Consider the following 144,179-nt stretch of genomic DNA (forward strand, 5'->3'; position numbering starts at 1 on the left):
ATTTAGAATAGTCTCAGTGTGGCAGAAGCCACACTAATAGAATGGTTAGATGTAAGAAAATGTATCTTATGTGCCAGTTTAGATCAATTTTTATTATTAAGCGATGTCACTGTTGCATGAGAAAAAAAATGATAAATTAGTGATGTCAGTTTTAAGTGCCAGAGAGGAATTTGTGGCACACATACTATGTATTTATTCCTCTTTTTCCAATGTCTATTTTTTTCTAAGTTTCCTTATGAGGTTCAGTGGGAAATAAACAAGATTGGGAAGTTTCTTCATAAAGATGAAAAAATAATGTCTACAAATGGGAATAGAAATAGTGAACACATGGGAAAAGGAACTGCTGACAACCTTTATAGGCATGTCATAGGACTGGAACAGAAGAACTTTGAACAAATTCTGATTCATGAAGGCAGTGGAGACTAATGAGTCTACTTTAAAGTAAATGTATGTGTCAGTTTCAGTTATCTGTTGCTAAAGAATAAGCCACCTCAAAATCTGGTGAATTAGAACAACCATTTATTTGCTAGAGAGTTTATAGTATAACAACTTGATCTGGGCTCAGGTAGCTAGTTGTTACTTTGGTCTCAGCTGGGGTCACCTTAAGTGGTTGCAGTCATCTGATGGCTCGATTTGGACTAGATGGGGTATGATGGCCTCACTCACACTCATACGTCCAATAGTGTGTGCTGTCTTGTACACCTCTACGTGTCCAGTTTCCCAGTGAACCAAACTAGCATTTTTACATGGCATCATAAGGACAGTGTTTCACTAGGGCAAATGCAGAAGCTGAAAGATTTCATATGCCCTAAGTTCCAGAATTCATATAATTATTACCTCCGCCATATTTTATAGGTCAATCCAAATTCCCAAGGCTAATCAAGATTAAATGGGTGGGAGAATAGATTCCACTTTTTGATGATGAATTGCAAAATACCATATCCATTGAAATCTACCATGGGGTTCTTGCATTTCTTGCAATTTTCAAACACAAAAATTATTTACAAAAATAATTTTCATGAGACTAGAGAAGTATTGATTAAAGTATTGAGAATATTAAGAAAGCACAAGGGAACATCTACTTTATAAGCAAACTTAATTGTAAGATTTATGTCTCATTATCTTATCACTCATGTAGAAGAGTACTTGTCATCTAGTAAGTGAGAAATAAAGTTTTGTTTTATAATACATAGATTGAAAATAGTTGAATTTGGTTATGAGTAATGAAAGGATTTTCAAATTTCTTTCTACACCTTTAGGTCTAAGAAACAAGTTTACTATAAAATGATAGGATATACATTTGAAATGAGAAGTTTGGGACCTAGTTATGGTGATTTTGTTTTGTTTTGTTTTGTTTTTGTTTTTGTTTTTTATTATACTTTAAGTTCTAGGGTACATGTGCACAACATGCAAGTTTGTTACATATGTATACATGTGCCATGTTGGTGTGCTGCACCCATTAACTCTTCATTTGTATTAGGTATATCTCCTAATGCTATCCCTTCCCCCTTCCCCCTCCCCCCTCCCCACAATAGTCTCCGGTGTGTGATGATCCCCTTCCTGCATCCAAGTGATCTCATTGTTCAATTCCCACCTATGAGTGAGAACATGTGGTGTTTGGTTTTCTGTTCTTGTGATAGTTTCCTGAGAATGATGATTTCCAGCTGCATCCATGTCCCTACAAAGGACACAAACTCATCCTTTTTTATGGCCACATAGTATTCCGTGGTGTATATGTGCCACATTTTCTTAATCTAGTCTGTCACTGATGGACATTTGGGTTGGTTCCAAGTCTTTGCTATTGTGAATAGTGCCACAATACACATACGTGTCCATGTGTCTTTATAGATTTATAATCCTTTGGGTATATCCCCAGTAATGAGATGGCTTGGTCAAATGGTATTTCTAGTTCTAGATCCTTGAGGAATCACCACACTGTTTTCCACAATGGTTGAACTAGTTTACAGTCCTACCAACAGTATAAAAGTGTTCCTATTTCTCCACATCCTCTCCAGCACCTGTTGTTTCCTGATTTTTTAATGATTGCCATTCTAACCGGTATGAGATGGTATCTCATTGTGGTTTAGATTTGCATTTCTCTGATGGCGAGTGATGATGAGCATTTTTTCCATGTGTCTGTTGGCTGCATGAATGTCTTCTTTTGAGAAGTATCTGTTCATATCCTTTACCCACTTTTTGATGAGGTTGTTTGTTTTTTTCTTGTAAATTTGATTGAGTTCTTTATAGGTTCTGGATATTAGCCCTTTGCCAGATGTTAACTTTCTGTCTCATTGATCTGTCTAATGTTGACAGTGGGGTGTTAAAGTCTCCCATTATTATTGCATGGGAGTCTAAGTCTCTTTGTAAGTCTCTAAGGACTTGCTTTATGAATCTGGGTGCCTCCGTATTGGGTGCATATATATTTAGGATAGTTAGCTCTTCCTGATGAATTGATTCCTTTACCATTATGTAATGGTCTTCTTTGTTTCTTTTAATCTTTGATGGTTTAAAGTCTGTTTTATCAGAGACTAGGATTGCAACCCCTGCTTTTTTTTGTTTTCCATTTGCTTGTTAGATCTTCCTCCATCCCTTTATTTTGAGCCTATGTGTGTCTCTGCATGTGAGATGGGTTTCCTGAATACAGCAGACTGATGGGTCTTGACTCTTTATCCAATTTGCCAGTCTGTGTCTTTTAATTGGACTATTTCTCCATTTACATTTAAGGTTAATATTGTTATGTGTGAACTTGATCCTGTCATTATGATATTAGCAGGTTATTTTGCTCTAGGTGATGCAGTTTCTTCCTAGCGTCGATGAACTTTACATTTTGACATGTTTTTGCAATGGCTGGTACCGGTTGTTCCTTTCCATGTTGATCCATGCTTCCTTCAGGATCTCTTGTAGGGCAGTGGTGGTGACAAAATCTCTAAGCATTTGCTTGTCTGTAAAGAATTTTATTTCTCCTTCATTAATGAAACTTAGTTTGGCTGGATATGAAATTCTGGGTTGAAAATTCTTTTCTTTAAGAATATTGAATATTGGCCTCCACTCTTCTGGCTTGGAGAGTTTCTGCTGAGAGATTTGCTGTTAATCTGATGGTCTTCCCTTTGTGGGTAACCCGACCTTTCTCTCTGGCTTCTCTTAACATTTTTTCCTTCATTTCAACTTTGGTGAATCTGACAATTATGTGTCTTGGAGTTGTTCTTCTCGAGGAATATCTTTGTGGTGTTCTCTGTATTTCCTGAATTTGAATGTTGGCCTGCCTTACTAGGTTAGGGAGGTTCTCCTGGATGATACCCTACAGAGTATTTTCCAACTTGGTTCCATTTTCCCCCTCACTTTCAGGCACCCCAATCGGACGTAGATTTGGTCTTTTCACATAATCCCATATTTGTTGGAGGCTTTGTTCATTTGTTTTTACTCTTTTTTCTCTACACTTCTCTTCTCGCTTCATTTCATTCATTTGATCTTCAATCGCTCATACTCTTTCTTCCAGTTGATAAAGTCAGTTAATGAAGCTTGTGCATTTGTCGCGTAGTTCTCGTGTTATGGTTTTCTTTTTTTTTTTTTTTTGAGATGGAGTCTTGCTCTGTCACCCAGGCTGGAGTGCAGTGGCCGGATCTCAGCTCACTGCAAGCTCCGCCTCCTGGGTTCACGCCATTCTCCTGCCTCAGCCTCACAAGTAGCTGGGACTACAGGCACCCGCCACCACGCCCGGCTAGTTTTTTGTATTTTTTAGTAGAGACGGGGTTTCACCATGTTAGCCAGGATGGTCTCGATCTCCTGACCTCGTGATCCACTTGTCTCGGCCTCCCAAAGTGCTGGGATTACAGGCTTGAGCCACCGCGCCCAGCCTGTGGTTTTCATCTCTATCAGTTCTTTTAAGGTCTTCTCTGCATTGATTATTCTAGTTATCCATTCATCCATTCTTTGCGCTGGTTACGTAGTTCCTCCTTTAGCTCTGAGAAGTTTGATCGACTGAAGCCTTCTTCTCTCGACTCGTCAATGTCATTCCCCATCCAGCGTTGTTCCGTTGCTGGCAATGAGCTGTGTTCCTTTGGAGGGGGAGCTGCGCTCTGATTTTTTGAATTTCCAGCTTTTCTGCCCTGATTTTTCCCCATCTTTGTGGTTTTATCTGCCTCTGGTCTTTGATGATGGTGACATACTGATGGGGTTTTGGTATGGGTGTCCTTTCTGTTTGTTAGTTTTCCTTCTAACAGTCAGGACCCTCAGCTGTAGGTCTGTTGGAGTTTGCTTGAGGTCCACTGCAGACCCTGTTTGCCTGGGTATCAGCAGCAGAGGCTGCAGAAGATAGAATATTGCTGAACAGCGAGTGTTGCTGTCTGATTCTTGCTTTGGAAGCTTCATCTCAGGGGTGTACCCCACCGTCTGAGGTGTGAGGTGTCGGTCTGCACCTAGTAGGGGATGTCTCCCAGTTAGGCTACTCAGGCAGTCTGACCATTCTCAGATCTCAACCTCCGTTCAGAGAGATCCACTGCTCTCTTCAAAGCTGTCAGACAGGGGCATTTACCTCTGCCAAGGGTTCTGCTGCTTTTTGTTTAGCTATGCCCTGTCCCCAGAGGAGGAGTCCCCAGAGGCAGGCCGGCCTCCTTGAGCTGTGGTGGGCTCCACCCAATTCGAGCTTCCAGGTGGCTTTGTTTACCTACTTAAGCCTCAGCAATTGCGGGCACCCCTCCCCCAACCTCGCTGCTGCCTTGCAGCTAGATCTCAGACTGCTGTGCTAGCAATGAGGGAAGCTCCGTGGGTGTGGGACCCTCTGGGCCAGGTGTGGGATATAATCTCCTGGTGTGCCATTTGCTAAGACCCTTGGTAAAGCCCAGTATTAGGGTGGGAGTTACCCAATTTTCCAGATGTTGTGTGTCTCAATTTCCTATGGCTAGGAAAAAGAATTCCCTTCCCCCTTGCACTTCCCAGGTGAGGCAATGCCTTGCCCTGCTTCAGCTCTTGCTGGTCGGGCTGCACCCACAGACCAGCACCAACTGTCAGACACACCTCAGTGAGATGAACCCAGTACCTCAGTTGAAAATGCAGAAATCACCCGTCTTCTGTGTTGCTCACACTGGGAGCTGGAGGCTGGAGCTGTTCCTATTCAGCCATCTTGGGCGTGCCCCGGGTGATGTTTTAATCAAATAAGTAAGAGAGCCTTATGTGCATCAGTGTGTTACCAATGTTAAAAGCAAAGAACTACAAACTACATAAAATTGCCACAGCATATTTTGCAATTTTATAGCAGCATCCACATTAGCATGGAAAATGTAAAGGTATTTATGGGCTACTTGCACTTCTGTGTAAAACTTCTTATAATGATCACATATTTATGGCTAAGCACATTTTAAATCTACAGAATTTTTAAATGAGTTGCAGGTTCCACAAATATTTCTAATGGGGGTTTTGCCACCTGGAATTCAAATTTCAAATCAAGTGTTGCAAACTTAGTGGCTCATTATAAATGGACAGAATTGTAGGTTTGTATTTACCATCTTGGCAGAATAACTAGCAATGACAAGAGATAAAACATCAAGTGCACTAATTAATGATCACTTTAAATCTTTTCAAGGAAAATATAATTAGTATATTTTCAGATACTTTAAAAAATGTCATTGTCAGGTAAAATTGCAGCTTGTCAATTGTGATGAAAATTTAGTTAAATGTATCTTCAGGATTTTAAAGGAGTCTATCATGTTATCAAGAAATTATATGAGACTACAAGCTAATTAGAAATATGATTAATATAAAAATAAAGTTATAAAAAGGTGCATCACTGATTTTTAAAATCTTAGAAATCAATAAAGCATAGCTAATTGAAAACATTAAACTGTATAATTTGAATAATTTACATAAAATTTTTTTTCAAGTACTGCAATGAAGTGCAATCAAGCCCCCTTGAAATTAGGGCACCATCCATAATATGAATTAGCAATAAAATGCGTATCTTTGCTCTTATCCCAACACTATCAGTTAACACAGATACTCTTTATTTTCTGCAAAATTTTTACAGCAGATTAGAATAATTGTATTATACCTTTCCCCCAAAACAACTGCTATTACCAAGCAAATGTAAGTGGTCACTCAGTGGTTTCTGAAGCTTTCAATACAATATTTCTTTAAAGTTCCCCTTCTCATCATCTCAAGAACCACAGTTCCTATAATGCAGCAAACAAATTTTCTTGCCCTCCTTCTAACAGTAAAAATCAATTTTCCTTGCCTTGATATTTGCGTGGAACCCATTAGGAGGCCTTCCTGTCGCATCTTCTTTAACATAAATCCTGGCCTGACGCATATCCTCGAAACCCTGATCTCAAAATCTATTTCCTCTGGAAACATGTATAAACTGTGTTACTTTGTAGATATCTCAAATAGTTACTGGAACAAATTGTGAAAGTTAAATAAAAATTATCACCTTGTACATTTTCTTAATTCGGTTTGCATAAAAGGAAAGCCAATTATTTCAGAAATTGTTATTTGTAATTCTCTTGTAAACTTTTTAATGAGTGTAGACTTACTCTCTTAATAATTAAGAATAAAAAATAATGTAAATGCATTATACATGTATAAATATATTTAAAGTAAATTTCAGAAAAATGGTGCTCTCATAAATAAGATTGACAATAAATATGAATTTATATTGAACTTAGCATGTTAGGAGTTATGCAAAGGAAAGGTTGGTGATATATGATATGTTCTTAACACATTATTAGTGCTACTCATATGAAAGCATTGAATTGAAAAAATAAAGAATGAAATAATTATCGATTTCTAATTCTTGGCTATATCCAATCCAATATCTAAAGCAGTATTTTATAGCAAAATTGTATAAATTATTAAATCATTACAGCTAGATCATGTAACTCTTTTCTACCTCCGAAACTCTCTCTTATTCAGAATCTCTCCTTTATTTACTTTGGCATGCATATTCTCGTCATAATTTTTAATACTAAATAGTAATAAGGACAGCTTACAAACACGAATACACCCCCCAAAATAATAATGGGAGAAGTAGAGTGGGAAAAATGTAAAGAAGGATGGACACTCCTAATAGTTTAAATAACTTCTAATTCATCTATCTATGTTTGAATTCCTTTTCTGTTCAAGTTCATTCTCTATCCCATGTGACTGAGGGAAAGGTGACCTCTGCTTCTTACCCCGGAAGGGTAATCTGAGATATCCCAGCTAAGCTCAGAACTCTCCTTTCCTTAACCACTGTGTTCTCGCAGTGGGGTATTTCACCTATTTCTGGCCAATGACATGCAAAGAGAAGTCTAGGGGGGCATCTGGCAATACTTTCCCTTAATTTTTCTCTGAACACAGCTAAATATGGTACCTGGAATGACTGCATATTCCCCATTACCAGACTTAGAGAGAAGGGCAAAACCAAAATGACGGCAGAAATGTGAACTATGCCTGAACACTACACTTGCTCTGGACTTCTGTTATAAAATATACCATTTTTCTCACTGTTTCAATCCCATTGAGAAAAGAATCTTGTTTGTTATGTGCAATAGATGGCATTTAACTGATACAAATTGGTAACCCAATAATTTCAGGTAACTTTGCAGATTTCTTTCTTTTCAAAATCATAATGGCAAGAGTCCCAGGAATATATTCTTGAAAATTAGAACGCTCCAAAATGTCCTTATTGTTTCTAACTGTTCCCAAATAGGTTTTTCATATGTGGATCCACGCATCACTCTTTCAACTATAGCTACTGCACAGCCTCTGCTCTATTCTTGTTCTTCTGCTCTGTCTTCTGCTTATCCAACTCATCTTCCCACTATTCAGAGAAGCCTCAACATTGGTGGTGCTCATCAGAAAAATAAATAATATTCATGCAAAGGTTGCTATCGCCAAACATTGACAAATGTTCTTAAGCTTCTGGCTGCATTGTTGTTTTCTGCACAGAGAGGCAAAAAACACTATCCCTAATTCTGTACAACACATGTTTTCCTTGTTCCCAATGCAGTTCTGACTTTGCCCAAAATTACTCTACACATTTCTGCCTTTAACTCCTCCTTCATTCAGGGCTCAAAAACAGGCCATGTAGGGAAACAGAATGCATAATATCACTGCTATTATTATCTCATCTCTCTCCTTTTCTTAACAGAATGGAAAAGTTTCAATGAATTCAGGCCGACATTGTGGTTTTTGTGGCTGTGAATAGACTCCAGCCTAACCTGCTTTGTTACAGTCAAAGACAAGGAAAATAGACTTCATGGCTGGATGTTTTTCCCATTAAAATAGCTATTTACTTTTTCTTGTTTTTCACAAAAACTGCTTGTGCAAGTACTGTAGGCAATTTCCAAATGTTTCTTTAATTTAATTAGATTTTTTAAACACTCAGAATAGCAACACTCCTGGGGATAATTTGAATTTAAGACACATTCTGAGTCAAAACCTGCCCACAAACGTTATGTTTATTGATCTAAAATGGCAATAACAACTGAAATATTATAATTTCACTCAGCCTACTAAGTTACTTTTTATGACCTGTGTCAATTATTGTCATGGCATAGCAACTAAGTATCACCCCACAGCAACTAAATAGTAGAATATTTATGGACTAATCCCAGATGAAAACATACGTTGTCTGGGATGACTAAATGACAGAGACTGCAAACTTACTATTTATATGGATATGCAAACAACATAAATGAGTGGGCCATATAAGGTGGCGTGGGACAAAATAGGAAGCATATACCTGGTCTGGAAGTACGTGTTCCTCTAACAAGGGCTACCACTTCTCAGCTTCATGGCTGAAAGGTAGAAATATATATTATCACACCTTCTGGTTTTTCAAGATAAGCTGGAATTCAAGGTTTCTATGTAAAATCTTTAGGTATTTCAATATTGACTACTTTTTTAAAACACTATATAGAAATGCAAATTAAAACCACAATGAGGCAAGGTGTGCTGGTTCAAGTCTGTAATCCCAGCACTTTGGGAGGCAGAGGCGGGCGGATCACCTGAGGTCAGGAATTCCAGACCAGCCTGGCTAACATGGTGAAACCCTGTCTCTACTAAAAATACAAAAATTAGTTGGGCATGGTGGCGGGTGCTTGTAATTCCAGCTACTTGGGAGGCTGGGCAGGGGAATTGCTTAAACATAAGAAGTGGAGGTTGCAGTGAGCTAAGATTGCACCATTGCACTCCAGCCTGACCAACAAGAGCGAAACTCCATCTCACCAAAAAAAAAAAAAAAAAAAAAAAAAAAAAAAAAAAAAAGGAACCCTCATACATTGCTGGAAAAAAAATGTAAAAGGGTAAAATCACTGTGGAAAACAGTTTGGAGATTCTCCTCCAAATTAAACATAGAATTACCATTGATCTAGCAATTTTGCTTCTAGGTACATACTCAGAAGAATTGAAAGCAGAGGCAAGGACTTGAAAAGATATTTACAGACCAATATTCAGAACAGAATTACTCACAAAATAGCCACAAGGTGGCAACAACCCAAATATCCATGAACAGATGAATAAACAAAATATGACATATACATACAATGAAATTATTCAGCAATATTAAAAAAAGAAGGAAGTTCTGATATATACTACAACATGCATGAACCTTGAAAGCGTTATTCTAAGCAAAATAAGCCAGACACGAAAGAACAAATATTGCATGATTCCACTTATTTGAGGTACCCAGAGCAGTCAAATTCATAGATAAAAAGCAGATAGTGGTTACCAGGGGCTGGGGGGAGGAAGAGATGGCAATTATTATTTAGTGAGTAAATTTTAATTTGGGATGATGAAAAGGTTCTGGAGTTAGTGATGTGGTTGCACTACAATATGAATATACTTAACGACACTGAATAGTACACTTAAAGTTATTATAATGGTAAGCTTATGTTACTATGTTTATTTTACCATTAAAAACAAACCCTTATGTGGACCTATTAAAATACATCTGTAGGTTGGATTTAGTCTAGGGTTTTCAGGTTATATACTCTGCTTTAGCCATCAAGTCTTCAGGAAAATCACTTAGGCTTCAAGGGTCTTAAGACAGTGGAAAGGCTGACTTCCAGCATGACAATGAAGCACTAAAATTGCTAGAGATGTCAACCTCCTAACTGTTTTATAAATTTCCATGAGAATATCCAAATACCAAGGGGGAAAAAACCTTAAATCTGAAGTAAAGTATTTTATAGAATTTTATTAGTTTTTTCCTAAATCTTCAATAATTGGAAAAGTCAATTAGGCAATTATAACATAACTAGGATTCTTATCCTTGACTCACACTGTAAGAATGGACAAGAATCTAAATAAGATGAGTCTTTGACTTGCTTAACAAAAATTTCTAATTCAAGGAAATAGGAAAAAAGCCAACCTGAAAAACGGAACCATTATTAACCTTGGACACACAAATATAGAAAGGCTGTCCAAAGAAAAATTAAATCCCGATTCCTCTATTTTTTCTCTATGCCTTAGAATTCTCAAAGTAATCTAAAGATACTTTGAGCCTATTCTATCCTGCCATTTTCCAAATTCGAACTCCTTGGAAAGGGAATTCTTGTTCCCACTGCAGAACCCAGAAAAGATCTCTGTGTATAAAAATGGGAAGCTCTAAATGGCGTCTCACATTTAGAAGGAGAAAAAGTAGTTATTGAATATCTAGTTTGTGTCATCCACAGTATTGGGCATTAACTCACTACCTGCCTTTCATCTTCAAAAGAGTGAAGCAAAACCTGCCAGCACCCAGCCAAAATTAAATGAGGGTCATTTTTTCCTGTTCTTCAACACTGCGTTTACATAGGTGTCTTTTTGTTAAAGATAAGTAAAGAAAAAACAAATAAAAATAGTGACACATGACATAAGAACGTTACCAATTGCATAAGAATGTTAATGCCTTAAACATTCAAGGAGCAAAGTTTATAATTAAATTAATGCATAACAGATCAAAGTGTTAATAAAAATTTAAGAATTCACAAAATATAATAACAATAACTTTTTTAGGAAAAAAATTATTGTATACTGTTTTTACAATTACCATGAGATGAATATAAGGCAAGAATGGATAAAATTTTGCTGTCAAGTTTGTGGAGAAAGAAAAGAAATGGTGCAACATGAATTTCAGTCAGATATTATCCAAGGCAATTTGATTTTAAAAAATGATATGTGTGATTTAAACCATATAGAGTTCTGCAATAATTCTGATGTAACTAAAAGATATTGGGACAATTTAGCAAACATCCTAAGGAAGTTAAGCCAGACAACCAGGTTACTTTTTATACTTACCTATCTCAAAGCTAGTTTTAGTGTGTATAGGAGCTGATACTAGTGTCTGGAAATATTGATTTCCATGCCTTCTTTCACTCCTGATGTTGGTTAAGTTTTTCAGTTTTGAAGGTTACTATCCTTCTACTATCCCTGGGATACATTAAGGTCAACAACAGCTTCCATAGTGAAGCCAGATTTCTCCAACAGAAAGAATAATTACTTCAATCCTCCACTACCCATCTGTGGACAATTAATTTAACACCCTTGACACCCAGGTTCTTAAATCAGAAGACTGTGTTAGTGAGAGCAAATTATCAAAGAACATAACATGAATTTTATTATTATTCCCTTTCCCACCCTTATTTTCAGGGCAAGGTATTTCTTACAGTTGAGAGTTGCTGGATGTTATGATTCAGTAATCTACCAGAGCAATGGTAACCACATTTCTCCAGATTCACCTGTCTGCTAGAGCAGGCATCCCCAACCCCTGGGTCATGGATCAGTATCTGTCCGTGGAACCTAAGGAACTGGGCTGCATAGCAGGAGGCTAGTGGCAGACCAGTGAGCAAAGCTTATCTGTATTTACAGCCACTCCTCATCACCTACATTATCTCATCTGTATTTACAGCCTCTCCCCATCACTTGCATTACCACCTGAGCCCCACCTCTTGTCAGATCAGCAGCAGCATTAGATTTTCATAGAAGCATGAACCCTATTGTGAACTGCACATATGAGGGATCTAGGTTGCATGCGCCTTATGAAAATCTAATGTTTGATGATCTGTCACTGTCTTCCATCACCTTCAGATGAGACTGTCTAGTTGCAGGAAAATGAGCTCAAGGCTCCCATTGATCCATTGATTCCACATTATGGTGCATTGTATAATTATTTCATTATATATTACAGTGTAATAATAATAAAAATAAACTGCAAAATAAATGTAATGCACTTGAATCACCCCAAAATCATCCTTTACCGTGCCACCTGGGTTTGTGAAAAAATATTCTTCCATAAAACCAGTCTCCGGTGCCAAAAAGTTTGGGGACTGCTGTGCTAGAGAATCTGTTGTACTCCCAATCACCATGGGAAAGACATGCAGTTACCGAGTCAAATGTTGACAATGTTTCTCAGAGAGGCAGTCAACACTCAGAGCAATGGCCTCACTCTCTGACATAGCACTAGGAATTTTTCTAGGTGATGGAAGGAGAAACCACTATTGGACAGCTTCTACACTAGATTAACTTGATTGAAGTGTTATTCATACAGTACATTCAGTATATTAAAAAGAAAACATAGCCTGCAAATTCTGATTAGAAAAGTGCCCCAACAATCATGAGTAATATACACAGTAACTATGTTCCTAGTGCAAACACTTCTAAAAAATCACTTAGACTGCCTTCATTAATTAAAAAAATATTAATTTTGAAAAATCCATATACACAAAGTAACTTAAAATTAAAATGCAAAAAAGAAACCCAAATTTAGTTTTATGAAAAAGGTGTAAAGCCTCACTTTAAGCTGATTCAATGTAAAAGTATTTTTTCTACAAATTACAGCTAAAATAAGTGCACAGAGTTTAATATAATAATTAGGAAAGCATAAAAATCTTTCCGAAAAGGAGTGAGGATAAACAAAAATAGAAATTTTGAACTACCAGATTGTTTCAATAGATAATAAATCCTAGTCCACCAGCAAAAGAGAAAAACAAACAAACAAAACCATAAGAAGGCAACATTAGAGAAAATATGATAATTAAGTGACAAAAGCTAAGCCAAGGATAACATTACAAAATGAATATAAATGCTTTAAAATGTCTCTATTAAAAAAAGAAATAGTAAGGGTTTGAATTTTAAAAGAGCACAATACAATGATGTTGTCTCTTTAGAAAGACATATCTAGGTGGCTCACGCCTGTATTCCCAGCACTTTGGGAGGCCGAGGCCGGCGGATCACGAGGAGAGGGGATCGAGACCATCCTGGCTAACACGGTGAAACCCCGTCTCTACCGAAAATACAAAAAATTAGCCGGGCGTGGTGGTGGGCGCCTGTAGTCCCAGGTACTTGGGAGGCTGAGGCGGGAGAATGGCATAAACCCGGGAGGCGGAACTTGCAGTGAGCCGAGACCGCGCCACTGCACTCCAGCCTGGACGACAGAGAGAGACTCCGTCTTAAAAAAAAAAAAAAAAAAAAAAAAAAAGACATATCTAAAAATAAAATAATTTTAAAAACAGACAAAAGCTAGTTAGTTAAATGTAAACTAAAAGGAAAGCTGAGCGGCAAAGGGTGTGTGAGCCAGCAAGATCAGGGTGCGGTCACTGGGCGCACCAGCTGGGCTGGAGGAGAAGCTCCAGGAACCGGCACAGGCCCTGGCTGTGGGAGAGGCTGCGGCTGAACCAGTCAAACCAAAAGCATCTTCCGCTGCTGGCACAGGGAAACATGGTGGTGCCTGAAAGCCTGGAGACGCTAGTAACCGCAGAGCCCCCAAGAGGGTGTTACAGCTTGTCACAGCCCAGCCTTAGGAAGCCCCGGGTTCTGGGCTCCCAGCAGGGCGGCAGCTCTTCTCTCTTTGTAGCCCACAGTGTGGCGAGAGGGGGGTGGGGAGGTGGGGCATGATGCACCCCGTCTGTGTTACAGCTCTCTCAATTCCCCCACTCTCAGGCTGGCCCAGCCCTGCCACTGCTTCCTGTCTTGTGGGGCGGCTGCCCAGCCTAGGCAGACAGCAGGAGGCCTACAGTGTTACAGCATCTCTGGCTAGGGGAATCCCAAGGTCTGGACCCCAGGAGGGTCACCACTCTTTACTCCCCTAGTGCAGGAGTGTGTCACCATCTGTAGCTTGGTGAGCTGGCCAGCAATGTGTTACAGCTCCTTTTGCTCTGGCCGTTTGGTGGGTCCTGAGTTCTTGCCCTGCATCCTGGAAGAATGAAGTTACATGTACAACTGGAGCGTGAGCAAGGCAGAGAGGAGCTTTAGTGAGTGACAGAAGAGCTCTCAGGAGACTATAAGGTATCCTTACCATAAATAGGTCGTCCCGAAGAGATGAGTCTGTCTGAACCCAAGAATTTTTATGGACTCAGAATAGAGGAAATGCATGCTGATTGGTCCATGGGCAGTCATGGGTGGGCCAGGAAAAAGCACCATCCAATTGGCCGAAAGGCTTCAGTGAAGTTCTCACTCTGAGTCCCGGACCCCACATGGAACTGGCAGCCCGGTCCGCAGGCTTGAGGCCATCCCAGGCTTGAAGGTGGGGTTTCACTGGGGACCCGCCCCTTCCCGCTTGGGAACTTGTCTGCCTCCTGTTACTATCAACTTGCGGTTTATGACGCTCAGGATCTCTGTGGTGTGGGGCTCCTGGAGGTCTGTGCTGAGCTGCCTTCAGCTCCCCTGCCCCTCAGCTCCCCCACCTCCTTCCCATGCTTGTTGGCACCCAAAATCTGGAGGAAGAGAAGGCAGCAGGAGGCCGGCCTGTCTGTGCCGCCCTGAGCATGCGCACACCTGGCTAGGTCGCCACAGTGTCTGGGCTCTGACACAATTTTTTATCCGCACCAGGTCCGGCGCCCGGGAGCAGGGAGAGGCCGGGGAGCGGGAGAAGGCACTTCTGAGCCTGTGGAGGAAGGGGGCTTCCTGGGGCTCCGAGAGTGCAGGGATGCCCAGGTTCAGAGCTACAGCTGCGCCCAGGAGCGCGGCCTCTTCCCCATCAACTCGGTAGGGCTTGGAACCCCAGCTGGGATCACCTATTCCCAGTCCCCACTGGCCCTGTACTAGCTGTGCCTCCCCGCTGCAGCTGGCGCCCTCACAGTGACTGCCACTGCCATGAAGGAGCCCAGGAGAATAAACCACTTAGGGCACATGGCACCTGCTCCTAGAATTACATTTTCTACAAGCCCAGCTGCTGAAACTGCCTGAAACCAGTTTTATCTAATACCTACTGAAACAATCTGCTGTGACTTTATTTATTTATTTATTTGGGTGAGGGGGGTTAGGGGGATGGGGACAGAGTTTCCCTCTTGTTGCCCATGCTGAAGTTCACTGGGGATCTCCACTCACTGCAACCTCCGCCTCCCGGGTTCAAGCCATTCTCCTGCCTCAGCCTCCCAAGTAGCTGGAATTACAGGCGCCCACCACCACGCCTGGTTGGTTTTTGTATTTTTAGCAGAGATGAGGTTTCACCATTTTGGCCAGGCTGGTCTCGATCTCCTGACCTCAGGTGATCCACCCGCCTCGACGTGGCAAAGTTCTGTGACTACAGGCATGAGCCGCTTCCGGCCTGCTGTGACTCCTAAGACTAATTTTACCCACTGTTATCACTCATCAATGGAGGCTTGCCAGCTCGTCAAAACTTAACTGGTGTCCCTTAACTTTCAAGACAATATGCAACATTTCTTTTTTCTATAATCCCTCTAACCTTCTCTTTGTTCTTCAGACATGCCGAAGACTACTCAATCTATGTGTATTCCCCAAATTACAATTCTTGCTTCCCAGACAAAACATTTTAAATTTAAAAATTTGTCTCTATATTTTATTTGACTTAAACATACTTGGTATCAGAAGTATAGTTCCAAAGCTGAATCACCTCAGGGAGAATCACTGTGAAGAACTATGAAATGAGGTACCTATACTTGGCCCTTGATCCCCTCATGTTTGCCTGGGTTGCCTTTTTCCCTCTGGTGAATCTCTCTTGGACCAACCTCCCCCACCCTTTTTTTGTTTTGTTTTGTTTTGTTTTTTGAGTTCTGTTTTATTTGGGATTTGGTTGGGGAGGTGGCTTACCTTTCATGTTTGAGAGAGGTATTTTTCTCTTTGGTTGAGAGATCTCCTGTTGGGGAGGACTCTTTTCCTCATGGCATACCTCAGCTGCAGGTCTGCAGGAAGGGACTTTTCCCTTTGGGTTGGGGCATCAGTGAAGGGATTTTTTTCCCTTTGGTTGGAGAAGGCGGCTTATCATCCTTTTAGGATGTGCTTTGTTTTCCATCCATATTTGTGTTTATTTGATTTGTGCATATTCAGTACTTGCATTTAATTGGCTTTTGTTTATTTACAGGTTATAAAATGGGTTTATAAAAGGGTAACTTAATGATTATCTCTGTATAAATACTCAATTTTCATAAATAATCTAGGTGCAATTGTTAAAAAGCTAAATAAAATGGTTAATTGTAAATGGAATAAATGTTTATAAATGAAGCTTTTGTGTAATTTAAAATCTTAAAATGTTAAATTAACAAATAGATACTAATTAAATTTCTTAGTCATGTCCAAACAAGATAAAAATATATTTAGCTCTACTAATCGAAATATACATTTAAGAAAAAATAATTTCATATGAGAAATAATCTTATGTAGTAAATTTTTGTCCTAAGATAAAATGAATAATAAAAAAATGTTTTTAATGAATGACTTGGCGGTTAAGAAAATGTAAACGGGGAGGCAGAGCAAGATGGCCGAATAGGAACAGCTCCAGTCTCCAACTCCCAGCGCAAGCGACACAGAAGACCTGTGATTTCTGCATTTTCAACTGAGGTACTGGGTTCATCTCACTGGGGAGTGCCGGACAATCAGTGCTGGTCAGCTGCTGCAGCCCGACCAGCGAGAGCTGAAGCAGGGCGAGGCATCGCCTCACCTGGGAAGCGCAAGGGGAAAGGGAATCCCTTTACCTAGCCAGGGGAACTAAGACACACAACACCTGGAAAATCGGGTAACTCCCACCCCAATACTATGCTTTAAGCAAACAGGCACACCTGGAGATAATATCCCACAACTGGCCAGGAGGGTCCCACGCCCACGGAGCCTCCCTCATTGCTAGCACAGCAGTCTGTGATCTACCGGCAAGAGAGCAGCGAGGCTGGGGGAGGGGCGCCCGCCATTGCTGAGGCTTAAGTAGGTAAACAAAGCCGCTGGGAAGCTCGAACTGGGTGGAGCTCACAGCAGCTCAAGGAAACCTGCCTGTCTCTGTAGACTCCACCTCTGGGGACAGGGCACAGATGACAACAAAAGCAGCAGAAACCTCTGCAGACGCAAAGGACTCTGACAGCTTTGAAGAGAGCAGTGGATCTCCCAACACGGAGGTTGAGATCTGAGAAGGGACAGACTGCCTGCTCAAGTGGGTCCCTGACCCCTGAGTAGCCTAACTGGGAGACATCCCCCACTAGGGGCAGTCTGACACCCCACACCTCACAGGGTGGAGTACACCCCTGAGAGGAAGCCTCCAAAGCAAGAATCAGACAAGTACACTCGCTGTTCAGCAATATTCTATCTTCTGCAGCCTCTGCTGCTGACACCCAGGCAAACAGGGTCTGGAGTGGACCTCAAGCAATCTCCAACAGACCTACAGCTGAGGGTCCTGACTGTTAGAAGGAAAACTATCAAACAGAAAGGACACCTACACCAAAACCCCATCAGTACGTCACTATCAGCAAAGACCAGAGGCAGATAAAACCACAAAGATGGGGGAAAAGCAGGGCAGAAAAGCTGGAAATTCAAAAAATAAGAGCGCATCTCCCCTGGCAAAGGAGCGCAGCTCATCGCCAGCAACGGATCAAAGCTTGACGGAGAATGACTTTGACGAGATGAGAGAAGAAGGCTTCAGTCCATCAAACTTCTCAGAGCTAAAGGAGGAATTACGTACCCAGCGCAAAGAAACTAAAAATCTTGAAAAAAAAGTGGAAGAATTGATGGCTAGAGTAATTAATGCAGAGAAGGTCATAAACGAAATGAAAGAGATGAAAACCATGACACGAGAAATACGTGACAAATGCACAAGCTTCAGTAACCGACTCGATCAACTGGAAGAAAGAGTATCAGCGATTGAGGATCAAATGAATGAAATGAAGCGAGAAGAGAAAACCAAAAGAAAAAAGAAGAAAAAGAAATGAACAAAGCCTGCAAGAAGTATGGGATTATGTAAAAAGACCAAATCTACGTCTGATTGGGGTGCCTGAAAGTGAGGGGGAAAATGGAACCAAGTTGGAAAACACTCTTCAGGATATCATCCAGGAGAACTTCCCCAACCTAGTAGGGCAGGCCAACATTCAAATCCAGGAAATACAGAGAACGCCACAAAGATACTCCTCGAGAAGAGCAACTCCAAGACACATAATTGCCAGATTCACCAAAGTTGAAATGAAGGAAAAAAATCTTAAGGGCAGCCAGAGAGAAAGGTCGGGTTACCCACAAAGGGAAGCCCATCAGACTAACAGCAGATCTCTCGGCAGAAACTCTACAAGCCAGAAGAGAGTGGGGGCCAATAGTCAACATTCTTAAAGAAAAGAATTTTAAACCCAGAATTTCATATCCAGCCAAACTAAGTTTCATTAAGGAAGGAGAAATAAAATCCTTTACAGATAAGCAAATGCTTAGAGATTTTGTCACCACTAGGCCTGCCTTACAAGAGACCCTGAAGGAAGCACTCAACATGGAAAGGAACAACCGGTACCAGCCATTGCAAAAACATGCCAAAATGTAAAGACCATCGAGGCTAGGAAGAAACTGCATCAACTAACGAGCAAAATAACCAGTTAATATCATAATGGCAGGATCAAGTTCACACATAACAATATTATCCTTAAATGTAAATGGACTAAATGCTCCAATTAAAAGACATAGACTGGCAAATTGGATAAAGAGTCAAGACCCATCAGTCTGCTGTATTCAGGAGACCCATCTCACACGCAGAGACATACATAGGCTCAAAATAAAGGGATGGAGGAAGATTTACCAAGCCAATGGAGAACAAAAGAAAGCAGGGGGCTCAAGCCTGTAATCCCAGCACTTTGGGAGGCCGAGACGGGCGGATCACAAGGTCAGGAGATCGAGACCATCCTGGCTAACACAGTGAAACCCCGTCTCTACTAAAAATACAAAAAAACTAGCCGGGCGAGGTGGCGGGCGCCTGTAGTCCCAGCTACTCGGGAGGCTGAGGCAGGAGAATGGCGTAAACCCGGGAGGCGGAGCTTGCAGTGAGCTGAGATCCGGCCACTGCACTCCAGCCTGGGCGACAGAGCGAGACTCCGTCTCAAAAAAAAAAAAAAAAAAAAAAAAAAAAAAAAAAAAAAAAAAAAAAAAAGAAAGCAGGGGTTGCAATACTACTCTCTGATAAAATAGACTTTAAACCATCAAAGATCAAAAGAGACAAAGAAGGCCATTACATAATGGTAAAGGGATCAATTCAACAGGAAGAAGTAACTATCCTAAATATATATGCACCCAATACAGGAGCACCCAGATTCATCAAGCAAGTCCTTAGAGACTTACAAAGAGACTTAGACTCCCATACAATAATAATGGGAGACTTCAACACTCCACTGTCAACATTAGACAGATCAACGAGACAGAAAGTTAACAAAGGATATCCAGGAATTGAACTCATCTCTGCAGCAAGCAGACCTAATAGACATCTATAGAACTCTCCACCCCAAATCAACAGAATATACATTCTTCTCAGCACCACATCGCACTTATTCCAAAATTGACCACATAATTGGAAGTAAAGCACTCCTCAGCAAATGTACAAGAACAGAAATTATAACAAACTGTCTCTCAGACCACAGTGCAATCAAACTAGAACTCAGGACTAAGAAACTCAGTCAAAACCGCTCAACTACATGGAAACTGAACAACCTGCTCCTGAATGACTACTGGGTACATAACGAAATGAAGGCAGAAGTAAAGATGTTCTTTGAAACCAATGAGAACAAAGATACAACATACCAGAATCTCTGGGACACATTTAAAGCAGTGTGTAGAGGGAAATTTATAGCACTAAATGCCCACAAGAGAAAGCAGGAAAGATCTAAAATTGACACTCTAACATCGCAATTAAAAGAACTAGAGAAGCAAGAGCAAACACATTCGAAAGCTAGCAGAAGGCAAGAAATAACTAAGATCAGAGCAGAACTGAAGGAGATAGAGACACAAAAAACCCTCCAAAAAATCAATGAATCCAGGAGTTGGTTTTTGAAAAGATCAACAAAATTGACAGACCGCTAGCAAGACTAATAAAGAAGAAAAGATAGAAGAATCAAATAGATGCAATAAAAAATGATAAAGGGGATATCACCACCGACCCCACAGAAATACAAACTACCATCAGAGAATACTATAAACACCTCTACACAAATACACTGGAAAATCTAGAAGAAATGGATAATTTCCTGGACACTTACACTCTTCCAAGACTAAACCAGGAAGAAGTTGAATCCCTGAATAGACCAATAGCAGGCTCTGAAATTGAGGCAATAATTAATAGCCTACCAACCAAAAAAAGTCCAGGACCAGATGGATTCACAGCTGAATTCTACCAGAGGTACAAGGAGGAGTTGGTACCATTCCTTCTGAAACTATTCCAATCAATAGAAAAAGAGGGAATCCTCCCTAACTCATTTTATGAGGCCAACATCATCCTGATACCAAAGCCTGGCAGAGACACAACAAAAAAAGAGAATTTTAGACCAATATCCCTGATGAACATCGATGCAAAAATCCCCAATAAAATACTGGCAAACTGGATTCAGCAGCACATCAAAAAGCTTATCCACCATGATCAAGTGGGCTTCATCCCTGGGATGCAAGGCTGGTTCAACATTCGCAAATCAATAAACATAATCCAGCATATAAACAGAACCAAAGACAAGAACCACATGATTATCTCAATAGATGCAGAAAAGGCTTTTGACAAAATTCAACAGCCCTTCATGCTAAAAACTCTCAATAAATTCGGTATTGATGGAACGTACCTCAAAATCATAAGAGCTATTTATGACAAACCCACAGCCAATATCATACTGATTGGGCAAAAACTGGAAAAATTCCCTTTGAAAACTGGCAGAAGACAGGGATGCCCTCTCTCACCACTCCTATTCAACATAGTGTTGGAAGTTCTGGCTAGGGCAATCAGGCAAGAGAAAGAAATAACGGGTATTCAGTTAGGAAAAGAAGAAGTCAAACTGTCCCTGTTTGCAGATGACATGATTGTATATTTAGAAAACCCCATTGTCTCAGCCCAAAATCTCCTTAAGCTGATAAGCAACTTCAGCAAAGTCTCAGGATACAAAATTAATGTGCAAAAATCACAAGCATTCTTATACACCAGTAACAGACAAACAGAGAGCCAAATCAGGAATGAACTTCCATTCACAATTGCTTCAAAGAGAATAAAATACCTAGGAATCCAACTGACAAGGGATGTAAAGGACCTCTTCAAGGAGAATTACAAACCACTGCTCAGTGAAATAAAAGAGGACACAAACAAATGGAAGAACATACCATGCTCATGGATAGGAAGAATCAATATCGTGAAAATGGCCATACTGCCCAAGGTAATTTATAGATTCAATGCCATCCCCATCAAGCTACCAATGAGTTTCTTCACAGAATTGGAAAGAACTGCTTTAAAGTTCATATGGAACCAAAAAAGAGCCCGCATCTCCAAGACAATCCTAAGTCAAAAGAACAAAGCTGGAGGCATCACACTACCTGACTTCAAACTATACTACAAGGCTACAGTAAACAAAACAGCATGGTACTGGTACCAAAACAGAGATATAGACCAATGGAACAGAACAGAGTCCTCAGAAATAATACCACACATCTATAGCCATCTGATCTTTGACAAACCTCGGAGAAATAAGAAATGGGGAAAGGATTCCCTATTTAATAAATGGTGCTGGGAAAATTGGCTAGCCATAAGTAGAAAGCTGAAACTGGATCCTTTCTTTACTCCTTATACGAAAATTAATTCAAGATGGATTAGAGACTTAAATGTTAGACCTAATACCATAAAAACCCTAGAGGAAAACCTAGGTAGTACCACTCAGGACATAGGCATGGGCAAAGACTTCATGTCTAAAACACCAAAAGCAATGGCAGCAAAAACAAAAATTGACAAATGGGTTCTAATTAAACTAAAAAGCTTCTGCACAGCAAAAGAAACTACCATCAGAGTGAACAGGCAACCTACAGAATGGGAGAAAATTTTTGCAATCTACTCATCTGACAAAGGGCTAATATCCAGAACCTACAAAGAACTCAAACAAATTTACAAGAAAAAAACAAACAACCCCATCAAAAAGTGGGCAAAGGATATGAACAGACATTTCTCAAAAGAAGACATTCATACAGCCAACAGACACATGAAAAAATGCTCATCATTACTGGCCATCAGAGAAATGCAAATCAAAACCACAATGAGATACCATCTCACACCAGTTAGAATGGCAATCATTAAAAAGTCAGGAAACAACAGGTGCTGGAGAGAATGTGGAGAAACAGGAACACTTTTACACTGTTGGTGGGATTGTAAACTAGTTCAACCATTATGGAAAACAGTATGGCGATTCCTCAAGGATCTAGAACTAGATGTACCATATGACCCAGCCATCCCATTACTGGGTATATACCCAAAGGATTATAAATCATGCTGCTATAAAGACACATGCACACGTATGTTCATTGCGGCACTATTCACAATAGCAAAGACTTGGAATCAACCCAAATATCCATCAGTGACAGACTGGATTAAGAAAATGTGGCACATATACACCATGGAATACTCTGCAGCCATAAAAAAGGATGAGTTTGTGTCCTTTGTAGGGACATGGATGCAGCTGGAAACCATCATTCTTAGCAACCTATCACAAGAACAGAAAACCAAACACCGCATGTTCTCACTCATAGGTGGGAACTGAACAATGAGATCACTTGGACTCGGGAAGGGGGACATCACACACTGGGGCCTATTATGGGGAGGGGGATTGCATTGGGAGTTATACCTGATGTAAATGACGAGTAGTTGGGTTCTGACGAGTTGATGGGTGCAGCACAGCAACATGGCACAAGTATACATATGTAACAAACCTGCACCTTATGCACATGTACCCTAGAACTTAAAGTATAATAATAATAAAAAATAAATAAATAAATAAATAAAAAGAAAATGTAAACGGTCTAAACAAGTCAAAGAGGATTTGTAAAGGATGGGCCTTATAAAGGAAGTTTTATGTGTGCTTCGATAAGCTGAGATTAAAAAGAAATTATTTATGTTTTTTTCTAAAAATTAAACATTGGTTTTAGGGAAACACTGTTATAGGACCAGGGCCTATTCGTATTTACTGAAAACAAGGTTTTCTTTAAGTATTGCCCTGCTCTTAATAAATTTGGCAACAGGTATTGATTTTTTATATTAAAATCTGTATCTTTAATGCCATCTTCTAAACTGCGGACAGTTTCTATTTCTGCCACATTTCTTGCTGAGATGTATTTAATTTTTCTAGTTTCAAATTTAAAATGCTGCCCTTTTCTTTTAAAATGGTAATTTCATTTCTTGAGGTAAAGTTTTCCTTTTAAAATTTCTCAGATTTATAGCTCGGAAGTTCAAATTTTGCTGTATCTCAGGGCACGTGATTTGCAGGTTTTACATAATCATGGCCATACATAACAGAATGGCATTCTATTCTTTCTCCTCTTAAAAAGCTGTATCTTTTTTCTTTGGCTGGTAACTCTCTCTTTCAACCTTTTTTTTTTTTTTTTTTTTTTTTTTTGTCAACTCTTGTAACTTATTTCTCCACTTCTAACTCTTGTGTTAGTGGCCTGATGCTAAAATGTTTATTTTGAAGACCTAGAAAAGCAATGCTTTCCTCCAATATAATTAGATTCTATACACTTGGCTTTTCTTTATGTCTAAATTGTTCCATGTAACCAGAAAACTTCCCCATGCTGTTATTAAGAGCTCAAGATACTAGTTTTCTTGTTGATATTCCTCTATAATATAGTGTACTCTCATAACCTTAGACACATTTTTCCTGTGTCTAGCATAATTCAAGTACCTTTTTCATTAAGTTTGACTTCCAGGTTACCTAAATAAGCTTCCTGTAAGGGGAAACAATGACTGCCTGCGGTTTTTCTTTACTTTCTAGTAACTAGCCTAAACAAAGATATTACATTTTATCAAGATAATTGCTACCTTGTCTTTCTTGGGTTTTGGGTTACTTAGGAAAACTTAGCTTTTGAAGGAGTAAGGTTTGTAATCCACGTAAATTTCTACATTGCTTTTGAAGTCTTCTGATTATTACTCTAGTTAAATGAATGTTATATAATATTACAGTGACCTATGACTCTGTTTTAATCAAGCATTTTGAGCCTTTTGACACCTTTGACTAATTGTCCCAAAATCAAATTCTGAAATTCATGTACTTTTATTCAATTTGAAAACTATTATAACATCTGTTTAATTTTTTCTATGGCCTAAAAATATTGATTTTTAGTTGTGCTACATTAAAATTTTCTATACGTCTTTTGACTCTTCCTAATAAATTTTAAAGTTATTTTTAAAGGTCATAAAATGTTTTATTGAGAACTCTATTTGAACTTGATTCTAATACTCTTCTTTGGTTGCAAAGAGCAAAAACTAAATGAGAACTATTGTAACTAAAACAAGAGGGTTCGTAAAAAAATAGTTTTCAAGTTGAATAAAAGTATATGGAAATATAAATGTTAGAGTTAATGAAAGATATGAGTTATAGAGTTTTCTTCAAACATTTCATAAAATAACTTGAAATAAAATACACCATTCCTCCTCTCATGTTAACAAAGATTTAAAATACAATGATACAAATGTAAACAAATATGCAAGGGAGGAAACAAACTGAAATATATTGTAACCAGAAGAAATCCTTTGGAAGAAATTGAGCAACTCCTACGCAAAACATCTAAGAGTGTATATGATATTGATCTGTTACTTCAGGCATAAGAAATCTATCTTTGTAACATAACCCAAAGCATGAAAATATTGCATACAAAAAATTCATTCTTCCCAAACAATGTAGAGGTAATGAAACAGGAGAATAATTACACAGTATTTTTTCCAAACTGTGTTCCATCGTATGCTAACATAGATTGTACAAATAAAGTGCTCTATGCCCAAGAATATTTAAAAGATTTTTTAACACAGGAGTCTTCACTCTAAGCCTTCTTGGGACATTTTATACTCATATAAATTAGGAGTTCCCAAGAGGGACGTTGACTAAAAAATTTTACCCATAGGCCATTAAAAGATGGTATATGTGAAGAACAACTAATTCTGTGGAAATTGCTTGTAATTCATTTTATGTTGGAAAAAGAAATGATGAGGGCTTAAAAGGCTGGAAGAAGAAACGGTGAGGGCTTGGAAGGCAAGACTGAAGTTATGTAAAAGATAGAATAGGAATGTTGTTTTAGTGGTAAAGTAATTTGGATTTCACACAAAGATTCAATGAATTGTAATGAAAATTACTCAATATTTCTTTAGATTCAAGGGGTATAGAATTCAACACAATTTAGTTCCCTCCCAGAGAGAAAGCAAAAGATATTTCACATTTAAATAGATGCAGAGAACCATGTGTTCTGGAAGTGAATGTGAATACACTGGTTCTCAAATTTCTCATATATCCAGACTCACTATTTGTCATTGTTGTACTGTAGTTATGATGCAGGGTTATTTTTATTTTTTGTTTCCATTGTAAACCCACTTTGTCTCAGACTGGGGAGAAGGTAAGTAACCGGAGTAAAGGATTTATCAAACTGTAAAGGTTCTTTCTTCATCCACACTTTAGGACAACTGCAGGAGAAAGGCCCAGGTATCATTAAAACACAAAGAAATTTCTTTTTGAGGTGATGAAAATGTTGGAAAATTTTCTGTGTTGATGGTTGTAGATCTCCATGAATATGCTAAAATCCTTTGGATCATACACTTGGAATTGTATAATATGTGAATTATATCTCAATAAAGCTTTTAAAAATATACAGCATGATAAGAGAACTGAATCTTAGGAATCAATCATGGAACTCTGTAAACAGAGAAATCTCGGCCTTGGGAAAAAAGTCACTGCTGCACTAAAAGTATTCATTTTACTCAGTAGCTTGTTTACTGAAAAGCTAACTTTAAAATCACCCACTGACAAGATGTCTGCTCTAAATCAAAACTAGTTTTTTTCTTATTTGTAGCATTTGTTGGTCTTTTATTTGAAGCCAAAGAACATTACTGTGGACACATGTGGGCTATATTTACTTAAAACTTTTTGTCTTTCAAATACTTTTAAATACTTTAAAAATACTTTTAATGGAGACATTTTTTAATGTTATAATTGGTCTATACCACATGCTTCTGAGACAGTTTTTCACTGGTATATCTAAAAGGCTCCAAACTGTTTCATGTTCTGAGGTATTTTATTTCATATATAACCTTTCTGAAAAATTCACAGCATACTTGCAATATCCTACTTCAACTCAGGTGGGTTCCTATGATGTTGTTATTCTTCCTCTGTTTCATTAAATATATCCTGAATCTTTTATTTGCAAATTTATAATCTTATCAGTCAGAAATTATATTCTTCTATTAGAAGGAATCCAACTTCTTATCTGTAGGAAAATTGCATTCTGAAATGAAGAAAATATATTTCATGATTTAAAAATATGAATCATAGTCCACATGAGACTCCGAGTTTTCAAATTCACTTGGAAAGAGCTGGCAGAAAATATGCTGAACTAAGATAAGTATTTTAGTGAAGAAATGATTTCATTTATTTAAATCTGTCATTAAATATCCTAAGTTTTGTGAAATAACTACACACAACCCCAGATTTCATAGTAATTAAATCAGTCCATCTTTGACTCTTCATCAAAGATAAATCAGTCTTTAATTATTAATAACTTGGCTCCCAAATTTAGCTGTACTTTATAACTTTTGGGCATCAAATCAATCACAGGACAAAGCCAATGTAAAAGCATACATTTTTTAAAGATTTTATGATATAACTCTTTTTGGTTAAGGAGATACATTCTGAATCTTTGTTAAAATAAGAAAATTGAGTAATTACTTATAGTCTGACTCAGAATTTAAAAATTACACAGAGGCGTGTTCCGCCTATAGCAAAATGATTTTACAATCAGAAGAATATCCAGTGTCCTTGGAATGGCAGTTCTCATTAAAGAAAGATTGGGGCCTCCCAAATGCTAAAAAAGTCACAATAGGTTTATTTCATAGTTCTCTAGATGACGGTTTGGGTAAATCCATCTTGATCACCATAAGACTTTATTTGAATGTTCTAAATCCAGACCATCCAGGATTCGCCCTTTCTGTGTCTGCGTTTTTAGGTCATCTTCAGCCCTACTCAGTTTCATGCACACCTAGAAGAAATTCATTCTTTCAGCAACAGCATATTAAGACCACCTAAAAGATACAAAACACAGTAGCAGGAAACATGGCAGACAGTGTAAAACAGATCTTATATTCTAAGGTGTGGGAGCATGGTACACAGACAACTAACAAATGCATTTACAACAGTGTGTCAGGTAGTGTTGTGAAGAAATCTTGAGAAAGTAAGGATAACAGAGAGTTTGTGTTCATGTGAGGAGGATTACTTCAGAGAGGATATCTGGGAGGGCGTCTCTTCCCACAGATACTGAGAGATAGAAGCACTCCCTTCTTTAATGATTACATTTCAAAGGGCTGGTTCCCAGGCCCTCTGGAAAAGCACTCCTAGGTTGTAAAATTGCAAGAGGCTGAGAGAGATTTACATACATTTAAAATTGGCAGAGAAAAAAATATATATTTGGAAATTTTCTTGTCAATGCTCTAACAAAAGAGAAGACGGAGGCCTATAGTCAGTAAGAAACCTATCTAAAATTTAGTCAAGCTGAGAGGAACATTAAGCCAGTTTAGGTCAACTGTAAGGTGGGTCACATTAAGCATTTTAGTTACATTTATTTTTTTAAAAAGTTTAGGATTAATAATTACAGTTTTAGATTGTAATATGTCATTTTCTTAAAAGTAGGTATATCACATAATTTTACACACTCCTCAATTCTTATATACAGCAACATGCAGAAGGAAATATTTTTAGTTAGGGAGAGTATGGGCTTCAGAAATCACCTTGACCTGGCCAGGCGCGGTGGCTCAAGCCTGTAATCCCAGCACTTTGGGAGGCCGAGACGGGCAGATCACGAGGTCAGGAGATCGAGACCATCCTGGCTAACACGGTGAAACCCCGTCTCTACTAAAAACAAATACAAAAAACTAGCTGGGCGAGGTGGCGGGCGCCTGTGGCCCCAGCTACTCGGGAGGCTGAGGCAGGAGAATGGCGTGAACCCAGGAGGCAGAGCTTGCAGTGAGCTGAGATCCGGCCACTGCACTCCAGCCTGGGTGACAGAGCAAGACTCCGTCTCAAAAAAAAAAAAAAAAAAAAAAAGAAATCACCCTGACCCAAATCTTCCACATAATAGCTATGTGACCTTCAGTAGATGATAACCTTCTTCTGTCTTGTAAAATGAAAGCAATAATAGCCATCTTACACAATCTTTGGCTAAATCTAACAACATATTATTGTAAAACATCTAATATAGTGACTAGCACAAATAAGACAGCTATCAAATACCATTTCCCTCCTCCTAATGCCCATAAAGTTGTTGGAATAAAGTTTAGATTTAAAAAAAAAATAATAACAGTCTTCCAATAGGAGAAAAATATCTGTATTCTCTACCATCTTTTTTCCCTTCAAACGCATATAATATAATTCATATGACTGAATGTTTAGAACAAGGTTCTTGAAGTTGCCAGTTTGGGAATTCCATGCCTTAGTGCACCAGTGACTTCTGTGACCTTAATAGAACCTCTGGGCCAGTGCTCATTCATTTCTGAAATAGATACAATACTGGAAAACATATTTATCTCACAAGGGTGCTTTTTGCATTACTGAAAAAAAAATCTTTTTAAGGTGCACGAGATAAAAGTACTGTTGTTATTGAATCTGTGATGAATTGTTAGTAATTCATATTCTGTGATGTTGTGAGAATCAGTAGCTTCAGGAGGCAAACACTCTTGAGAGTCTTGGGCAGAAGAAACTATATAATGGCAATTGAATTAGCTGCTAAATTGGAAAAAAATCATTGAGAAAACCCAGTATCCCTTTGGAAACAGAAGAAGCTATTATATCTCAGTAGAATACTTAAAACACTGGAAGAGAAGTTTAATATTATCTCATTTCTTGCCCATATCTGTAAGAGTCAAGTGCTTCACTGGGACATAGCCAAGACATTTTCTTTTATAGAGCAATGCACTGTCAAAGTATTTTTTAAGTATTTAATCTAATATTTGCAGGACCTTTGTTCACATTAAGAAATTGATACATACTATTTAATTTTGTCACATACATATGAATATATTGCTAACCTGTGTGGTCAGTAAATGTTTTAAAATTTGCAAATGGTAAAATGAATACTGAATAAAACCTCCCCAAAGGTTATAAGGTTTTTTTTGTAAGTTGTAAAATTTCAGCCTGGGAAGAGATGAACTTTTTATTTAAGATAAAACAATTTTTGATAGAAAAATTCATATTTTAAATAAGACCAATACTTACTGGTGAGGAAACAAAGTTTATAATCTTTGTAGGAAGTTATAGTCAAAATACTGAATGCACTAATTGTAAACATTCCTTTAAAGTTCTTCATGAAAACCCTGAAACTTGAAATCATAGCCATAAATCACCTCCTTCTAAACTCTCCTACTGGATCCTGACTAGCAGCCCTGAATAGCAGAAAGTCCTCTTTTCATTGGTCAGATTTTTGTTAAATCACCAGGTTCTCTGTAAAATACTACAAATATGAAGACAGGTTAGGTGTGATTTTACTTCTTGATAAGGGGCCTACAGTCTAGATGAGAATGAAAGCCATAAAGAAGTAGTTCAAATAAAATAATATAGCTGCTATGATAGAAGTCTGTACACAACATAATGCAAACATAAAGAAGTCACCCTACCTGGCAGAGATAAAGGGAAGTAAACATTAATAAAGGAGGTGATATTAGACGTAAACTTTGCTGATGAGGTAGATGTTCTTAAGGTGGACAGGAGCAGTAGGTCAGGCAGAGGAGCTGGAATGAGCAAAATCATAGATGAATACAATTCTCCAGTAGATCTGAGAATTGTGTATGGGGAAATAGTTTTTGCTTGGGACCAATGCTCAAAGGGAGGGGAGATAGATTTTTAACTTAAGCAGATGCAAGCAGATGGTGGAAGAACAGATACACCATAATGTCACCAAGACAACTCAGGATGCCAGAGAAGACACTCAGTAGCACCATAGGATACATTCCATTTCAGGAGGAAACACAGCAATATCTGTGAAACACCATAAACACTACCCCTGTTAAGTCATTGGAATCGAACTACTTAGTAAATAAAACTGCTCAATATTTATTTTGACTGAGAAGAATGGACTCCAAGAAGCAAGAAAATTTGGAAATCATGGCCTGAATGGGTTTTTAAAAGCAGGGAAATTCAGAAGAATTTTAAGTAGGGGAATAAAATGGGCAAATATGTATTAAGGGATGCTCATTCTGGCAGCAATGGGAGCATAGATTAGAAATGCCATTTTGGATAAAATATGACATGTCTAGTAGATGACGGGAATCAACAATTAAAGGGTCAACTGTTATTACTTACTTAGGTGGATCTCAATTTCCGTGTTGTTTTTCTTTTAGTATGCTAGAGGTTTTTGGCACGATTCTTGAAATTAGTAAGTTTTATTCACATTTACTTAAGACCTTCATTTAGTCACATTTTATTCACTGTTTGGCTATTTGAGTAAAACCATTTACAGTGTGACACAGAGCAGCAATCTGGCAGAGAGCAACATTTTTGCATGTCCCAGTAATAAGGTGTGTTTAAAATACTAGGTTGGCATCACACTACACCTTTAACTTACTTTACAAAGAAAGTCAATATTCCACTAATTGAAAGTCAGTGACTTAGACTGATCAGACTAATGGAAACCAATTAGCACATAAAACTCACACAATATCTTCACATTTAAGCACAATTCCTGGTTACCCACATCCCAAAGCTTCCCTTGCTACTGAAGTCCTTTTTTGCAAGATCATTTTATGACCTCAGCAACCCAAGTCCTATATTAAAAGAGAGCTCAAAATATGTTATGGTTAATATTTATTGGGTTAAAATGTATTTCTATAAGCCAGGCACTCTTCTCAACATTTGGCGTGCATTATTTTACACCCATGTAGGGAATAATCCCTACACCCATCCCATGATGAACATGCTATTATCAGTGTTCCCAATTTACACATAAAGAAACTGAAACACAAATTTAAGTGTTCCAGGTCACATGAATATGAAGGTGGACCTGAGACACAAACAAGATTTTGTAACTCCAGAGTCCATAGTCTTAACAACAACTCTGTATCTCTTCCATGTGGGAGCAATAACTAAAATTTGTGTGTATTTGTAATTATTTATTTTAAGCATTTTATGTGTACCTATTTGTAAAGCTCTCTTTGACTTAGGTAAATTGAATAAAAGTGGTATTAATTTCATTGTAAGGAAAAATGTTGTAATTATGGAGACACATGTTAATAAAAAATATAAGCCTGACTACAGCAGTTAGAGGGAGATAACATTAAAAAGGCAGCTTCGCTAGCCATGATACTTTGGTGCTCATGGCATGGTCCTTAAGTTTGTGAATGCAATAAACTTGGGCTTCTCAATTCTTTTAGATTTATAAGGTCCTCAGGCACTGGCTGACATTAATAAAGTCATTAAACATTGATGTTTAACTTCAAATGTTAACATGTGGACACTGACATACTAGACTAGTCACCAGAATTCTTGTGCCTACCAGCCGGGCACTTGATTATATCAAAGTGCTTGAAAGAAATATTTGAAAAGTAAATCAAATGATTGGAAGACCGTATGATAATAGTAAAGTTAGATCAAGGAAAAGCAGAAGGTCTTTAGAAGTAATTCATTCTTGCCAAGATAAAGCTTAAATACTTACAACAAAGTATATCCTTAAAACTGAGGTGATCAAGGGTGGGGAAAGTTTTTTTAACTTTTATTTTAAGTTCAGGGGTACATGTCCAGGTTTGTTATATAAGTAAGCTGTGTGTCATGGGGGGTTGGCACACAGATTATTTTGTCACTCAAGTAATAAGCATACTACCTGAGAGATATTTATTCTGATCCTCTACATCCTCCCATACTCCACCATAATTAGACCCCAGTGTCTGTCATTTCTGTCTTTGTGTCCATGAGGTCTTACTATTTAGCTCTGACTTATAAAGTAGAACACATGATGTATTTGGTTTTCCATTTCTGCATTAGTTTGCTTAGGGTAATGGCCTCCAGTTCCATCTATGTTAGTGCAAAAATTATGATCTCATTCCTTTTTATGGCTTCATTGTATTCCATGGTTCATATGCACCACATTTTCTTTATCCAGTCTACTATTGATGGAAATTTAGGTTGATTCCATGTCTTTGCTATTGTGAATAGTGCTGCAATGAATATATGTGTGCATGTGTCTCTATGATAGAATAATTTATATTCCTTTGGGTATATACCCGATAATGGGATTGCTGAACCAAATGGTAATTCTGTTTTAATTTCTTCAAGGAAATGCCACATTGCCTTCCACAATGGCTGAATTAACGTACACTCCCACCAGCAGTGAATAAGCATTCCCTTTTCTCCTCGACCCCAGCAGTATCTGCTATTTTATGACTTTTTAATAGCAGCCATTCTGTCTGGTGTGAGATGGTATCTCGTGGTTTGGATCTGCATTTCTCTAATGATTAGTGATGTTGAGCATTTTTAAATATGCTTCTTGGCCACATGCATATCTTCTTTTGAAAAGTGTCTGCTTAGGTTCTTTGACTACTTTTTTATGGGATAGTTTTTTGCTTATAAATTTGAGCTCCTTACAGATTTTGTATATTAGATCTTTGTCGGATCCATAGTTTGCAAATATTTTTCCCGTTCTGTAGGTTGTCTGTTTACTCTGTTGATAGTTTCTTTTGCTGTGCAGAAGGTCTTTGGTTTAATAGGTTCCCATTTGTCAATTTTTGGTTTTGTTGCAAATGCTTTTGGTGTCTTTGTTTTGAAATCCTTGCCAAGTCCTATGTCCAGAATGGCATTTCCTAAGGCACCTTTCAGAGTTTTTATAGTTTTAGGTTTTATGTTTCAGTCTTTAATCCATCTTGACTTGATTTTTGTATATGATGCAACATAGGAGTCTAGTTTTAATCTTCTACAAATGGCTAGCCATTTATCCCAGCACCATTTATGTATTGAATGGGGGTTGTTTCCCCATTGATTGATATTGTCAGCTTTGTCAAAGATCAGATGGTTGTAGGTGTGCAGCCCTATTTCTGGCCTCTGTATTCTGTTCCATTGGTCTATGCGTTTGTTTACCAGTACCATGCTGTTTTAGTTATTGTAGCCCTATAGTATAGTTTTAAGTCAGGTAACATGATACCCCAGCTTTGTTCATTTTGCTGAGGATCTCCTTGGCTACTTAGGCTCTTTTTTGGTTTCATATGAACTTTAAAAACAGTTTTTAAAAAAAATTCTGTGAAGAATGTCATTGGTAGTTTGATAGAAATAGCATTGAATCTGTAAATTACTTTGGGCTATGGTCATTTTAACAATATTGATTCTTCCTATCCATGAGCATGGAATGTCTTTCCATTCATTTGTTTCATTGTTTCATTATTTGATCAGTGTTCTGTAGTTCTGCTTGTAGAGATCTTTCACCTCCCTGGCTTGCTGTATTCCTAAATATTCCTGAATTGGCTCTCATCTTGTATGTTGTTGGTGTATAGAAATTCTACAGATTTTTGTATGTTAATTTTGTATCCTAACACTTTGCTGAAGTTGTTTATCAGATCAAAGAACTTTGGGGCTGAGACTATGGGGTTGTCTAGGTATGGAGTCATGTTGTCTATAAACAGGAATAGTTTGACTTCCTCTCTTCCTTTTTGGATGTCACTTATTTCTTTCTCTTGTCTGATTGCCCTGGCCAGGCTTCCAATACTATCTTGAATAGGAGTGGTGAGAGAGGGTATCCTTGTCTTAGGGTGAATGGTTCCAGCTTTTGCCCATTCACTATGATGTTGGCAGTGCTGAAGCTGGAGTGTAGTTGCACAATCTTGGCTCACTGCAACCTCCACCTCCCGGGTTCCAGCAATTCTTCTGCATCAGCCTCCCAAGAAGCTGGATTACACACATGCACCACCTCACTGGCTAATTTTTTGTATTTCTAGTAGAAACGAGGTTTTACTATGTTACCCAAGCTGGTCTCAAAATCCTGACCTCAAAAGATCTGCCTGCCTCAGCCTCCCAAAGTGCTGGGATTACAGGCTTGAGCCACTGTGCCTGGCCTGTCGTAAATAGCTCTTATTATTTTGAATTATGTTCCTTCAATACCTACTTTATTGAGGGTTCTTAGCATGAAGGGATGTTGAATTTTATTGACAGCATTTCTTCATCTATTGAGATAATCATGTGGTTTTTGTTTTTAGTTCTGTTTATGTGATGAATCACATTTATTGATTTCTGTGTGTTGAGCCATCCTTGCTTCCCAGGGACAAACCCTACTTTATCGTAGTGGATTAAATTTTGATGTGTGCTGGATTTATTTTGCTAGTATTTTGTTGAGGATTTTGAAATATATATACATCAAAGATATTAGCCTGAATTTTTTTTTATTGTTGTTGTGTCTCTGCCAGGTTTTAGTATCAGAATAATGCTGTTCTCATTGAATAAGTTGGGGAGGAGTCTCTTATCCTCAATTTCTTGGAGTAGTTTCAGTCAAAATGGTACGGACTCTTCATTATACTTATGGTAGAATTTGGCTGTGAATCCATCTGAGCCTAGGTGTTTTTTTTTTTAATTGGTAGGCATTTTATTACTAATTTAGTTCTGGAAATCATTATTGATCTGTTCAGGGTTTCAGTTTCCTGGTTCAATCTTGGGAGGTTGTTTTTGTCCAGGAATTTAACCATTTCTTCTTAATTCTCTAGTCTGTGTGCACAGAGGTGTTCATAGTAGTCTCTGATGGTTTTTTGTATTTATATGCAGTCAGCAGTAATCTCCTCTTTGTCATTTCTAATTGTGTTTATTAGGATATTCTCTTTCTTTTTCTTTATTAGTCTAGGGGTGGCCTATCTATCTCATTGATTTTTTCCAAAGAACCAACTCCTAGATTCATTGATCTTTTGTACGGTTTTTCATGTCTTAATTTCCTTCTGTTCAGATCTGATTTTGGTTATTTCTTGTCTTCTGCTAGCTTTGGCGTTGGTTTGCTCTTGCTTCTCTAGTACTTCTCATTGTGATGTTAGGTTTTTAATTTGAAATCTTTCTAATTTTTTTTGATATTGATGTTTAGTGGTATAAACTTCCCTTTTACCCCTGCCTTAGCTATGTCCCAAAGATTTTGGTATGTTTTATCTTTGCTCTCATTAGCTTCAAAGAATGTCTTCATTAATGACTTAATTTTATCATTTACCCAAAGGTAATTCAGGGGCAGCTGTTTAATTTCCATGTAATTGTATGGTTTTTAGTAATTTTCTTATTATTGATTTCTATTTTTATTGTTTTGTGGTCTGAGAGGGTGGTTGGTATGATTTCATTTTTTTTTAATTTGCTGAATATGATTTTATGTCCAATTGTGCAGTTGATTTTAGGGTACAAGCCATGCCGTGATAAAAAGAATGTGTATTCTGTTGTTTTTGTTGTAGTATTCTGCATACGTTTATTAGGTCCATTTGGTCAAATGTTGAGTTCAGGAGTTCAGGTCCTGAATATCTTTGTTAATTTCCTGCCTCAATAATCTGTCTAATACTGTCAGTGGGGTGTTGAAACCTTCCACTATTATTGTGTGGGAATGTACATCTCTTTGAAGATCTCTAAGAACTTCCTTTATGAATCTGGGTGCTCCTGTTTTGGGTGCATACATATTTAGGATAGTTAGATGTTCTGGTTGAATTGAACCCTTTATCATTATAAAATGCCCTTCTTTGTGTTTTTTGATCATTGGTGGTTTAGTTTGTTTTGTCTGAAATTAGAACTGCAACCCCTGCTTTTTCTCTGTTTTCCATTTGCTTAGTAGATTTTTCTTCATCTTGTTATTTTGAGCCTATAGATGTCACTGCATAGGAGATGGGTCTCTTGAAGACAGTATACCATTGGGTCATGTTTCTTTATCCAACTTGCCATGCTGTGGCTTTTAATTAAAGCTTTTAGCCCTTTTACATTCAAGGTTAGCATTGACAGGTGCAGATTTGATCTACTCATTGTGTTGTCAGCTGGTTATTATGCAGTTTTTTTGGTGTGATTGCCTTATAGGATCACTGGTCTGTGTACTTAAGTGTATTTTTGCAGTGGCTAGTAATAGTGTTCCTTTCCATGTTTAGTGTTCTTTTCCTCATGTAAGCCAGGTTTGGCCATAATTATTTCCCTTAGCATTTTCTTGTTTGACAATAATCTTATTTCTTTTTCATTTACAAAGTTTAGTTTGGCTGGATATGAAATTCTTGGTTTGAAATTTTTTTCTTTAAAAATGCTAAATATAGACCCCCAATCTCTTCTGGCTTGTAGGGTTTCACCTGGAAAGTCCACTATTAGCCTGATGAGCTTCCCTTTGGAGGTGACCTGCCCCTTCTCTCTGGCTGCCATTAAGACTTTTTCTTTCCTTTTCACCTTGGAGAATCTGATGATTATGTGTCTTGGGGATGGTCTCCTTGTGTAGTATCTTGCAGAGGTTCTCTGCATTTCCTGAATTTGAATGTTGGCCTCTCTAGGGAAGGTATAAGGTGATAGTGAGTGATTGTAAAGAAAGGAGAAAACACGACAAAGAACGAGGGAAAAAAAGGAAATGCACATTTGGAAACACGAGTATTTTTAAATATCTGTTTATCTACTAATTAATAGATAGGAATACAGAGATTATGGGTGGCAACCACAAGAAAGGATTTCAGGCTGGTTATATAGTGAATTGATGTTTTCTTGAGAGCATTGATAGATTTTAGTGTTTAGTTATAAAAGGGAGAAGTATTAGGAGGTTTTGAACCATAGATATATTTGTGAGGCTTTTAAAAAATTACTACCACTTGATGAATCTTACCCTGTGGCAGTGAGTGAGTACTTTGGATATATTAATAAAAAGATAATTTTTCATATATTAACTAATACAATTTAACTATTTTTGGCATAGCATTTATTAGAAATAGAAAACTTTTGTAATAAAGAACAAAATCTCTTTATAAAAATTATTGTTATAAAAACTAAATGGAGACTTTTTTAAGTGTAAAGTTATTTGCTGTTTTGGGGGGAAATAAATATCAAAGAACCACAGCTACAGTTCCAGGTTGAAGGTGGCAAACCCACTCCTAAGACACAGATCAGCTTTAATCTATTGCTACATTTGTTTATTTTTTGACAGGATACAAGGCAGAAACTATAGCAACTAGAGCATCTTCAACTTATCTTTTTCTTGCTCAGTAACTTCCAAGTACACAGGTTGTCTGTCTCACTACATGGATATTTGGCTTCCATGGATGAGAGTCAAGATGTGTGTGGATCACCTTGACAGGTAGAAGCAACAGACTCTGCTTTCCAGTAATCCTTTGTGCTGTTCAAGCCTATAGGCCCAAACTGCATGCCAACTTGTAGCTCTCCCAACCCAGAGCTGATTTCACTCAATATACAGAAATACCATTTCTCATTTTTGTTGCTTCATTCCTCCCAAGGCAAGAGAGCCATGGGAAACTGAGGTCACTCTCTGAGAAGTCCATATTAGACCTGGCTAATGTTAAATTCTTACTCACAGTTTCACCTCCATGACCCCAAGTCAATATTTCACAAAACATACTTAAATGTTCCTTTGTATTTTTTCTGATAGGTACATCTCTAATATTCTGTACACAGGAAAAAACAAGCTAGTGTACTTGTGACCACCAAATTTGTAGTGTTAATAGAGCATAGGTATCTTCTTCCCAAAACATATTCATCTTAACCAACATACTAAACAAGTCTTTTGATACCTTATTAGTGAATTACAGTCTTCCTCTCACTCAATATCACACATATCTTTTAAACGTTTTTAGGGACACTTAGATGTGTGTTTAGTTTCTCTAGGGACAATTAGTTTCTACGGGGTTATCCAAATCAGTTTCTCAAACTATCATTTGATCCTGGGGGGTCATCATCATTATACATTTTATTTCCTTTAATATCCATATGTGAGGCCATAAAATACTTTATTATACCAAATAGCAGTAGGTGAGAGATTAAAGTAATGCTTAGCACACAAACTACTTCTTAACATTACAGCAGATAGCAGCAGATATTAAACTAATCCTTAGCCCACTAAACATTTATTTTTACTACAGTGTAATTTCCTCATCCTTCCCAACAGAACTATCTCTTGCCCATATGCCATACATTTTCAATGAAAGGACTAGTCACTAGAGTATTCAGTAAATTCAGAATTCTTTCTGGCCTGGGGACCTCATCATACCTCTGCTATGAAGAAGCAGGATTTTATTGACACTGGTTCCCACATATAAAAGGAGAGCACAACCAATTCACCCTACAGAGAGGACACAGTGTTGGTCTTTCGATGGCCACTAACTGCATCGCAGGAAATGGTGGCTCCTTTTAAATTCGTGGTGTATATATTGTAAGGGAATGATGACAGGATCACTTGTCCCAGTGACATCCTACTGTAGTTCAGGTGGTCCTTACCATTTTAATATTGCATTTGTCCGGCTTGGACCTCTAAAGCACTCAGACATTTTCCTTTAAACACAATAGAAATAAAGCATAGCAGAGAGCACTTGCTGGATGAGCATACAGGCCCTCTCCCAGAGGTTTTGCACAGGATAATATCCTAAATGACTTTTTCTTCCCTCCAGATAAAAATAAAGCCTCACCAAATCCTTTTCTCATTCTTAAAAACAGATGATAGATTTGCAAAGGTAAAAGATAACAGGTCCTCCTCTACCACTAGGCAATAAAGCAGTACTTAGGGTCAGTCCTACCTTGGTCACACTGGGCAAAATAACTATCTACATGCCCTTAGGAAAACATATACCCAAGTGTAAAGGAATACAGTATCTTAAGTAGTATACTCCCTTTAGTTGGAAGAAGAGCAAATGCAATGTTTGTCTAATGCACTTGATCTGATAACAGAAAAGGAAAGGTTTGTAAGGTATGAAAGACAAAGATTTATGTCACAGTATCATTTCCCAACCCTTTATTCCCAGTACAGAAAAACCTTTCTTAAGTCTGTCCCCCCTTCAATGCCCCCCATGTTTAGGTGAAGCACACACCCCCTTATAAGCTTCCCAGCCAGCCCTTTTCATTCTTCACTTCCTTAGCATCCTCTGTCTTTCAAAATGAATGTTTTAGTTGACTATTCCAATTTTTAATTAAGCCACTCCTATGTGGCTGGTAGGAGTATATGTCCATTACATATGGTTCTTTTTGTCTCATTTTGGGAACTTGTCCATGGTTAAATTCATTCCCTATGAAATACAAGGAGGGGACTCAAAATACTCACCTATCCCCAGAAAGACCTGCTGGAATACTCTAGGAGCAATTAACTGGGTTCGGTATAATCTATCTGCCAGTGATGTGCTTGCCATTGACCTCAGGGAATTCTCTCCAGTGCCATTTTTGGATTTTCTTTCTTCTTGATCACATTCAGGACAGCCTGTCACAATAGTAATGGCTTTTCTGGGTAGCACTGGTCTATGCCATTGCTTCCAATTGCCGTGGCATGGCTTGAGCACCACTGTGACAGCTCATCTCATATGCTCAACTGATTTTCTCCTTTGGGAGACCAGGGCATCTACTTTGGCTTTCTAGCGCTTCTCTGAGACACTACGGAGTGTTTATTGTAGGCATCTAGAAATGTGCTTCTCCCCAGGAGTTTCTATAGAGACTTCCACAATTGCATCTCTTCACATCAAGATAATTGTGTATATCTATGTATCAAGGAAGCATCTGCCTGCCTGCCTGTGCAACATAGTTCTAGGGAAAGCCCAGGAGGCTTTATATATTAAGACATAACCCTGAGACCAAGAACCACATTATGCCTGAACTATTAACATATAACATATACTGACATCTATTCAGACCACTATGTATGCTTATCATTGTCTCTTCAGCTCAGATTTTTACAGTACATTGGAGGTTAGCTGCAACCTTCCACATAGGGTCCGCTCATTCAGTACAAAAAATCTCATTAGTAAATAAATCAGATATTTTGTCTCAGCAGGGTTCAGAACCTTTGGCAATAAGAGTGGGTAGCTCCTCCGGAGTGCCACTGTAGAGGCAGAGATGTTACCTGCTCATGGAGAGAGTGCATTTCCTCCGAGTCGATCTTTTTTAGCATGTTCCCAAATATATGTTATTAGTCCGTTCTCCCACTGCTAATAAAGACATACCCAAGACTGGGTAATTTATAAAGTAAAGAGGTTTAATTTTTCAGCATGGTTGATAAGGCAGCAGTAAACTTACAATCATGGTGGCAGGAAGGAGAAGAATGAGAGCCACGTGAAGGGGAAAGTCCCTTATAAAACCACCAGATCTCATAAGAACTTACTATCATGAGGATAGTATGGGGAAACTGCTATCATGATTCAATTACCTACCATGGGTCCCTCCCATGACATGTAGAAATTATGAGAAATTATGTTGACGTTTGGGGAACCACAATTCAAGATGGGGTTTGGGTGGGGATACAGCCAAACCATACAATATATCATTTATATTTTACCAGGGAACTTGTTGTACAACTCCCTTTTTACTGAAATCTCTTTTTCGTATCACCCATGACACTGTAGATAACTCAAGCCTCGAGTCATCATAGGTAATGCAATGTGATCTGATGCTCTTTGGGTATGAGGGCTGTTTCTTACTAGAGCCAAAAAACATGCTAATGCCTGTATCTCAAACAGGCTGTTCTCAACACAATATCATGAATTGTTTTAGTCCAAAACTCCTGCAACCACCTACAAGTAGCACTCTAAGGCTTTGTCTAGGGACTCGAGTCTGTGTGTATTTTAGTAGTGGACTTCTCTAAAACCACTGGTTATATCAGGATTATAAAATTCCAAAAAGGCAGCTTGACCTACCCTCTGCTCTGGATATCATTCAAATCCATTGCTTTTTCTAGTCACTTTGTCTATCGGGGCCAACAGGATTTCCAAATATGGCATATGCGTCCTAGAATCCAAACAACCCTTTGAGGGTTTGTGCCTCTCTTGCTAGTAAAAATGGGTCAGGACAATTTGTTCTTTACTGTGTGTGAAGTGCCTCTAGTGGCCAGATTATTCCTAGAGAAAAGACTGACTAATCTGGGTCCTGAATCTTAACCAGATTTTTCAGGCATCCTTATCTAGTCCTATTGCAGCTACAGTTTGTAAATTCTCCTTGCCTCCATTCTCAGCTTACTTTCTGAGAGGGGAAGTATCATATCATCAACTTCATGAATCAATAGGCTTTCAGAAATGAAGAGACTCAAATCTTGTCTTATAGAGCAGTAGCTAAATCCTGGAGAATGTGCATAACCTTAGAGGAAGATACTAAAATATATGTAATGAAATATCTCTCCTGCAGATATAAATGATGCTTGGCATTTTTTCCAGATTCTATTATCAAAGCACATTCCCTGCTGAACCTCCCGGTAGTTTTTAATCATGCCTGGCGTAACAGAGACTTTGGGGAAAATTGTTTCACTTAATTCTGCATTTTCTCACAGGACAGACAGGCCTAACATGAAGAGAATTGATGGGGATGAATGAGCACAACCGTTTCCACGACCTCTTTAATCAAGATTGAGATTTCCTGCTATTTTCCTGGAAAATGATGCAGTTTAGTATTTACTACAGAAAAGGACAATTGTAAAGCCTCCCACTTAACAGATCTGATAAAAACCTGGCAAAGGGCAGATCCCTAGCATTCAGCTATAGACCAGTAAGAAAGGCAAGACCTTCTGTTTTTGCTTCATAACCTTTCCAGTTATTCATTCAAGCAGAGGATAGCAGCACTATTCTTACCTATTTCCACTACTGCCTTATCATGCTCCTCTCTGGTGCTCTACTAGGGCCTTGGTGTCTTCCCTCACAGTGTCTCCTTCCCACCCCAGCCCTTAGCTTCCTCTTTGGCTTCTTAACATTGTGTTTTTGCTCCCCACATGTATTATAGTACTTTATGTACCAATATTCAATTGTCTCAAAATGTTTTGTTCACCAACCCTAGGATATTCCACTTTAACCAAAGCACTTGGTCTTTGAACTGCTCTGTGGGGTAGGACAAAATATCCTAGCCTTCAAGTTAATCCTGATTGGTTTCTACTGCCTCTACCAATGGCGTTTATTTAGCACACTGGGTCAGAACTTTTGTTCTTACAGCGTCATTGGATTTTTTTAGTAGTGGACTTCTCTAAAACTACTGGTAATGTCAGGTTTATAAAATATGATACCAAAGAGACAGCTTGACTTGCTTTCTTCTCTGGATCTCATTCAAATCCATTTTTTTTTCTAGTCTCTTTGTTTACTGGGGCCAACGTATGTGCTCCAGAATCCAAACAGCCCTTTGAGCCTTTGAGCATCTTTTACTAGTAAAAATGGGTCAGGACAATTTGTTCTTTACTGTTTGTGAAATGCTTCTAGTGGCCCTAGGCCAGATTATTCCCAGAGAAAGGACTGACTAATCTGGGTTAAACTCATATAGATTGGCTTAAAGGGATCATATCTCATGGGATTCATTAAGGAAGGCAGCTGGCAGATACGGAGCAAATGTTCCTTTTCCCAACTGGTGATAAATCTTTTCAGAGAATTCAACAAATTTCTTACCTTTTCATCTTATGTCTTAACAATAAATTTCTTAAATTTTCATCCTGTGTCTTAACAGCCACCTAACGACAACTGCATCTGATTCACCCTTTTCTTATATCTTTAACTGCCCTCTCCCTTTGCCTTTCTTTGATTATCCATTTTAACAGTTTCCTAGGAGATAAATCTGTGTAACTCAGCCATCCAGGCATCAAATGTTCATCAAAATCTGCTCCCCAACCCTATCCTGTCCTATTTCCTGCATCACAACGATTTGACTCAAGGGCCTGAAAGCCAAGGCTACTTCTGACACCATTGTCTTGCACAGCATTTGTCTTCGGCTAGCAAGCTGAGTCAGGAGACACAGGCAAGTTTTAATATAACACTATTTACTTAGCATTATAGAAGGAAATAAGCAATACATGAAGCAGGTGCAGCATGTTCATCTCATCATCACCTCATCTCAGCAGCTACCCAAGTACAAAAAAGTAGTAAAAAAAAAAAAAAAAAGATTTATTTTACATCCTCACACACATATGTATGCATGGCTGCCACAAATGATTGCCAAGATGTGTGTGCAACCTTGAAACATGGAAGCTATAGCCTCTATTTCCCACCAATAGTTTTTACACCATAGTTAACCCACAGGCTCAATGCCCATGTGCATGACGACTCACAGCCCCTCTAACCTGAGGCAGATGTTGTGTTCTGCAAAACAAATGAGCCAGTCAAAACATTCCTCATTTGTCTGAAATCTACTGTTTCCACGGAAACAGTCCTACGAGAATCTAAGATCTCTCTGAAGCAGTCTTGATATGCAGGCTTAATAGTAACTTTATTCACGAAAGCTTTATATATACATATGTATGTATGTATATATGTGGTTAAATGTGATGTGTTAATCACCTTTTTAAAATTTCTGTATTTATATATAATTTTCATTTACCACAATCCTTTCGTCTAACCATTTCTAATTTGTGAAATACAACACAAACAGAAAGGTGCACAAAATATTAAATACAATAAAATATAGTATGTATACATAAATCATTATGCATCCATCCCCCAGATTGAGAAACTGAACACTGTCATCACCTCCAAAGCCTCCAGGTTTTTACTTCCCAAACTAAGACTCCTCAATATTCCTTAGTCCTGTGCATGTCTTTAACTTTTATAATAATCACAACTACATGCTGTTTTAGTTTTATCACTAAGTACACATTGCTAAACAATACAGTTGGGTCTTTCCTATTTCAAACGTTTTGTAAATACTGCCTACTGATTTGTGTGTTTTTGCTTTTTTTTTTTTTTAACTCAACATTCTCTTTCTAAGGTTGTGCAGTGGCCATTTGCTTTTCGTTACTATGTAGTATTCTATTATATAAAAAGGTCACAATTTATTTAATGCAGTCTCTTATTAATGGTTGTTTTATTTCAACTTAGGGTAACACAAACAGCGCTCCTCATGATATTCTTTGCATTTCTTTGAGGTAAGCATTATCACTTTTGTTTTGTTTTGTTTTTGTTTGTTTTAAACAAATAGAATAATGAATAAAGAGAGAAAATGTCATCTACTCAATATCATGATGCTGGTAGAATTGGACTTTAAACCTAATTCTGGAGTCTCTGTGACTCCAGAGTCCATGTTCTCAATTTCTTCAATAGTTCTTGTAATAAGAAGCACGTTTTAATGAAAATAGTGACAATTGAGATGATGAAAATTGACAGATTCAACCAATTCTAAGAATACAGATTCAATATGATTTTGTGATTGAGGTAGTTGCTGAAGGAGATGGAAAAATCAATAGTAACATTGATTAAGCACCTGGCTTGAATAAGTGATTGGTGGTATCATTTAGTGAAATACTAAATACAGAAAAACGACCAGGGTTGGCAGATGAGGAATTCAGATGGACTTGAACATACTGCATTTTGTACCCTCAAGACATCCCTTGACTAATAGTAATAGCTAGCATTATTGAGAACTAGCAATATTCCAGGAATTGTTTCTGAAGTATTTACATGCATTAATTTGATTCTCACCACAAACCTATGAGGGAGATCCTATTATCATGTCCATTTTATAGATGAGGAAAGAAAACTGAGGGAAACAAAGGCTTAGTGGAACCTCAGTGTTACAAAGCTAGTTAATGAGATGTTTACATAAGCAGCCACTTCTAAAATCCATATTCTTAAGCATAAAATATGTAAGGTCTTTTGATAAAAGGTCATGGGCAATAGGCAGTTACCTATACAGAGGTTGACGCTTAGGTAGGAGATCTAGGCTGGAATATAAATCTGAAAGTATTTACATGACAGTGAATATATTCAAGTTCAATTACATCATTAATTCTGAGCCATAGGTGATTTTGCCCCCCAGGAGACATTTGGCAGTGTTTGAAGACATTTTGTTTGTCGTAACTGGGGGTGGGTGCTCATAGTATCTAGTAGGGGAGTAGCCAGGGATGTTGCTAAACATCCTACAATGCACAGGATTGGCCCTCACCACAAGAAATTATCCTGTTCAAAATGTTAATAGTGCCAAGATTGAGAAACCGTGTCCTACACAGACTAATCATTGGATGGAGGCCCACCTAGGAAGGAAGAGTGATGCAGACTAGGAAACTCTTCAGCTGAGACTTGTCTACTGATAGCACTTACAGCAGCTGTGGTAACGAGTTCTTTATTCCTAACTAGGAATGTATCAGTGTGTCACAGCAACTGCCATGATTATGGAAGGCAGATAAAGAAACACAGCCACGGCTGGGCGCGGTGGCTCAAGCCTGTAATCCCAGCACTTTGGGAGGCCGAGACGGGCGGATCACAAGGTCAGGAGATCGAGACCATCCTGGCTAACCCGGTGAAACCCCATCTCTACTAAAAAATACGAAAAAAAAACTAGCCAGGCGAGGTGGTGGGCGCCTGTAGTCCCAGCTACTCAGGAGGCTGAGGCAGGAGAATGGCGTAAACCCGGGAGGCGAAGCTTACAGTGAGCAGAGATCCGGCCACTGCACTCCAGCCTGGGGGACAGAGGGAGACTCCGTCTCAAAAAAAAAAAAAAAAAGAAAAAAGAAAAAAAGAAACACAGCCAGATGGGTCCCTGACGCAGGGGGAACCCTGCTTTCAACCACCTGCTGGGTTCAACAGTGTATTAAGTCATGCCTTTCCATTTCCTGAAATTCTGATGCTTTGACATCTTAGGGTTTTGCTGATCCTGGAAAGCCTACCCGTTCCAGGACTAGCCATCTCCTACATAGTAAATGACTGGCCCAGGACTGTAAGATTCATATGCAAACCAACAATGCAGAGCTTTCACACCCCACTACCTCCTCTAGGAGGCTGTCATACTCAGAGTCACTATCCCCTGCCCTAATCACTCCAGTCAAATACTAGACAATTAGGGACAGCTCCTATACCCCAGAGTATGCTGGGATTAAACAAGCCACTTCTAAACCTGTTTGCCTTGTTGCAGAAACCACAATAAAGGCTCTTGCTCACACTCTCCACCACCCCTCAAATCCCTCTGCCTCCCGACTGAATCTGGTGCTTCCCAGCATGGCCTTGTGTGGCATGGCATACCCCTTCCTCTATGGGAACAAACTGTCTATACAATGGCAATTGCCTCCTGATTTTTGGCCTCATAGTACCTGAATAATAATGAAACCTACATTTTAAACTGACTAGGTTGTTTGAATGATTAATTTATTTCTGTTGGGGTTTTATTTACATGTATTTCTTTTATTTCTTGTCTTTTGTATTGAAAGCATTTAAAAACTAATTCTCTGCACATGACTTGGCTGTCGAGTGGGCGCTATATTTACTATATTAATGCAAATTTTCATTTTTAAAAAATTTGCTTAATCTCCATGAGAAAAAGTATATCCACACATGGTATTTGTTATAAACATTACAGAGGCACTGTCCTTGTTTTATTCACTATCTACCTATTGCTAATACATTCCACCTCTCTGATTTTGAGTCAGACGCCTTATAGACATAAAGCTTCTATCAAATCTTTAATGAAGTATTGTCATTTGTATTGCTTTGTAAACAATCTGTAATCCTGTTTGATCTGTGTTAATGAGCCATGCATTGTTTATTTCCAAATAATTAATTTTTAACTTTAGCTATTAATGGCTATTTTGTATTGTGATCTGATAACATGGCACGCACAAATTCAGCTATTCTTTTTGTAACTGATTTAACATTTTTCTGGCCTATTAGATGATGAGTTCTTACAAAAGATCCATTGGCTTTTAAAATAAAGTGTATATTCTGTTTATTTGGAATATACTTGGTCTCTTTATTTAAAAAATGTATAAATTAGAATACTATATAGCCTTTACTATTTTACTTTTTTCTTACATGAGTATTCAAAACCTGGGAGATGTTTCTTCAGAGCTAAAATGTTTTCTAACTTTGTGTTGTAAAATTTTATAGCATAGCTTTAACTTTAAGTATTTTGTAGCTATGTTATTTTTCATATAAAGGTTTATGATTCTAATATCTTCATTGTGGATATATCATTTTTAAACATAAAACTGAAGTCTTTTATATTTTATGATGATTTATTTGTCTCAAAATCTGATATAGCTGATTTTAATGTTATGATCTTTCTTTTGTTTGCCTTTAGATGATGTATCTATGCCAGTCTCTTTTTCTATTTTCTTTTGTTTCCTTTTTTAGCTCTCTAGGTCATATTCCCTTAGGTACGTCTCTTGGAAACCACATACAATTGGACTGATCTTTAATAGAACGGTTTAACCCATTCAAGTTCAAAACTTTAAGCTGTTATATCTGAAAACTTTGTTCATTTGCCCTTTCTATTTTAACTTAAAAAAATGCTTCTTTACTGTCTTTTTCTTATCTGGATCCTTATGGAATACAATGTTCCCACCTTTATTGCAAACGCTTCATATAATATACATCTTATTTTAAAATTTTACAGATACATAAAAGTTAAAAATAAATTCCAGTGATCACTTTCACAAACCAAATAATGCTTTGATACCACCTGATAGAATTCTGAATATTAGTATTAAGTTACTTTGCTTCCTATAGCTCTCATTCACCTCTCAGTTGAGTGAAACGAGGTTTTTATAATCAGAAATTTGAGGTTTAGATTATTATGGACATTTTTACATGTCATATATTCTATTTTATGTATTTCCTTTGTATTTTGTTTCAAAACCTATTTAGAATATTTAGTTCCATTTATTTGATTTCACCATTTATAATGCCTAACACTGAGCATTCTTTAGTCTTTTATGTGAATTAATCTCTTAGCTGGATATATGTAAATCTTTCAGTAATTTTTTCCTTATGGAGAGAGTTCTTGTTATTATATATGTCATTTCAATTTTCACCTTCCTCCTTTTAATTAACATCCTTCTTTTGTCAATCTGTTGATACTTCATCTTGTATTCTCTTCTTTTGTACCAAAGACCATATTTTTAAAATTGTACTAAGGATACAAGCAAATGCTTTAAAAAATGTGCTTTAAATTTCTGATAATAAACCTTCCCAAAGTATGTCCTTGCAGCTTAAATGCTGCTATATTTCTTTTATGTAGCACTTGCCAATATACTCACATATCTTTTATATCTGCTTATCCTGATGAGGAAAATATATATCCAAACAAGATATTTTCCCATAAACATTGTGGGTGAAATTGTAGGTCATCTGACTCTATTACAACCTCCCCTCACACAGATTTTGAGCCAGAGAGTTTATGGACCTGCAAAGCCTCTATCAAAATTTCTTATGTCCAGAAGACATTTATCTTTTTTGGCTATCTGGTTGTCTTTTGAAAAGGATAATTTATAGTTCGATGATTGGAAATATTCTCTGGCTCTTCAGATACAATGAGAGGGAAATGGGAGCAATCAGAATACAGGGCTTTGCAACTCTTTCAATCACAGTACCTTCTACTGCTGCCACATGCCTCAGCAGAGAGCACCAGTTGCCTTCCATGTCTGTCATTGGCAGGAATAATATAATGATCATTTTATTTCTTAAATGAACAGAAAGAGCTACAGATGGGAGAAACCGGATGGCATGGTGGTCTTAAACGTTTTAGAAAACAGCTCCATCCACAATATTAGAGGATTAAAAGGTTAGTGTTGTGGTTAGTACAGACATCGGGCATTGAGGCAAGAAACTGTGGCAGAACAATGTAGACTAGTGATCTGTAGGTTTACTCTTTTAATATTCCTCAAGAGGCAAAATAAGTGTCAGTATCACCCATTAATTGAAGTTTCTCTTTCAGTATTTTTCACTTGTAAGTGCCTGGCTCCCTGTTCTCTAACAGCTGGGGTTTCCTAATCCTCACCCATAGCCCTGTAGGTTCTAGGGCAAGCTTTCCCTAGATAGTTTTATCTAGTCCAACCATTTGACACTGAGCTTTGTCACCTGTGCCACTGGTCTTGCTGTTGTTTTGAAAGTTTGTCTTGCCTTCATTCTCACATGAAGCTCTGAAGAACTGGGCCCCTGCCTTTCCCTCTGTGGATTCAATTCCCTCTCTTGGTTACTTTCCCAATACTTTAGATCCTCTGGGTTTACCCATGCCTGCGACAAAGAGAGGGATTGTAGTCTTGCCTTCACATTCAAAGCCTGTTGCCTGGTCTGAGGGGGAATTTCAGATGCCACCTGTTTGTCTGTCTTCTTGGCTGCCTCTCTGCCTCCCATCTAGGATTGCTAAATGCGTCCCTATCAAGCATGCTTTCTCTCTGACACCACAGCTTCCAAAACTAACATCTGTTGTGATTCCTTTTCAACACTGTACTTTATATCCTGAAACGCACTTTTCCTAACTCCTGACAGCAAGTTCTATTTCACCATTATGGTTAGGCTCATCTCTAGGTCAAGGTTCCTCTAGGGTTATTCAAACCCTTATTGCTCAGCCATATATGGTCATATTAAAAATGAGAAAACTCCAGATAGGTCAGTATTCTTATCTCTGGGTTTACTAGACAGTCTCTTCCTTCTCGTTCCAGCCACCATACAACCAAGTGATCGCTGATTTAGGTGGTTTCTCATGCAAAAATTTTTTTCTTTCCTTTTTTTTTTTAAGACACCGTCTCACTCTGTTGCCCAGGCTGGAGGGCAGTGGCACGATCTCAGCTCGCGGCAACCTCTGCTTCCTGGGTTCAAGCAATTCTTCTGCCTAGTCTCCTGAGTGGCTGAGATTACAGGCACCTGCCGCCACACCCGGCTAATTTTTGTATTTTTGTAGAGACAGGGTTTCACAACGTTGCCCAGGCTGGTCTTGAACTCCTGACCTCAGGTGATCCGCCTGCCTCAGCCTCTCAAAGGGCTAGGATTACAGGTGTGAGTCACCATGCCTGGTTGCAAAATGTATTTTATAGCTGACCAATTTTCATGAACTTCACTAGAAGACCCTACATCAAGTCACTGTTATCCTTTACCTAGGATAAAATAGCTTCCAACGTTCTCCCCTGTTTATTCCTGCTCCTGCCTCATCCCTTCTTCGTGGGGCAGTCAAAAAATCCAGTTACTCCTCTGTTTAAAACCCTTAAGGGACTTCCCACTTCTTTTGCTTATTATTTAAAAAAAAAAGTGTTTAGACAGGTTATCACTCTGTGGCCCAGGCTGGAGTGCAGTGATGCAAACACAGCTAATGGCAGCCTCGATCTCTTTGGCTTAAGCAATCCTCCTGCCTCAGCCTCCCAAGTAGCTGAGACCACAGACACCACCATGCCTGGCTAATTTTTACAAAAATTTTTGTAGAGATGGGGACTTGATATGTTGCCCAGGCTGGTGTTGAACTCCTAAGCTCAAGAGATCCTCCCGCCTGGGCCTCCCAAACTGTTGGAATTACAGGCATGAGCCACCATGCCTGGCCTCACATATTCTTTAAGCTTATGCTGTGACTCTTGCCTTCATCTTCAGCTTCTTTTCCAGCTACTTTCTCCCTTATTGTGTTCTATCCACACCGGACTGCTTTCAGGATTTTTATTTATATTCTCTTCTGTCTGGAATGCTTTCAACTCTTGTGGGCAAATGCTAACAAATTTGTCCTTTATCCTCCTCAAATGGCATACCCTCTAAGAGGTTCCTCACTGATTTCCTTATTAGGTTACTCTATTAGCACCCTGCAGATTAGATGCTCTGAAAGCACCCTATACTTTTTGTTGGCTGCATTAACTTTATGAATAATGTGTTTGTTTGAATATTTGTTTCATGTTTGTTTTAGATATTATCCTGTAAACTTCACAATGGTGTCTGTTTAGCACATCACTTCTTGACTAGGGTCTACCAGTATCTTGAATGAACAGAGACTCAAGCATATTTGCTCAATAAAGAAAAATTGGGGTGAACATGAAGTGAAAATAAAACGTTAGCATGTTATCAATAATATTAAATATTTCTTATTAATAAATTCTATGTCTAGTGACAATATTAGGTATTCTGTGAAAATAGTGTTAGTTTGTGAGAAAATCTATCGATATTTTCTTCACATACAAGAAAAGGGAGAGGGCGTAGAATAGTTTAGTGAAAGAGAACAATATAATAACAAGTTGTAGGCCTGTGAAGAGAGTCTCATTTCTGAAGATATGCCAAAGCTCTTTGAAATATTTCTTAATCATTCATATGAATATTTATCTGAGGCTGGAAGGGTGCAACTATTATTTTTTATTCCTTTAAAGCTAACAGTGAAATAATTTTTTTTTTTCAAAATTCATGTAGCTGGTAAGAATATAAACGAAATTTCTTAACTTTCCATCCTAAGTTTTGTCTGCAACACTGCTGATAAAGCAGGTTCCTGCACCCTCCACCCTCACCCTATTCTGTTCACCTAACTCTCCATTTATTTCTCATCATGTTGTCTTCAAAGAATCGAGACTTAATGCAGAATGGCATATGAGACATCTGAAGTCAGCCGCTCTCAAAGAACCAACTGATGACCCTTGTTGACTCCTCCATGACTTTCCTTTTTTCTCTCCTCTTGATTCTTGCCTATGACCCTGTAAGCAGCACTTCCCAGAGGTTAATGTACAAGGCTACTTGAAGGATTTGGTAAGGTTTGGGCAAAAAAATCAGATTCCTAGGTCTTACCCCACAAATTTCTATTTGTTAATTCTGAAGCAGGGCCTAAACATCTGAATTTTTTCCCAACTTTTATTTTAAGTTCTGGAGTACATGTGCAGGACGTGCAGGTTTGTTACATAGGTAAACGTGTGCCATGGTGGCTTGCCGCGCAGATCATCCAATCACCTAGGAATTAAGCTCAGCATCCATTAGCTATTCTTCCTGATGGTCTTCCTCCTCCTAACCCCAACTCCGACAGGCCCCAGTGTGTGTTTCCCCCACGATGTGTCCATTTGTTCTCATTCAGCTCCCATGTTTAAATGAGAACATGTGGTATTTGGTTTTCTGTTCCTGTGATACTTTGCTGAAGATAAAGGCTTCCAGCTTCATTTATGTCCCTGTAAAGGACATGATCTGGTCCATTTTTAGGGCTACGTAGTATTCCATGGTATATATGTACCAGATTTTATTTATCCAGTCTATCATTGATGGGCCTTTACATTGATTCCATGTCTTTGTAATTGTGAATAGTGCTGCAATGAACATATGTCTGCATGTATATTTATAACAGAATAATTTATATTCTGTTGGGTATATACCTAGTAATGGGATTGCTGGGTCAAATGGTATTTCTGCCTCTAGGTCTTTGAGGAATCGCCACATTGTCTTCCATAATGGTTGAACTAGTTTACACTACCATCAACAGTGTAGAAGTGTTCCTTTTTTGGGCCGTGTGCAGTGGCTCACACCTGTAATCCCAGCACTTTGGGAAGCCGAGGCGGGCGGATCATGAGGTCAGGAGATCGAGACCATCCTGGCAAACACGGTGAAACCCTGTCTCTACTAAGAATACAAAAAAATTAGCCAGATGTGGTGGCGGGTGCCTATAGTCCCAGCTACTTGGGAGGCTGAGGCAGAAGGATGGCATGAACCCGGGGGGCAGTGTTTGCAGTGAGCGGAGATCATGCCACTGCACTCCAGCCTGGGCAACAGAGCCAGACTCCATCTCAAAAAAAAAAAAAAAAAAAAAAGAAGTGTTCCTTTTTCTCCACAACCTTGGCAGCATCTGTTGTTTTTTGACTTTTTAATAATAGTCATCCTAACTGGTGTAAGATAGTATCTCATTGTGGTTTTCATGGCATTTCTCTAATGCTCATTATGTTGAACTTTTTTTCATAAGTTTTTTTCATAACTTTTTTTCATAAGACTGCATGCGTGTCTTCTTTTTTTTTTCATTATAGAGTCCTTAATTTTTTTTATTATTATTATACTTTATGTTCTAGGGTACATGTGCACAACATGCAGGTTTGTTACATATATATACATGTGCCACGTTGGTGTGCTGCACCCATAAACTCGTCATTTACATTAGGTATATATCCTAATGCTATCCCTCCCCTATCCTCCCTCCCCACAACAGACCCCAGTGTGTGATGTTCCCCACCCTGTGCCCAAGTGTTCTCATTGTTCAATTCCCACCTATGAGTGAGAACATGCAGTGTTTGGTTTTCTGTTCTTGCGATTGTTTGGTGAGAACGATGGTTTCCAGCTGCATCCATATCCCTACAAAAGACATGAATTCATCCTTTTTTATGGCTGCATAGTATTCCATGGTGTATATGTGCCACATTTTCTCAATCTAGTCTGTCACTGATGGACATTTGGGTTGGTTCCAAGTCTTTGCTATTGTGAATAGTGCTGCAATAAGCATACGTGTGCATATGTCTTTATAGCAGCATGATTTATAATCCTTTGGGTGTATACCCAGTAATGGGATGGCTGGGTCAAATGGTATTTCTAGTTCTAGATCCTTGAGGAATCGCCACACTGTCTTCCACAATGGTTGAACTAGTTTACAGTCCCACCAACAGTGTAAAAGTGTTTCTATTTCTCCACATCCCCTCCAGCACCTGTTGTTTCCTGACTTTTTAATGATTGCCATTCTAACTGGTGTGAGGTGGTATCTCATTGTGATTTTGATTTGCATTTCTCTGATGGCCAGTGATGATGAGCATTTTTTCATGTGTCTGTTGGCTGCATAAATGTCTTCTTTTGAGAAATGTCTGTTCATATCATCTGCCCACATTTTGATGGGGCTGTTTCTTTCTTGTAAATTTGTTTGAGTTCTTTGTAGGTTCTGGATAATAGCCCTTTGTCAGATGAGTAGATTGCAAAAATTTTCTCCCATTCTGTAGGTTGTCTGTTCACTCTGATGGCAGTTTCTTTTGCTGTGCAGAAGCTCTTTAGTTTAATTAGATCCCATTTGTCTATTTTGGCTTTTGTTGCCATTGCTTTTGGTGTTTTAGATATGAAGTCCTTGCCCATGCCTATGTCCTGAATGGTATTGCTTTAGGTTTTCTTCTAAGGTTTTTATGCTTTTAGGTCTAACATTTAAGTCTCTAATCCATCTTGAATTAATTTTTGTATAAGGTGTAAGGAAGGGATACAGTTTCAGCTTTCTCCATATGGCTAGCCAGTTTTCCCAGCACCATTTATTAAATAGGGAATCCTTTCCCCATTTCTTGTTTTTGTCAGGTTTGTCAAAGATCAGATGGTTGTAGATGTGTGGTATTATTTCTGAGGGCTCTGTTCTGTTCCATTGGTCTATATCTCTGTTTTGGTACTAGTACCATGCTGTTTTGGGTGCTGTAGCCTTGTAGTATAGTTTGAAGTCAGGTAGCGTGATGCCTCCAGCTTTGTTCTTTTGGCTTAGGATTCGTCTTGGCAATGCGGGCTCTTTTTTGGTTCCATATGAACTTTAAAGTAGTTTTTTCCAATTGTGTGAAGAAAGTCATTGGTAGCTTAATGGGGATGGCATTGAATCTATAAATAACCTTGGGCAGTATGGCCATTTTCACGATATTGAGTCTTCCTATCCATGAGTATAGAATGTTCTTCCATTTGTTTGTGTCCTCTTTTATTTCACTGAGCAGTGGTTTGTAGTTCTCCTTGAAGATGTCCTTCACTTCCCTTGTTAGCTGTATTCCTAGGCATTTTATTCTTTTTGTGGCAGTTGTGAATGGAAGTTTATTCATTATTTGGTTCTGTGCTTGACTGTTGTTGGTGTATAGAAATGCTAGCAGTTTTCGGACATTGATTTTGTATCCTGAGACTTTTCTGAAGTTGCTTATCACCATAAGAAGCTTTGGGGCTGAGTTATAGGGTTTTTTTTAGATACGGAATCATGTCATGTGCAAACAAAGTTTGACTTCCTCCTTCCTATTTGAATACCCTTTACTTATTTCTCTTGCCTCATTGCACTGGCCATAACTTTCAATACTACGCTGCATAGGAGAGGTGAGAGAGGGGGTATCCTTGTCTTGTGCCTGTTTTCAAGGGGAATAATTCCAGCTTTTGCCCATTCAGTAAGAATATCTGCATTTTTAAAAAAACACAACAGCTACTCCTTATGCTTATGATCTACAGAAAACCTGCTGAAGAAAATCAGCAGCAGTTTTGTTGTTTATCCATTTGGCCACCAATAGGTGTCTGAAGTTTTCACAAGCTTCAACAAATTTTGTCACTAAAGCATCCACCTATGTATAGGGTCAGCTTCATTTAAAAAAAAAAAGTCACCACTCATTAATTCAGTATTGTTTTTGATAACTTGTAAGCATTTAAAATTAATGTAGATTTGTTTCAGTTTTTGTTTTAAACCACTTCATTGACATATGATTGACATGTAAAAAGTTGTACGTATTTAGCATATACAACTTGATAAGTCTGGGAGTAAGTATACATCCATGACCCATCACCATCTTCAAGGCTATAAATATCCATCGCCTCCCAAAGTTTCTTGCCACCCCTATTTATTTATTTATTTATTTTAATTTGTGTGTGCTTGTGTGTTAGAAAGAATTAACATAAGATCTACTATCTTAGTAAGTTTAAAGATAAAATAGTGTTGCTACTTGTGGTCACTATGCTGTATAGATATCCAGAACTTATCTTGAATAACTGAAACAGTTAGAAACTGTTAGTTAATGTTCTGAAAGGCATAAGTTCTTTAATAATTTTATTGTATCCAGCTGTCAATACAATCAATACAGACAAAATGGATTCAACTGTTGAATTTTTATGTAATTTTTCTTATTCTACCACTTTGATTACATGTGTAAAAATGTTACCAAAGAGTGCAAAAAATAACAATATACTTTAAGTGATTTTGGCAAGATGACTAAACATCCAATAATTTTTTAAAGTAAATTTTAATAGTTCAAATATAAAGATGAAATTTGTATTATGTTACTTTTCAATCTGACTACCATATAGTCCTAGATTACCTCCCAGAAGCCTCTTTCCAGTTGAAAATGATAGAAATGTGATGTTTTGCATCAGACACCTGACTGAAGTTATCTCTACTCATCAGACTTCTGAGATTCAACCTGCAGGTGGTCCTGCATTTATTTTAGATGTCTGCTGTATTTCTCCATTTTAAATCTCTTTCAAGTAAAACAACTTAAAGGAATATCAGGAAGCAATTTATGGGAGATTATGTCTTTATTTTAATCAACATAGAGAATGAACTCAATGACTGTAATACATCATCTGGATTCAGCTACATACTGTGTGTTCGCATTTTAGATGAAAGACTAAAATTTTCTGCGGTTCATTAGGTGTGGTATGATTTCCTGTCTTAATTAAATTTGAATCCACATAAATTATTATTTTTCACATTAAGTACTATTCTTCACTCCAGTTCAAGACATACTACTTCATGTTTCTATCTCACAATTATGTGCCATCTGAAAGTATTTTCTATGCTTCTCAAAATCTTTATAAATTTGACTACCTTTATGCTTTACAAAAATAAAACGAAATCTATATGCTTCTAACTATCTGTGTCAGGGCTGAAGCAGTATAGATGTAATTGCTGATTTTTAAGATGAGGAAACCAGTATGCTTATACTTACGGCCCCCAAGTTTTAGCTGTATAATTGACATGTTTGAAACAACATAACTTTTTAATGTTATTTAACTTTTCTTTCAAAACTTGTTATATTAATTCCCTTGTTTTACACAAAATTATGATTTTTGAAATTATTTATTTAAATATTTAAATGATCACAGCCATAAACAACCCAGTTCTTATTAGTTCAAGCTGATTTATTTTTCTATTTTAATAGAAATAAAAGTCCATTGTTAAAAGGAAGGCTAGCTAAAATTGTAACAAGAAAATAAAAGTTCCTGTAACTCCTGATAAAAATATCTTTGTTTTTCTTTTCATACATTTTTATACCTATATATAAAAAGTTTTATACAGCTACCTGTAGCATTTCACTATCCTTGCTGTTACGTAGTCGGCTTTCCACTTAACAATGAATCATGAGTATCTCTCCATATCACTATACTGTACATCTTTACATTTCAAATGTATGTGTTTATATGTATATTTGTGTCACATTTCAGGTTGAAGCATCATATGAAACTACAGAAATGTATCCTTCAATATGTAACCAATTTTTATGAACATCTAGATTGGTTCACATATTATTGTTATTATTAGCAATACTGTGATTAATATCCTTATTTTTATGTATGGGTTCAATTAGTTCCTGTAGATCTATCCCTGTAGGAAAAAAAATGCTCAATAAAAAGTATTCACTTTAAATTTTGATATATGATTCTTATTTGCAAATGTTTGAAATAAAGGTATATGAGTTTCTTTTTCTACATTCTTGATGTTGTATGATATTATAAGTGTTTTTATTTTATTGTTGTTAACCTAAAAACAATGTTTAAAAAACATGTTTTAATTTGTCTTTCACTCAGTATATTGGAAGGTTAACTAGGACCGCTATCTAATTTGCAGGACTGAGTACAAAACGAAAATCCAGGGCTCTTTGTTCAAAAATTGTTAAGGATTTCAAGACTGTGACAGCAGAATATCAAACCAAGTATGGGGCCATTATCAACTATGGTCCTGCGTGACTCCATAGGTTGGACACTCATAAAGCTAACCCTTTAGCTTTTTAAATACATATTAGCCTTCTTACTTTGATTTCTGGCTACTGTTTATGAGTGGATTTCACCATTTAAAAAAATTAAGTGGGTGAAAATGGTTTTCATCCAGTTAAAATGAGTTTAGTATATCTTTTAATTGATTTATTGTGAAATTACTGTATAGTCCTACATTTGAATTACAGAAACACTTATTGAATTTTATTTGTATATTAATGATTTTTTTGATTTTACATATAAATATTTAATGTATTTACATTTTTTTTTCTTGAGGCCAGATCTTAACTGAATTTTATTTTCCCTAAACTAGTTATCCAATAGGCCTAACATCTTTTATCTTATAATCTACAAGATCCCCTGTGATTAGAAGTGCCATAGTTTTCACATGCCCATAGAAATATAAGAATCAATTTCTTGCTTTTCTATGCAATTTCATTGATCCAACTTACTGATCTTTCCCCCCAAACCATCCTATTTTAATTATTGTAGCTCTATGATTCTACTCATTCTTCTGATTTTTTTTCTAGTATTTTCTAACTATTTAATTTTCTTTTTTTTTTTTTTTTTTTTGAGACGGAGTCTCGCTCTGTAGCCCTATGATTCTCAGCTCACTGCAAGCTCCGCCTCCCGGGTTCACGCCATTCTCCGAGCCTCCCGAGTTGGGACTACAGGCGCTTCGCCCGGCTATTTTTTTTGTATTTCTAGTATTTTCACCGTGTTAGCCAGGATGGTCTCGATCTACCTCGTGATCCGCCCATCTCGGCCTCCCAAAGTTTTACTAGCCACCGCGCCCGGCCACTATTTAATTTTCTAACATGATTTTAAATTGTTTCAAGTTGTGAAATGGAGCTCTTGGGACTTTGATTTAAAAAACAATGACCATGTTTATCCAGGTGGATAAATGGATGTCTTTAAACTAACTTTTTATACCTAAAATCAAGGTATAAGCCTTCATTTATCTATGTACTTTTTCAGGTACCTTGGTAGAGTATAGATTTCTTTATATAGATCCTGCACATTCTTATTTTTATTCTGTTTTTGAGATTTGACCTCTTCAAAGGAAAAAAATCTGTTAATTTTGTGTATACATTTTGTGACTGCTCACCATGCTGTTTTTTTCTCCAGGTCTACTTTGTGACTTTCCCTACCCTGCTCTGTGCTACAGGAAGAAGTCCTCTGTGAACTGAATTAATCGAGTGCCCTTGTATTCTGATTTCCAGTTGGGTTCCGTCAATAAAATACAGCAAGACAAAATTGGAGGGTGAAAGAGAGTGAGGTTAGGTGAAAGTCTTGATTAGTCCAAAGGAAAGGATTTTTTTCTAGCATTTTTTTAGTCCAGAGAGGATACTATTTGCAATTTGCAAAGAAAATAACTTATGTGGTACACGAATTTCATAGAATTCTTCTAAGTCTTCTATTTATTGTGCTTTATTTTATCACTCACGTAGAATGAAGTTGAAGGGGATGGGGGAGTATAACGTTTGATTATCTGCTTAGTTGTTTAGCTGCCCAAGGAGAGTAAGACCTATTATTTCAGACTATCAGGCACCAGGATTTTTATTTTTTAAATTACTTTATCAGATACTATATTCACCACTTGTTGCAAGAACTTGTAATATAAATTATTCTTCCATTTTATGGAAAATTTGCCTCATTGTTAAAGAGACAAAAATAATAATAACAGCACGATGTTGGTATTCTCTTTGTTGCATGGGTGCCTATTTCCTCTGTACTTGTACCTTTTTACCTGTAGGTCTTTATTTATGGATTTTGGTCTAAGCAATTTTGGTGCACCCTTTTATCCAAGTCTTACATGTCCCTTTATCTTATAAAAAACCCTACTGTTAGACCACCACCAGACCAGAGAAGCATAACAAAGTATTTTCCTATGGGTAGTTTCCTGTGTAGCCACTCATACGGTCTGACATCCGTAGTCGCTTGCTTTGACAGGTGGTGGGGAATGAAGTCTCACTTATAATACGCATCTGCAGCCCAAATCCCATAAAAGTTAGCAATATTAAAGAGTGTTTTGTAGAATTTGAACTTAGTATTTTGTTCATCACTTCATCTTATATCTTTTGCTGCAAGAGTTCTTGTGAATTTTTTTGACAGCATAAGACAGGCACATTTAAAAAATTTTTGTTTCTCAAGGAAGATTTTTTGAGAACTACTACTTTAATTAGAAAAATCAATTCCTATTGTCATCTTTGTTTCTCCTTCTGGAATGAAGAGAGGTCATTTATGGCCTGGTATTTGTCCAAACAGCACATGGGAGAATATCTTTTTGATGTCTTCACTGTACATCTGAAATATATATATATATACACACACACACACACACACACACACACGTATGTATGTATATACATACAATATTCCAAATATATTTTTTGGAACATCCCTCTAATGTTTTAAACTGGAAAGGCAATTAGTGTAAGTTTTAATAATCCAGCATTCTATAAAGAATTAAAAGGAGGGTAGGGCATGAGCAGATTTAGTGGAACAATTTAATCTGTGTATGATTTCCTCTCTGTCATTTATAAGGTTGCTGTACTAGGGACCAGTTCTCTATATCTCCTTTTCCATTTGGTCCAGCCTTCAATCCAGGAATACCATGGTATTCAATTGCCTTTTCAAGGTTAGTGCCGAAGCTTTAGGAAGAATCAGTAGATCAGAGAAAAGTTAACACATGCTGATTTCCTTTTTGAGTAGCTTACTTTCTACATCTTCCAGTGCAGATAATTCCAAAAGCTGCTTATCAGAGAAAGTAAGGGTTGGGCTTGCTCTGTGCTGTGTTTGCCATTGCCTTTGTTCCTCTCTACTGAAAATTATGAAGCATGAGAATTTCCCATATTTACTCTTGTAATGTCACACTACTCTTCGGAAGAAGCAATGCATCTTTCCTTGATCTGTTTTAAAGTCAATTACTTCAAGTTCAAAGTAGACTGATTAGCCTTGGCTCCTACACTATATAGGCTCACTATTTTCATGTTCCTTTAGACATTTTAGCCTTTAATTACCAGGTAATTAAGAGCATTAGGTAGTCAAAGTGTTTAGGTATCCCAGTATTTAATACATTTACTTGTCTGGAAGTCATTGTCAACAGCTTCTTCTTCTCAAACATTAATTCTTACTAATTTTTAACTGCCCAGAGTCCTTTTATTGGCCTAGAATCTTTAATGGAGTTTTCACTCACTTGATTTCAGGTGTACTGAGCTTTCAGCTAAAAATTGACACAGGTATTTCCAAATGTTTCATCATTACCTGTCTTCCCTTTTAATCCATATTTTCTGTATCCAATTTCATCTAGTTTTATGACTTCAACTCTCTCTACTTTGTGGATGGCTCTCAGATCTCACTCTCTACTTTTGTACTTCCCATAAGCTCTGGTTTATCCATGCAGATGATTTCCTGCTCTTGCTTGAATATTCTGGTAATGCCTTTAGTCAAAGCCATACGCCCAATATTGAGATCATCATCTTCTACCTTCCCAAATGTCTCTACCTGTTCATTCAGATGTTCATTTGTTCATTTATTCATTGTTGTATTTATCAAATACCTCCTTTGTATCAGGTCCTTTTGCTGGGGGTAATCAGTGGAAGAGGTAGATAAGGTAATTCTCCCAAGGAAGTTTGCACACAATTAAGAGACACACATGCATACAAGTAAGCAGACAAATATGATGCAATATGATAAGGCCAAGAAATAATGAGTTTGGGGTAGGATGAAAACAAAATGGGGAACCTAGTCTTAACTTAGGTGTCAGAAAAATTTATTAAAAGGAATAATGTCTAAGTTGAGCACTAAAGCTTAAATAGTAATTGGTCATGTAAAGGAGAGAAGCAAAGAACAGTACTATTGGTGTAAGAACAAACATGGCACACAAGCAAGTCTAGGAACAGAAAATTATTCATGACAGCGAAAGTGAGGGGAGTATGGAGTAGTGAGTTTTGAGAGTGAAAGAGTAGTCATCAGCCAAATCCATAAGGATTCCATATGCTGTGTTATAGAATTTGGACTTTATCCTGAGAGACAGAGAAAGTACTGGAAGGTTATAAGGACAGGAATCACATGATCAATTTGATTTTTAGAAAGATCATTCTGACTGTAGTGTGGAGGTCATATTGAAAGGCCAAAGGCAGGTGAAAGATCAATCAGAATGAGAGATCTTAAATGAAAGCTAATAAAACATTTCATTGGAATGGTTACATTAGAAATACAGAAAAGTTTAAGTAAAATATATTTTGAAAGATTTGTATTTTCTCTGATGAGGGCTTGAGGGGAAAAAAGAGGCCAAAAATTATGGTTTGATCTATAAGATGCATAAGGATACTTTCCACTGAGATATGGACCAGAAGAGGACAAAGTGGTTATTGAAGTCATGAAAATGTAAACAGACTTCCAACAGCGAGTATGTATCATATGAGAGAGTGCCCAGTCAGAAGACGGTCTATTTAAGCTCTAGACCAAGAAAGAGAAGTCTACAGAGGAATTGTTGGAGAAATAATATTAGGACTCAATGTAATATGTTTAGAACATGTGGGTGTGCACAGAGGATTCAGTGCAGTAAGCACTTTACATGGATGCCAATTGTCAAATTGGAGAATGTGAGGTCAAGGAAACTAGAGGGAGAAAATGTTCAAGATGGATGGAGCTGAGTACAGAGCTGAATATAGCCAAGATATCAAGTATGGTGTAGACTAAAAATGTATTTAGTGCAAGGAAATCACTGCAGACCTTGTGAAAAGCAATTCCTGAGGAGTGTTGGGGGCAGTAACAAGTGTACAGTAGGTTTGAGAAGTCAGAGAAGGTGAGAAAATGTTTCCCATGCCTTGCCAGCAACTCCATCAGTCTATGTATCTAGAATGAAAAATATAGAGTCACCTTTGTTTCTTTTCTCTCATTTGTCTTCTGCTGCTCATTCTAATTGCACAATGACTCTTGGTTCTTTCTGGCTTCTCCTTGCCATTACCTCTAAAAGAGCCACTCTTGCTCAGTCCTGTGTTGATACTCTCACACTACTACTCCATTCTTGTTTATAGAAAATCATACCATAATTAGTTATTATTTAATACCCAGTATAAATAGTACCTGTGTGACTAACCGCCCCCCGCAATAACTTTTCTCTGAACTCTTACTACACTTCATTGGAACCCTTTTAAATAACACTTATGACATTTTGCTTTGAGTGAAGCCATCTACATGCATGTCTTATCCCCCTTCACAGACTATTAACTTCATGAGGAAAGAAGTCTTATTTATTTCTATATTGTACATATTTCCTAAAACAGAACATCTAAGTACATATTTTGGTTCTGCACAATTTTGGCCTATAGGACCTTGAGCAAGTCTTATCTAGGTCCTCTAAATATTTTTCCTTCCAAAACGTGGTAATTTTCTATGCTGCCTACTTAATATTAAAGATTGTTTTCAGAATTTATGAAAGTAATGTAATTGAAAATGTTCTGAAAGTGATAAAATATAAAAGAAACAATTTTTATATTTTTACTATGACTGCAAGAGTTAGTAGTAGCAGTATTGTTATGATTATTATGTACTGAGAATTGCCACTCTATTTAGACATGCAGCAATTCGGTCAATCAATACTTTAAAGGTTAATTTCTTCAATTTAGAGCATAACACCTACAGTGACTTTGATGAATAATTCATGGAACATATATTTACTTAGAGACTGTCTCTTTCCCTAGGTGTTTATACTAGAAAATAAAAAACTGAATTTGATCAAGTGCCTGAGCCTAATTGATAAATTATTTTCTTTTTACCTTTTAAAGTGCAACATTAATGTGTGCTTGTTGTACAAACATAAGCCATTCTTAAATGAATATGTATAAACTGAAATCCGGCTGGGTGCGGTGGCTCACGCCTGTAATCCTAGCACTTTGGGAGGCCGAGGCGGTGGATCACGAGGTCAGATCGAGACCATCCTCACTAACATGAAACCCCACCTCTACTAAAAATACAAAAAAAAAAATTACCTGGGTGTGGTTGCGGGCACCTGTAGTCCCAGCTACTCGAGAGGCTGAGGCAAGAGAATGGTGTGAACCCAGGAGGCAGAGCTTGCAGTGAGCCGAGATCAGGCCACTGCACTCCAGCCTGGGCGACAGAGCGAGACTCCCTCTCAAAAAAAAAAAAAAAAATTAAATCCACTTTTTTTTTTTTAATTTTAATAAATCCACTTTCAATAAAAAACTTTGTTGGGAGCAAACCCCCCCCCCAAAATCTGGCCATAAACAATCTCTGCAGGACTGTGACATGTTCATAATGGCCCTAATGCCCAAGCTGGAAGGCTGTGGGTTTACCGGAATGAGGGCAAGGAACACCTGGCCCGCCAAGGGTGGAAAACCGCTTGAAAGCATTCTTAAGCCCCAAACAACAGCGTGAGCGATTTATGCCTTAAGGATATGTTCCTGCTGCAATTAACTAGCCCAACCTATTCATTTAATTCGGCCCATCCCTTCGCTTCCCATAAGGAATACTTTCAGTAAATTTAATATCTATAGAAACAATGCAAATAACTGGTTTGCTGTTAACAAATATGTGGGTAAATCTCTGTTCAGGGCTCTCAGCTCTGAAGGCTGTGAGACCCCTGATTTCCCACTTCACACCTCTATATTTCTGTGTGTGTGTCTTTAATTCCTCTAGCGCCGCTGGGTTAGGGCCTCCCGGACCGAGCTGGTCTTGGCAAGTGGTGTCCATTCGTGGGGCTTGAATCCAGGTTGAAGTGTCGCCGGAGCGACGGTTGGAACAGAAAACTAGCTGGAGGACACCCGAGTACTCTTAAAGCAATCCCCATGGTGAGTAAGAAGGGGAGCTCAGAATCATCAGGGTAACAATGGGACAGGTTTGGGGTTTGGTTCATTTCACCTTGGAAATTTTTCACACTGATAATGAAGAGGAACAAGAGTATAGCAAAGTAACAGAAGAGGTTACAGAGCATGTTTATTTGCCAGCTAAAGCTAAAGCGGCAAAGGAAGGAGAGGTTCATCCCTACCCTTCTGCACCCCCTCCTTATTATTTTGAAGAAAATGACTCCCCCAGATCTTTCTTTTCTGGAGGACACTGGGTGAAAAGTAGTTGCCCCAGTGACTGTTCAAGCAGCGCCTCGAGCAACTCTCTTACTTCTATTCAGGCAGGAATTCAGCAAGCTAGACTAGAGGGTGATTTAGAGGCTTGGCAGTTCCCTGTTAGAATACACCCCCCAGATCAAGAGGGAAATGTTATAGCTACATTTGAGCCTTTTCCTTTTAAATTACTCAAAGAATTAAAACAAGCAATAAATCAGTACGGACCAGGTTCTCCTTTTGTAATGGGACTGTTAAAGAATGTTACTGTTTCTAGTCAGATGATTTCTACTGACTGGGATGCTCTTACTCGAGCTTGTCTAACTCCTGCTCAGTTCTTAGAATTTAAAACTTGGTGGGCAGATGAAGCTTCCATTCAGGCTGTTCACAATACCCAGGCCCAACCTCAAATTAACATAACTGCAGACCAACTTTTGGGGGTTGGTGGCTGGGCTGGTTTAGACGCACAACTGGTCATTCAGGATGATGCCATAGAACAGCTTAGAGGAGTGTGCATTAGAGTTTGGGAAAAAAATCACTTCAGGTAGAGAACAATACCCTTCCTTTAGTGCTATAAAACAGGATTGGACCCAGTTAGAAAAAAAGAACGTACTTGTTTGGGAAGATTGCTTTGCAGAACAGGCAGAGGTGCTGCACAACGATTACTATGGAATCATTATTAATTGGTCCCCTAAGGGGATGTTTAGCTTAAATTGCACCTCTTAGTCTGCGTGCCGCCGTCACAATATGTTCAAATGATCTGAACAAAATGGTCAGATGGTAGAAATAATAACAAGTACAGCAAAAGTTCTTATTATCTGGAACCATGGTGGCATAGTGGCACCTCAACCTCAAATGATGTGGCCCGCTGTAGGAGCTTTCAGGCCTCTGAGCCCAAGCCAAGCCATTGCATCCCCTGTGATTTGCACGTATATACGCCCAAATGGCCTGAAGTAACTGAAGAATCACAAAAGAAATGAAAATGCCCTGCCCCGCCTCATCTGATGACATTCCACCACAAAAGAAGTGAAAATGGCCAGTCCTTGCCTTAAGTACTGACATTACCTTGTGAAAGTCCTTTTCCTGGCTCATCCTGGCTCAAAAAGCTCCCTGACTGAGCACCCTGTGACCCCTACTCCTGCCCGCCAGAGAACAAACCCCCTTTGACTGTAATTTTCCTTTACCTACCCAAATCCTATAAAATGACCCCACCCTTATCTCCCTTTGCTGACTCTCTTTTCTGACTTAGCCTGCCTGCACCCAGGTGGTTAAAAAGCTTTATTGCTCACACAAAGCCTGTTTGCTGGTCTCTTCACACAGATGCGCATGACAGGAGCTAAACATAAGGATTTGTGGAAACTATTAAATGCTCGTAGTAAGATCAAAATTTGGGAAAGAATAAAAAAGCATATAGAAGGACACTCTACAAACTTGTTTTTGGATATAGCAAAATTTAAAAAACAAATATTTAAAGCATCCCAGGCACACCTGACCTTAATGCCAGGAACTGGAGTGCTTAAAGGAGCGGCAGATAAATTAGCAGCTATTTAAATGGATAAAAACACTTGGAAGCTCTGTGATTTCAATGATGACTGTACTTTTAGTCTATGTTGTTTGTCTTTGTACAGTCTGAAGATGCAGATCCTGACTTCTGCGAGAAGTAGCTCACTGTGACAAAGCTGCCCTTGCTTTTATCTTTTTGCAAATCAGAGAAAGGAGACATGTTGGGAGCAAGCCCCCCAAAATCTAGAGGCCATAAACTGGCCCCCAAACTGGCCATAAACAGAATCTCTGCAGCACTGTGACATGTTCACGATGGCCCTAATGCCCAAGCTGGAAGGCTGTGGGTTTACTGGAATGAGGGCAAGGAACACCTGGCCGGCCAAGGGCAGAAAACCGCTTGAAAGCATTCTTAAGCCACAAACAATAGCGTGAGCGATTTATGCCTTAAGGACATGTTCCTGCTGCAATTAACTAGCCCAACCTATTCATTTAATTCGACCCATCCCTTCGTTTCCCATAAGGGATACTTTTAGTTAATTTAATATCTATAGAAACAATGCTAATGACTGATTTCCTGTTAATAAATATGTGGGTAAACCTCTGTTCAGGGATTTCAGCTCTGAAGGCTGTGAGACCCCTGATTTCCCACTTCACATCTCTATATTTCTGTGTGTGTGTCTTTAATTCCTCTAGCACCCTGGGTTAGGGTCTCCCCAACTGACCTGGTCTCGGCAACTGTTCAGTGTTTATGTTTGTTTATTTCTAAAAATTTAGACACATACACATTTGTTTTTTGTTGCTGATATTCCTCTCTCTCTCTTTCCTCATCCCTGTATGTATATGTATTTGTATATGCCTATGTATTTATATAATTTATATTAAATGTAAATGTGATATGAGAAGAACTGGATCTGACATTGCTGTCTTTGACAATGGAGGCAGAGAGCTATGAGCCAGGTAACATGGAGGCCTCTAGGAACTGGAATCTGCCTTTAATATATAGCCAGCAAGAAAACGACCTCAGTTATACAATTGAATTCTGCCAAAAAAATTGAACAAGCAAGGAAACAATCTCTCCAAGAACCTCCAGTAAGCAACGCAGCCCTGATGACACCTTGATTTTAGCATAGAGAGACTCATGTCTGACTTCTGACCTACAGAACTGTGAGATAATAAATTTGCGTTGCTTAAGCCACTTAACTTGTGGTAATTTATTTTGCCAACCATATAAAATTGATACGGATATATCTTTATGTAAATTACACAATTTTGCAAATTCATTCCTCTTAAAAATTATACATGGACATCTTTTCATGTCATTTACAAAGAAAGCTCACTGTGTGCACAGTTTTTTCTCATGGGTACAGTTTTGTAGGAAAAAACCCTAAATATAGAATAGCTCATTCAAAGAGTAGTGCAGCCAAATTTCCCTTCAGGAAGGCTCTACCAATTAATATTCCCACCAATAAAATGTGAGAATACACATATTCCACATCCTGGCTACAACTGGATATTATCAGTCATCTTAATGCCATGGCCTTTGCCCTTTCCAGGACTCAAAATTACTTTTATAGCTATTGAGTACCGTTATTTCTTCTTTTTATGACTCTCACATGTATTCTAATGGGACACATTAGAGATCCATACAGGATTTTATAAGAATGTCCTCTTGCCCTAGTAGATTTTCTTACTGTCTAAGATAAATTGGCAATATAAAAGTTATTAATTCAGAAAACACGTAAGGACAATTTTTAATAAAAACATCCATACTCCTAGGTCTCAAAGATTTGTGTTTAAACTCAACTGACTAGGCAGCTAACTCTACATGTTCAGCTGGACACTTCCTGTACCACAATAGATGAAGTTACACAATAGATGAAGTTACCTTCACAAGTGCAAATTCACTCCTCAGTCTGTTGCTACCATGATCGCCCTTTCCACTCCATGTTCTGAGAGTACTAGTTTCTAAGCGACCTAAATGAAAACAGAGAGATGTCTTGGGATAATTTATGAACACCTAATAGCTAATATGCACTGAGTTAAGGTAAGTCTCCAATCAAGTCTGACTTAGAAAAGTCTTTCATGGAGAATATACTTAAAATTATTCTTATCAAGTGTTCCTAAATTCCTCCTAAATCTTACTTTTGTTTTTAAATTACAGAATATTTTTAATTTGCCAAAAGTATAAAATGCATGTGCCCACCACTCAGGTAAAATTTAGCCCTACTTGCCTGAGATATAAGGTTATTCTGTTTGTTTCCCTGAATGTTTATTAGTTATCTCCTGTAAAACTTCATATGCCTAACGGGTTCTTGCTATTATTTACATTATTGCCTCTGCAGTTGATGCTATTATTATAATTATTTTGGTTAGTGTGAGTATGTTTGATTAATGACCCATTCTTAAATTTTTATTGGTCTGTTTGGGTTTCCTTTCTTTTCTCTCTCTCTTTTTTTTTTTTGAGACGGAGTCTCGCTCGCCTGCCCAGGCTGGAGTGCAGTGGCCGGATCTCAGCTCACTGCAAGCTCTGCCTCCCGGGTTTACGCCATTCTCCTGCCTCAGCCTCCCGAGTAGCTGGGACTACAGGCGTCCTCCCCGTCGCCCGGCTAGTTGTTTTTTTTTTTTTGTATTTTTTTAGTAGAGACGGGGTTTCACCGTGTTAGCCAGGATGGTCTTGATCTCCTGACCTCGTGATCCACCCGTCTCGGCCTCCCGCCCTCCCTAATTTCTGTTGGAGGCCTATTTGTTTTAATAGTTTATTTTTTTAAAGACTCTTGTATCTTTATTTTCTATTTTATTAATTTCTTCTGTTACCACTATTTCTCCCTTTCTTTGACTTTTTGGGTTTACATTAATGTTCATATTTTAACATAAAGGCCTTTTAAAATAATTTTATTCTAAATATAATCTCTATTTTTAGTTCTTTTTTAATCCATGAATCATTGGTTTGTGTCATTTAATTCCCATACCTGATAAGTGGCTACTGTTTTGTTACTGTTTATTAATTTCAATGAATATTTTTCAAATAATACAGTTTATATGTTATTATTTGGTATTTCCTGAAACAACCTTTTGTGGCCTAGAATGTGCTAAGGTTTTCTACATACTAATGTTATCTAAAATAAAGTGAATTATTTTTTCAGGTACAGGATGCTATGCATGTACAATAAATAAATTCCCTTAAGTGCTTAGTTGAAATAATCTATATCCTATGATTTTTATACTTTACCTATTATTTCTGGTAGAAGCATGTTACCAATCTTAATATGATTAACTTTGCAAGTTGTCTTTAAAATTCTGTCAAATTAAAAAAAAAATTCTTATGATGCAAGAATAAGTTGTCGCATTTCCTTGGCTGAATGCTACAGCTTCAGAAGTTAGGCAAGAGTCTTTCATCCATGTCTAATCTTCTCCACCAAGTCACTGGCTTCAAATTCTCTACTTGTTCTTGACCCTTAGAATTTTTTTCTCTCTCCCCTTCTCAGGTTACATATTAAAACCAAATATTTTAAAATTACACCTGATTTAGCATTTCTTTGTGTGGGAGAGAGGTTAGAACTAACTAACCACATTAGTTAGTTCACCCAGAATTGTGTTCACCAGAAGTTTTCCCCTTAAAATTTAGAGTAGGGTTGATATGAAGAATCAGTGTCTGTCTTTCCTCCTGACTGGGCATATCAGGTTGCACGGACAATATTTTCTAAAATAGACTGTATTCTGTACTGGCAATTCATTTCTTTATTCTATTCTGGCTGTCACACTTAAAGATATTATCAAGATGTTTTGCAAAGTTGCAGAGAATTTTTAAAGCGGTCAAAATGTTTTGAAAGAAAATTAGAAACATATTCATTTATTTATTTTCGTTTACAAGAGGTATTAACAGTATTTTGTAAAGCTTCATAAAGAGAGCTAGGAAACCTGTATGGAAGAAATTAGGAAACTCATTTAGAATTATTTTGATAAAAATATTGCAGCAATTTGTTCCGACTTTGTGAGAATCAGTCACCTATTCTTGGCTGTTCAATGTATAGCTACCACCTGTCTGGAATGTTGTAGAAGAGATTATTCTACTAAGTAAAATAAACACTGTCCTGCTCAAACTTAATGTCTCTTAATAGTCTAAAATTCTATGAGTTGCCATAAATCCAACAAAGTTCCAGCAGATGTAAGACTGTGGAAATTAGACACGAAGTTAATAAGTAGCCTAAGCCAGGTACTGCCGGGCAGTAAGAGCTTTTGGAGCTACAGATTAGTATGGGGAATACCACTGAGCTGCCCACAGTAGGAGCTTGAGGGAAAATAAATCTCAGGTCTGGAGGCAAAAATGCCACAGCGACAACTAGGAAGATGAGAGTTATCTGGTGAGCTTGAACATATGCAGAAAGAAATCACAATTGAAGGATAAAAAATTAAGAGAAGCCAAAATATTTTGTCCCTTGGTAAATAAACCCAGAATAAAATTTCCTTATCTTGTGTTTTTAATGAAATATCATTGATAGTCACTTGAAAAATATTTTATAGTCACTATTTCACATTGTTTTGATCTTTATTTCTATACTTTTCCTGATCAAGTTACATAAATTGTAAAAAAAAGTCAATGTTGTGGAATAAAGATATGTTGTATCTCATAACCAATTCTATACCCACAAAAGCAGTGCAAATGTTATGTATGAAATTTGTATAATGTATTTTTAGCACATATTTTTGGGAGCACATTATCCTTTTCTATGAATCATAACATATTAGAGATAGCACATATATGGAATACATATAAAATTATAAATACATATAGATTATATGAATACATATATACAAAAAACTTATATAAAATATAAACATATTTATATATAAAAATTTTTGCTGTAAAATTATATATGGTAAATTGGTAAGCTTTGCTTTTATTGTTGCATATTCTTATTTTAAAAGATGAGTAGACATCATACTCGGGGAATTTATTTTGAAAACCAAGAACAGCAAAATGTTACCACCAAATCATCATACATATGTATAAACACACACACACACACAAATACACACTCCCCCCACACACTCTTACACTGTGTTTCCTTAATTTCTTATTCAGTCAATAAAGCATGAATTTCTGGCCACTAGATACATTCAATTAAATATTTCTGAAGTCTAGCTATGTGGAAAGCATTGTGTTAGATGCTGTAAACAGATGAATGCAGAAAAGACTGCCCTGCAGGGGTACAAACACTTTTGAGATACAGACATATACACAAAAATAATTGCAGTAACCCAAACAGTGGTAAGTAGATAATATAAACCACACACTGTGTATCTCTGTGTTTCTTGGTAGATGGCAAACTTCTAGGAGGTGGAGATTTGTCATGAATATATGTATTCTGAAAGTAGGCACCCCTCAACATTGTGAATAAATGCATAACAAAATAAAAAAAAGTATGAAGCTAACATATTTGCCCATCTCAACAAACCAAAACCAACAAAAACAACCAGAATAAAAACTGGTACATAAGAACTCAGTTTATATTAATGCATTTAGCTTTTACTCTGCAGATACACTTACAGAATGATGTTTCTCTCACACTCAAGGAACCAATCTGGGCATCATATAATTAATGTAATATTTACCGAATCCCTACTGTTCATTGATTTATTTATTCAACACATATTTGTTGAAAACTGTATTAGTTTCCTGTGGCTGCTAGAACAAATTAGCAGAAACTTGGTAGCTTAAAGAGCATACATTTACTCTCCTGCAGTTCAGGAGGTCAGAAGTCTGAAGTCAGTTTCACTGGGCTGAAATTGCGGTATTATCATGGTCATTCTCCCTTCTGAAGGTTTTTCTTGCCTTTTCCGGCTTTTAGAGCTTGAAGGAAATACTTGCTTTCCTTTACTTTTGGTCCCTAGTCTGATCTTCAAAGCCAGCAGCCTAGCATTTTTCAGTAGTCCCACTGCCTTCTCCTTTGTCAAATCTCCCTTTGCCTCCCTGTTATAAAGACATATGTAATTATATTTAGGGCCCATCCAGACAACTCTCATCTCAAGATCCTTCCTCGCACCTGCAAAGTCCCTTTTGCCATTTGAATTATTATTCACTGGTTCAGAGGATTAGAACCTCTATATCTTTGGGAATTTTTATCATCCGACTATAAGCCTATGAGCACCTACTATGTGTTGGGGGTTGGAGCCCCAGCTCTGAATTAGACAATCTCTGAACTGCTTTCATGGAACCTGACATTACAGGGTGTATAAAAGATGTATACAACACAGGCCTGCTATTTAATTGTGTTCTCTAATAGAAAAATGTTTATCAGTGAGTAAATGTATGTTTTTTTCTTTTTCTCTTTTAACAAGAGAAATTGCCAGCTACTTCTTAGAATAAGCAGGCACAGAAAATCACCTTGTAGCTGATACTGTTGAGAAATTACTGTGGTCTCTCTTATATAAATAGAAGACAAGTGAGCTCATCTATTTTGAGAAATAACAAGGCATTTTTTTTTCTTTTACTGACTTTTGCAAACTGCTCCTTTTTGCGTGGCAGAAGAGGGTGGTATCATGGCAAGAGAAAGATTAGGTTGCTTTGTTTAAATAACCCATGGCATCCTACGAAGGAAGAAACCCAAACCTAATACCTTCGGAAATTCTCCGTAAAACCTGGAGTTTGAGTGATGCAACATTTGGGGAGTGGCTGATTGTGGTATGACACTAATGCTCAATCATAAAACATGGGACTTCCTTCCATCAACACACTGAGAGGCCCTATATCAACTGGTGGAGTCATTTCCGAACTCAGGAAGTGCTACATCTTCCTGCTGGCTCTGGTTTCCACTAAGGACATGCATCTGCCTTAGCTGCCACCATGCCTGTTTGCAGAATAGGGTTTCCTTCAGGATAGGGTTTCCTTAAGGAGTATTCCATATCTAGTAAATCAATGCATTGGCATCTAACAGCATCATTCAATCAGAGGTGAACTTTCTGCCTTCTTTATTCGGGAAGGCAGAACCCTCTCCCATCTCCATCACTCAGGAGGGCCATGACCTGGGCAAGTACTTGGATCAGAGAATGAGATAAACTTTCACCAAAGGGGCTTGGCCTGTTTAGTTAGAAGTTACCTACACTGAGTTTAATTCTGGGTTACGTACATCAATTCTTAGAAGAGCCTTATCTAATGCATCAAGAAGTCACCCTAAAACCTGTGACCACTACGAGGCCAGTGAATTTTAATCATGGCCTACCAAGGCAAGTTTTTTCCTTGGTCTGATCATAGTTCGTGAATTTATGTGAGATAGAGTTAGAATGGATTCCTTGCTGTCAGGATGCTGGTAGGTACAGTGAAAGGATTAGAGCATTAGGGGGAACAATGAAAGTTTGGTTTTCTGAATTATCTGCTGCTATAAACTGGTGGAAACTTTAGTGGTTTACTCATGGCACTTCTTGGAGTTACATTCTTTGCATCCCAAATTGTGTCAAGGAATATCCAAGTTACACTTTCATAAACCCAAGATATGATCAAAAGAACAGAACAATTTAGTTAATTAAGAAATGATTGCTGTTTCATATTCTCCCTATAAATGTATAGGGATTAAAAGAATAAAATAATCAGTAAGTATAAAATAAACTTTATATGGATAGTGAAGCATACTGTGATGGATAATTGGACTATTTGGGGATTTATTTTATTTTGTTACTACTTAGAATCTAAAGATCCTTCAGGTTTTTGGAAGAATAATGTATTGTGTGTTTTGTGCCCAATTTCCCATTAAATAAGCCAAAAGTTCTGGGCTCTACTTCAAGGAAGTTAAGGAGGAAAAGACATACAGCCTAGAGTAAGCTAATCAAATGATCTCAATCCAAAATTTGAATCTTGAAGCAACAAGGTAGATAACACAGGCAGAGTTCAGAAGTCACTCATAGTGTGTCAGCAGCATTGAGTTCAGGGCAGCCCTGAAAGCAGCAGTGCCCTAATCTATACTGTTATATGAAGCTGTGTTTCCAATTTCCTAGCCCCTCTAGTTTCCTGCCCATTGCCATTACCTAATGTACTAGCCTTCATCTTCATGCTAAATTCTGTAACTTTTTGCATAGTCTATTTGTTTTTAGGTTTGCCAGATTCAATTTCTATTGCTTACAAAATGTATCTCTGATTAATGTAAGTGGAGAGGATATGGACAGAAATTGATTTCTCATCTTCAGTGAGAGGAGTAATGAGCAAAGATATAAATGGCATATGGCTAGGAAATACTAATGAAACTTCTAGGACAGAGGAAAAATAGACATGAAATAATCAGGAGACAAACAATAGGGCCCACTGAAATAGAGGCAAGAAAAAGATGGTTGAAGGTGTAACTGTTTGCTTAGGTCTGGGAAATACAAAGAAGACTCTTCAATGCTGATGTCAAAAGATATGATTAATGGCTGCTGCTTTTCTAGTAGCAAGACAGGATTAACCTCAAGGATCTTGTGGGGTGGGGACTATGATTTTAATAAATGCCTATTAGAATAAACCAAAGGCTACTATTAGTTTATTGTGTTAGAATCCTTCCATACAAGAATTTGACAAAAAAGAAAAAAATGGGGGATTTTTTTTTTTTTCATTCTTCCTTCTTTGGATCATTTTTGTCTTTGGACTCTCAGTGACTGATTACTCCTGATGCAACACACTTAAAATGTCTATTTATGTCAGCTGTGGCAGTCTCCCTTCCTAGCCATGGAAGAGCATATTCTTGTTTATTGGCAAAGCTGTCACCATTTAATTGGTATCAGATTCTGACTTGCACAAGTAACATTATTCACTGTTAAAAACCTGGAGGGTGCCGGATTATTGGGCAAACTTTTCTAAACCGTTGTTCAAATGTTTCTAGGAAGCTGAGCTGAACACATTACGATGGAAGATGGAAGTATAAGACTATCAAGAAATCCAAAGTGGTAACGGGCGAAGTCTATTCAGCATCCGGCAATGGATTTATCTTAGTTGGGGAAACGGGTGTTCCGAATAATGTTCTGGAAGTTATCAGGATACCTATTTTCAATATAGGACTGAATTTTTTAAAGTAATATTTAAGGTGGTCCTTGATAATTAAATAAAATGCTTAATTCATGTGGCTAAAAAAAAAAATTCCTATTTACGATACAAATGAATTTATATGCAGCTCTTTTTCCTTTCAAGAAACCATCTATTAGATGAATGGCATATTCTTCTGGTGCTGTATTTTTAATTTAAAAAATACATAAATATGGGCTCATATAAAAAAAAAAGCACTACAGAGAGTAAAAAAGAAAATTCTTCATTCCCCTGCCCTTACATCACTATAGGTAACAATGCATATATCCTTCCAGATATTTTTATATATCATACATGCACATATATATTTAAAATTTATATTAATATAACACGAACTTCTCTTGTAAGTAATAACATACTAATCACTTGCTCATTTATCTTGGAGACCTTTCCCATCAGTGCTTATTAATTAACTAAATTCTATATTGTTTACATTCAGAAAATTATTGAACTAATTAAAAATAAATGTATACACGAGAGATAAAAAAATTGGATGTGGCAGCTATTATGGCCATCCCATATTTGAAAATAAAATCAAGATTCAGAATGCAAAAACATTATATATGTGATAATTATAACAAAACATGTTTGCTTACTTTCCAGTGATGCCAAGTAAAAAAAAAAAAAAAAAATCTACATAAAAACACTGGGAAAAAAGTGATGTGAAAGAAAAAAAGAATATTAACAACATTATTACTATCATTGCCACCTCAACATTCCCTGACAATAGCAGGGGATAGGTAGAGCAGTCAGAGTTACAAGATGGGGCACTAGCAGCAATTCTAATCCAGTTTATAAACACCATTGTGCAATGAATCTGACAGATACAGAGGGTGATGCAATGAGAATCTACTTGCCCTAATTTATTTACACTGGCAGTCATAAAGTACCCGGTTTTTAAGCAAGTGAGCATGCACTAACATATTTATAAAATAAAATTCTCTCCCTCTCATTTGACATCAGAAAATGTATTAATCATTCCCATAAATATATTAGAATAGGGAACAATGATTATCTCAATGGGTGCAGGAAAAGCATTTAATCAATTAAGCTGTCACTCATGGTTAAAAACAAAAGCAAACAATAAAACATTATGAACTGTAAACTGAACACTTAATAATCCTGATAAAGTATTTACCAAAAACCCACAGCAAACATTGTTATCATTATAAAATGTTAGCAGTATCGCAGTAAAGAGATAAATGGGACAAGAATGCCATTACTACTTCCATTAAACATTGCACTGGATGCTCTGTTAATAAATAGAAGAAAAAACTGAATAAGTGGTTTAAAAAGAGAGAAAGAAGGAAACCATTATTCTTACTTACAAATGATATGATTAGCTATATAGGTCATCCAAAGATGTAACAAGGAAATAAAGCAAGCAATCAAAAAAATTCAGCAAAGCTTCTGGAGATGGTACCAATATATTGAAATTGATGCTCTTTTAATACAATGTGACTGAACAATTAGCAAATAGAGTTTAAAGACAGAGATCTCTAATTTTAGTAATAAAACTAGGAGGCAATATAATGAAAGATATTCAATAAATTACAAAGCACAGTAGCACATAAAGTATCTGAATAAAATAAATATACCATGTTCATAGATAAGACATGTCACTAAAATAATCTTTAAATTCAATTCTTAAGTTGAATAAAATGCCCAATTAAAATCCAATTTTTAAAAATGGATCTTCGCTGGCTCATCCTAAAATTCAAATGAAAGAGTGAAGAGCCAAGTATAGTTAAAGCAATTTTAGAGAAGAATCATCAGGAGGAGGGGCTTGCAAAATGTTTTAATACATAGAGTTGAGTGCATGGGTGTTCATTATGTTATTATTTGTCCTTTTCTGTGTCTAAAATTGTTACAATTAAACTTTTAAACTTGTAGAAGAAAGAATAGTTTCTGCTCTTATATTGGGAAGAATCTTGTAAGCAAGAAAGCAAAAAGCACAAAATTAAAATGTAAAATATTATTAAATTCAAAAAGCTGTATACTGAAGTACGTAACTTACAAGAGAGAATTAAACTAGAAAAACTAAATATTATCTACAAAATAATTTTCAAAAGCAAGCAATTAAAAAAAAATGAGACAAAATTAAGAACAGGCTTTAAAAAAAGGGCAAATGCAATCAGATGCTCTTGCCAGCAAAAACTTAAAAGTCTAACAATAGCAGGACAACGATGTGTCAGTCTAGTTAATGGGAAACGGACTTGTATATAGACGAATCTCAAAACCTCTCAAAATCTAAATGGGTAGTGAAAAAAGGGGAAAAATGAAGAATGATTCACATATAAAATATAAAACCAGGAAAAAAGTATTTTTAGGGAATCGTACATACGTAACCGAATTTTCAGAAAGGCAACGGAATAAGCAATATAAAAATCATCCTAACGGTGAACGGAAGGAAGGAGATGCTTTCAGAGAGGCCTTTCTAGAAGGCTTCAAAAATACTGGCATTTTTTTTTCTTAAGCTCTGTAGTGGGTACCTGGGCATTTTTCATTCTTCTTCTTTAAGATATGCACATGAGATATACTTGTATGTATATTTCCCAATTAAAACTGGCGTAAAAAGTATTTTTAAGGAGAGCCTTTATGAAACTGTTCACATCAGCAAGTTCTAGCTTGAATAAGGATTTCCTGTTACTATGCAAGCAAATAAAAGATAGCATTTTCTTGTTTTCTGAAGCGAATGTAAGATGGAAACCTTCAGTTGTAATCCTGTTTCAAAAGTTCCTGTTCTTTACATCTGACTTATCGTCAATTATTTCTAGTATTTCAGTACAGATGTGACTTTATAGAATACATTCGCAAATTAAAAACGCCATCTGCATCTGCCTACCTTGGGCTTCCAAGTAAAGTTCTGTTTTTTAAAAAATCAAAACAGTTCCTCAACTTAGAAAGTTCGAAAACCAGTATACTCGGGGTACAAGCAACTTGTGAATGTTTCACATAAAAACAAACAAAAATGTGTCCTCTGTAATACAGTTAGAGCCTCCCAGCTGAGCCTCAGAAGACCGTTTCTAAGGGCAGTGAGTTCTACTTGCAGAAATAGGACGGGAGTGCAGTCTGACTCCAATCTACACGTCTTTCCCCCTCTTACAGAAAGCCCCGAAACGCAGTCCTCTCTTTCTTCCGCGCCGCTCCCGCCCTAGGCCTCTTAGACCCGCGACTGGAGGCTCCGGGAGACCCCCCGAGCCCCGCCCGCTCCGTGACCCCGCCCCTGCCCGTCCCGCCCCTGAAAGCTCCCGGAACGCTCTGCGCGCGCCTTCGGGGAGGAAGGGCTGCCTGGGCCCGCGGCGCGGTGGCAGTCTGCTCTCTGTTCAGGGGTCTCAACCTCTCCTCTGGCCGAGACCCCGCAGGAAGCGGATTACCCGACGCTGGTGAGTAGCTGCAGGATTCGGACCCCATAGAGGCGGCGGCGGTGGCGGCAGGGGGCACGAGGTCCACCGCGGGCGCCTGCGCGCTCGCCCGCCAACCAATCTGGTGGCGGCTTTCCTCCTGGCGTCCTTTGACCCGGCGCCCCTCTGGCAGGTAGCTGGTGGCGCCGAGCGGCGAGTCTGTACCCCCAGACCCCCCATTAACCTGAGCTGTCACTCTTACGCCTGTATTAGTCTGCGTTAGTTCTACTGCCTTATACACTGCTTTATCCCCACCCCACCGGCCTCGTCGCCGCCTCCTCTTTGAAACGGAACCTCCTGTCGCCTCGGTTTTTCCTCGTCTCCCAGACAAGTTGGAGATTTCGGGACGGATGAAAGCCTTTTTCAGCACCTTCTCCTTGTTCCCCAAGACTGCCTCTGAGCCTTGAGCCGACCGGGAGAGTGGAAGGACCGAGGCCTGCTGGGCTCAGGGTGCAGCGGAAAGGTTGCTGTCGCCTGTCTCAGCGCCTCTGGGCATCGGGAGGAGACCGCCGGATGGCGAGGCCGCTGGAGATGGTTTTTCAATTCACCTGTTAACGTGTTTGGCACTGTCATCTTAGACTCTTACCCTTTGCTAAGTCTGGGGATGCAACAATGCTGGATTAGTGTTTTTGGTGTTCCTTTTTCCAAAGAAGCAACTTGAAGTACAGGCAGTTGTAACTGGTTTTGTTGTTGCAAGACCCTACGGATAAGTGTTAAACATGAAAATGTGGAAGTGCTATAAAACAACAAGGGGGGGGGGGATAATGTTGATTATGAACTTGAAAATAAGAAAAATGGGACTGAAATAGGCTCTTCACGTTGAAGTATTGGGGCAGTAGTTTGAAAAAATATATAAAGTAAAACCTAGATGTTGGAGATACTGTGTCACGTTGTTTGCAAATCACTTTCATGACAATACATCTATTTCAGGTGTATCACACCTGAAAAAAGCAGGAGTGCTGTGAATTTGTGGATTTCCAGGCTCAATGCAAAAAAACACCCCCAAAACAAAAAATCACAACAATGAAAACACCATTTCCAGAACTGTTGCTGTTATTTGTGTGATGAATAGTGAATGTATGATCAGAAAATAGAATAAACTGTCTTTAGTTTTAAGTTTGGGCTACAGTTTATGGAGTAGGTAACAGTTAATCATTGTTTATTAAGTACATAATCCTTAATTGAAAACATAACCATATAGCAGCAGCTTTCATCTTATGTCACAAAAATAACTGTGGTGTATCCTCTAAATTTGATTTGTCTAATACCTTGAAGGAAGGCAGAATAGCATAGACAAGAACTTGAGTTCTTGAGCCGGACTTGATCTGCTCCTTGCTAGATGATTAGCCTTAGATTGGTTGCTTGGCCATTTGCTGACCCAGAGATTTTGAAAAAGTTACCAACTGCTCAGTTTCATCATCTGTAAAATGAAGTTAAAAGAAATTCTACTTCATAGGTTGTTGTGCAGGTTAGAAAGGAAGGATGAATCTAAACCTAACTGAATTTCTGTTAACCAGAGGGTACAAGTGTTTACAATAAAACTGACCTGGGCAAGAATTGATTTTGAAACTGATTTTGAAAGTTGCAGATGTGTCTTCTACTACTGAGTTATATTTATCTCCGGTGGCTTCATACAAAATAAAATTAGAAGAAAACAATATATATTTTTAAAAAAGCACCAAAAATCTGTGTGATTTAATTTAGTTAATAATAATTAAAAGGGGCAGTCTTTTTGGATTTTCTGAGTTGCATGATAAAAGCAAATAATTTTTGAAGTAGTAATTCATACCACCCTGCTTCTGAATCTCTTGGGGTCTCTTAGCTAGCTGGATATGTCCAATAATTTTTTATTAGACATCACTAAGCTTTAAGTCAGCATTTCAAAGAATTAAAAGCACAAAACTCAAAAAATAGAAGCGATAGGTTCAAAAGAACCTATTGTGTGTGAGTAATGTAAACAGCCTTTTGATGAGAAAACAGATTTTCAGTAGCCAATACTTTGAGTAGGTCCCTGCTTTGGAAACATATCTGCAATTAACTTGTAATTTTTTTTCTATGGTGACTTACAAAACTTTTCTTTTATTGAAGCTAAATTAGTTCCTCCATCCCTTTCGTGCAAGATCAGACATTTTAGGCATCTCAAGGGTCATTGTGGTTTTGCAGTGTTTAAGATGATTTTTTTCATTAAATTGGATTTTTAAAATTATTGGATCTTTATGATTCTTTATAATATGTTCAGTATACACTGTAAACTTATCAAGTGTGTATACGGTCAGTAGTCTATATATACACAGTCTATATATACCTATATATACACACACATATATACATATATACACACACATATATATACTGCCAAAATACCAATGAAACACTAAAGAGCCAGAAATTAACTTTATTTAAGCTGAACACTTAACACTATGTGAAAGATATGTTATACTCTACTAGAATGTGAAGATAAAGACTCTATTTCTGAAACTTAAGGAGCAATCTAGTAGGGAATATAAATATAAATGCACAGCATGATATGAAATGACATAAGAAATGACAATTTAAAAAGTAAATACTGTTAACAATGAAATATATGAGGAGTAAGTACTTTCCACTGTGGAATCAGGAGAGGTATCAAGAAGAGGCAGCATTTCAACGTTGACTTGAAGGTGACTGGTATTTCAATAGTTGGTCATATAGAGAATAGGCACTTAGAATAAAATGTGTTCTATTTTAATTGCTTCCCAGACACCCATCTTTAATCATCATCATAAACAATTGCTCATATTTATTTTGTCTTATACTAAGCCACATGATTCTGAGAGTTTTACAATATTAACTAATTTCATCCTCACAAAAATCCCATGAGTGAAGTAATAGCTCATTTTATAGGTGAGGAAAGGAACTCAGAAAGATCAGGTCAGTTTTGTAGGTCAGATAACTAAAAAATGGCATAGCTGGAATTTGAACTCAGGCATTTGAACTACAGAGCTCATATTTTAAATATCAGTGCCCATCTGTGTTTATTTAGGCTGAGATGACTTAATTGAGATATGGAGGTTGAACCAGAGCCAATAGATACCTTTTAAAATTGAGCTTGTGTGTCATCTATAATGATGTGATACACACATTTTAATTGAATGAATGAAGTAATGTAAAATGAGAAGACAGAGGGATCAGCTTAAGAAATTACATTTATAGGGGAGAGAGGGAGAGAGAAAAAAAACAGCTTCCAAAAATGGACATTTTGTGCTTTGTATTCATGTGTAGATCTAGAAAATGAACCTAAGAAATTTTTTTAAATTTCCTTTTTTCCCTATATTTCTTCACTTTTCATTTATTTATAAATTCATTAGTGTTTACTCTTTGATAAAACATTACTGTTTCAAATTGTCTTGCATGATTCACAGAACAGTTTTATCAGTAGGCAAAACAGATACCCTCTTTTTTAAGAAAAGGCTAAATGACTTGCCCAGGATCACACAACTAAGCGTGACTGATTTGAATTTACATCTTCAGATTTATTATGTATCTTGATCTTTCATGCATCTCACCATTTAGCTGAAGTCAGCATTTCAAAAATCAATGCCTTACTAATTTCTAAATCTGTTAGTTATTTCTCCTGTCTCTGTAACTCTTCCAACATTCATTACCATTGTTTTTTTCCTTATAGAATACCTATCCAGACCTTTTCCTTAGGAAGTATTATGTTCTACTTTTAGAAAATAGTAAGAAAATCACTGTTTTATCACCCAGACATAACTATTTTACATGTTTATTTCCTTCTGTGTGTATCTTTAATACAGTTGATATTATGTATCACAATAGTTGATATGATATTACATCCAAAATATTATTTTTGCTTCATGTCTCATCAAAATTCTCCCTTTAAGCAAAGGGGGAAATATTTGTTGTGATGTCAATAATTTGAAAATTTCAGGGCCGGGCGCGGTGGCTCAAGCCTGTAATCCCAGCACTTTGGGAGGCCGAGGCAGGCGGATCACAAGGTCAGGAGATCGAGACCATCCTGGCAGTGAAACCCCGTCTCTATTAAAAATACAAAAAATTAGCCGGGCGAGGTGGTGGCGGGCGCCTGTAGTCCCAGCTACTCAGGGAGGCTGAGGCAGGAGAATGGCGGGAAACCGGGAGGCGGAGCTTGCAGTGAGCCGAGATCGCGCCACTGCACTCCAGCCTGGGCAACAGAGCGTGAGACTCCGTCTCAAAAAAAAAAAAAAAAAAAAAAAAAAAAAAAAAAGAAAATTTCAGACAACAAATTACAATGGCATGCCAAAATGGTTGTATCATCCTTTTATACCTATTAGTGCAACAGGACTGCCACAACTCACATGTAGAAGTTTCACTTCTAGAGTCATGTAGTTGAGGGTTTGAAAGACCTTATGACTTAGCCCTTTCCAGAAATAAGCAGGTATGTTAACAGCTCACATGCTTCAGTTTACTGCTGGGATAAATAGCACAAACAATCTCTGTATACTTTTCCTGCATATTCACCAAATGGTAATATTTTACCACATTTGCTTACCATTGTACACACTCTCACACACACACACACACACACACACACACACGCCCTTATTATATGTTGCATTGTATGTAAGCATACATTATATATAGTGTATGTATGTGGTGTGCATATATGTATGAATATATGTGTATTTATGTGTATGTGTGTATCCTTTCTTTAATATATTGTCTGATGCTTCCTCGTGATTAGATCTGGCTTAATTTTTTTTTTTTTTTTTTTGAGATGGTGTCTCGCTCTGTTGCCCAGGCTGGAATGCAGTGGCGCGATCTCTGCTCACTGCCAGCTCTGCCTGGCCCGGCCTGGTGACTCATGCCTGTAATCCCAGCTCTTTGGGAGGCGGAGGCGGGTGGATCACGAGGTCAGGAGACTGAGACCATCCTGGCTAACACCGTGAAACCCCGTCTCTACTAAAAAAATACAAAAATAGGCCGGGCGCGGTGGCTCAAGCCTGTAATCCCAGAGATCCGGCCACTGCACTCCAGCCTGGGCTACAGAGCGAGACTCCGTCTCAAAAAAAAAAAACAAAAAAAACACAAAAAAAACAAAAATATTAGCCGGACGTGGTGGCTGATGCCTGTAGTTCTAGCTACTCAGGAGGCTGAGGCAGGATCTGGATTAATTTTTAACAGGAATGTCACAGCAGTGATTCTGTGTTTTTCTCAGTACAGCTTCTCTGCAGACTAATGGTCATATTTATTTATTAAAAATTACCTGATAAAGTCAATTTTGATCATTAGTTTTAATTGGTGTTTTGGTAGGTTTTCCACTGTCATTATGTCCCCATTTGTAATTAATTAGATACCTTCTGGAGGAACGTTTTACCAGTATGTATATAGTTATTAAAAGAAAATCTCCAGACTTGTCTACCTATTCCTTTACTGAAAGTTCATTTACATAGCTTTTTATTAGAGAGGGAAGGAACTGATGTGATGGAATGCAGGGGTGTGGAAGAGTTAGGATACCAGGTAAAGTATCAGAAAAGATGTAGTAATTAATATTGTTTTCCAAGAGTTTTATGAATTTAAATAACATTTAATTACGTATATATAATCATATATATTTATATTACATGCGAATATATGATGTGTCCACATATAACACAGAATGCGTAATATGTAAATACATGTATATGTACATGCATGTGTACACATACACATACGCATGTTTATGTAGCTGCATGCCTTGATATATATGCATGGTATACGTATCGTATATATAGTATACATATATACACATATATAATGTATATATGTACACACACCATATTTGCTTAAAGTTTGAAACAGACAAAATACAATTAACTTTAGTCAGATATGCTTGTGTGGTGGGAAAACTATAAAGAAAGAAGAGGTGTAATGGAAAACACAAAAGTCAAGCAGTTGCCCTTAGGCAGGGAGAAGGGCAGGACTGATGATTCACAGGGAACACAAGAAGTGGAAAAGAGCTTTTAAGCTGGCAGATTTCTTTTTGACTGTTTATTTTATATGTCTTAAACTAGACATATGTCCTAAGCTAGACATATGTCTTTTATACTATTCTTTTATATTATTCTTTATATTATTCACTATTCACAGTTAAACAGGATTGACCTTAAGATTTTAGCTGTTAAAGAAATACACTTGGTTACTTTAGTGTTTCTTAAATACACATAGAATAGAAGCAGCAGTTTGTAGGAAGTTTCACTTGTCTGTCTTTTCTATTGGAGTTAGTCTATTCTAACTTAATTCTCTAGAATAACAGCACCATGATGTATCATAGAACTCATATTTTATAAAACAATCAGTGTCAGCATTGTGCCAAATACCTTTCTAATAAGAAATTTGTATATAAAAAGACTTGAATACTTCATTCGTATGATGTATATGTACCTATATACATATACTCATACATATATACACACACACAGCAATAGTGTCTTTTCTTAATTAGCCAAGAAGCACTGCATTAATATATGTCCATAAACATACTTACTAAAACAAAAACACATATAGTACCATTTCAGAAGTTATAAATTACTTTTTATAACCTCTGTTCAGTAAGATTTGCAGTCATAAATTAATTTTGTTTTTGGAGACGTTTTCTTGCTCTGTCACACAGGCTGGAGTGCGGTGGCACAATCATGGTTCACTGCAGCCTTGACTTCCTGGGCTCAAGCAATCTACCCCTCTCAGGCTCATGAGTAGTTGGGGAACTACAGGCACACATCGCCATGCCTAGCCAATTTTTAAAAAAACTCTGTAGGGATCAAGTCTCCCTGTGGTTGTCCAGGCTGGTCTCGAACTCCTGAACTCAAGTGATTCTCCTGCCTCAGCCTCCGAAAGTGCTGGGATTACAGTCATGAGCCACCATGCCCAGCCTACTGAATTTTTTTTTTAAAAATTGGGAATATCTTACTTGTGATTATTCTTTTTTTCTCTACTGTCATTTAAAAATTTTTCTCCGATTCTATTTCACTTCAAAATGTTATTCCAAATTTGTAATTTTTCCCTTTTATGAAATTATTCTTAGTTAAAAAATTTTTGGAAAATCTGTTTAATGACTGGGATTTTTATATACTCGTATTTCCTTTTTATTAACTGTGATTTGTAAATATTACACTTAGATTTAGAAAATTTTAGTTCAGGCGATGGGTGTGGTGACGCATACCTGTAATCCCAGTAATGTGGGAGGCTCAGACAGGAGGATTGCTTGAGCCCAAGAGTTCAAGACCAGCCTGGTCAACATAGACGTTGTCTCTACAATAAATAAATAAATGATTTTTAAAAATAAAATTTTAGTTCATACACATAGAATGTTCCCTTCCTACATTCAGTATACATATAATCTGTTCAAGTAATGAAAAACATATTTTAATTTCATAAATAAAAATTCCTAAAGCTTCGTCTGACTCAATGTAATTGGCATGTACATGGTGATATATCCAAATGAATATTGCCATTTATTCTAGCCATAGACCCTTACTGTAGACATTTATACATGATGGTATAATTAATATCTTACTTCACTTTCTTAATTTCACCAATATATGATGAAATCAGTATTAATCAACGTAATGAAATTTATGGATTTTAGTTTTCATGTTGAATACATTGGAAAATAATGTTGATAACACTAATTATCTTTTTTTAATAAATTGCAGCAAAACACTTACTATTTTGGAGTTTAAAGTATGTCATCATGGCAAAGTTTCGGAGAAGGACTTGCATCATTTTGGCACTTTTTATTCTATTTATTTTCTCTCTGATGATGGGTTTAAAAATGCTGAGACCAAATACAGCTACTTTTGGAGCTCCTTTTGGACTTGACCTTCTTCCAGAACTTCATCAACGAACTATTCATTTGGGAAAAAGTTTTGATTTCCGAAAGAGTGACAGAATCAACAGTGAAACAAATACCAAGAATTTAAAAAGTGTTGAAATCACTATGAAACCTTCCAAAGCCCCTGAACTTAACTTGGAAGAACTACCACCTCTGAATAATTATCTACATGTATTTTATTACAGTTGGTATGGAAATCCACAATTCGATGGTAAATATATACATTGGAATCATCCAGTGTTGGAGCACTGGGACCCTAGAATAGCCAAGAATTATCCACAAGGGAGACACAACCCTCCAGATGACATTGGCTCCAGCTTTTATCCTGAATTGGGAAGTTACAGTTCTCGGGATCCTTCTGTTATAGAAACTCACATGAGACAAATGCGCTCAGCTTCAATTGGTAATTATTCTGTATATATATATGTGTGTTTGTGTCTGCATATAGGCATATAAATAATTTTTTGTGTAACTTTAAATTACTAGTCAATTTTCACATTATTATTAATTATATTGTTAAGCTCATACCTCCAAATTAAACTGTATATGTGATTTTAAACATCCAGGAAACCACCTTTTAACACTGCCCTTAGTGTATATTGTTTAATTTTTAAATTTTGGAGCATTTCTGGATATATTGTTGATTTCTAATTTAATTCACTTTCTCAATTTTATTAAATTATGATTTTCATAAAATACAATGAATTTCCCACTTTAAGTTTACAGCTTATTGGTATTACTCAAAAGTATATACCTGTTTGAATACCACCCCAATCAAGAGGTAAAATATTTCTATAGCCCGAAACGTTTCATCATAATTCCTTTATGCAGGCCCACCTTCTCCCCTACCGCTGAAAACTGTATACATATCAGCTGGATCTAATTTCTATCAGATCTGATTTCTATCAGACCTGATTTCTATCACTGGAAAATAGTTGTGAGTGTTCTATTACTTTGTGAAAATAGAATCATTCAGCATTTATATGTATGTCTTTTGCTCAGCACAATATTTTGAAATGTACTTAACTATATCAATAGCTTCATCATTTTTATTGACGAGAAATATTCTATTATTTGGTTTTGGCAAATTTGCTTTTATATTCACCTGTTCATAGGTGTTTGGGCTGTTTCAAATTTTAGGCATGTAGCACGTAATTCGGTCTTGCTTTTCTGTTTCTTAAAGTTATTCTGACAGTCTTTTCTTTCTTAATGTCTGTTTATTTCATTTATGTTTAATGTAATAATGACATGATTTTAAATCTGCCATTTTTCTGTTTATTTTCCATTTGTTCCACATGTCTGTGTTTCTTCCCTCTTTTTCTTCTCTTACATTACATATGCGTATTATTCTATTTTATATTTTCTTCTGGCTTATTTTATTCATTTGTTTTATTTATTTTATAATGGTACCTTTTTACAATACGCCCCTTTAACTTAACTGATTCTTATTGTTGTTCCCACCTCTTTTCACCTTTCTCTTCCATTTCCTTCTGGCACTCCAATTACATATATTTAGATAGAGTCATATTGTCTCACAGGTGAATTATAGAAAAAATATAACTTGGTGCCTGAAAATTCTTCAGTTTGTTCCATATGGTCTTTGTAAAACCTTCCAGTTTCAGTTTCATTTATCTTTTTAGTGCCCCTACCAGTAGAGCTAGAAGAAGAAATTGGGTATTCGTACATTTTTCTAGCTCTACATAAACGGATGAATTCACCATGGAGCTGATATGTATTTAGAGAAACACAAGAATCTTTGATGAACAAAACACTGTAGAATTCTATGAATCTATATCAGATATGTGCAAGATGAGTTGTTTTCCTTGTATGGACTTTTTTCAAGTATTTATAAAATTTAACTTTATAGTATACTTAGAGCTTTAGTTTCTATGTTCTATATGTATTATAACATAAAATAGGCTAGGTCAGTTAAGACAGCATTGACTTGTGTGTGGTCAATATGTATATGTGTGTGTCTGTCTCTATTTACTAATTTGCTTTTGGGAGGATAATCTTTTCAAATGATTTTTTTTCTATTTTTTACAAAAAAGTTGTATTACATTTAAGTCTTTTTTTTTTTTTTTTTTTTTTTGAGACGGAGTCTCGCTCTGTCACCCAGGCTGGAGTGCAGTGGCTGGATCTCAGCTCACTGCAAGCTCCACCTCCCGGGTTTACGTCATTCTCTTGCCTCAGCCTCCCGAGTAGCTGGGACTACAGGCGCCCGCCACCTCGCCCGGCTAGTTTTTTGTATTTTTTAGTAGAGACGGGGTTTCACCGTGTTAGCCAGGATAGTCTCGATCTCCTGACCCCGTGATCCGCCCATCTCGGCCTCCCAAAGTGCTGGGATTACAGGCTTGAGCCACCGCGCCTGGCCAATTATTATTTCAAGACTGTCTTGATATGGCTAAAAACTATGCTAGATTGACAGAGACAATGGTTGTTCTTTAAAGTTTTAATTTCCTTTGCAATTTGAATAGTGTACAATGAGGGTTTTTTCCCCTCCATTATAAATACAACTATTATGTTAATACATGTTTATAATACATAAACATATATAATATTTATAGTAAATATAAATTTTAGATGTAAATAATACATGTGTTACACTATGTTTGGTATAGTTTGTGATCAGGAAGAAAAGTTTCAATTAACATTTTTGTGCCTATCTCATATTTATAAAGACCATTTTCCCTGTATAGTATTTTACTATTGTATCATATATATGAACATTAATTATTTCTAAACATTGACAGTCATACAGTCATTTCGATTTTAAATGTTGACAGCTTCACTACTGATGTAAATATTTTACTTTTTGATGGATTTCCTCCTAGACAAAATAAAAAAAAAACTTGATAATAAAAGTGACATAATCAATTCGTAAATAAATAAATAATTTCTTAATGAGTTAAATATTGAATTATACTCATTGTTACCAGGCAGAAAAATTTGACTGTTGGAATACTGACTCAAAACCCTACTTTAATCCATGGAGCTGGCATGCTGACTCTGGCATTCTTGGAATCGAATAAGATAGTAAATGAAGGCGATTTAAATTGTTGTATGATTGACTGTGCTTTGACTACATATTTAACATTCATATTTTTCCTTTGATATAAATGGCCTTCTTTTTATCTTAAATTGAATTGATGTGTGAAATAATTATACTGTTATATCACAGAGTACAAGTTGGTTCATTTTCTGCTTTTACAATTAGAAGTGTGGTGTGCATAAATCCTGATGGCTCAACCCTTCATTGAAAAGAGTGATAAAATTAAAATGAACTATTAATGTTATGTTTAAAATCCAATTATTCTATATAATGTTTTAGATATATTACAATAGCCTATGATAGATTTGTATCCTTTTCAAGTCTTTTAAGTAAAATATTACGTATCATGGATACTATCCTCTTGTATTGCTATATTACAACTCTAAAAGTACCAGATGAATGCCTTCTTATTTTTATTCAGTTTACTAAAACCTTAGTAGATGAGTCAGAAAATGGCCCCCAAGATGTCCACATCCTAATTCCCACAATCTGTGAATATATTATTTTATGTGGCAAAAGGGAATTAGGGTTGCAGATGCAAAAGGTTGCTAATCATCTGAACTTGAGATGGCATTATCCTTCATTATTTGGGTACAGCTAATCTAGTCACATAAGTCCTTATATATAAAAGAAGAAGAGGGAAAAGAGAGTCAGAGGGATGCACTGAGAGACTTGATCCCCTGTTACTATCTTTGAAGATGGAACAAGAAGTTCATGAGCCAAGGAATGTGGTAGCCTCTACAAGCTTGAATGGCAAGGAAAGGGATTCTTTCCTAGAGCCTCCAGAAAGGAACGTCATCCAGTCCAATACCTAGCCTTATCTTGGCATATTAAGACCCATGTCAACACTCCTGACATGCAGAGCTGTAAGATAATAAATTTACATTGTTTTAAGCAACTAAATTTGTGAGAATGTGTTATGGCAAAATAGAGAACTACTACATTAGCAAAACATAATATACTCTATGACTTTAAAATTATCTTCTCCTTGTTTCAGTTTAGCACTAAATATTTATTGACTTTCCATGATGTTCCAAGCTTGTGCTAGATTCTAGGGACATAAAGATGAGCAAGTTACATTCCTCAGGTGTTCCTTTGTTTTCATCATTGTTGCTTTAAAAACAGTAGATGGATTTCAACATTAGAATATTTCCTGAAAGTATGACATACTTGTTTTAGTAAAGTTACAATTCTTGTTTCTGCATCTCCTGCCTTAAAAATTTTGTACATAAAAGTAGAAGTCACAATGAGATGAATTAGATGCATAAAGTTTAAATGTACATAATAATGTCTAATATGATGTCATAAATAATAACTATTTGCATTAAGTTTAAAATTTATATTTATAACTGTAGAGTGGTGATATTCCATAAAGCTTTCATATTGCTATAAATGCCCAACCTTTGGTTTCATTGATTTTCTCTGGAAAAGCATGTGTATTCTGCTGTTGTTGAATGAAATATGTTATAAGTGTGAGTTGGTTCAAGTTCTTCCTAGTATTACTCAGGTCTCTATCCTTGATTTTCTTTCTACTTGTTCTATTAATTACTAGTAAATGAATATTGAAGAGTCCAAGCAAATTTGTGAATATATCTATTTCTGTCTTCAGATCTGTCAGTTTTTCTTCATATGTTGTGAAGATCTTTTGTTAGGTGCATTAAACATTTAGGATTGTTACGATTTTTGGATAATTGAGTACTTTCTTACTCTGTAATATTCCCATTTATTTCTGGTAATATTATTTGTTCTGAAGGCTACTTTGACATTAATATAACTGTTTAGTTTTCCTTGATCAGTATTTGCTGGGTATATCTTTTTCCATTCTTTTATTTTAACTTATCTATGTCTTTATACTTAAAGTGGTTTTCTTGTACATCGCATATGGTTGGGTCCTCATTTTTTTGATAAAATATGAAAATTATATTTTTAAATGGGTGTCATTAGACTATTTGTACTTAATATGATTATTAATATGATTGGATTGATTAAATCTACCATCTTGTTAACAGCTTCATGTTTCATTCTGTTTCCTTTTTTTCTTTTTCATTTTCTTTTCCATTAATTGAACAATTTTTATGATTATATTTAGTCTATAGTATTTACTTATAGTATTTACTTATTATGTGTAACTTTTTTCTTTTTTGTCATTAACTCAGAATTTTCCAAATATATCTTTGTATAATCACAGTCTACTTGCAAATGATATATACTTCGTGTGTAATGTAAGATCTTCACCACTGATATTCCCTATGTTTCCCTCCCATACTTTGCTATTGGCATAATTCTATCACATAAGAAATGATATTTTACTATCGTTGCTGTAGACCAGAAGTTGGCAAGCATTTTCTGTAAAGGACTACCTAATAAATTTTTTTTGATTTTGTGAGTCCCTCACTCTCTCTCTTTGCAACCACTCAGCTCTATCTTTATAGTGTGAAAATGGTTATAAGCAATAGATAGACAAATATATAGATGAATTGGCCTGTAAAAGGCAAGATTTGGCTCATGGGTCATAGTTTGCTGATCACTCTTTTCAATAATCAGTTGTTTTCCATAGTTATTAAAAGTAAGAATGTTTTTTTACATTTATTCCATATTTTAATGTAGGTCCAAGTGTATGCCTAGTATCATATTGTTTCTCTCTTAAAAATTTCTTTTATCTTGTTTTACTGATCTCCTTGCAATGAATACTTTCAAATTTTGTTTGTAGCCTTTATTTTGAAAGATGTTTCATCAGCTGTGCAATTCTCAATGGGCAGGTTTTTGAGGATTGTTTGCTTTTGGAATTTTGAAAATTTACTCCATTTTTTTTTTTCTTCTTTTTCTTCTGTCTTTAATGGTTTCTGATGGGTAGCCTGCCGTAATTAAAAAAAATCTGTTTATATCCTCATTTTCTTGGATGAATATGTTTTGTTGTTGTTGTTTCCTGGCTGCATTTAATTTTTTTCTTTTTTTTCCTTTTTATATTTTGGTTTTTAGCAGTCTAAACATGGTATGGTTAGTTGTTACTCCTGTTGTTTTTTGGTATTTATCCTTCTTGGTGTTCTCTGAATTTTTTAATCTGTTGCTTTGTGTCTTTTATTAATTTTGGTAAATTCTTAGTGTTTATTATTATTTTTTGAGACGCAGTCCCACCCTGTCACCCAGGCTGGAGTGCAGTGGCGCGCAGCTCACTGTCACTGCAACCTCCGCCTCCTGAGTTCAAGCCATTCTTCTGCCTCACCCTCCCAAGAAGCTGGGGCTACAGACACGCTCCACCATGTGTAGCCAATTTTTGTACTTTTAGTAGAGACAAGGTTTCACCATGTTGGCCAGGATGGTGTCTATCTCCTGACCTCGTGATCCACGTGCCTCGGCCTCCCAAAGTGCTGGAATTACAGGCGTGAGCCACCATGTCCAGCCTGGTTATTTTTTCAAATAAACTGTCTACTTCTGGGTTTCCAATTACATGTATACTAGAACTTTGATATTTATCTCACAACTGTAAAATGCCTTGTTCTATTCTTTTCCCCAGTCTTTTTTCTCATTATGGTAATTTGGGTAAGGTAATTTCTTTTGACTTGCCTTGAAGTTTCCTGATTGTCTTCTCACGTCTGTTAATGAGCCTATTAAAGGCATTAATTCATCTTTTTAAATAGTTTTTCATTTCTGGCATTTCTGTTTTATTTGTTCTTATAGTTCCCATGTCTCTGCTGAAATTTCTTGCCAGATCTTGTGTGTTAGCTACTTTTCCCATTAGATCTTTTAAGTTAGTCATTACAGTAATTTTAAATTCTCTCTCTGATGATTCCAATATCTGTCTCATATGTGAGACTGGTTCTATTGATTGCTTTGTCTGTTGGCAGTGAATTGTTTTTCTTGCTTCTTTTCTGTACCTTGTAATATTTTGTTAAAAGTGTGTCACCCTGAGTAAGATAATGAAAATTGTGTTATGTCTAGAAATGAGCTTTCCTTTTTTTCTCTTAAAGCTTTAGTTTGAAAGAATGTTTGAGATGTTCAAAAAAGGCTCTAAGTTTCCTATGAACACATAACAAGTTTTCTGGGGCTCAGGGTATCCAAATTTATCATTATACTGTCTTCTTGTTATTAAATGTTATTTATAATCACTTTTTAGGTCTTTTACTGTGCGTGATGCATTGTCTCATTTGTGCTTTTTAAAACAGACCTTATCCTCCATTTTACAGATGTGGAAACTTAAGTAAAATAACTTACCTAAAGATACACATCTATCAAATAACAGAATAAGGACTCGATTCTCTAGGCCTATCTGATTTTTATACCCTATATTCTTAACTTATCTGATTTGAATACATCACTTTACTAACAACAACAAAAAAATTAACTATCAATTATATTGAAGGTCCTATAATAAATGACATGGAAGGATGACATAAGCAACATGACATGAGTTTTTGCATTTAGTTTGCTCGTATTTCAAGAATAGACTTCAAAGAGCATCCTAGAGTTTGCTAAACAATTAGGATGACAGAGATACCGAGTAGTAGATTTTACTTTTAAGTGATACTCAGTTGGCTTATTTTATAGACATTTCTCTGGTTACTATCAAGGATTCACTGCCATTGTAAATTCCCAGCACTCCTCAGAAGTAAGACAATCACTGGCGTGGTTCCCAGGCTAGTATTTATTCAGTGTCACAGTCCAAAAGACACTGTATAATGATTAATTGAACTGTGGATCACAGTATAGGGATAGAGTTAGATATCTGGAATCATAATTGATGGAATAAAGAAGCTGAAACATAACAACATTATAAGAGAGAAGAAAGAACATTCTTCCAAAGCCATAGAGTATACTTACAAAGAGGATAAAAGAGGAAGAGAAATTACTAGACCAAGAATGGGGTGGTTAATTAGAAGAATCAGAATAATATGGCAGTGCTGTCCAGTAGAATTTTCTGTGATGATGAAAATGTTCTCTATCTGTGCTGCCTAAAACAGTAGATATATACTCATATGTGGCTGTTGAACACTTGAAATGTAGCTAGTTGAGTGTGCAAGAAAACTTAATTCTTTTAAATTTTAATGTATATGGTAGATAATGGGTATTATTTTGGACAGCATAGGACTAGAATGTAATCAAGCTTGAGGAAGAGAGTAAAGAAGTGGTGGAATGGAGATAATAGTCTTAAAACGGATAAGATTGGCTGGGCGCAGTGGCTCACGGCTGTAATCCCAACACTTTGGGAGGCCGAGGCGGGAGGATCACAAGATCAGGAGGATCACGAGATCAGAAGATCGAGACCATCCTAGCCAACATGGTGAAACCCCATCTCTACTAAAAATACAAAAATTAGCCTTGTGTGGCGGTGGGCACCTGTAATCCCAGAGGAGGGATTCTATCTGTGATCGATAGAATGAGGCAGGAGAATCACTTGAACCTGGGAGGCGGAGGTTGCAGTGAGCCGGGATTGCGCCATTGCACTCCAGCCTGGCAACAGAGCAAGATTCCGTCTCAAAAAAAAAAAAAAAAGATGCTAAAGCTCATGTGTGTGTACATGTGTATGTGTGTGCTAGGAGAGGGGTATAGTTGAAGAGGGAGGGAAAAATGTGAGGAAAAAAACAGAGAACATTGTAGTTTAAGGAACCAATATTTATCGAATACTGTAGTCTAGTTAATGGAATTCTATGTGTGTACTTAAAATATATCCTGAAAGGTAGGAATTATCTGTGTTTTGATGGTGAGGCCACAGAAGCAAGAAGTTAACTTGCCCTTAGTTCATGTAGCTGATGAGTGGTGAGATACTTGAATACATGTTCAAAGCCCATGCATATTCTCAAACTGCCCTGCCTCTCACAAAAAGAAATCAGAATAGTAGATGAATTAGGAAAAGGACAAAAGTCACAATTTTTCAAGGTAAGTGCTTTTTGTCTTTTCTCTTTTAAACTATGAAGGTAATTTTTAGAAGTGTGTGTAATGGCAATATCTGAAGTTGTTGCATGTTGTTGCTGTTGTCTTGATTCTGCTGATTCTTGTGCATGGTGTTTTATTCTTTGTGTTCTTAATTATCTTTGATTGTATACTATTTATTGTTCTTTTAAAAAAACTTTTTGTAAGTAATTTGAGGCCCAGGAAGAAGATGCCTTCCTCCAGAAAGGATTTTCTTTTGCTTCTGCCTGGTGACTGTTTAGAATACCATGTCTGGGTTACCTTAAATTAGGTCTAAAGCTAGAGGACTGTACAAGCACTGTGAACCTGCAGTTTAATTCACTGTTAAGTTGGTTTACTTCTACCAATTTTGCTTGGGGCAAACAGACCTCGTTGCTCACTTATCTTTCTGGTTTCACATTTTCCCTTCAATTTGGCCAGGAAATTTCTTACTCTCTTCAGCTCTTTGACTCTAAGACATTTTCTCCCCATGGTTTATATAATAATAATGGTTATTTTCATGGAGAGTACTTGGTCTACTATTAGACCAACTGTTATTTTAAACTAGTCCACTCAGGAATCTTGTTTTGTTTTTACTTTTATGGAAGAATGCTTTGCTTATAATTTTCAGATTCATGGCATAATCTTTCTGTTGTTTAATGTTTATTTTTTTTCTCTTTTATTTTTTGCATAAAATAATTTTTTGGTAGGTTGCATGTTTAGAAAACTTTTGTTGTCATTCTTATTTTCATTGGTGATACTCTTCTTACAAGCTGGGCTAGTAATCTTACAAGATTATAAGTGATTGCTTATAAAATGTTGTATTAATTGTCTCCAGACACTTTTCTCACCAGCATTCCTCTCTAGGATATGCCTTCCTCTGGCTAGCCAGTTTCCCTCAAGCCTCATATGTTACAGGTTATTTTTTCTATCTTTTATTCTAGTTGCCATTCTTATTTTCAGAGTGGATAGGGGACATAAGGATTATTTTTCCATTAACTTTGATTTGTTGTCCTAATGGGACTTACTTATTTGTACATGGCATGGCTAGCACAAAACTTAGGTCTTAAAATTTATTTCTCTGGCAGTTTCTTACCTTCAATTTCTTAATTTCCTCATGCTTCTCTTTTGGTACTATTGTTATTTACTTCCCTGCCTTAAAGAGTCTGTTGATTTATCTAGAAATTTGTGCCATCTTTCTGATGACTGTCCATTTCTTTGTATATATAATGAGGCTTTGAATTAATTGATCTTAAATATTCTGTCTCCGGTTAGTGATTTCCATGTAATTTATGCTTCCAACACATAATTTATAAGTTCAGAAATAAGTAGGCAGGCACTACAGAGAGGAAGAGTAATTATTTTACTATGTTAAAATTTTCTGTTAAAAGGTATTGATCTACACAAAAACAGCATATATATGTTTATGGCAGTTTTATTCATAATTGCCAAAAATTGGAAACAACCAAGATGTCCTTCATTAGGTGAATGTATAAACATACATACAATGACTTATTGTGCAGCAGTAAAAAGAAATGAGCTATCAAGTTATGAAAAGATATGAAGGAACCTAAAAATTCAAGTTGCTAAATGAATGAAGCCAGTTCTAAAAAGCTACATACTTTATGATTCCAACTATATGACCTTCTGGAAAAGGCAAAATTATAGGCAGCAAAAAGCTTAGTTATTGCCAGGGGTGAGGGGGAGAGGGAACAGGGATGAATCAGTATAGCGCGGGAGGTTTATGGAGCTGGTAAAACTAGTTTGTCAGCTACTGTAATGGAGGACATATGGTATAATAGATTTGTCAAAACCTGTTGAACTGTACAACACAAAATGTGAACACTGATGTAAACTATGGACTTCAGTTAATGAAAATCTTTCAATATTGGGTCATCAATTGTAGCAAATGTTCCACACCAATGAAAGATGTTAATAATAGGAAAAACCATGTGGAGGGTAGGGGCAGGTAGGAGGAAGAGTATATGAGAACTCCATACTTTCTTTGCTATTTTTATGTAAACCTAAAACTCTAAAAGGTAAAGTCTGTTCACTTTTACAAAAGCATATTAATGCCTGATAAAGAGGTCATAAATATTGACAAAGTGATCAAATAACCATATGTATTCTGAAGGAACTTAACAAAACCACCTCGTGGAAATATGTTCTTTTATTGCCAACTGTTTGGTACTTACTATGCCTTTTTAAGAATATCTGCATCATGTTCTTGTCTTTTCCCTTTCTTTTCGGTCTTTTCTATTAGGTGTACTAGCCCTCTCTTGGTACCCACCTGATGTAAATGATGAAAATGGAGAACCTACTGATAACTTGGTACCCACTATTTTGGATAAAGCTCATAAATATAACCTGAAGGTATTTTATTTTCAAGCTATACATAAGTTAATTCTTTTGGACAAGAGGATAGTAATAACAATTTTTGAAATAGTCATTTTAATTAAAAATGATAATGACTTAGAATCTCTTAAATACTCTATTTCATAAAGAAAATTTATATAATAGGAATTTCAATCTTATCTAAATTATATTTTAGAGATTCTTTACTATGTTTCTAATCATGTTTTATATTTATTTATATTATATATATATATTTATATTTATATATTTATAATAGGCCTACATTCAATCCTGGCTCAGCCACTTTGTAGCTTTATAATATGACTTGTCTCAGTTTCTTCATCTCTAAAATGGAAATAGCAACAAAACCTTCCTTACACACAGAGTGGTTATAAAGATTATATGAGATAATTCATGTAAAACATAGATTCCTGTCTGGCACAGAGTAAGCATTAAGTAAAAAAACGTAGTGCTTATTTAAATTATTTAAAGAAGGTAAAATATGATTATCTTAACAGATACTGAAAATTTTAGGAAAGAAAAATTCATGTTAATAAAGTCCTTAGTAACCAAAGTTCTTTAGCTTGATAACGGGTGTCTCTTAGTAGCATATTTTAAACACTGTATCTGATGGAGAAAAAGTAGTGTCATGCTCAACCAAGATCAATACAAGATTACAATATTATTTAGTGCTGTTATGGAGACTCTAAACAAGCAGTTCGACTAAAAAATGCAAAAAGAAGAAATAGTTCTAAATAAAATATGGTTTTTTTCTTTGCAAATGACAAATACTTACAAAACCCCTGAAAACTGCCAAAAAACTATGAAAAATAATGAATTCAGTAAGGTGCCTGGAATGAAAACATGTACATTTCAGTAAGATTCCTCTATTACAGAACAAAATGGGAAAGTGTGCATTGAAAATAACATCAAATGTATATGCAAAGAAATCTTTAACATTTTATCAAAAGATATGGAAGACCTGCATAAATGACTTCCCATGACTTTGATGAGAAGATTCAAATTGCAGAAATAGCCATTCTCACATTTTTCTTTCTTTTAATAACTTTTGTAAACTTAATGCAATCCCAATTAGAAATTCTGATGAGATTTTAAACACAGAATTTAACAAACTAATTTCAAAGTTTATAAATATGTTGGAATCAAGTAAGACTTAAAGTTTTTAATGAGGGGAAAAATTTGTCTTCTCAGATAATATATACTATAAATTGATAGAAATTAAAGAATATAACATTAGCCTCAGTTTGGAGAAAGAGATGGATGCAGAATCTTGACACTTAATATGGAAATCTATTATGTAATTCAAAAAATCATTAAAAATCAGTTATAAAAAGAATATTCATGATCTTGCCCTCAGGAAACTGCTTTATTTTATTTTATTTTATTTTATTTTATTTTTTTATTTTTGGTATTATCTTCTCTGTTCTGTGTCCTTGGACATTTTTGTTTCATATCAGGTAACTCTTATTCTCTGCTTGCTCATGTTTCTTAGAGTTTTTCCTTCTTGTTCAATGTATTGTGTTTGAAAATCTTAATGAAAATGTCAGGTTGAGCACAGTGGCTCACACCTGTAATCACAGCACTTTGGGATGCCAAGGTAGGCGGATCTCTTGATGCCAGGAGTTCAAGACCAGCCTGGCCAACATGTTGAAACCCCATCTCTACTAAAATACAAAAAGTAGCTGGGCATGGTGGTGCACACCTGTAGTCCCAGCTACTACTCAGGAGGCTGAGGCACGAGAATTGCTTGAACCTGGGAGGCAGAGATTGCAGTGAGCTGAGATTGGTGCCACTGCACTCCAGCCTGTACGACAGAGTGAGAGTCTATCTCAAAAAAAGGATTTAGGGTCTTTTAACTAGAGACCACTTACCATTATCCTGAGTTCTCAGATTGCAACCACTCTTAAAATTTGCTGAACAGTTTTATTTGCTCTGTAACTTCTTGCAGTTATATTCTAATGGAAGACAATCTGGTTTGTCCATTAGTGGTAATTGGGCCCTGTAAGATATGTTATGGACCACTGTGGAAATATTTCATTTCAAATAAAAATATGAAGCATTAATTTTGTCTTAATTTTCCTTTTGCAGCCTAGAGATTGAGTAGTTATTGGAGAATAGAAATGGAACTCTAGGGAGAAAGAGCTAAATAGGCAAGCATTTTTTTATTCCTGTCCATAAAGCTGCTGCTTCTTTCTAATTTACTATCCTGAAACTGTTAAGACAGCATCTCTCAAATTAGCTGTCTAGCAAGAGCTGTCATCTGCTGTGTCCCTTGGTGCCTTTCAGTGAGTTCTTATTGACATTTGAAATCTGCAAATAGGCAAGCCTCCAGGTTCTGGCACCCAGGCGGAAGTTGGGTAAGTGATTGATTTATCTTCCACAAAACAAGTCCAAGAGCTGCTCCTCTGGCCCGACCCTGCCAAAATCCTGGAAGATGGGAACTCAAGAAACTGGCTATTTTAGTACTTTCAGGAAATTTTTAAAGAGAAAATGAAATTGTTATGATATATGAAGATTGGTCGGCTTTTTCTCCTGTTTAAAGCATCTGTGTAGAGAAGGAGAGTGTGGCAAAGAGCTCGACCACTGATTGCCTATTTAATGTTGCCAACATACTTGATCTCTCTGTGCTACAGATTTTATATCTAATGATCAGAGAAACTTGGAACGCAATAGACTGATGTTTTCCAAAATTTTCAGAACAGTTTCTTGGCCTCATGTCTGGTGAGGAACTATGTATAGACAAAGAATAGACCTGTAATCATGAGGCTGGAGCTTGTTCCAACTGAGTAGCTCTGGAATCTTATATTAGTTCCTTGATCTTCTTGGCTTATCCCCTTCATTTGTACAATGACAATGAAACCATAAGATGGTTTTATTTATTAGATTTGTTTATGATTTCTGTTGTTGTGGAACGGACATTTTTCCCAATTCAATAAAATGCAGTAAATCCTGTTTTTTTAAAGAATGGAAAACTTTCCCTTTTCTTGCTAATATAAGGAAATTTTAATGTTTAATGAATGACAATACCTTACTAGAATTATTTAATGTGCTAAGGCAATCCGATAGAAAAGATTAATGATGTTGTAGATTGCGTGCTGACAAATTGTAGCCTCCAGTGCACATAACTGACCACGTCTAAAACCTTAAGTGTAAAATGCATTCATTAGTAACATCTCTTTTTTTTGGCTAATCTTCAAAGCATGGAAATACTGTGCCCTTTTTTCACCATTTTGATTAATATTAATTAGCTTACCCCCCACCCCCAAAAAACCCTTCCATGTATCAATTTTATTTTTAAAATATTCTAATGGTTTTAATGTTTTAATTCTCCTTTTTTATTGATATCTTTCTCTAGTTTTTTTTTTTTTTTTTACTCTTTCTACTTTTTGAGGTAAAAATAATTTTTATTTTTATTCTTTTTTGTTTAGGGATGGAGAATTTTTAGGGAATGAATTCATCTCACAGTTAAGCTTTTGTTATAGTTCATTCATTTTGATTATATAATGTTTTTACTAATATTAGTCATTAAATATTTTGTAATTGTAATTTTGATTTGTTAACTTCAACCAAGAGTTATTTTAAGTAAGTGCCTTTTAAATTATAAACAAACATGCAAGAAAAGGACATGATTGGCGCTTTATTTAGTTTTCATTATCTTTAGCAAATGTGACTAGGTTTTTTTTTTGAAAGTGTAAGTAAGTGAAAGTAAAATTTAAATCTTGATTTTTCAAAGCGATTTAGTTTCTGTTCTTTTAAAGTATACTTGTCTGCATGTTTTGCTAGAGCAAAGGCTGTTGCACTTATAACCGTCATTGGTAGGCTGGTTTTGCAGACAGTATAAAAATCAGGGCTGGATTCCTTCCTCTATAAGCTCTCTGTCCTGCACCATTAAGAACAATGGAACAGTTTTTTGAGTGAGACATGATAGAGATGTTTGGTAGATACTGTCATTGTTTAGCAAATATTCTGGTTTTCCTTCCCCTCCATGCAGAGTAAGTATACTTCCTGCCCTGTTGTTGGGTCTGGCCTTATGGCTTGCTTTGGCTGATGAGATGTGAGAAAAGATAATGTATACTATGCGCTTACATGATTATACTCCTATTCTCTTTTATGAGAAAAGCATGCCCCCTTCTGTCTAGGGCTCAGAATGACAGACACATGAGCTGATTTGAACCAGCCTGGAGCAGAGCCATCATAAGCTAATTCATAGATTTTATGTTCAAAAAGCAAATGTTTGTCTTTTAGAGCCACTGAGATTGTGGGGTTGTTACATGGCATTATTTAATCAAAACTTGACTGAATTAAATCATTCCTCTAAGTAAAGAAAAATTGGGCAGATTCAGTGATTTTTTTTTTTGCTCAGGATTATAGGGGAAAAAACCAACTCAGCCCTGGTGATCTTCTTGCATTTTAATAAATTTAGTATGTTATTTTAAAGTAGCGTATTTTCTTTCTACTTTATGCAGAAATCACATTTCTTATACTAGGTTTATCAACATCCATTATTTCTTTGCGTATGGCTCTAGAGTCATTTTATCTGCTTTTCAGGCTTATGCCGATTACCACCATGTGATACATGCATATAAGTATGTGTGTGATTCTTTTTTAAATGATTTTCACCTGCATTTGAAACATGTTATATTAGTCATGGCCTCTCCTTTTTCATTTTCCTTGTTAAATGAATATTGTGAATTCGTGGCAAAAACTTTGGGAATCTTACCTAAATTCAGTATAAATGGTAGATTTTTTTTTTTTTTTTTTTTTGAGACGGAGTCTTGCTCTGTCAAGAGTTTAACTGCAAGCTTCCCGTTTTTTTTGCCTCAGCCTGCAAATGGGACATTAGTCCACCTTAAGTTTTTGTATTTTTTATGCATGCATTCATTCATTTAGTGCCTGCTACGTGTCAGATGGTAGTTTAAGAGTTTAACCCAAATCATTAGTCCATTTATGCTGCATTCATTCATTTACAATTGCAGATGCATGAAATATTACGAAAGGATAAAGTATTATCTCTGTCCCTAAAATGCCTTGTAATCTACTGGAGGTCAGACACAAAGACAAGTAAATTTCAGGAAGAGGAAAGAAGTATGAGATATTATGGCACCACCTAGGAGTAGGAAGACCTACCTCATTTTTGTTGTGTCAGGGGATAGGGGAGTGTGCAGGGGTGAAGGTAGGGAATGGAGTTGGAGAAGGGGAAAAATACCAGATTTTCATTTAAGAAAGTTCGTTTTGTTTATTAAAATTTATTAAAGTTATTAAAATGCAGGAAAAAAAGACAGGAAAGGTCAAAATTAAAAACATGAAATGAGGGAATGTTTATGTTCTTATTCTCTAAAGATGGACTCTAAAGATTTTATATATAGAATTCTATTATTTTAAAATTGAACTAATAGATTTTTCCAAATGGAATAGAGAGATGGAGACTAGATCACATCATTAATTAAAATTGCAAAGTAATTTTATTATAATTAAGACATTAGAAATACATGAGGGAAAATTTTAAATGTTTTATATTTACCAATAATAGCTTTTTGCATTTACTGCAAATATATTGATCTGTGCTTTTCAAAAATAGCATGCTATTTGTTGTTTGCAACTGTAAAAGCAAATTCATTTTGATATAGGATATTTCAAGTTAGATATTGCTTAAATATGGTGTCCTTTATGTATAACATGGAAATTTAGAAAACACAGTGATGTATCTGAAGGAAGAATTACCCAAGGAAACATTATATAATAGTATGAAAATACCTACACACTTGGTAATTTGCTTTCAACTGAATTTAAAAACAAATACCAAAGTTACTGAGAAATCTAACTGCCCTAGCAGTTACTACCCTGGCAATACTAACAATAAGGTGCAAAAATGAATTTGACTTAGTTTTTTACGACAAAAACTTATTTTTGTAATATTACTGTAATTTATTTAAAGTAGAAAATTATATTTTTATTAAATATTATTTAACTTTAAAATTGATTATATGAAAACAAATAGCATTGATTAATGTAAAATACATTTTGCTTTAATTGGGTAATTGAAAACAGAGGAGTTTCATATTGCAATAGAAGTCTCTAGTTCCATAAATACCTCATAGAGCCTGAAACCTGAAATTAAAACAGTAAATTTATTAGAGTACCATAAAGATTTTTAATTGATGTTGGTAAGTCAGTAAAACTAGGAATAAAAGTGAAAATCCTCATTCTTTGTTTTATGAATCTGAAATAGATTGTCGTCTAAGAGAAGTATCTTCTGTATTTTTTACTTTACTAGTTAGAAGTGGCATACAGAATGGTTTTACTAGCCATAATTTGTCTGTCTTGATTTATGTATAGCCAACTTTAAGTTAAAAAATTTTAGTCTGTGCACAGTATTTTAAAAATACTTGGCCGGGCGCAGTGGCTCATGCTTGTATTCCCAGCACTTTGGGAGGCCGAGGCGGGCGGATCACAAGGTGAGGAGATCGAGACCATCCTAGCTAACATGGTGAAACCCATCTCTACTAAAAATACAAAAAATTAGCTGGGCGTGGTGGCGGGCGCATGCAGTCCCAGCTACTGGCCAGACTGAGGCAGAGGCAGGAGAACGGCGTGAACCCGGGAGGCAGAGCTTGCAGTGAGCCGAGATCGCCCCCCTGCACTCCAGCCTGGGCAACAGAGTGAGACTCCATCTCAAAAAAAAAAAAAAAATTATAATTACTGCTCTCTATATGTTTACATATTTATAATGTGTGTGTGTATCTATGTGTGTGTGTGTGTGTGTGTGTGTGTGTGTGTGTGTGTGTGTGTGTATGGGATATCCAAACCTAGGCATTATGAAAATTATTGTCCTTTATGACACTAGTGGATATTATTTTTAAGCGATTTCATTATAAATTCTTTAATAGAAGTAAATGTATATTATTTTGTAAAATGCTGTTTTAATGGTATGGAAGGATTTAGATGTAAATAAATTTGCTAATGACTTCCATTTAAATTTAAGCTTAATGGTCACATGCCTGTAAAGAATCCAGATTTTTCTATTTTTTTGGTCGTTTTCCTAAAAGAAACATATATCTGAATATAGAGTATTTCCTATATATCTTATATGGATATAAATATGTAAGAAACATATTTTTATAAGGAGTAAACATAAAAAGGAGCCTTGCATAGTGGTTAAGCATTCGAACTCGGAATTCAGATCATCAGTATTACCTCCAACAAACTGGGTGACTTGGAACAACTTACTGAACATTTCTTAAGGTTCTGTCTATCTTTGATTACCTTACTAAGAAAACAAATACCTTAGGGATTTGTGAAGATTAACCAAGATAATAAGTATAAAATGTTTAGCATGTTATTTAGCAGTAAATTTTATTGGTAAAAATTCTCTGGTAGTTTCTGTGTTCGATAAATATTAATCTTAAATTAAGGTGATTTAATCAGTTACTTTATTAAATATATGAAATATACTTCAGTTTAACATTATAGATAATTTATCCCCTAACTGATTTTTTTGTTTGTTTTAGGTTACTTTTCACATAGAACCATATAGCAATAGAGATGATCAAAACATGTACCAAAATATCAAGTATATTATAGACAAGTGAGTTTCTTCAGTATTTATAAATATTGTTATATTATCCAGTGATAATTATTGTTTTAAGAATAGTACATTAAATTATATTTGAGATTTGAATGATTTATGATTATTCCATTTTTAATAAAATAAAATTAAATTGTTATTTAATTTTATTAAAGGAACATTGCTGAAGTTCCTTACAATTCACTTTCTTTTTGGCAGATTGCTGTTTTTACTGTGTTACAGGTTTATAGACTATGATTTCTGTAATTTTGATATTTTAAATTGACATTGTTTTCTAAACCTTCGGAATATAGCTTTATCTTTTTAAAAAGAAGGTTCAGATTATTAAAAGTGAAGTATTTCTTTTAACGCAGTAGACCCAGAGCTGATATTGTCATTTATATCTAGCCTGATCAAAAAGAATTTATTAATGCAGTTTTCATTTTTTCAAACAATTTTACTGATAACAGTCTGTGACAGATGCCATAGTCTTCCAAGGAAACTTGTCAGCAACAGTAGAATATTTATTACTGATAGATAAAAAAGCAGTTTATGTATTAATGTAGCGAACCATAGGCTTTTTATGGCATTAGTCATCATTCGTAAACCTCAATATGAGATAGTTAATCACTTGTTTGGTAATGCATTTAGTATCTCATTTTCTAATGTGTAAAATTAAAAATGCATTTTTAATTACTACACTTACACAACTGATTCCCCTAAGAAATTTAAGTTGTTACAATTATATTATTCTTATCTTTAAATCAGAGACCAAATATTTTTTAGGAAAGAAAAATGTTATTACTGTCATTAGATTATCTTTTAATATTTTAAGTTATTTTGACCAAAAGTAATGTGTTCAAACTGCACTGATTCCTTCATTTTCAGTACATAAACAGTTTTTATCTGTAGCAAATTAGTTGTGAATATTCATTCCGCTTTTATATATGCTTATTTTCTAGATACGGAAATCATCCGGCCTTTTACAGGTACAAGACGAAGACCGGCAATGCTCTTCCTATGTTTTATGTCTATGATTCCTATATTACCAAACCTGAAAAATGGGCCAATCTGTTAACCACCTCAGGGTCTCGGAGTATTCGCAATTCTCCTTATGATGGATTGTTTATTGCCCTTCTAGTTGAAGAAAAACATAAGTATGATATTCTTCAAAGTGGTTTTGATGGAATTTACACATATTTTGCCACAAATGGCTTTACTTATGGCTCATCACATCAGAATTGGGCTAGCCTAAAATTATTTTGTGATAAATACAACTTAATATTTATCCCAAGTGTGGGCCCAGGATACATAGATACCAGCATCCGTCCATGGAACACGCAAAACACTCGGAACCGGATCAATGGGAAGTATTATGAAATTGCTCTGAGTGCCGCACTTCAGACACACCCCAGCTTAATTTCTATCACCTCTTTTAATGAGTGGCATGAAGGAACTCAGATTGAAAAAGCTGTTCCCAAAAGAACCAGTAATACAGTGTACCTAGATTACCGTCCTCATAAACCAGGTCTTTACCTAGAACTGACTCGCAAGTGGTCTGAAAAATACAGTAAGGAAAGAACAACTTATACATTAGATCACCAGCTGCCTGTTTCTTAATGCATTAATTAAAGTTTAATAGTTATAAAAATCACCTAATTTTTAAAAATAGCTTTCTTTTTGCGTTATGGAAAGAAAACTATCAAAACCAGTATATACTAGTAGTTATATTTAAAAATACATTTTAAAAATTCTTACAGATAATATTATAATTGTTACCCTTCACAATACCACATGAGAAAATATCAGACAAAATGTATACAAATATATTCCTTATGGCATAATTTACTGCATTTCTGACTGAAATCAAAATTCTGATTTGATGGCAATTGAATTTTCATTTTACAATAGATAAATGCTTGTGTTACCTAAAGCACTTAGCACACAGTTAAATTATACTGACATCCTAGACCCAAAGAAATAGGATTGTGTGTATATTTGGGATATCTATCAAAGAAAAAAAAACCCTGAAAGATAATGTACATGTTTTATGTCATATTTTAAAAATAATTTAATCAACTATATTGTTTTAATATTTAGACTCTGGATAACTCTTCAATAATGAGGAAATTCTTAAGATTAACAAAATCACTGTACCTTCCTCTCAATTTTGCTGTGAATGTGAACCCAAAATGGCTTTAAATTAATAGTCTTTTTTAAAAAATTTAATTACATAAATTAAACCTTACCATGACCAAATTGTGTTAGGAAGGCCTGCTATCTACGGCACAGTGCGTCATTTGCAGATTTGTGGTTACCTATACCATGCTAGGTGTTTTGGCATGTTTAGTGTTTCTGCTTTACAGTGCTGAATTCCGTATTTTAGAAGCTATGGAAAGTCCTTTTATGAAAAAGTTAATGATTGCTTCTCAGTTATTAGGAAAACAGTTATTTCACAATTATTATGTAGATATGATGCCCAAATATTATTTTTAGTATATCTGGTCAATTTTTAAGTTGTTACTATTATATTATTCTTATCTTTAAATCAGAGACCAAATATTTTTTTAGGAAAGAAAAATGTTATTACTGTCATTAGATTATCTTTTAATTTAAGTTATTTTGACCAAAAGTAATAGAGAAAATTTACTTACCATTTTAGGTTCTAGAGACATGGAAATGAAAATTTTTTTATGTCTAGGGTAAGTCCAGAAGTTTAGCTTTACATTAAGTTTAACACTGTATAATAATGAAGAAACTAATATTTTACTTAAAAACTAATAGTTTCAATTTTTTATATAGTAATATCCCCATTTTATAAATGTTAGACTTTTATCATACCTATAGGTTAAAATACTTGTCATCAATAACTTGTCGTATTGTGACAAATTGATCACTTGTATACTAAAAATAAATCTGCTTAAAAACTAAATAAAATGCACTCTATTCTTATAGTTAATGTTTATAACTATAACTGTAGTAAAGAAATATATATATCCTGTTACATAAATGTTATTTCTTAGGTGTTCCATTAAGAAAAGCAATAGAATAATACTAAAAAATAATGCCTATAAATCTTCAGAGTATAAAGACATCCATTCAGAAACATAAATTAGCACTAAATTTTTTATAAAATAGCTCACCAGATGACAAAATTTATTTTATTTTTAAACAATGGTTTTGACACAAATTATATTATTGAAAAGAGGCATTACTGTTTAATTTATTTATAGTTTTGGAATTTGTCATTTCTCAGAGAATGATCAGGCCTTAGGAAATTAATACAGTAGTAGTAATCATTATTTTCTAGGGGAAAATAAAAGAATAAATCACTATGCTGATATTTTGATATAACCAAGCACTTACATAGTAATACTGTATAGATACAACCTGTGGATTTTCTTCTTATATCCATTTAACTTGAATATATTATTTTAGGTATAATTTATAAATGTCATACCTAATACTCTTTTATGATATACCATATTTCATTAAAGTTTTGTTAGAGAAGTATCTACCACAGAGGAGTTTTTTGTGTATGTTGTGTATTTGAACCCACCATGACAGAAAGTAAGTTTTAGGAAATAGTTGTGAGATTAAAGGAAAGTCTATAAAAACAAGGTCAGCATATTCTCAACACAGATACCACCACTTTCTATCTTTTTCCCATTATAGACATGGCGAATCCACACAGCATACTTCACCTCTGAGCTTTGTTGTGATTCCTCAACACATTACCCTAACCAACCAGCAGCAACAGATTTCAGAGTAGGATAAAGCAGATTCTCTCTTCATTGCACAAAGTTATTCTCAATGGAAGAATGGCATCTGATCTCATAATTACTAGTTTATAATTATATTAATATGTTTTTTCTCCCTTTTTAATAGAATAATTACAGTCATCCCTCACTGTCTGTGGGGGATTGGTTCCAGTTACCCCTATGGAAACCAAAATCTGCAAATGCTCAAGTCCCTGATATAAACTGGCATATTAGTTGCATATAACCTATGCACATCCTCCTGTACACATTAAATCATCTCTAGATTACTTATAACACTTAATACAATGTAAATGCTATGTAAATAGTTGTTATACTGTACCAGTTAGTGAATAATGAAAATGACATGAAAAAAAAAAGTCTGTACATCTTCAGAGTTTTCAGTCGGCAATTTCTTGGCCATGGATGTAGAACCCACAAATAAGGTGAGCCAACTGCATTAGGAAATATCTCTAATAATTCTGTTAATTCTTAGGAAAGCTTTCAAAATCTTCCTCAGGTATTCATTACAGCTGCCTTTACCATTTTATTTGTAACACAGTTTCAATTGTTATGATCACAAGTAAATAAGAGCAAAGAATTTATTTCTTGATTCAAAAAAAACTATGTTTGAATTCAATATAGTATAATAAAACTGTTAAAGTGGTATAATACAATGCATGAATCATAATGGATTCTTTCATAAGTTATTAATTTTTATGGTTTAATCAGTCTAATTGTTTTGACTGTATAGAAACCAAATATTTTACTGTTTCTTTTAAGAACTAATATTGTCAACAACTGCTGTTATTAATGTTTACTTGAGTTAACTTTTTTCTGTTTTAAGACTAATTAAAAATTACTATTTTGTTATGTGGAATGGTTAATTTTTACTTCATAAAATTATGAATACATTGTATTTTAGATATTAAAGTCTATCATTTCTCTTTATGAAATGTCTTATTTGATTTCTGATTAACAAATGAAAAGGAGTATCCAGTCATCATTCTTTATGTTTTCTCTTTTGAGATATGCAGCACTTACAAAGTGGATATCTTTAACTGCATATACTTTTTAAATCTGTAAGCTTGTGTTAAATATACACACATACATGCACACATAATTGGTTTTTTTTTTTTTTTAATTTGGGAGCTGTTTCTCTATTTTTTTTTCTTCTTTGAGTATAATCATATATTAGCTCCGACATCCGTTAGGAAATTAATCTTCTAAAACAGCAAAGTAACAAACCAGTAGAGAACCTACCAAGTTCCTGCACGTTTTCAAACTGACCACAGTTAGCCAGTTTAAACATGACTGCTCCTAAACTCTACAGTGCTTACAGAAACAGTCTTTAAAAATCTATATTTAAATTTTGAATTACACTCACATCACGTAGTGAAGAAAAGCAATAATTTACAACCAGCAAAATTTCAGTTATTTTTGCAAATATTTATAATTTCTAAATGAAAACTTGATGTAGCCACAAGCAAAAAGGCTTTATGGCTCAAAGCATTACTTTTTCAATATTAAAATAATACAATTTAAAAATTATATTAACATTTCTAGTCTTTAAAAAAATGTACTCCAAATTAAGTTTTATACTATGTTGTCGTATATCCACATAAAGGCTAAATGTTACTGTGGGCTTGTTGTCAGATTATTATCCTTGAGAATTTAGGTACTATTTTGGCTTAATTACTTTATAGAGACTCATTCATCCTTAGTCAAATCAAAGAACTGAGTAGTGGCTATTATGTTCCAACTACCAATGAAGGGAGGAACGTTTTTCAAAGTGATTAGCTTTTTTAGTTGTTATATCATTACTACTTACGGCATCAAAAGACAAAGGACTAATGAACAAAAATAGTCATACATCTAAAATTTATTGAAATCAAAACATAATGGCACTTCTATATTAGATATTCTATATTGGAAGATACTGAATTTCAGGTTTCTCAGATTACATTAAATTAGCCATAAATTTTACCATAAAGTCAAAAAATCTTTGGAAGCTAAACCCCATATAAATATTTTATGATAGAAAAGAGTGATGCCCTGTAGTAAGATAAAACTGCTTACAATTATGGTATATGATTGTATTATGCTTTTGTGTTTTCATTTTTGAAAAGAATAGGTTAAAAATCTGAGCAAAGATCACTATAAGCAACACAATGAGAATTATGAGCTACTCAATTATATTTAAAATACATGATTACAATTATTGTATAAAAGTGCTTTTGAATTTTACCAAAAGTCATTATCAAAACACTCTAGTTGTGTTAATTTGATAATAGAGTCTAATGTGATACAAATTTTGCCCTGAAATTGCCTTGAAAATATCAAATGCAAAGAAAAAAAAAAAAAAAAAAAACTCTTTGGAAGAAATTCAGCTGAAATGCATGTATTAAACTTTAGAAATTTTTATGTTTGAACACAGTCACCTAAATGAGTAGCATGCCACAACTTTTTAAAGAAGATATTGCATAGGATATTTAGTTTTTCCGCTCTGTTAAAATACTATGCATCTCTTTGGGGTTAGAAAACAAATTAATAAAAACCCTTAATCTTGTAAAACTGAAACATTAAGAAAATACCAATTATAGATAGATGATAGATAGATAGAAGATAGATAGATAGATAGATAGATAGATAGATAGATAGATAGATAGATAGATAGAATTGTGTTAACTGCTCAAGCCTACCTTTGGCAAGTAAAAACATCCTTTCATTAAATATTGTTTGTGGTTACATAAAAAAGTGTTTCCAAAGAAAAACCTCTTGAAATATTCTTTCTCTTGAAAAATTAATTGTTTTTTAAGGTCAGAAACCAAATGGGAACAAGAAGTGGCAGTATGGTGCATTTATTTTTATATACATGAAAACTATAAAAGATAACAAATGCTATTTCAGTTATTTCTATCTTGAGATATAGAAAATAGAAAAATTTCATTAACCAGAGAAAAGAACCATTAAATGCTGAAATAGAAACTAAACAAATAACATATATCATTAAAAAGTAGTTACTCTGATATTAAGAATGCATCTGCCATAACCAAAAAGTATAAGGGAACATTCCTCATGAGGCTGGTATAGCATAAAGCCAAAATCATAGGACCATGTCATTTATTCACATAGATAGCGAAATTCTAATATGAGCAAATCAAATACCACAGTGTATAGAGAGGCTGCCATGATCATGTTGAAGTTAGTCTAGATTGAAAGAAGTGTTTTAACAAGAGAAAAGCAATGAATTACATTGACAACATACTAAAGGTAAAGTGTTGTGGCAAAGAATTGATACAATTCAGTGTTTGTACATGTTTACTCTTGGCAAATTAGAAACAGGAACATTTTTAATCTGAAAAAGGATATCTACCAAAAACCCTACAGCAAGTATCATAATTAGTGGTAAAACTTGCTATTTTTCTCCTTGAGATAGGGAACCAAGCAAGGCTGTCTATTTTCATGAATGCTACCCAACATTGTATTGGAGATTCTAGCCACTGCAGTAAAGTAGGAATGATTTAGTGAATGAAGTACTTTTTACATATAAAATTCAAAATAATCTACAAATAAATTAGAGTATTTAGCAAGTGTTACGTACAGTCCTATAGAAAAATCAGTTATAAAACCTCACAAAGTTCCCTTATGAAATTTAAAATCAAAAGGAAGTTTAGATCAAAGCTATTTTTTTGCATATACTAAATTTATATTTATTGAATGCTGCTTTTCTATATAGCATTTTTAATTACCCAGTCTTAAATATTAGCCATATGGCAGAATATTCAGTCATTAATATTAAAATGAAACAGCCTAATCTCTGATTTTATGTAAAAAATTAACTGCAATTATGATTGTTTGCTAAATTCTTACTTGAAAATTTGCTTTGCTGTAATATTTAGGTAAAGCACATTATTGAAAATTGCTCTTATTAGGTATATTATAAATATCTTAAAAATATTTAGTGGCAATCATTATATGAACAGTAACTGAGCTCAAATTCTCCTATTTTTCCACCTATTAGTATTATGTGTTTGTAGCTACAGACAATCCCCAGATGAAATTATTCTGGTAATGCAACACTATTTTCTCATTTTTTTTCCTTGATTCATTCTTAATTAGCGTTTACATAAGGGTTCCTGTTATTAGAATACAGGCACTGTCTTTGCAAAACGGATTTGAAGTATTTTTCTACAAAAGGTAAATCTTACGAAATTAATGTATAAATAATGATGGATGGAATTGTTTAAAAGAATGTCTATTATATAGTGCTGGTGGCATGTGTGGTTGAGTACACGTTTGTAATTGAGCTTCCTGATAGTCAGTCCAAGAGGCTATATGGCTCTTTCTGCCAGAAAAGCAGCACCTCCTTTCCCATTGGAGGCAAACTTTACCTTGTCAATTATATTTTAACATAAATTTCTCAAGTAGAAATTACACCTAGGGTCAAAAATGCAAATGGTTACGGGAACCTGGCAGGGAATGTAAGTGAATTCGTCAGGTTTAAAACCTTAGAGAGTCCCAGGGACTGTGGACAATTCTCACCTAAAAGGAGTGCTCGGCCGGTCGCGGTGGCTCACGCCTGTAATCCCAGCATTTTGGGCCTAGGCGGGCGGATCACGAGGTCAGAAGATCAAGACCAGCCTGGTTAAGATGGTGAAACCCCATCCCTACTAAAAATACAAAAATTAGCTGAGCATGGTGGCGCATGCCTGTTACCCAGCAACTCGGGAGGCTGAGGCAAGATAATTGCTTGAGCCGGGACCTGGGAGGCGGAGGTTGCAGTGAGCCGAGATTGTGCCACTGCACTCTAGCGTCGTCTACAGAGCGAGACTCCGTCTCAAAAAAAAAAAAAAAAAAAAAAAAAAAAAAAAAAAAAAAAAAGGAGTTCTCAACAGCTCCTGTCAACATTGCCGCTTTGTTGTTATGGGTCCGTAAAATGAGGAGGTATATCTTGCTATGTGTGTCTGTTAATTTTTCTGATTATAATATGGTCAAATATTATAAAATATTTTTAAATTTTTAAAATGTTCGCTGGTTGAATCTGGCTAATGGATCACTAATGAGTCACTAATTTGTGACCTGTGATACAAAGAATATAAAACTATGTAATTTATGAAAAATGGCCTAAACATTTTGTAACATTGAGAAGGGAATTTCATATGACGAGTCATTGTATGGTGACTTGAATAAATTCTAAGCATATAACAATAAAAAAGTCAGTGAAGTGAATCCATGGGGGCTCTGTTTTTGGGATAGTTTCCTTCAGCTGTTATCTGATGCAAAATCACAGATTAAAGCATCTAAAGAAGTGAGCTAGATGAATATCTCTTAGCTAATCTCTATTATTCCTTCTAATTTGGCTTTTGCCTGCCTGCCCACCACTCGACCTTTCTTTGTCATTCCCACCTTGCCTGCCTTTCTTTATTATTTGCTTTGTTTCAGAAAGGATGTGATTTATTAGACTGAATAGCATATGACAATACAGTTTCAGTCAAAAGTAGAGCAAGAATAGGAACATACCTATTAAGTCCACACTGAGTACAGTATTAAATGAAAACAAAATTATACATTGCTATACTAGTGGTCACTAATTTAAGACTTTGAATAGCCAATATGAAAAAGGATATCTAATCATCTACACAGTATACAATGTTCATAGTATAAGAAACAAATAAATTTCTCAAGAAAAGTATAACCGCCTTAGTATTAAAGGAGAATTCTTCTGAGGATTCTCATAAAGAAGATACTGTAATATAATGTACATTATCTTGATCAGCACATTCCCTAAAATAGGACAAAGACAAACTTCATGACAGTCTATCCTATAAATATCGGTATAGTATGTGATTATGATATCACACCAAAGCACAGTTCACTAAAAGTAATATTTTGGAAAAGGAGTGTGTGTGTGTGTGTGTGTGTGTGTGTGTGTGTAAGATGTCCACGTACCTTCAAGCATTTTTTTTTGAGTATTCATTAATGAAATATTTCTTGGATTTCTGCCAAAGAATGTAGTAGTTAAGGGAGTTATACGCATGAATAAGACTAGTTTTCTGCTTTCATGGTGCTGACAGTTTTTAACTGTTAAAGCACTTCATTTTTGGTCATGTAGATTTATATTTATTGATTCCTTAAGTTTAATTAGTTATGCCTTTCTCATAAATCAAATAAGCAAAGATATTTACTAATGACTGATCTGCCCTGTTTCCATATCTTTAAAATGAAGTCATTGGACCAGATGCCTGCTGAGATTGCACTTAATATTAACATTTTTATGTTAATCATATCAATGTCATGAAAACTGGAAAAAAAAGTTTGCATTTCTCTAAAACAGCTATAAAACTGGGGGGAAAAGTAAATTCTATAAAATTATAAACCTTAAATTCACATTTGTTATCCACTCTGTAGTTTGTTACTTTATTTGCCTTTCAAGTAACATTTCACTCACTTTCAAAAACTACTTGGTAGTTTCTTTTAAAATTAAGCATATCTTTACCATGACCAACAATTTTACTCCCACTAGAGTATAATTTCTTCTCTTCCCTCCTGCTTCTCTTTTCCCTATATCAATTGATGACATTCTCATTCATGTCACATAACGAGAAACCTGGGGTCATTCTTTGCCTTATCATACTTTGTCATTCCCTAAATTCCATATAGCACTAAATATGACTTCCTTTTTCCTCAAAAATATTTCTTAAGTGTTTACCCTACTCTCCATCTGCACTATCTCTGACGAAGTCCAGGACATGATTGTCGTCCACCTGGGCTATTATATCGTAACTAATTTGTTTATATCTATGGCATTGCTTAATTTAAATTAATATCCAGAATAAGAGTCTATGTAATTCTCTTGCTTCAAATCTTTCAGTGATTTCACATTGCCTGCAGAATGAAGCACAAACTTCTTCAAGAGGTATATAAAATGTCCCATTACTATTCTATGCCCACAACTGCAGTCTTGTCTCCTGGTTTCTGTTACATTCATATTTTGCTTTGACTCAATAACCAACACAGCTTGTTATTTCGTAACCTCATGAAGATCACTTTTGTGTGTGTTATGTCTTTTCCATTGTTCCTCACTAGTTTACTTCTACTGGAAACAGGACAAGAGTGTTAGAGGAGGAAAAGAAATAAACATTTCTAATAAGTACCTAATGTATGTCAAACACTGTATTAGGTGTTGTAATATTTATTTAATGTAATTAAATGTAATATTATTGTTATTTAATGTAATATGCATTCAACATTCTAAGTTTTGTTTATTTTATGGTTAAGGAAACTATATGTTGTAACTTGCCAATGTCTCACATCTGAAAAGAGATGAATCTGAACAAACTATCCTTCTACTATAAGGTCAACTCATCCAGAAATATTTCCCTACACCCAACCCTCCTCCTACTCTCACCGACATTAGGTGCTTAGAGTACAACTCTATTCCAGCATTTAGTATATTCTGTTGGGATAAACTTCATACCAGAGTATCTTTGTTTCTACTCAAGCACCTTTGGCTCTACTCAAGCACACCTTGATTTCATTTAAGAACATAAAATGTTTTAGAGAGAAAAGAGAAAACAGCGCCGTGGTTTGAATATATGTCCCAATGCTCATGTGTTGGAAACTTAATCCCTAATACAAAAGTGTTGAGAAGTGAAAGCTTTAAGAGGTGAATAGGTCAGGAGGGCTCTGCTTTCTCAAATAGATTAAAGCCATTATCATGGGAATGGGTTTGTTACTGCAAGAGTGGATTTATTATAAATGTCAGTTTGGCCTTTCTCTTTCTGTCCCTTCTTTGCTCTGCTGTCTCTTGCCTTTCTGCCTTTGACTATGGATGAGGCAGCCTGAAGGCCCTCACCAGTGTGGTTCCTCAATCTTGGAAATCCCAACTTCCAGAGCCTTGAGACAAATAAACTTCTTCTCTTTATAAATTACCCTGTGTATGGTATTCCGATCTTGGATCTCTGCTCCCCATATTTAAGTGCAATTTTCATCAGCTGTCTAGCCATGGCTCAAGTGGTCCCAGGTGCAGCTCGACCTGCCACTTCAGAGGGTACAAGTCATAAACCATGGCAGATGTGCAGAATGTAAGTGGTGGGGGCATGGCTTCCTCTACCTAGATTTCAAAGGATGTCTTGGACAGCCTGAGGGCCCAGGCAGAGACTTGTCACAGGAGCGGAACTAGACCATCACAGAGAACCTCTACCACAGCACTGCTAAACAGAAGCATGGGGTTTCTCTGTGCCACCACAGAGAGTGGCAATGCCACTCCCACTAGATTATTCCTACTGGGAAGAGGACAAGAGAGAGAGAGAATGGCAGTGCTTAGTGGAGCCCTGGGAATAGGGTCTCACCTAAGACCCAAGAACTATAGCGATGCCAGCTTACAGAATCAGCCCAGGAGAGCTGCAGACAGGAGACTTCAACCTCTGTCTCTCTGCTGCCTTTATATTCCAGTGTTTGACAAAAGTAGGTGCAAATTTAGTGCATGTTGAATTGAAAAAAATGATTCACACGAAACTTTGCATATACAAAAAAATGTGCTATACAGAAGTTTCTGTTCATTAATATTTCTTATTAGCTCTTATTCTATTTTCTTCAGCAAGAAGATTGTACATGATTTGATGGTTATAGCCAAATAATACCATACTGGCATATATAATTTCCCTTTACCTTCTTTAAATAAAATATTAATAATAAAATTGTAGTTATATTTCTGGAGTTTTTTTAAATAAATGAGCTGTTTATACAAAGTCGATTTCAAAAACGTATTATAAGAACAATCAAAAACAATAAACAAAAGAATAATTGCTTACATAAATAAGGCTTCTGTGTTGATATAAAATATTAGTGGCAGAAATTCTGGAAGTGGCCCATTTAAACCAACTTTCAATCAGTCATTTACTTTAAGAGTATAATGTTTGAGATACTCATAGCTTCCAACCTATTTGCATAATCCCTGTGCTCTTTCCACTAAATGTTTTGCTAAAATTAAAACAGACCATGCACTAGAAATTATTAAAGAGTAAATATTGACATGCTTTTCAGTCAGTATAACAATTTAGAAAACCATATGTTGAATATTAACAGCATTTCTTCATTAATCATGGTTCCTAATATACAAACAATTCTTTAAAAGGAGAGCAGAACCAATTATTTTTGTTTATGACAAAGTCCTACAAACACTACCCAGAATATTTAGTAACTGACCTAAGTATGAGAATTGGGTTGGATAAGCAGTTATCCTAGGAAATCACATGGAGAAGCCCTGCAAATTTTGAAGATATTCTTTAGAGTCAAAAGATAGACTCATATATTTCATTCATTTTCCTATTTCCTCAAACTGTCACTACTTTCTCCTCTTCCTCACTTAGAATTGATAATTTTGCTTTCTATTTAACTGAGAAAATACAAGCAATTGAAGATGACAACTAATGAGCCATCCTTTATACAATTCCCTTCTTTTGAGTGTGAGCCGAATCTGTAATTTACGTGTAACAGAATATAGCAGAAATGGAGGCTTTTGAGGATGCAATCGAGATCTTTAATCAGTTTAAGTCAATCAACAGGTAGATAATGCTGGGTGGAGTGACTTAAGCAGGTGAGCCCTTTAAAACAGATCTAGATGTTAGAGACAGAAGAAATTAGAGACGCTCTCCTGTTGGCCTTGAAAAAGTAAGCCACCATGAGTCTACAACTTCAAGAAAAGAAATTCTGCCAAAAAAAAAAAAGTCAGCTTGGAAGAGTACCCTGAGCTTACACAAGTCCTCAATGCTGGTTGACACTTTAACTGTAGCTGTGTGAGACCCTGAACAGGGGACCTAGTGAAGCCATTCCTGATATACTGACTCATGGAAACTAACATAATAAAATAATAAAATACATTGTTTCTAGCTACTAAATTTGCAATAATTTGTTACACAGCCTTATACATTTAATACGCAATCAAAAGAAAATCTCTATATGCCTCTAGCACCAAGTACCCTCTTGCATATGTGTGTTATTTGCTCTGCCAGCCTTTCTTTTCACTGTGAATAAACTGTCGTTTTCTTCATCAAAACCAATCCCTCTTTGGGGTTCTAAATCCTATTTCCTCATGTCTGCTCAAAGGCATCTCTATGACCGTGGTCCTTTCTCACTTCCCCGTTATTAATTTACCCCTTCTCTTCTTTTGTAAATAGTTCACAAATAGGATCTGTTTTCTTCCAAATTCAAAAACCATGCTTCCTCTGGTATTCTTTCAAATAAAATAACCCCAGTCTAGACATGTGCAAAAAACATCTGACAAACTCAAATTGAGAGTCATTCCGCAAAATATTGACCAGTAATACACAAAACACAGGATTATGAAACAAAGAAAGATAGAGAAACTGTCATAGACCAGAGGAGATTAAGGAGATATGACGAATAAATGAAATATAGTGTCTGAAATTGGATCCTGGAACAGTAAAAGGACATTAGGGAAGAACTGCTGAAATCTGAAGAAAGTATGAGGTAACCAATGTTAGTTTCTTAGATTCAACAAATATGCCATGGTCAACCCCACTTTCTTCAGATCTTACTCAAATACCATCTTCACAGCAAGGCCTTCTTTTACACTCTATTTTATTAAAGATCATACCCCTTACTTCTATTTAATAAACATACACAGTGTGCTTACTTTTCTATGATGAGGAAATAAAAGGAACATAATTCTCCATTCCCAAGGAGTTCAGAGTTTTGAAGCAAAATAATAAGTTTCTCAGAAGATACCTGGTTTTTGTTTTTTCATTGTTTGTTCTGCCAAGTGTGTGTGTGTATGTGTGTGTGTGTGTGTTAACACTTTCTGATAAAAAATCTCACCTTTAAATTTGAGGAACCACCCTTCTCCACTCTGTGTAGTCTCAGTGAGGTCATTCATCCCTGGACCTTTAAGTTGGACATATGATATTAACTGGCAAAGTGATCTACTCCCTTTCCTACAGTGACAGGTCCAGAGCTAGGCATGTGAACCAAGCTCCAGTGAGCTTTAATAACATAGGCTTGTAGCACTTAACAGATAGCTTTTGTCCCACCTGGAAAGCTTCTATGAACAAAACCAACACAGAGGAAAGCAAAAGCAAGAGGTGGGCAAAAAGACAGCTTGATGACATATTTTTAACCCTCAAATTCTACCTTGGATCATGTCTGCCTTTAGCCTCTCCATTCCCTTAGCAAATAAACTTTTCTTTTTTGATGAAGCTAATTTAAGTTGATTTTATGTTACGGGACTGGAAGAGTCCTTATTAATAAAATCTTATATAGTTATAAATCTCAAATAGAGGTAGATATGGTGGACGCATAAGGAAGAGTCAATACTTTTTGAAATGCCAAAGAAATACTCACAGAGGAGTCACCTCTAAGTTTTAAAGTCTCAATAAGAACATATGGCCAAGCACAGGAAAAACCTTATTAAATTATTGAGTTCTTACTGTGTGCCAGGCACTGTTTCAAGTATGTTGCATACATCATAGATTAGATCTTATTATTATCACCAGTTTACTAACTGAGGGAGAAAGCAGTTAAGTAAACTTGCCCACATTGATACCTGAGAATTAAGTTCTTATCCACTGAGTTCCATAGGATGCTATTTTCAAGAAAACAAATTTTATAATATGTAATTTTTAAAATGTTTGCTATTTTGTTCTTATAACTCATTAAACTGGTACACAAAATCCTTATTACGAATTGGAATATCTAACAAGAGGAATAATTTGAGCTGTCTAAAACCGTCTAACTTTGGTTTAATTAAGGTGAAGAATATACTGAAGACCAAAGGGGAAAACAGATATGTTGCATAGTTGACAAGAGAAAATTTACTCTTATTATATTGATCAGTTTTCTACTACATGTGTGCTTCTACTCCCTGATTAGAGCAGTTATTGAGGAGCATGAACAATTGTATACAAATGCCTATGAGAATCAAGCATTTCCTCTAGTGTGGCTGACATGTTTAACCAGGTAAAGGTGACAACACTTGCTTGGATGGGTTAGTGGGTATTTTTTCTAGGAGTGCAACTTAGTGAAGCAAAGAAGAAATATTTTGAGAAACTTTAGGGTAATGTTTTTTATTTGTTTATTTTTGAGTTTTTTGTTTGTTTGTTTGTTTTGAGACAGGTCCTCACTCTGTTGCCCAGGCTTTAGTGCAGTAGTGTGATCATGGCTCAGCACAGCCTTGAACTCTGGGGCTCACGTGTGATCTTTCAGACTCAACCTACCAAATAGCTGGGATTAGGCATGTGCCATCACACCTTGCTACTTTTTTTAAATTTCTTTTTTTTGAAGATGGGTGTCTTACTATATTGCCTTAGCTATTCTCAAACTCCTAGGCTCAAGAGATCCTCCTGCCCTGGCCTCCAAAGTGCTTGGATTACAGGCATGAGCCACCATACCCTGTCTTATTTTAACAAAATAATATGCTAAATTCCTTAAGGAAAAAAGACAAATATTTTCAAAGATGCATGAATACTTCTATAAAACTTGTCAATTTTGAGAGACCCTCAGGTTTCTTTTATTTGCTCACAAAATTTAATAACATCTAATACCAGTTGATAGAGTTTTTTCTATCTGCTCTAGCTTGTTTCACTTTTTGTCCTGTACATATTCCTCTTACAAAATAAGTCATTCATTTTATTCAAATAGTAACTCTTATGTCTTGGCTGTGTCTCCACCTTTCAAATCTCATCTTGAATTGTAGCTCATGTAGTCCCCATGTATCATGGAAGGGACCTGGTAGGAGATACTTGAATCATGGGGGCGTGTTTAATGAAACACCCCAAACTTTTCCTTTAATTAAGTGTCTTTCACTAATTGACAACTGTTCTTTTATTGCTCAGCATTATGGCAGCATATATTATTAAGGAAAAGCAGAGAAAATATTGTTTTTCTTTAATGATGCCCTGCAACATTTTGGTCTTTTTTCAAAGTTTAACTTTTGTAGGCACTAATCCAAGTATTCATAAGCTGAGATATTTCTCTGTTATTGTGCACATATTTCCATGAACTCTAGAGGAATGTGTTTTTATTCACCATTTAGAAGCATCATGCCATCTTAATTACTGTGCTCAAGAAATAAAACCTTTTAAACTATGAATTAAAAAACCAATGTTATCTAACTAGCTTTGAGTGAGCTGACAATTTATTAGTGGTACTTCACTAAAACCTAAGCACTTTGGGAATAAGTTAAAAAACACTTCATTTTCAAATTTTAAAAATCTAGGAGTTCTTTCTCTTCTTCTTTCATTTTTCCCTTCTTTCTCTTTACTCCTTCATTGCTTTCTGTCTTTTCCACCTACTTCCTACTTCTTCCCTTCCTCCCTCCCTTATTTCTTTCCTAATTTCTTTGTTTCTTTTTAAAAAATCAGTCTAGTGTTCCAAATGGCATTTCTTCAGACCAGATTCGTTATAGGCAGAAAAACTGAGATGAAATGCAGGATGCCATGCTTTGAAAAATCTTTTATTCAATTTATAAATCGAAACAACAAACTAATTTTACATTTTATAATATGCCTTAACTTTATTGATTTTGAAAGTAAACTTTAGTTTTATGGTCTATCACACTTTTTCATAAATTACAAACTCTGAGTAAGATAATAGCTTGATATTACATCACTATCTACATATATTTTGGTTACAGCATGTTCATTACTGATTTATCATAGATGAAGATGAAATTCTTGACTAATATTTTTGAGTTCCTACCAACTATGCTTTAATTTTCTTATCTCTTTAGCCTTCAAAGCATCTTCTATGCCAAGGGAACTATCCTCAGCTTCATTTTTATTTTCCTCACCTATAAAATGAAAATAATAGTAGCACTTACCTGATGGAGTGATGTGCTAATAGTTGAAATAAATGATGCATGGTAACCTGCCTAAAGTGGCTCAACTAACAAGTGAAAGGATCAAGGCTGTTTAAACCTAAATCTGTCCAATTTTAGAGCATGTGTGCTTAACTATAAACTATTTTGCTGTAGTAACATACAAAACTCACTGCTGCTGGAAAAATCACCATCCCTAGCTCCTGCACGGCTCTCTATTAGATTGAAGGGAGGAAAAAGAGCTTGTCCTACTCTCACTATGACCATGGTGCTCATTCTCCAGTTACCCCAACCTATTTCTTAGAAGGATATACAATTAGAGTTAATAATTTATCTCTCTATAAGATACCATCAGGACTAATACCATTGTGTCCTATAACCCTGTTTATCTTAGTCCTTGACAGGAAGTCCAAACCTGCATATCCTTCTTCAACTTGTCTCCAAATGGCATTGAACAATCCTTTATCATTTAAATGACCCCCAATTATCCTAACCTCCTGGTACTGAAGTTTTTGTGTATTTTTTTTTTCCTTTCAAGAGTGGGTGTGTCCTTTGAATTACTTCTAACAACAAAACACAATACTGCAAAGGTGATGGCATATCACATCTGTGATTATGATACATAAGATTGTAATGTCCATTTTGCTAGAAGACCCTCCTCCTTGTTGGTTTTGATGAAGCCTTACTGAGGAGGCCTACATGGCAAAGAATGGAGGGTGACCAGTCAACAGCCAGCAGGAAACTAAGGCCCTCAATGTATCAATCTACATGGATCTGCATCATGCCAACAACCAAATGAGCTTAGAAATGAATCCTTCCCCAGTCAAGTCTTGAGAAGATAGCTTTGGCTGAAATCTTTTTTTAATTGAAAAATAATTTAATGATGAAATATATCATATTTGTTAATATCTTGCTTGCCAAAATGTTTCATATTATCATTGGCCTATATCTCAAAATACAATACATATATTGAAGGCAAAGTTTATCATTAATAAAAGTAAATGTAAACCTATAATTCAATGGAAGGGAGGAGCTGAATTATTGTAAGTCTGAATTAGATAGATCATCAGGGTTTTTTTTTTTCTTTATTTCTTCTAAAAAGAAAAATAACGGGATACGTATGTTCTACATATGTAGAACACGCAGGTTTGTTACATAGGTACACATGTGCCATGGTGGTTTGCTGCACTTATTGACCCGTCCCCTAAGTTCCCTCCCCTCACCCCTCTACCCCCAACAGGCCCTGGTGTGTGTTGTTCCCCTCTCTGTGTCCACGTGTTCTCAATGTTCAACTCCCACTTATGAGTGAGAACATGTGGTGTTTGGTTTTCTGTTCCTGTGTTAGTTTGCTGAGGATGATGGCTTCTAGTTTCATCCATATCCCTGAGAAGGACATGATCTCATGATCTCATTCCTTTTCTTTTCTTTTCTTTTTTTTTTTTTTTTTTTTGAGACAGAGTCTCGTTCTGTTGCCCAGGCTGGCTGGAGTGCAGTGGCGGGATCTCTGCTCACTGCAAGCTCCGTCTCCCGGGTTCATGCCATTCTCTTGCCTCAGCCTCCCAAGTAGCTGGGACTACAGGCTCCTGCCACCACACCCGGCTAATTTTTTATATTTTTAGTAGAGATGGGGTTTCACCACGTTAGCCAGGATAGTCTCAATCTCATGACCTCGTGATCCGCCCGCCTTGGCCTCCCAAAGTGCTGGGATTACAGGATCTCATTCCTTTTTATGGCTGCATAGTATTTTATGGTGTATATTACCACTTTTTCTCTATCCAGTCTACCATTGATGGGCACTTGGGTTGGTTCCATGTCTTTGCTATCGTAAATAGTGCTACAATAAACATATATGTACATGTGCCTTTATAGTAGAATGATTTCTAGTCTTTTGGGTATACACCCAGTAATGGGATTGCTGGGTCAAAAGGTATTTCTGGTGGCTAAAATCTTGATTACTATCTTGAGGAGGATTAGATAAGCCACAACTGGGCTTCTGAACCACAGAGACTGGGAGATAAAAATGTATGTTGTTCTTTTTTTTTTTTTTTTTTAATTTTTTTTTTTTTGAGACAGAGTCTCGCTCTGTAGCCCAGGCAGAAGTGCAGTGGCCGGATCTCAGCTCACTGCAAGCTCCGCCTCCCGGGTTTACGCCATTCTCCTGCCTCAGCCTCCCGAGTAGCTGGGGCCACAGGCGCCCGCCACCTCGCCCGGCTAGTTTTTTCGTATTTTTTAGTAGAGACGGGGTTTCACCGTGTTAGCCAGGATGGTCTCGATCTCCTGACCTCGTGATCTGCCCATCTCGGCCTCCCAAAGTGCTGGGATTACAGGCTTGAGCCACCGCGCCCAGCCGTATGTTGTTCTTAAGCTGCTGAGTTTATGATAATATTAATACTGAGCAATATGCAATTCATATACTCCTGAATCCCTGAAACTCTATCAATGCCCTCTGGAATTTACTCAGGAAATAGAGGTCATCAGAAGAGTATTTCTACAGCTTCCTGTCAGCAAGTATTACAAAATCCTATGTATATTTTTCTTTACTATTCAACCATTTCTCTCTTATAGTGTATGAACTTTCCATATTCCTAAGACTGTGATTTGAATTGTATGTTTAATCCCATTCTCTCACTGCTTCTTAAAGGCTTTGATTCCAGAACTATTTTTTCTCTCACCATCATCCTCATCATCCCTTTTTTTCCCTATGGGATATTTCCCATTCGTGTAGAAGAATGTGTAATAGTGCCGTCATTAAACAACAAAAATTTTTTGCCCCCATGCCCTGCCAGATACAGCCATCTGCTCTTTTTATAGCAACTTTCTCAGAATAATGGCTTTACACTCTTACCTACTTCTCTTGCCAGTCTCTTCTGGATCCAATTAATTTTATTTTCCTACCACTCCACTAAAAAAGGCTCTTATTAACGTCCCTGATGACTTCCAAATTGACAAATTCAAAAGGTAGTCCGTAGTTTACATCTTATTGAAGCTCACAGCTGGGACACAATTGATTCCTTCCTTCTCCTTGAAGCACTTTCTTCCCTTAGTTTCGGTGACATCACCCACACTCCTGGGCTCAAGTGATCCTACTGTCTTAGCTTCCCAAAGTGCTAGGATTACAGAAGTGAGTCTCCACCATGCCTGGCCCCTCCTGCCTTTCTTTACCACTGAAGCTTGCAATGCTTCAGAACTCTGTTCTTGCACATCTTCTCTTCCCTATCCACATTCCTTTCCTAGATAGTCTTTTCTAATTCCATGGGTTTAACAATCATAGATATGCATATAACATCCAAAACTGTATCTGTAGCACTGACTTTTCTTCTGATCTCCAGGCTCATACATCTAATCTGCAGTTGAAGTTTTAATATACAACTCAAATTTAACTTTTGAAAATTGAACTCATAATTTTTCCCATCCCAAAAACATTTGCTTTCCCAAGAAGTGGCATCAGCATACTTTCTGTTCCTCATGCCAAAATCCTTGGAATCAATCTTGATTCCTCTTTTTATTTCACAGCTCATATCCATTCCTTTGTTCAGAATCTTCCAGTTCTACTTTTAGAATATGTTGTAAATGCGAACCTTTATGTTAGTAGCTGTGTAATTCTTTCTCAAATCTTAAGTTTCATCATAGTAATTCATTTCTCGAAACCATCCAATGACTTCCCTCAACGCTAGGAATAATATTCTAAGTATTTACAGTAGCTGATAAAGTCCAAATAAGTTTTTAACACATAGTCAGTTTGTCACGTATTGCCTAGAAATGGCATTATGCTTCTGTCCTGACCATTTTTCCTTCATTTTCCCCTTCCTCACTCAACCGCAGCCAAACAGACCTCTTTGCTATCCTTAGAACATTCCCATGCAGGTGTGATTTTCAGGTTCCTGCTTCCTTTCTCCTTGCTTTTTCCCCTTCCCGGAATGATTGCTCCCCAAAATAATCACAAGGCTCTCTGCTCCCTTATTCCATTTAGGTCTCTGCCCAAAAGTCTTAAAGTTTTTCCCCCAAATATAGAACTTAAAGTAGCAGTCCAGTTTTTCTCTATTTACTTCATTGCTTCACTTTTCTTTGAGGGTCTTTTCCCCCAAAGACAATGTTATATAGCTATGTTTTCAGAGCTTGCCAACTCTTGTGAAATGTTAGCTCCATGTCCTGCTGGGTCCTTTGTTTACTCACTGATGTAATGCAATGCAGACAACTTCATGTGGATGGGAGAAGCACGAGCATAGATACAAATCGTAAAAATGGAAATACCAAATTACCGTCATTTGGTGAATTACAGAAAAAATAGGTTTCCTGTAAAATTTTTATAGCTTGATGAAGAATTTGATGCTGTGCAATAGATCCACTACTTGAGTGTCACGATTTATTTATAGCTGTTTATATGATTTCAATGATCCTATTACTTTGTTGATAGTTATTTTTTATTCTTTCTTTCTTCTGGAAGGTAGGAGGCTTTGTCTCCATTCTTCTTGTCCCTGGCCAACATGAGTCACTTAAAATAATCCCTCTTATAACTTAGCAAACTGTCAAAGCAGTATATAGCAAGGTTGTTAAAAAATTCTCATCAGTTTTCTGTACCTAGAAAACCCCATAGTCTCTCACCAAAGGCTCCTATATTAGATAAACAACTTCAGCAAAGTTTTGGGATACAAAATCAATGCACAGAAATCAATAGCATTTTTATAAACTAATAGTATCCAAGCTGGGAACCAAATAAAATATTCAGTCCCATTCACAATGGCCACAAAAAAAATAGAATACCTAGGGATATGGCTAACCAGGGAGGTGAAAGATCTGTACAAACAGAATTACAAAACACTGCTGAATGAAGTTGGAGATGACATAAACAAATGGAGAAACACTCCATGCTCATGGATGGGAAGGATCAATACTGTTAAAAAGCAATTTACTCTATTTCTATCAAACTACCCAAAGACATTTTCCACAGAATTAGAAAAAACTATTCTAAAATGTATACAGAACCAAAAAAGAGCCCCAAGTAGCCAAAGCAAAAATTAACAAAGTAGGAAAAATCACACTACACAACTTCAAACTATACTACAAGGCTATGGAAACTAAAACATCCTGGTACTGGTACAAAAATAGACATAGACCAATTGAACATGTTAGAGAATGCAGAAATAAAGTCACACAACTACAAACACCTGATCTTCAACAAAGTTAATCATAGCAAGTAATAGAGAAAGGGCTCCCTATTCTGTAAATGATGCTGGGATAACTGGCTAGCTACATGAAGAAAAGTAAAACTAGACTTTTTCCTTTCACCATGTACAAAAATCAACTCAAGATGGATTAAACACTTACATGAAAACCTAAAACTATAAAAACTTTGGAAGACAAGGTAGGAAACACCATTCTGGATATAGAAACGGACTCAAACAGCAATTGCAAGAAAAACAAAAAATTGATAATTGGTACCAACTAAAGAGCTCTGCCCAGCACACATACTCACACACACACACACACACACACACACACACACACACACACACAAACTATCAACAGAGTAAATATACAACCTACGGAAGGGGAGATAATATTTCCAAACTATGCATCTGACAAAGGTCTAATATCCAGAATCTATAATTAACATAAACAACTGAACATGCAAAAAAGAAAAATCAGTAAAAATAGGCAAAATATATTAATAGACACTTTTCAAAAGAAGACATACATATATCCATCAAACATATGAAAAAAATACTCAACATCACTAGTCATTAGATAATTGCAATTCCATACCACAATGGGATACCATTTCAGTATCAGAAGAGCTATTGTTAAAAAGTCAAAAAATAACAGCTGCTGGTGAGCTTGAAGAGAAAAGGGAACACTTATACACTGCTACAGGGAATATAAATTAATTCAGCCACTGTAGAAAACAGTCTGGAGATTTCTCAAAAAACTTAGAACTATCATTTGACTCAGCAATCCCATTACTGAGTATATACCCCAAGGAATATAAATCATTCTACCATAAAGACATATGCTTGTGTATGTGCCTTCACAATGTGAAAGACATGAAATCAACCTAGATGCCCATCAGCAGTGGACTGGATGAAGAAAATATGGTTTATATATACCATGGAATACTATGTAGCTATAACAAAAATTAGATCATGTCCTTTGCAGCAACATGGATGGACTTGGAGACCATTATCCTAAGCAAACTAATGCAGTAACAGAAAACCAAAAACCACATGTTCTCACTTGTAAGTGGGAGAAAAATATTGAGTTCACATGGAGACAAAGAAGGGAACAACAGACACTAAGGTCTACTTGAGGGTACAGGGTGGAAGGAGGGAAGGATGGAAAAACTACCTAAGGGGTACTATGTTCGCTACTTGGGTGACAAAATAATCTGTAAACTGAACCCCCACAACACAAAGTCCATCCATGTAATAAATCTGCACATGTACCCTCTTAACCAAAAGGTTGGAAATAAAAAAAAAGTATTTACTGAGAAAAATTAAAATATAAAGAATACTGAGATTGGAAGGAAAAGAAAAAAATTCTTGTCAGTTGATCCTTTTGTGTGCTACGCCTTTCCCTGAGGTAAAATAATTCATTAGGAAATTTTGTAAAATTTCTCACTTAATCAGTAATCCTCTAATTAGCTGTGATCTTTTCCTGGTGATAAAAACACATTCAAATGATTTTTTTAACACTTTTTAAAGAACATCTTTTTTGGTCCTACCTCCTTCTAACTTTCTCTTTAAATGTGCCAATTTACCCAAGAATGTTTCTGAGTATATCACAAATGTTTTCTGTTTCATCAATTGTTTTTTTCATTATTTATATGTTACAAAAAATCCTACTCCCTTTTTCTGAGCCTTCATTTGTTTAACATACTTCTCACATACCTGCTATCCTCATAAGGTTTTAACACACAGCCAGTTTGTCACTCAGTGCCTAGAAATGGTGTTATACTTCCACAAAGATGAGTCTATGCCATGCTTTCACAACTCCACAGTGAATAATATAAACACAACATTGTCCTTTGTAGTGCTCTTATGTTTAAATGGCTTTCTTGAGTTCCCTCTGAAGATGCGAGTCTCTTATTAAAAACATTTCAATTTTATTTTTTTGTCAAAGTCTCGCTCTGTCGCCCACGCTTGAGGGCAGTGGCACCATCTCGGGACACTGCAACCTCTGCCTCCTGGGTTCAAGTGATTCTCCTGCCTCAGCCTCCAAAGTAGCTGGAACTACAGGCACGTGCCACCTCGCCCAGCTAATTTTTTGTATTTTTAGTAGAGACAGGGTTTCATCATGTTAGCCAGGCTGGTTGTGAACTCCTGACCTCAGGTGATGCGCCCCATTGGCCTCCCAAAGTGCTGGGATTACAGGCGTGAGCCACCGCACCTGGCCACGTTTCACTTTCAATATGCCTAGACCTCTGATAAAATCAAACTTGCACACACTATTTGTAAACTATTTACATAAAACAAATACACATAACTTTAGAACTAGGCTTTAAACTTGCAGAAAACAATCATTCTATGGCTTCAAATTAGCATTTTTCCCATTACCCCATTTCTCTTCCCCCCTTTTGGAAAGTGTAGTTCTGTGCTTTGTGCGTTTGAGATTAAAATCTGGCACTAAGAGTTGTTCTTATAACTGCAGATAGTTTCCATGGAAACACAGCATGGCTTCTCAAATGTCAGCTTCTCAAACTCTCACTTGCAGTTGATGAAGGATCCTTCACTGAAGTGTGACCATCTCTTCCACCTCTGTGAAGTAAGTAGGGAATGCTGGAACAGGAAGAACCATCAAGGCCAAACTATATAGTTAAATAGAATGTCCACATCTAAAAATATGAGGTAAAACCTATCAATTAAAAATTGGTGTTTTAAGAAGGAATAATTGGCCTCTTGCATACTAATCAAAAAGCAGTGGCAAGGAAAAAAAACACAGGAAGCATACTGATTTCCTTTTTCAGAGAATATATTAAAATAGCTGTCCCCTGCATCTTCCACTGCTCTCAAACCTATTTACATAGCAAAGCCTCTATGCTCCTCCCAGGGTTTTCTAGGCCTGGCCAAGCACTGGGGTCAAAATGTGTAAAATGGGCATTGACACAGTAGACAGGGATGTAGGCGCTTCACCCAGTGGACCTCACACACTGAACAGGACCCCTGTATTGCATGAAGGTTGGCAAGAGTTAAGCTGAGCCTGGGGCCTCACTCTTCCTGAATAATACCATAGGAAAGAAGCTCAAACATAGGGCTGTTTCGAGTAAAGAAAAGGGGGATGATTGGTTTGACATTCTGTACGTCTGGATTTCTTTTCATGAGCACAGCGAGATGCTTCCTGCTGGGACATCAGACCATGAAGTGAGTCTCTCCCTGATATGGTTTGGCTGTGTCCCCACCCAAATCTCATCTTGAATTGTAACTCCCACAATGCCCATGTGTCATGGGAGGAACGCTGTGGGAAGTGATTAATATGAAGGGTGGGTCTTTCCCTGTGCTGTTCTCATGATACTGAATGAGTTCATGAAATCTGATGGTTTTAAAAATGGGAGTTTCCCTGTACAAGTTCTTTTTGCCTACTGCCATCTATGTAAGATGTGATTTGCTCCTCACTGCCTTCTGCCATGATTGTGATGCCTCCCCAGTCATGTGGAACTATAAGTCCATTATGTATTTCTTTTGTAAATTGCCCAGTCTCAGATATGTTTTTATCAGCAGTGTGAAAATGGACTAATATAATAAATTGGTACAGTAGAGTGGGACTCCGCTGTAGAAACCCAAAATTGTGGAAGTAACTTTGGAACTGGGAAACAGGCAAATGTTGGAACAGTTTGGAGGGCTCAGAAGAAGACGGGAAAATGTAGGAAAGTTTGAAACTTCCGTAGAGACTTGTTGAATGGCTTTGCTCAAAATTCTGATAGCAATATGGACAATAAAGTCCAGGCTGAAGTGGTTTCAGATGGAAATGTGCAACTTGTTGGGAACTGGAGCAAAGGTAACTATTGTTATGTTTTATTAAAGAGACTGGCAGCATTTAGCCCCTGCCCTAGAGATTTGTGGATCTTTGGACTTGAGAGAGACAACTTAGGGTATCTGGTGGAAGAAATTTTTAAGTAGCAAAGGATTCAAGATGTGACATGGGTGCTGTTAAAGGCATTCTGTTTTAAAGGAGAAATGGCATAAAAGTTCAGAAAATTTGTAGCCTGACAAATCAATGGAAAAGAAAATCCCATTCAAGCCAGCTGCAACAATTTGCACAAGTAACGAGGAGCCAAATGTTGATCCCCAAGACCACAGGGAAAATATCTCCAGGGCATGTCAGAGGTTTTCATGGCAGCATCTCCCAATACAGGCTTAGAGGCCTAGAAGCTAGAAGAAAAATATGGTTTCATGTGAAGGGCCCAATGTCCCTGTGCTGTGTGCAGTTGGGGGACTTGGTGTCCTGCATCCAAGCTGTTCCAGCTGTGACTAAAGGGGGCCAAGGTACAGCTTAGGCTGTGAGGATTCAAGCCCCAAGCCTTGGCAGCTTCCATGTGGTGTTGAGCCTGAAGGTATACAGAAGTCAAGAACTGAGTTTGGGAAACCTCCACCTAGATTTCAGAGGATGTATGGAAATGCCTGGATGTCCAGGCAGAAGTTTCCTGCCTGGGCGAGGATCTCATGGATAACTTCTGTCAGGGCAGTGCAGAAGGGAAATGTGGGATCAGAGCCCCCACACAGAGTCCTTACTGGGGTGCTGCCTAGTGGAACTGTGAGAAGAGGGCCAGTACCAGAATGGTAGATCTACCTACAGCTTGCACTGTGCACTGGAAAAGCCACATACACTCAACACCAGCCCATGAAAGCAGCTGAGAGGGAGGCAGTACCCTGCAAAGACACAAGAGCATAGCTGCCCAAGACCATGGGAACCCACCTCTTGCATCAGTGTGACCTGTATGTGAGATATGGAGTGAAAGGAGATAATTTTGGAGCTTTAAGATTAGACTGCCCCACTGGATTTCAGACTTGCATGGGCCATGTAGCCACTTTGTTTTGGCCAATTTCTCCCATTTGGAATGGCTATATTTACCCAATACTGTACCTCCATTATATCTAGGAAGTAACTAACTTGCTCTTAATTTTAAAGGCTTATAAGCACAAGGGTCTTGCCTTATCTCAGATGAGACTTTGGACTGTGGACTTTTGAGTTAATGCTGAACTGAGTTGAGACTTTGGGGGACTATTGGGAAGGCATAATTGGTTTTGAAATGTGAAGACATGAGATTTTGGAGGGGCCAGGGCAGAATGATATGGTTTGGCTGTGTCCCCACCCAAATCTCATCTTGACTTGTAACTCCCATATTTCCCATGTGTCATGGGAGGCACCTGGTGGGAGGTGATTAAATTATGGGGGAGGATCTTTTCTGCACTGTTCTTGTGATAGTGAATAAATCTGACAAGATCGGTTGGTTTTAAATACAGGAGTTTTCCTGCACGAGCTCTGTTTTTGCCTGCTGCCATCCATGTAAGATGTGACTTGCTCCTCCTTGCCTACCACCATGATTGTGAGGCCTCCCCAGCCATGTGGAACTGTAAATCCATTAAACCTCTTTCTTTTGTAAATTGCCCATTCTTGATTATGTCTTTATCAGCAATGTAAAAACTAACTGATACACTCCCCCATGTCTTCTTGCCATTGAGTTACTGTACTGTTTTCTCAGATGGATCTGCTACAGTCCTTGCTAACTTCACACCTTCAACATGTCTGCTTCCCTCACCACAATGTTCTGTGAATGACAAGGAGTAAATCAATGGCTCCACCAATAGAGATGTATGCTAGCCGGTAGGATCACCCCTGTGGATGTTTCACAGGATTTAGACAGATATAAGAGAGTCATTTGGGACTTTCCTCTCTATCAATTCCAAAACAGGCAAAGAAGAAAAATATTAGCATATTCATGTCACCGCAGCCAGAATTCTGGCAGTAAAATTAAGTAGAAAATTGGACCACGAATTCATATAACCGTAAGCAAAATAGGCTTTTTTTGTCAAGCCTTGTTTGGAGAGTTTCTGTGAATATTCCTTAAGCCTGAAATTTACCTTCCTTATTCTGATTGTTGATTTTTTCATGTTAAAGAAAGACTTAAAATAACTAAAAACAATGGTCAATAACTTAAAAAGTTTTGTTTTTTTTCCCCCAAATTCTGGGACACTGGTTGATCAAACTTTGGCCTAAGATACTACATTAGTTGCCTAGAGAATAGCCCTTGTCTTTCTCCTCCTACCCTTTTTCTTTCTCCTTCTCTTCCTTTTCTTTCTTTGTTTCCTCCTCTTCTTCCTCATTTGCATTCCTCCACCCTAAGTTTCCCCCTCATCTTTCCAAATCTTTTTGGTAACTGTCACCTTGTTTTTTTTTTAACTTAGTTTTATTTTAAGTTTGCATATGATTTAAAGAATTAAATAGTTCCACGAATTATTTTATGTAAAAACTGCATTCTCTTCCTACCCAGTTTCCTTTACACTATGAACAACCACTCTCAAATCTTTAAGTTGATTCTGTTTGAATTTACTTCTATATCTCTAAGTAGCATGTTAATATTGCCGCTTGTTAATTTTTTCAGTTTTAGGCATTATTAGTTTATTTTTATTATGGACCATTGTTTAGCGTTCACTCTCCATGTTTTCACCCATTCCTACATGCTTCATGTTTATTGAAATTTTGAGTGAACTTCTGTAGCATTTTGTAAAACATTGCTTGGCTTTTCGTTTCCAGTGTTACTTTTGAAGAGTTCAGTATTAATTTTGCTGTTTCTATGAAATCTGGTTTTGTTTTTGTTTTGTGTGAGCTGTTGTTATTGTTGTTTTTTGTTGTTCCACTTCTAGAAGCTGATTTTTTTTATCCCCAGTCTTCTGAAATTTCAGAATCACATGTTATCAGGAGAAACCCACCCCTGATATTCAACGTGAGTTCTTTTTTATTTCTCTAAGCATCGGCTGGTCTGAGAAATAAACGGAAAGAATACAAAGAAATTTTAAAGCTGGGTGTCCAAGGGAGACATCACATGTCGGGAGATCCATGATGCTCCCTGAGCCGTAAAACCAGAAAGATTTATTAGTGATTTTCAAAAGAGGAGGGAGTGTATGAATAGGGTATGGGTCACAGAGCTCATATGCTTCACCCGGTAATAAAATATCACAAAGCAAATGGAGGCAGGGCAAGATCACAGGACCACAGGATGGAGTGAAGTTAAAATTGCTAATGAAGTTTCGGGCACGCATTGTCATTGATAACATCTTATCAGGAGACAGGTTTGAGAGCAGACAACCAGTCTCGACAAAATGTATTAGGTGGGAATTTCCTCATTCTAATAAGCCTGGGAGGGCTATAGGAGACCTGGGCTTATTTCATGCCTTTGTCTATGACTGTAAAAGACAGCCACCCCTAAAGTGGCCATTTTAGAGGCCTCCCTTCAGGGACGCATTCTCTTTCTCAGGGATGTTCCTTGCTGAGAAAAAGAATTCAGCGACATTTCTCCTATTTGCTTTTGCAAGAAGAGAAATATGGTGCTATTCTGCCTGACTCACCCGCAGTGAGAGTTTAAGGTTATCATCCTTGTTCCCTGAACATTCCTGTTATCCTGTTCTTTTTTCAAGGTGCCCAGATTTCATATTGTTCAAACACACATGCTCTACAAACAATTTGTGCAGTTAATGCAATCATCACAAGGTCCTGAGGTGGCATACATCTTCCTCAGTTTACAAAGATGATGGGATTAAGAGATTAAAGTAAAGACAGGCATAGGAAATCACAAGGGTATTGATTGGGGAAGTGATAAGTGTCCATAATGTCTTCACAATCTATGTTCAGAGACTGCAGTAAAGACAGGTGTAAGAAATTGTAAAAGTATTAATTTGGGGAACTAATAAATGTCCATGAAATCTTCACAATTTATGTTCTTCTGCCATGGCTTCAGCCAGTCCCTCCGTTCGGGGTCCCTGACTTCCTGCAACAACATGTCTTGGTGTTGATTATTTCATTCATGGTGCTAAACTCTCTATGTTATATTTCAAATGGAAATGATATATTCTCAGTTCTATAATTTATTTTTGATTTATTTCTTTCATGATTTTCTTCTTTGTTGTTTTTTACACTATGATATTTATGCTGTTTTCTTTCTGTTCCCACTTTCTAGAACTCTTACTATTTTGATATTGCAACTCCTAGACTTTCTAATTTTAATACATTTTGTTTTTACATCTCTTAGCCCTTTTGCTCTATATCTTAATACATGCCCCAAATTTTAACTTATGTTTTAGTTTACATTTTATTTTCTTCTATATAGTTTTTAATTTTTAAGAGATGTTTTTTCCTCCAAACACTCATTTTTTATAGCATCCTATTCTGGCCTAGTGGATGTAATATAATTTTTATGTCTCTAGAGAGGTTAGAGCTAGTCATTTTGAAGGTATTTTTCTCATCATCTAGTATTTTCTCCAAGTTACCTTTTTACTCTGTTTTTAGTGTTTGTTTTGGCCTCTGTATTTCATGTCAAGTGCACTCCTTAAATATCAGGTTACCATTGAAAGAATTGAAGATTCTTTCTTTCAATTTCTTGCCTGGCTGCTAATTTTCCAGGGGCTAAGTGAGAAAAAAACTTTGGGAACTCAATAATACATGTATTTTGCTTACTTCTTTTCTTTATGGACTCCAATCTTCTGCTTGGCCTGCTTTCCCCTAGTCCAGAAACCCTTAGTTTGACCCAATCCAGAAACTTAGAACCTTAACCCCTTTCTGGATAGAGCAGTAGCATTATATTCCTGCAAGAATAGTGTATGGGAAGGTCTACTGCACCTCACAAAGATTTCTTAATCAGCCATTTACAGTCCTACCTTTTTCCCACTTCCAAGGATAACTATTAAAGTAGTTCTGGAGTCTTTTGTAGGTTCCATGGTATAAATATGATTGTTTCTCTGTTTTGCTCACTGTTGCCTTAGGGTTCAGTCTTCTTGAGTGGACCATGTTAGTCATCCTTCCTACTTCAGCTTTCCAGCTTTTACATTTTTTTGCCATTGTTATCTTCTTCCATCTCTTTGGCCTTGTTATTTTTTATCTATAAACATTTTTTCCAGTTGTCATTAATAGTATTTAAGGAAGGAGTAGAATACAATATATATATCCAACATGCCATCATTTGTAGTTTTGTTTGTATTTCACTGCTACTATATATGAATCTAGTAATTTATAATATTTTAATTTTATAACTGGAAAAGCATATGAAGATCTGATACTGTTATGGGATCTTTGGGGTGTCACTTTTCTGGCTGGAAAACTCTGTGGCTAGTGGCACTTTTGCTCAAGTTTTTCTTAGGCCAACTGGCCTCATGCTGCCCTCTCAATCTGGCAGACTACACTTGGGCTCACACTAGTAGCTTGTATCCCACACCTCCAAGGGAGCCTGTGAGTCATGCATGGAGTGGTGAAGGATGTGTGAGCAAGTGTGGGGTCCTGCCACTGTGCACAGTTAGACATGCTAGCTACTGTCATGGAGTGGGCAGCTCCAGGTGTTGGCATAGATGCCAGATCTCTGAGAGGTTGCAGCTGAACCAGCGGCACCACAAACAGCTTCCCCGGCTAGCACCAGGGAATGTGGTGGTGCCTGGAAGCTTGGAGACACTAGGAACCACAGGGTCCCAAAGAGGGAGTCACAGTCTTTGCTTGGGGAGCTCCTAGGTCTGGAATCCCTGAAGGGTCACAGCTCTTCTCTCCTCCTTTTTCCCTACAATGTGGAAAGCAGAGGATATATTTCAGCCCTCTTTGTGTTACAACTCTTTTAGCCTTTCCTTTCAATGGGCCCCGAGTTCTCCTGCATCTAGGAAGAATGAGGTGCACGGACAAGTGGAGGTTGAGCGAGACAAAGAGGAGCTTTATTGAGCAATAGAGCAGCTCAGAGGAGGCCTGCAGTGAGTAGCTCCTCTACATAGCCAGGGTGTCCCGACAAGGGGTCAACTATGGATTGGCAGGTCATCCTGACGAGAGTTCAGCTTTCACCAGAGAGGGTAGTTCCTCTCTGTGGCTAGTCATACCATTGTCTCCTCAGCTCTCAGCAGACAGGAGAACCTGGGGTGGGCAGCTCCTCTCTGCAGCTGGTTGACCCATCATCTCCCTGACGTCTCTCTGCCCTTTCTTCAAGTCACACTGAATCCAGGGATTTTATGGGTCTCAGAGGGAAGGAAATGTGTGCTGATTGGTCCATGGGAGGCCATGCGTGGGCCCAGGGAAAAGCACCACATATTCCCACTCCACCCTGGCCCCCAGGCTTCAGGCTGGAAGGTAGGGCTTCACTGGGGACCCACTTCCTTCTGCCCAGGAGCCTGTCTGCCTCCTGCCACCATTTATGGCACACAGGCTGTTCATGTCAAGGGCACCTGCAGTCCAGCTCCGGGCTGTCCTCAGTCCTTCCCACCTCAACCTCCCTCCCATATTCGTTGGTGCCCAAAGTCTGGAGTGGGCTAGGGAGGCAGGGGGCTGGCATGCCAGCGGTGCCCCAAAAGTGCACATACCCAACCTGGCTGTGACAGCACCCAGCCCTATGCTTGCTCTGAGATTAGAGCAGACACCAGGAACAGGGAGAGGCCAGGCAGTGGAAGCAGACACTTCTGAGCCTGTGTGGGGCAGAGGGCCTCCCTAGGTCCCTGAGAGTGCAGAAATGCCTGGGTCCACAGTGGTGGCACGGAGGCTGCCACTGCACCTAGGGAGCTTTCACCCTGCCAATTCGAAAGAGCTCTCACTTGTTCCTGGCTCCTGCCAGCTCTGTGGAGCGTGCAGCCCCAGTCATGCCTCCTTGTAGCCTAAGGTGGGGGCTCTAGGCCCTTCATGGCTGACCCCACTGCATTCCTGCCAAGAGCAATGGGCTGACTCCCAGGGCAGTGGGCTCTGGGGGGCTGCTCCCAGGGTCAGGCTCTGGGGACTGCTCTCCTCCTCTCCATGTTTACCCTGCAGCACACAGCAGGTGAGAGTGGTGATGTGGTTCCAGGTTTCAGAGTGGCAGAGGCTCTGGGCCTGGGAGTGGGTCCTGCCCAACCATGAGAGAGTGGGGATGGTGTAGTCGCCTGCTTCAGGGATGCAGGGCATGGGGCACTGTTACCACTGCTGCTCCTGCAGCCACTGCTGCCACCACCAACCATGCCTCCCCGCTGCAGCTGGTGTGATGGCAGCGACCGCTCCAGACAGCCCGCTGCTGCCATCAATATCTTGTTTCACAGATGAGAAATCTAACCTCAGGAAGGTTAATTGGCCAGCTAACAGAGTTAATCAGAATAGATTTGGGATTTAGACACAGGTTTTTTGACATTTAAATTTTAACTCCTAGAATCTCAAAGTTTTAAAACAAAATGAGACAATAAATTATCTCATCAAAAACTTCATACCGTGAACTGAATTTTACAGAAGTCAAAAGATTTTTTTTCTTGGACAGACTGCAAGTCCAGACAGTACTTAGGCCTCTTGACAATGAATCCATGTTATCACAAATTCTTTTTAGAATATTTCCTTCAAAGTTAGGAAAGGTGGATTTAGAAGAGAGAGTGGACATAGTTTATGTTTTGGAAAGTGAAAGTAAGTGATATTTGTGCGTTGGAGTTGTCCTTATGTCTGTAAATTATTAAGACTGGCTGAGTGTTGGCCGGTAGCAAAGTTCTGAAAAGATCTATTTCTATTACAACAACACTGCTCAGAACTAGTTGGATTATTCAGAGCCCACACAAGTGGTGCGGTAAAGATGGTTTTCATCTTTACCACAGATGGTAAAGGTGGTTTTAGTATAGCAATTGCTACTTCAAATATATATGACCCAAACTAATTTTAGTAAAGATAAAGCAACTGTTAATGAAAATGTTCAATAATGATAAAACCAGAGTAAACTTTAACTTAAAACTCAGAAATTAAAATAAACCAAATCTGAAACTTTCTAAACTTCTTACTATCCCCGTACTTTGAGAAATTACCCAGAAACAAATTTATATTTCAATACATAAAAAATAAATGCAATAATTGGATAGGTTATTATTAGCTTCAGGGAATATTTACTGTCATGCTATAAAACTTAGGTAATAGGATTTTATAATAAAATGCTAACTTTAATTATAGCAAAGAGAATAACAGCATAATAATTAACATGTAAATCATATGCCATGGACTATTATTATGTAAAAATCAAGCTGAATTTCCTTGCAAAAAAATCTGCATGTTTATTGAAAACAAATTAAAAAATATAATCAAGTCACTTTAGCCTCAAAATAACCCAAGAGACTATTCTAGAGTTTTATGAAAATTAAAGGAAGAGATGTGGGCTTGATAATTTTTTTAAGTAAAATGTACAACCCTAGCTTATAAACACATGTAAAACTGACCCAAGTATGGCTTAAGAAATAAAACATAACTTACAAAATTGATTGAATATATAAGTGTGGGGGGGTCAATCTTTTAGCTACAGTTATTTGTCTAGTTAATTGCCATCAGTTAATACTGTAAGAGAATTTTCCTTCTCTTTTCAAAATTTGCTTTACCCAGAAGTGACTTGCAAATCACTTGGGTTGGAAAAAACAACAACAACAAAAACAAACAAACAAAAAAACATTTTAGAGATCTTCCTACCTGGTTCCAGCAGTAGATCCTTGACTTGGCACCATCTGGAACATCTAGTGTCAGCTCCAGGCTCTAGAGAGACTGATACTCAAAGTCAAGCAAGTTGCCTTTCTAATGCTGTTCATTGAATAACTTTCTGTTGGCACTTAGCAAAATATATGTGGGTTCCTGAGTAGAACTGATTCTGTTTTTCCTGGATCTGACATCAAGGCACTGATATTTGGTGAGAAAATAAAAGTCAGTTAAAGAATATGTTCAGAAATCTTCTGCCTTCTTTCCTTCAAACCCTTGTTTCACACTCTCTTTTAGTCTCTTTATTATTGGTTGCTGTCTCAAATGGTGAATTGAGTTCCCTTTTTTGGTGCATCTCTAGCCAGGAGTTCTTATTCATAATCTTTTCTGAACTTTCAAATTAAAAAAATAACCCTGTGTTATCAGAAGGGTGATTGTGATTAGGTAGTAACGTAAGTCTGTTGAACTTTTACTGCGTATCTATCAGTCACTGGGCTCTGGATATTAACATATAGTGGAATTACATATAGAAGTATTAACCAATCTTGTTATTTTCTCTAATTCTATATGTGGTCCTCTGCTTTCACAGTTGCAATCCATCTTAATAAAATTACAAGACATTTTCTTAAAAATCAAAGTTAAACTTTTATTGTGTCTTGCTGTTTTCAGCAGTCTCTCACCTTTAAAAAGACCTGAAATAATAACTATCTTCTTCAACTCATTTTTAGCTTCTGTAATTTTTTTTCTTTTTCCCTTAGGTTCTAACTGTTGTGGTCTGATGCTAAAAATGTTTTATCTTAAAGGTCTAAAGGAAATGTTTTCTTCCAATATAACATTCTGTGCTCTTGGCTTTAAATTGTTCCATGAATCTGAAAATTTTCACTTATGAGCCAGGAAACATTCCTCCTATGTTTAACTAACTCAAATGACCCTTTCCTTAGTTTTGCTTTGCAGGTTAACTAAATGGACTCCCCATGGAGAAGAGCAATCACTGCACTTCTTTTGCCTTTTGGTAACTGGCCTAACCATTTATCAGAATAATTCCTATGTCATTGTTATTAAGTTGTGATTGGTTTAAAAAAACTAAGATAAAAAATTAATTAAGTTTATTATATCCATGTAATTCTCTGTATTTGCTTTTAAAGTCCTCTGCCATTAAGTTACAGGGCTTTGACTCCTGGGTTTACAAAAAGCAACAACAAATCCTGCTAAATCTTAAACACTGGCAGTAGTTAAAGCCTCATCTTTAGACCCAATAAAAGATGCCAATCAAAATAAACTCTGTTTGTGAGACACAGGGTCAGAATTTAAAACTATTCAAATCTTCAAGGCCCAGGGACTGTCATGGAAGAGGTCGGTGTGAGATTGTAAGGGCCAATTTTGAGACATAAAATTAGTCCTGTTTTTAAATAAATTAACTTAATTTCAAAGTCACACTGACGCAAAACCAACATTTGGGCCCATGTGTCAGATTAACAAGGTTTTCTTGGAGCATTAACCCACTCCTTAATACATAACTATAAAGATTAAAAAAAGATTTATGGAAATTATATCTTATGACCAAGATGATTAAAATTTAATAGATTTTGTTTATAAAATTTTGAAAGATGGGTTTAGTTGGCCTCATGCTGTCTTTATTATTAGGGATTATTGTTTGGGAAATTAAGCCTCCTCTCTCAAAGAATGAGATTTTTACCTTTTTTTGAAGTCTTCGAGTTTTAGCTTTGGCTAAATGAATGACTTATTTTACAATAACCTGTGATTCTACTTTGTGATATGAAGTGTTTTAAGCTATTTATATTTGACAAACTTTCCAAAATCAAACTCTAACTTTGATCCTCATTGACTTTGATGTTAGGTCCCCTTGAAGTCTAAAAGAGATATTTGACTTGTTTGATATAATAAAATCATTGTCAAATAAAATCATTTTATTATAACAAAGCTGAATATGTCTCTTTTGGATTTCAGGCTAACAGTATTGTCAAATATGAACTGGGGTTAACCTCATTTGGATTATATTCATATAAATGTGTTATTAATGTGGTTCCAGAATTTCATGAGGTTCCTGTGATTCTAATATGTCTTGACATTCATTTTTAGCAGTAATTATGATTATTATATAAGATTGCTGTATGCCACAGAAGTAACAAAATTTCCTTGTGAATTGTGTTTTTAACCATGACTGTTTTGAGACTCTTGTAATCCACAGTTGTTTTACTTTTCTCTTTTTTAATAAATGTTTTTATAATCAGCTATAGGACTCTGACAGGTGCTCTTGAATGCAGGTTTCTGATAACTTTGGATATTGTGACATGAGAATAGAGGAAAAACTTCCAAGACTTCCACAGAGAGCTAATGTGTTCATAAACATGAAGTAGAATCGGAGTTAATTACATAGACTAAAACTAATGGAAGATTCAAGTAATCTCTTTATGACTTTTTTGAAATATTGGTAATTCTTTTGTTTTAGAGTCTAGAAAACCCTTTGTCTGTGAGCTATTTACAGCTTTTAACAACTGGGTAAACTACAGTCCTGTGCATAAAATCTGAAGAATAATTCTCTCTACCTGATTTCTTCAAAATTTGAAAACTGTGTGCAAGTATACTTAGTGTATTGCAGTACCGTTATTTACATAAGTTCAATAAGAATCTGTTTTTTTATTGATCTCATAGTTAATTTCAATGTCATACTTTCAGATATAAACAGATTGCTTTATGGTATCTGAGTTCACTTATAGAGCCAATAAAAGCCCCTTGGGAAAAATGCCCTCATACCTTTTCTACATATCCCCTGTACAGGTGTCTGACTTGTGGTAAATAAAGAATATCACTTTCTGACCAGTCCATGCTCCCCAAGTCATTTTGATACTTTGCAGTGAGTAATTTACCCAATTAATACAGGTATTTGCAGGTACAGGCTGGGCTCAAGGCACTAAAGTCTAATCTAAGATTCCTTACTAAATAAAGTTCCAGCAGAGCCATTAAAAAGAGCCTATATAGCAAATGATTATTCTTGCTGACTTTATGCAAATATTCAGGCCAAGTATGATAAGACTAACATTTATTTTACACATAACTTTGTCCTATGATTTGTCATTAATGAAAACAGGAATTGGACAGAGAAGAATGATATTTCAAAATAAATTATAGTACACCTGTTATTAGACTCTCATCTTGCCTAATGTTTTTCAAATTTTATTATTTTCTACAGTTTAATTTTTTCCTTCTTTTATTTCTTTTTCCCCATTTGTCCTTATTTGAAATCACTACAAATTAAGATGTGCTTTTTT

The 144,179-nt window shown here is 36.5% G+C and overlaps 1 protein-coding gene, 1 long non-coding RNA gene and 1 other non-coding gene across 4 annotated transcripts; 2 read left to right on the plus strand and 1 right to left on the minus strand.

Annotated features, from left to right (window-relative positions):
• Positions 1-26,428: 26,428 nt before the first annotated feature.
• Positions 26,429-78,714, minus strand: LOC126951981 (uncharacterized). Its single transcript, XR_007724752.1, has 3 exons — positions 78,378-78,714; positions 68,372-68,460; positions 26,429-26,634 (listed from the first exon to the last, which is right to left on the minus strand). It is a non-coding gene; the product is annotated as an uncharacterized LOC126951981 (long non-coding RNA).
• On the plus strand, positions 75,140-75,259 carry LOC126954066 (small nucleolar RNA SNORA24). The gene has a single exon (XR_007725515.1). It is a non-coding gene; the product is annotated as a small nucleolar RNA SNORA24 (small nucleolar RNA).
• Positions 78,715-78,778: 64 nt separating the features above from the next.
• MANEA (mannosidase endo-alpha) lies at positions 78,779-110,343 on the plus strand. Of its 2 annotated transcripts, none has more exons than XM_050786220.1 (5): positions 78,779-78,918; positions 86,610-87,191; positions 97,990-98,099; positions 105,611-105,687; positions 106,629-110,343. In XM_050786220.1, the coding sequence occupies exons 2-5, from the start codon at positions 86,648-86,650 to the stop codon at positions 107,284-107,286; spliced, it is 1,389 nt and encodes a 462-aa protein (XP_050642177.1). In that variant the 5' UTR covers positions 78,779-78,918; positions 86,610-86,647; the 3' UTR covers positions 107,287-110,343. The 2 variants fall into 2 exon arrangements, with proteins under 2 accessions (XP_050642177.1, XP_050642178.1); XM_050786221.1 differs by having other exon boundaries at positions 78,828-78,918; positions 86,974-87,191.
• The last annotated feature ends 33,836 nt before the right edge of the window (positions 110,344-144,179 follow it).

This window comes from Macaca thibetana, chromosome 4 (genome assembly GCF_024542745.1).
Source record: "Macaca thibetana thibetana isolate TM-01 chromosome 4, ASM2454274v1, whole genome shotgun sequence".
Lineage (NCBI taxonomy): Eukaryota > Metazoa > Chordata > Mammalia > Primates > Cercopithecidae > Macaca > Macaca thibetana.

What these genes read in the sequence shown, in the direction of transcription:
- MANEA (XM_050786220.1), top strand. Translation starts at nt 86,648, where the DNA reads ATGGCAAAGTTTCGGAGAAGGACTTGCATCATTTTGGCACTTTTTATT. An exon ending in CTCATAAATATAACCTGAAG is followed by an intron (nt 98,100 to 105,610) that starts GTATTTTATTTT and finishes TGTTTGTTTTAG; the next exon opens with GTTACTTTTCACATAGAACC. An exon ending in ATCAAGTATATTATAGACAA is followed by an intron (nt 105,688 to 106,628) that starts GTGAGTTTCTTC and finishes CTTATTTTCTAG; the next exon opens with ATACGGAAATCATCCGGCCT.